The sequence below is a fragment of the Mesoplodon densirostris genome, chromosome 20, assembly GCF_025265405.1.
Source record: "Mesoplodon densirostris isolate mMesDen1 chromosome 20, mMesDen1 primary haplotype, whole genome shotgun sequence".
Classification (NCBI taxonomy): Eukaryota; Metazoa; Chordata; class Mammalia; order Artiodactyla; family Ziphiidae; genus Mesoplodon; species Mesoplodon densirostris.
This window is the reverse complement of record NC_082680.1, coordinates 23,346,300-23,490,478: the sequence shown is the minus strand read 5'-3', so window position 1 is coordinate 23,490,478 and position 144,179 is coordinate 23,346,300. Positions and strand designations below refer to the sequence as shown.

Below are 144,179 nucleotides of genomic sequence, written 5' to 3'. Positions count from 1 at the left end.
ATTGGCAGGCGGATTCTTAACCACTGTGCCATGAGGGAAGTCCCACATTTTAATTAATTAATTTATTTATTTATTTATTTGGTTGTGCAGGTCAGTTTCGGCAGGTGGGCTCCTTTAGTTGCGGCTCCAGGGCTCCTTAGTTGCGGCACATGGGCTCCTTAGTTGTGGCATGCGAACACAATTGTGGCATGCATATGGAATCTAGTTCCCTGACCAGGAATTGAACCCGAGCCCCCTGCGTTGGGAGCACAGAGTCCTACCCACTGTGCAACCAGGGAAGTTCCGACACATTTTTAAATTACATATAATCATATTTGGTTGGCAGGGACAAATGTTAATTAAAATGTAGCCTGAATTGTATGTATTAAGTGTATCCAAACTTTTGCTTTTGTGACCTAACATTTGGAATTTTTGCATTAAAAAAAATCAACTAGTAAAGTTTTCTGAAATCTTATTATGAAAATTTTCAGACAAAAAAGTTGAAAAAAATTTACAGTGACTATCCATATACCCACCACATTTTATTATATATATTGTCACTTATCTATCAGTCTGTCCATTCATCAATCTGTCTTATTTTGATGCATTTCATAGTTGGAGACTTTAGTACACTTCCTCCAAAATACTTCAGCATGCATATCATTAACTATATTATGTGCATATGCATACTTCATATGATATGTATATTTCAGCATGTATGTCATTAACTACAGTGAAATGCACACATCTTCACCCTACCATTCCTTGAGTTCCAATATAAGCATTGTTAAAAGATAAACTGAAACATGTTAAAATTTTTAAGAGTTTATTTGAGCAAACATTGATTTGAATCAGGCAGCATCCAATACAGCAGATAGAAAGGAGCTCTGAGGAGCTGCAGCTGTATAATGGAAGACTTTTCTAGCCAGAAGGGAGCAGGGACAAGGAAGTTATTCCAGGCAAAAAAGTGGATTGGTTATTGCAAGTTTACTTTCCTTTAGGGGATTGCAGGGGTCCCACAAGCAGATTACCTAACTAGTGCTGATCAAGTGATTCCATTTCTGGGAGAGCCCAAACTAATTAAGTTAATTCTGCATTTGGTAGTGTGGGGTTTAGCATAAGCAACTCCATTTTAGGCCTCTTGTCTTGTTTCTTAACAGCATATACTAGAGCAAGATAAAAGATTTTGTCTAGAAAGTAACCACTGTTTCGATTTTTTTTTCCACCATAGATTAGTTTTGCCTCTTCTAGGACTTCTATAAATGGAATTATACAAAATGTGCTGTTTGGATTAGGCTTTGTACACACATCATAATTTTTTAAAACTTTTTATTTTGAGATAATAATTATAGGTTCACAGAGAGTTATAAGAAATAATACAGAGAGATCACATGCATTCTTTACTCAGTTTCCCCCATTGGCAAATTCGTGCATAACTATAGTACAATATCATAAACAGGAGATTTATATTGACACAATCTACCAACCTTATTCAGGTTTTACCGGTTTTACATACAGTCATTTGTGGATGTGTATTTAGTTGGATGCAATATTATCACCTGTGTTGATTCATGTGACCACCACCAGTCAAGATACAGAACAGTTCCTTCAGAAGAGTCTCTTGCACTACCCTTTTGTAGCCACAGTCACTTCATTTTCTATCCTTCACTAAACCCTGGGCAACAACTAATCTGTTCTCCATCTCTTTAAGTTTGTCATTTCAAGAATATTATGGAGCTTCCCTGGTGGCGCAGTGGTTGAGAGTCCACCTGCTGATGCAGGGGACACAGGTTCGTGCCCCGGTCCGGGAAGATCCCACATGCCACGGAACGGCTGGGCCCGTGAGCCGTGTCCGGAGCCTGTGCTCCACAATGGGAGAGGCCACAACAGTGAGAGGCCCGCGTACCTCAAAAAAAAAAAAAAAAAAAAAAAGAATATCATGTAAGTGGAATCATACAGCATTCATTAACTACAATGACATGCACATATCTTAACTGTACCATTCCTTGACTTCCAATATAAGCATTGTTAAAAGACAAACTGAGGAATATTAAAGCTTTTAATATTGGCCTTTGAGATAGCTTTTCCTTTTTTTTTTTCTGCTACACCGTGTGGCTTGCAGGATCTTAGTTCCCCAACCAGGGATTGAACCCAGGCTCTGGCAGTGAAAGTGCCGAGTCCTAACCACTGGACCACTAGGAAGTTCCCGAGATAGGCTTTTTACTCAGTATAATCCCCTTGAGATCCATACAAGTTGTTATGTGTATTCGTTTTTATTGCTGGGTAGTATTCCTTGATATGAATGTACCATAGTTTGACAAACCACTCACCTTTGGAGGAGATCTTGATTGTTTCCAGGTTTGGCTATTATGAATAAAGCTGCTATAACCATTTGTTTACAAGTTCTTATGTAAACTTAAGTTTTCATTTCTCTGGGATAAACGCCCCAGAGTGCAATTGCTTGGTTGTATGGCAATTATTAGCATTATTTGTTGCCTCAATATTAAACAAATTGCAATTTAGTAATCTTTATTTAATTCCTTTTCTCGTATTATATTTATCCTTCTTATAAATGACTGAAATTATTTTCATATATGCATCATGAGAAATACATTTCATTGAGCAACCTAGATGTGCAAGCTTCTTTACGTACTATTTCCTGTATTATTTCCTGTACAGACTTCGCAGATTGTCTATAAACAATCTATAAAAGTACTTCTATAAAAGTACCATTTCCACCTTCCTTCTAACATAATAGGTCTTGACCTATAACCTTAAAAGAACACAGAGTTGTAATATCAATGAGTTACTTATGAGACATGAATACATTTCCTATAAATTACACTTTAGGAAAAAATGCAGAGGGAGGGACTTCCCTGGTGGCTCAGTGGTTAAGAATCCGCCTGCCAATGCAGGGGACACAGGTTGGAGCCCTGGTCTGGGAAGATCCCACATGGCGTGGAGCAACTAAGCCCGTGCGCCACAACTACTGAGCCTGCGCTCTAGCGCCCACGAGCTGCAACTACTGAAGCCCACGTGCGTAGACCCTGTGCTCCACAACAAGAGAAGCCACTGCAATAAGAAGCCCATGCACCGCAACGAGGAGTAGCCCCCGCTCGCCGCAAATAGAGAAAAGCCGGCGTGCAGCAACAAAGACCCAATGCAGCCAAAAAATTTTAAAATAAGCGAATAAAATATTAAAGGATCTAGAACAGTGTGTGGCATTTGCATCATGTAAATATTTAAAATAAATGCAGAGGGAGAGAGGCTACAATTTTTTAAATGAAATGTGATGTTCAACATTTTCTCCTACAAAAAATACCATTAAAAAAAATCTTGGATCTTGTATTTTCACCATAGGACAATATCTTTGATGGTTTCTTTCCAGTAATGGTTAAGAGAATAGGCTTCAGAGCCAGGCCTCCAGGATTTGAATCCCAGCTCTGCCATTCACCAGCTGTGTAATCTAATGCAAGTTATTAAGTCATTTACTCTCTTTGAGCCTTAGTCTATTTACAAAATGGGGGTAATAATAGTATTTATTTCTTGGGTTGAGGAGGGGGTAACAGAAAGCTCTTAGCATCGTGCCTAATAAAGTTCTTAAGGACAGTGCTTAGTTCAATCTATACTAATCGTTGGCTTATTATTTTGACAAATATTTCAGTGTCTTTGTGGAAATCACCGAAATTTGTATAGTGTTCAAAAGAAAAATTTAATGATGGAATTATTAATATGTGAAATAATCCCTTGGGGCTCTGCTGTCCCTCACAAGTCATGCTAGTTTATAATGATGTCATAAGACTGCGCACTTGAATGATAACTTAGTCGATTTTCATTCTCAGCATTTAATATCCTGAAACTACCTCTTATTAACTACATTGACTAAATTTTTACTTTAGCTGATATTTCGTTGCTTGAAGAAGAGAAAGTTTAGATACAGTCTGAAGTCTTCAAGTGTTGGGGATATGGCTACCCGTTCCCCTTCCCACCTAAGTCAGAAGTTCAAAGAGGAAAAGCATTTACATGAATGTAAAATATTATAGTCCCAAATAATACCTTATGAACCTTTGGTTTCAACATATTGCATAGGATTATGTATTTAATGAAAATGTTGATGAAAAGTTCTTTCTTCTGTTAAAACTAGCAGAAACGTAAACCTCCTTTCATCTTCTTTATGTTTGCTTTATGGCACCATTGTCCTTCCGTATCTCCTGGTTCAAGACTTGTCATCTTTGACTCTTACACCCTGTCAATTTCACTTCCTTATGTCTGTCCAATCTGTTTCTTCCTGCCTGTTCTCAATACCACCACCTATTACCTTTGCCTCCTACCCTGCCAGTTTCACCATTTCCAATCCATTTCATCTATTTCCAGGGAAAGACACCCCTGAGAAATCTCCAGAGACTCCTTATTGCCTCTGGAGTAATGTCTAAACACCTTACCCTGGTTACTAGCAAGGCTTTCCAGGACTCCACCCACCTCCCATTATCCCCTTTAAGTTGCCTACAGTTCAGCCGGTCGGCACTGCTCTGCTTACTTCCTCCAGTTAGTGCTAGTTCATTTCCTCCACTGTAAGCTATTCTTGTTTGACAAGCCTGTCTCCTTTGTCAGCCTTCCTACTTCATGCGAAGAAACTGACTCTCAGAGGGATTAAGTGACTATGACAGCACCTGTGGGGGGATATGAAACCAAGTTTCTCTGACTCAGACTCTTTACTCCTAGATACTTGTGCATATTTCTTAAGAACAAGGATATTCTCTTATTTAGCCGCAGTACAATTCTCAAACCCAGGAAACTTAACATCGATGTAGTACCATTATATATTATACAGGCCATATTCAAATTTCACCAATCATCCTTTATAGGAAAATTTTCCCATCCAGAATCCCATTCAGGATCAAACCTTGCTTTTCATTCTCATAATTCTTCAATCTTCTTTAACCTGGAATAGTTCCTTAGCCTTGGTTTTTTTTTTTAAGTTTTTAAAAATTTATTTACTTATTTATTTATTCTTGGCTGTGTTGGGTCTTCGTTGCTGCGTGCGGGGTTTCTCTAGTTGCCGCGAGCAGGGGCTACTCTTTGTTGTAGTGTGCAGGCTTCTCATTGCGGTGGCTTCTCTTGTTGTGGAGCACGGGCTCTAGGCACCCGGGCTTCAGTAGTTGTGGCTCGCGGGCTCTAGAGCTCAGGCTCAGTAGTTGTGGCGCATGGGCTTAGCTGCTCCGCGGCACATGGGATCTTCCTGGACCAGGGCTTGAACCCGTGTGCCGTGAATTGGCAGGCGGGTTCTTAACGACTGCGCCACCAGGGAAGTTGAAGCCTTGTTATGTTTTCAAGGCATTGACAGCTTTTAAGGAGTACAGGCCAGTTATTTGAAAATTTCCCTCAATGTGGCTTTTCCTGAGTGTTACCTCACGAATAGACTAAGGTTATGGATTTTTAGCAGGACTATTGCGCAAGTGAAGTTGTATACTTTTTACTGCATCGCATCACCAGGCACACGATGACAGTTGTCTCATTCCCGGCAATATTCACCTTTGACCACTTGGATAAGGTGGTGTGTGGCCCACTGTAAAGCCACCATTTTCCCCTTTGTGATCAATAAGCAATCTGTGGGGACATAGTCTGACTGTAAACAACCTTTTCCTCACCAAACTTTCACCCAGTGGTTTTAACATTCACTGATGTTTAATGACAGTGATCACTATGATAGCTGTAAAGTGATGATTTTTCTAACTCTTGTTTTGTCTACACTTATTACATGGCAGCCTAGTGGAAGGAGGATCTTTCCCTTCTTTCCCTCTATTACTTTTTTTTTTTTTGCGGTATGCGGGCCTCTCCCGTTGCGGAGCACAGGCTCCGGACGCGCAGGCTCAGCGGCCATGGCTCCCGGGCCCAGCCGCTCCGCGGCATGCGGGATCCTCCCGGACCGGGGCACGAACCCGCGTCCCCCGCATCGGCAGGAGGACTCCCAACCACTGCGCCACCGGGGAAGCCCCCTCTATTACTTTTTAATCAGGAAAACAAAACAAACAAAAAACTTTAAAAAAGAACTGGATACCACTCTAACTGGCGTGTGGTTGGTCCCCCTTCCCCTTCGGCGAGCTGGGCCCAGCTTCTGAGACCCGGACCTTTACTCCTTTGCCTCCAGTGCTCCCAGCCTTGGGGGTGATGGGCGTCGGCCACACAAACTGACTGACTTACTACTTTGTTGTGCAATTGGTTGCTCCAGATATTCTAAAATGACACCCCAGTCTCTACAGCTTGGGAGGAAAATGCTTTTGTGTCTCCATCTCTACGCTATCTTTATGCTTCATCTGTGGAACACAAAAACATTTGTTCCAAAGCCTCCCAAATTAAATGTGCTGAAAGCCGGGGTGGGGGCTGTTTAAAATGTAGATTGCTGGGGTCCTGCTCCAGAGGGTCCGATTTAGTAGATCTGGGTTAGGGCCCAGGGATCAGGTGGTCTGCGGATCAAACCTTGAGAAACATCACCCTCAAAATGACGGTGGGCAAGTCTCCCTTCCTGGAGAAGTCAGCGCCACTGGCAACTCCCAAAGAGCCCGCTCAGAAAAGGCTGGGGGAACAAAAGAGGGCGTTCATCCTTCCTCGCCCATCAGCCTTCAGAAACCCACATTCGGCTGATGCCACTCGGGCGCGGGGACCCAGGTGCTGGGGTGAAGACTGAAGCGGAGAGTTCCTAGAAAAGAGACCCTCCCTTGGAGCAGGGCGGGCTGGCTCGCGCACAGCGGGACGGAGTGGGGCGACTCCCCCTGCCCCGGTCCGGCCGAGCCGGGGAGCCCCATCGCCAGCCCGCCCCGCACCCCGCCGCGCGCCGGCTGAGTGCTTAGTCACCGTGAGGCTGCGCCGGCCCCGCGCGCCCCCCTCCTTCCCCGAGCCCGCCCACGGGCCGCACTTCCGCGTGCATGGCCCTGCCGGCTCGGACACTGAGTGCGAGCGAGGGGCTCGGCTGGCGGCCGGCGGCGCGCACCTTCCCCGGCTACGCGCCACCTTGGGCCCGGGCTGCCTGCGTCCTCTCCCGCGCCATGGCGTTTAGGCAGGAGCCGCAGTCTTCGTGCCCGCCGCCCGCCGCCGGCGTCGCGGCCTGCTACGACTACCTGGTGATCGGGGGCGGCTCGGGCGGGTTGGCCAGCGCGCGCCGGGCGGCCGAGCTGGGCGCCCGGGCCGCCGTGGTGGAGAGCTACAAGCTGGGCGGCACTTGCGTGAGTACCCGCTCGCTCCCGGCGCTTCTCTTCATGCCTGGGTTCCTGCCGCGCCGCGTCCCGCCGCCCCGCTTTGTCTCAGCCTCTCTCTGCGGGAACAGCCTGTGCTCTTGCCTAGTGCGACCTCCCCCGACTCCCCGAGGATGGGCCCCCAGCTCTGTGCTGACCGCTTTCCCACGCGGGTCGGAGTCAGGATCCCAGCAGGGTTTGATGAGACAAGTGTAAAGGGGCTTTTCCGCGGACCCCGAGGCTGAGCCTGCGTCTTTTCCAGCGCAGGTATCATAATAACGCTGGCCGGAGATCGTGAAATCTAACATAACTTTCCTGCATCCTCACTCCTCAAGGTGGAAGGGTATCGTAGTCCATGCTCGATCTCATCACCAGATCCATGAAACATAAAACTGCATCTAGAATAGTTGCAGCTGGTCTGAGTCTCTGTGGGGAGAGGGGAAGGGAGGATGGAGCCCGTGTCTCTGAATGAGGATCCCGGTCCTCTCCCTTCAGTTTCAAGGGCAGAATTTACAGCAGCGGTTCTCACTTTTGGCTGCACATTTGAATCACCTGAGGAGTTGAAAAAATTCTGCTGCCTGGGTGCAGCCTCGGCTTTGGGTGATTCTTCATTGCAGCCAAGGTTGAGAATCACCAACTACAGTTGACACTGATGTAGGATTTATTGTTAAATGACTTTACAGACCTTTTGTTTTGTTTTGGAGGGATTTTAAAACTACCTCCCCCCAAAAGAGGGTTGTAAATCCTGCGACTGAGAAACTATTACTTTAAAAAATAAGTTTAGTTCCAAGTTACTGGTGTGGGCTCTTCTGTCACAAGACTTGGGCGAGGTACTTGCTGTTAGTATTAAAATGTTGTATCCGAGTGTAACCTGGGCTTGGGCATGGAGTTCTCGAAGTTCCTTTGGAGAGGGATGCTTAAATTACACTACACTGGGAACTCCTTAAGGGCAGAAATGGGTTCATATGTTTGCAAGCTCTTATCACCTTAACAAAGGGCTTGCTCAACGGCCGTATGTGAATGAAACTCAAAATTAACAGCTGTGGAAGGGCTGTCTCCAGTGTCCCGTGCTTGCTTTTTAAGTTCAAAACGGAAGTGGGAACAAAGAAAGGAAAAATCCCTGTTAATTATCAACTTGCACCTTGACACCTTAGTCTAGACAGACGCTTAGGAGAAGTCTGGCTCTGCAGAAAGCAGATGGAGGGGTGTCACTAAGAGGCCCCCCGGACAACTGGTGACATCACTTGATAACTGCTCATCTTTGTCCCTCTCTACTTTTCTGTTTCCCTCCTTCGCCATGTATGTCATAATCAGCTTGTGGCATCCTTCATCGTTGCCTGGTTCCACTGGTATTAATCAAGAAGGGGCTGACCCCATTTTTAGGTTCCTGTTAGAAACGTGAATGCTTTAAGAGGTCAACTACTTCCCAGAACAAGTAAAGGACAGCTTAGGAGTCAACCATTTACTGCTTCCTTATAGAGTGCCTGGCCTTGCTTATCTCATTATGCTGCAGCAACTTTTATTTTTTTGTAAGCATTGATCTCTTGGGCTAAATCCCCTATTTAATATTTTTACTTCATTCCATTTGGGCTCTTCTCAAACTGCCTTTTGGTTTTGAAATTCAAGGAAGGATATAGTATGCCTTAGAATATCACAGAAGATAAAACCAACTGATAAGACCTGTTTAGATTTGTCTCAGGATTCTAGTTGTCTGGGTTATCCACAGGTGCATTAATAAACTTCTTAGTGCAGTGATTTCCAAACAGGTGTTAGGGAAAATTGAGGCATTCTGAAGCACATTTCATTTGTTCCTGTCTTCACTTCTCCTAAGCGCTAAGTATTTGGATTGGGACTGGTTGAGATAAAAGGGTAGATACCAACATTTGTAAGACAAAGGTCCCTTCCCTCAAGGAATTTGCGATAAGGTGGGGGGAAGCAAAATGTAGACAGTCAACCCCAGAGTGAGGGGGTCTATGTTAATTGCTGTTATGGTAGTTGAGAGAAGAGTGTAATTATCACTTCTGCTTGGGCACATTGGATAGTTTTGGGATGGAGATAGTATCTTTGTGAACTTGAACTGGATGAATATCATTTTTTGACAGGGTAGGTCGGGGCGGAGGCACAGAAGCAAGGTATGTTGTGTAATCAAATTTGACTGGAGCAGAGGGAGTCTCCTATAAAGCTGATGGTCAGATGGTAGTAAAAAGGTAGAGTTTCTGGAAACACAGTGAACTGTGGAAGGGTTCTGAGCAGGAGAGTGACACGATAAAAGTGGCTTTGTACTCGAGATACTATTGAGAAATGTCCCTTGGGAAAGTCAGATAGAAGTTTCTTTACTGTTGACTCTCCAACCAGGTTTTTTTTTTTTTCCTAAATGTCAATTATGTATGTTAATTCTAAAGCTTGGTAAAATTTTTAAGTTGCTGTGGATACAAGTTTTTGTTTTTAGCCTTCCTCCATGAAAACTTAGACTCATGGACTGATGGAGTTGGAAGTGATTTTGGAGATCTACTAATCCAGTCTGACTATAGTTGTTTTTGGTTTGTTTGTGTTTTTGATAGGAAGCACTTACATAAGCTTGCTGACTTAATTTTTTTAGAGTAATGACCATTAAAAATATTCTTCTATCACTATCATTTTTATCAAGAACAATCTTTTGATTAAAAGTAGGAAGCTTATAATTTCAAGTAAGGGACAGCCCTTTATTTATTTAACTCTTTTTTTGCCGGGGGGGGGGCGGGTGGCGGGTGCTGCCATGCGGCTTGCAGGATCTTAGTTCCTCCACCAGGATCAAACCCGTGTCCCCTGCAGTGGAAGCAGAGAGTCCTAACCACTGGACTGCCAGGGAAGTCCCGACTGTCCTTTAAATTGAATACTTTTAGCTTTATAAAAACGGAGCATGGGCCCCATTGCTTTCATTTCATTAAGGATCCGACTTACACAAATCCTTATAGGAATTTAGAAGCATTGTTCCAGCCCAGGACCCTCATTTTTACCAAGGAGCAAATTCAATGTCAATTAAAATGTGGTTGAAAACAAACCAAGTGTAGAATAACCTATGGAATTAGCATAGGTTATTAGCTGTGCTAATTAGCAGCCAAACCATGGCTTCTGTGTAATTGTGTGGAGTAATTTATAATTTGATGAACATTTTTAAGCATTCGTCTCAGCTACAGGGGAGGAACCTTCCTACTTCTGCCTCTTAGGAAACAGTCATTATTTACTTTAAAAGCACTTAGCTACTAGGCGGGTCTCCACTTCAGAGCTCCTGATCTAGTAGGTCTGGAGTGAAGCCCCAGCAGGTGTATTTTTAAAGAGCCCCATTCTGATTCTGGTGTACCTGAGCCCAACTCAGCGCTGGGGGTTTCATGGGGAGCAGGAACTGTGCAAAGACTTTAACCCTATGGAAGCATTAGAATGAATCTGGAGAACCCTGCACAGTTGTGGGGATCAGATGGTAATGAGTTTGGTCCTAGAGTCATTCATTTCCTGGTTTCATAATTTCATGCTTCTGGAGTAAGAGCCTTCCATGGGTGTCTATATGGTGTGACTGTTTGCCTTGATCTCCTGACTCCTCCTCAGTTTTCCTTTTCCTGGATGCTTTTTTTACTTTCTCTTCTGTGATACAGTGGAGTAGGACCCTTCCGAGCAAACGGGTATTTTCAAGATGAGTGACCTGTGTTGGTGTACCTGAGAGTTCACTTTTCTTTGATGGAGTTTATCACTTTAAACTGTTAAGAAACTCAGGTATGAAATGACTTTGCTCTGTGTTGTGGTAGGGGAGGAAAAACTTTCTCTCTTCCCATTTATGTTCAGTAGCTGGGGTCTGCAAATTAAACAGAAAATGGACAGATTATGGGAGAAAAGGTTTATTTCATATGCACACATGAGTGTCACAGAAAAGAAGTGGGGAAAAAAAGGAACTCTTAGGCCTGGGAGCTTAATGCCAACTTAACAAAGGGGGACAAATTGTGGAAAAGTGACTAGACAAAGGAAAGGGGGTTTGGGTTTCTAGAGGCAGTAAATTGTGGGAAGGTAAATATATGGGGGGAAACTAATGGAAGATAAGGGTTACTTTAATAAGGTTTTTTTGTGCAGATTCATCTCACTGCTACCTTTCCATCTCCAGTGATAAGGGTTTTTCTGCTGCTGGTACAGGATAAGGGTGGGAAACATCTTCATAAAGGGAAATTTAAGCTTTGCTTTTAGGTAGAAAGGGGGAAAGCAGAGTTCCTCCTGTGTCTGCTGTTTCTTAATTCTCTTCACCTCAAAATAATTTTTATGTCAAAAGAGCATGTTTTGGGGTGGCATATTCTGATCCCCTCAAGTTCAGAGTGAAATAAGCAGTGAGAGCCAGTGCTGCTACTAAACTCCTGATGGGTGAACTAGGTCAAGAGGTAGGTGTAGCTCTAATAACATTCCACTCTTTTTTTTTTTTTTTGGCCACACCGCGTGCAGCATGTGGGATCTTAGTTCCCCGACAGGGATCAAACCTGTGCTCCATGCAGTGGAAGCACGGAGTCTTAACCACTGGACTGCCAGGGAAGTCCCCAACATGATTCCACTCTTTTTTTTTTTTTTTTTTTTAAATTTTTGGCTGTGTTGGGTCTTCGTTGCTGCGCGTGGGCTTTCTCTAGTTGTGGTGAGCGGGGGCTACTCTTTGTTGCGGTGCGCAGGCTTCTCGTTGCTGTGGCTTCTCTTATTGTGGAGCACGGGCTCTAGGCGCATGGGCTTCAGTAGTTGTGGCACGTGGGCTCAGTAGTTGTGGCTCGTGGGCTCTAGAGCGCAGGCTCAGTAGTTGTGGCACACGGGCTTAGTTGCTCCGCGGCATGTGGGATCTTCCCGGACCAGGGCTCGAACCCGTGTCCCCTGCCTTGGCAGGCAGATTCGTAACCACTGCGCCACCAGGGAAGGCCCAGGTTCCACTCTTAAATTACTCTTTATTTTTCTGGATCAGGCAAAAAATTATAATAGTATTAGGTTAGGCATTAAAAAAAGGGAAACTGAAAGAAATCATCTGTTTTTCTAGGATTCAATTAAAAATAATCTTTTATTGCCTACTACGATTAAGTAATTTCTGAGACCAGAAAAATACATGAGTTAATTTTCAAGTTCAGTTTTTGGGAGTCTCCAAAAACGTAAATATAGGCATAACCCATAGCACTTTGCAGATTCTGTTTTTTTGTTTTTTTGTTTTTTTTGTTTGTTTGTTTTTTTTACAATCTTCAGGTTTGCGGCAACCCTGTGGTGAGCTCATCTGTTGGCACCATTTTTCCAACAGTATTTGCTCATTCATGTCTCTTTGTCACATTTTTGTAATTCTTGCAATATTTCAAACTTTTAATTAATTAATTAATTAACTTTTGGCCGTGTTGGGTCTTCGTTTCTGTGTGAGGGCTTTCTCCAGTTGCGGCAAGCGGGGGCCGCTCTTCATCGCGGTGCGCGGGCCTCTCACTATTGCGGCCTCTTGTTGCGGAGCACAGGCTCTAGACGCGCAGGCTCAGCGGCCATGGCTCACGGGCCCAGCCGCTCCGCAGCATGCGGGATCCTCCCGGACCGGGGCACGAACCCGTGTCCCCCTGCATCGGTAGGCGGACTCTCAACCACTGCGCCACCAGGGAAGCCCTGCCTGGTCATTTTCTAAGTGCTCCTTCCTCTTATCAGTCCTGAACTAGATAGGAACCATTAGGCAGCTCTGTGATGGGGAACAGAAAGGGGGAAACCAGAGGAAGGAAGCTTCCTATTACTTAAGCACAGGTGACATTCTTGACAGGTGAGGTTGTAAATTAACCAGTGACACGGGCAGTGTGCGGTTTTTACTTATCTGGGCAGAATTGGAGGTAAGAGGGCCCGCCCGAGGGAAGTGGAGAACCTCTGAATCTTGCCACGGGTGTCATCAGACTCCTCACATGTTCTGTCCCTGTTTGGAGAGGCCCCTGTCCTCACTGTGAGCCAGTGCTGCTGGCAGGCCGACGGAACGGAAGGATTCTGGGCACTAGATTGGAGGAGGGAGTTCTCAGAGACGGACCATCAGTTTGCAGAGGGAAGCAGAGCTGCAGGAATCTCTCTGGCACTGGGTGTCTCTGCTCCTATGGCTTATTGTCGGTGAGTGCCCACCTAGAGAATGCGGGCTCTGCAGGGGGATTTGCCAGGTGGAAAGCGTGGTATGCTGCACGTCTTAGCTGTGTGCACTCCTGGGAGGTCAGAGCCCTGACAGCCCGGGACCCTAGTGCCCTATTCTGGAAGGCAAGCTTTCTTTGCCATCTGTTGATCTGTTTCTGAAAGGGAGCCGGCCACCGGGGAATGTATCTCCTCTGTTTGCCATATGGCTTTTGTACACATGGGGAGCTGGCGGACTGCAGAAATAATTCAGAGGGGTCAGTGGCATCATCACACCTATCATGAATTAGAAAAGAGGTGCTTTACGTACATTATCTCTGATCGTCTCAAAATCTCTGGAATGTAAGTATTATCATTCCTAGTCTATGGAATGGGAAACTGAGCCCAGAGGGGTTTAGAAAGCTACCCACCCACTTCCAGGAAGTGGAGGATTCAAACTCCTGTCTGTCTGACTCTACGCCCGTGCTCTCTTTCTGACAACCTAATGCAGCCTCAGCTGGAAAGCGAGAAGGAGGCTTGGACAGGACTGCACAGAGCTCTCCAGCCCAGCTTCCCCAGCTTTGTAGGTAACGAATTGTTCTTTTCTTCCCTTCCAAGTCAAAGAGGCATCTGATAATCAGTTGTGTTGCGCTGAAGTGTTCGAGGTTTCTGAAACCGTTGGAAACCCTGGAGGCTTATCACTAGGAGCTGCCAAAATAGGAGGAGTACTTCAAGGTCAAGGGCTTCCATTCAGCCATAGCCTGTGCTGGAATACAGATTCTCCAGCCCCCGAAGCTCACAATTTTCTACCACCTTCTTCCTCTGATTTCTGGCCGAAGACTTGGCAATTTTAGGGAATGTGGCTGATTCTGCGGTTGCCTCTTGAGCCAGCATCTTGGATAGGCTGAGCACCTCTCCCAGGTCAGGACCGTGGGCTCCATGAGAGCAGGGACCATATCCACTGGGTGCTCTGTGTTGCATAATGCCTGGCAGCAGTGAGTGAGCACTTCATCAGTACTTCTGAATGAATGAATGGTCACGAGTTAAAAAGTTCAGAAACTTCTAAAAAATAAACTAACGTTAGTCATACACTTGGCACCAGACCTGTGTTCTTTGGACACCAAAAGAGCCTGCCTCTTTCCTTATGGTCATGATCCGCAGAGCTTACAGGCACCTGACATAAGTTATGTCTAGAAGGCATTTGTTTCCATATAAAAGAAAAATAATTGTATTATAAAAAATATTGAAAATAGGCAAGAGAAATCAAAGAATCACCCATCTAAATTCCACTACCCGGATAAAATCATTTTGGTTTATTTCTTGGTCTAAATGAATTATACAGTAATGAATGACATTATAAAAAGTATTTAGAGTGAAATATGAAAGTTTTCTCCCTCCCCAGAGATGGCTACTGTTAAGAACATGGAATATTTGCTCAAACTGTTTAAAGGTATGTGTATATTTGCAAATATATATAATGCAGATTGGAACATGCAGAACAAATTGTTCTGCAGCTTTCTTTTTGTCACCTAACATCCTAAGAACCCCTTCTGTAACGGTAAATAGAAATCTACTGTGTCCTTTTAAACGGCTGCAGAGTATTCCATAGGCTCAGTGTACAATAATTTCCCTATAATAATGCTTCCATACTGAAGGGTAGTTAACTTGTGTCCAGTTGTTCACTGTGACAGCACTGTAGGAAACATCCTTATACATGTATCTTTGGATGCTTGAACATAACATGTGACTCTTTCTGTGTAATAAATTCCTAAATTTAGAATTGCTAAGTTCTAATGGTATGTGCCAAATGGTATATGCAGTTTTAATCAGTGTTACTCTTTAAAAAATATTTTTTAATTGTATAAGTTTGACATGTAACATTGTGTAAGTTTAAGGCGTACAGTGTGTTACTCTCATTCATTTATAGGTTGTAATATGATTGCCCATGTAGCGATATTTATCATATTACATAATTATAGTACAATGTCATTGTCTAAATTCTAATTAGTCTAACTCTTAACCACAGTTTTTTTCCAAGTTATTTTAGGATGTGATCAAAAGGAAAAAACAGATGTAAACAAAAATGTGTGTATAAACATATACATCACAGTTTACAAGGACTGTTGCAAGGAATTTTTTTCTAGTCTAAGGGGTTTGAATAGTTATTTTCTTAAACAACTGTCTAGTTTTTACGTGAAATCTTACAACTATTTGTGTTTTTCTTTATGTATAGGCTGCCAGAAGGCTAAGAGTCAAGTTTGTGTCTATCTCTAACAAGTATATAAGCATGGAGATAGATAAACAGCTAGCTAGCTAGATAATAGCATGGATGAACTTTACTGCTTGATTCATCAGTTGTCCTTTGATCTTGAAAAATAATGTAGTTTTCCTCTAGAGATTTTCTCAAAGGGGACATTCTGGGTGTTTTACCCAGCATAGGCCATGGTAAGTTGCCCAGAAATCCTCTAGGACAGTTGCTCAAATGGTTCAGTTGCCTTTATTCAGCTGGTGGGTCCTCTCACCTCCGTGCTGCTGTTTCTCTCTGCTTTGTTCCTTTGGACCTGTGCAAGCTCAGGCTTTGGCCACCTCCTGACCTATTACCGTCCCCGCAGGGCATCCCCCCTCCCCGGGAAAGGGAATTGTCCTCCCTCCCTCCCTTCCTCCCTTTCCCTCCTCTCCCCTCCCCCTCCTCCTCCTCCTCTCTCAACTGCTTTTCTTGAGAAAATGCTCATAAGTAAACTTCTCTGCCTCCTCATACAAGGAAAGTAATGTTCCTATGTTTCCCAACTCTAATAGAAAAAGGGAAGTAGCTGTAGAGTGTGACTTAGAACTCAAGGAAGTCTCCTGGGTTGATGCTTGGGCTTCATCTCTTGCATGTTTGTTCGATGGTTTGAGTTTAATAATCTTAAAATATGTCCTTTTTATTTTTTTTCTAGGTGAATGTTGGATGTGTACCCAAGAAGGTAGAACTTTTACTTCTCCTTCCTTCCACACTCGTTTGACATATTTGGTAAATCATGATCAGAGTAAGGATGTTTTCAAATGTGCCAGTTAAAATTCTTGCTGCAAAAAATAACTGAGAAAGCTACTAAAAGGGCTTAAACAATAGGATAGTTTTTTTTTTTTTAATTTATTTGGCTGCGTTGGGTCTTCGTTTCTGTGCGAGGGCTTTCTTTAGTTGCGGCGAGCGGGGGCCACTCTTCATCGCGGTGCGTGGGCCTCTCACTATCACGGCCTCTCTTGTTGCGGAGCACAGGCTCCAGACGCGCAGGCTCAGTAGTTGTGGCTCACAGGCCCAGTTGCTCCGCGGCATGTGGGATCTTCCCAGACCAGGGCTTGAACCCGTGTCCCCTGCGTTGGCAGGCAGGTTCTCAACCACTGTGCCACCAGAGAAGCCCAATAGGATAGTTTTTATTTGTGTTTTTAAATATAATTTATTAAGAAGGCTGGAGGAAAAAATAAAGATGGCTGGAGATAGGCAGCTTCTGAGATTGGCTTAGCACTTAAGGATATCTGAAAGAACCCTGGCTTCTCTCCATCTTTCCGCTCTGGTATCCTAGGTGTATGGTCAATGGTAACCCCTGCCCCCTCATGGCCACAGGATAGCTCGTGGAGCTCCAGGCAGGATGTCCTCACCCAGCACTGCCCCTGCAGATTGCTTTAGATTCTCCTGGCCAGGATGAGCTACCCCTGCAGGGGAGAATGGGCAAGTGCGTGGCATTTTCAGCCAGGAAGAAAGGAGGGAGGGGCTGCTGGAGAGATAACCACAGAAATACTAGCTCCTGGATACAAATTTCATCATATATACAAAGGAAATTCATCCTGGCCATGAACCTTGTGGCTAAGTTCCCATAGTGACAAAGTTCCTGTGGGAACACAGAGGGGAGATAACCAGGAATGGAACACAGTGTCTGGTCTCCAACTTCTGATGGTCTAGAAGGAACAAAGACCAACAAAATGTTCATAGTCATGGTGTTAAAGAAAAGCACTATCCATCTGCAGGGGATAACTTTTTCTCAATAGGGAGATCCAGCCAGGAAATAAAAAAGTTTTTACCCCACTGTAAGCCCAAGTGCTGATATAACCAAGACCAAGTAGATGATGGTGGCAGATGGATGGATGTCCCTCCTACATGTGGCTCTGGTTAACTACGTGGAACCTGGGTGACTTTGCACAGAGTGAGGTGTTTGCCTCAAGCCATCTGGTCTTTCACCTGCTCCAGGGCATCTCTGAATCAGTTTTTCCCAGGAAGACAAGAACAGTTTTTCTCCTGGAAAGACGTGTCAAGATTATCATGGGTTTTTTGTTTTATTTTGATGTTAGTAGTTCTGGTTTTTAAACAGAAATCTATTTCCCTATAAATTATCCAAGTTAAAATCATATATCATGTGACGTTGGGTATCTCCTGGCCACTCTAAAATTGAATTTCTCAAGTTGCTTGAATGATGTTTCTGAGGACAGTATTTGGATACCATTGTGGTAAGCAGTTGATAGAATTGCACCTCAGTTAAAAGAATCCAGCACAGTCATCAATTTATTCTTCTTTAGGCATAAAGGGAGGAAGGTACAAAGAAGGAATCAAAGGCTTGTCAAAAGTCGTGGGGCTTCCCTGGTGGCGCAGTGGTTAAGAATCTGCCTGCCAATGCAGGGAACACAGGTTCGAGCCCCCGTCCAGGAAGATCCCACATGCCACAGTAAGCAACTAAGCCCGTGTGCCACAACTACTGAGCCGGCGCTCTAGAGCCCCCGAGCCACAGCTACTGAGCCCGTGTGCCACGACTACTGAAGCCCACACGCCTAGAACCCGTGCTCCGCAACAAGAGAAGCCACCGCAATGAGAAACCTGCGCACAGCAACGAAGACCCAAGACAGCCAAAAATAAATAAATAAATAAATAAAAGTCATGTCTCTGGCATGTCTAACAAAGAAGATGGTAGTTTGTCATCTAGAGTTCTGGATGCCAATTTCAATTCAGTTCTCATGATGATCAGTTGGTTTACAGATTATAGGCTACATCCCACAGGAGACGCATCTAACCTTTGAGTTCCAGATGTCTGATTACATATATCCTTACAGGGACATGTTTGTCGTTAATAGGAATCCATTTTCTTAAAGTTTCCAGTGCTCAAATTTATCTAATAGTTTCCTTCTAAATCTTAAAGTTACAGATGCAATTCCATTTCTTAAATTGAGCACAGAAGGCAAGGCTTAAAGAAATTTGAAACTTAAAATGAACGTAAGCAGTAGTAAATTTGAACGGAAGAACTGTGAGACATATAATATTCTGCTTTTACAGAGTATATAAACTGCGGAATTCAACAGTAGACGTAATTTCCCCCAACATTTCAGAAGTCTCACTATGAAATCCATCTGGTCATATTTCTGAAGTTTTTCTTTTAAAATGTTTAGTTTTGTTTGTAATTTAAAGGTCCGTATCTTTATCTACTATTATATAGTTACCTTTCTGTAGAAAAAAATTTCTCTTTTTTCTCTGGACTCATGCACTACTGTCTTGGGTACTTTTTTCTATAGGTAATGTGGAACACAGCTGTCCACTCTGAATTCATGCATGACCACGTCGATTACGGCTTTCAAAGCTGTGAGGGTAAATTCAGCTGGCGGTAAGTGTAAACGCTGAGAGGGCTTTGTTGACAAACGTACATTTTTTCTTTCATAGTGAAGTAAGCCATACATTTTTTGAGGGTGTATTATTGTGCCAAAATGTATATAACATAAACTTTTGGAGGTGATGGCTATGTTTTTGGCATTGATTGCAGTGATGACATACTCGTGCATATACTTATCTCTAAACTCATCAAGTTGATACATTACATATGTACAGCTTTTTGTGTGTCAGTCATACATCAATAAAGTGGTCTTAAAATACACAACACAACATGAAAGGTTCATTTTAGCCCTTTTAAAGTTGTCGATTCAGTGGCATTAGGTATATTCATAGTGTTGTGCAGCCATCACCAACATCCATTTCCAGATTTCCACCATCCCAAACAGAAACAGTGTACCTGTTAAACAATCTTCCCTTGCTCCAAACCCCTGGTATCTCTATTCTGTTTTCTGTCTCTATGAATGTGACTATTCTAGGTACCTTATACAACATCTGTCCTTTTATGCCTGGCATATTTCACTTAGCGTAGCACTTTTAGAATTCGTGCATGCTGTGGTATGTGTCAGAATTTCAATCCTTTTTAAGGCTGAATGCTGTTCCCTAATATTTATATACCACACTTTGTTTCTTTATTCATCCTTCAGTGGACTCCTAGGTTTTTTCCATCTCGTCTATTGTGAATAATGATGCTATAAATATTGGTCTACAAGTCCCTGTTTTCAGTTGTTTTGGGACTATACCTAGAAGTGGAATTGCTGGGTCATATGGCAATTTATTATTTTAATTAATTAATTTATGTATTTAAAAGAAGGTGTTGGGGTAGGAGTTTAGTAATTTATTTATTTATTTTTGCTGTGTTGGGTCTTCGTTTCTGTGTGAGGGCTTTCTCTAGTCATGGCAAGTGGGGGCCATTCTTCATCGCGGTGTGTGGGCCTCTCACTATCGCGGCCTCTCTTGTTGCGGAGCACAGGCTCCAGACGCGCAGGCTCAGTAGTTGTGGCTCATGGGCCTAGTTGCTCCACGGCATATGGGATCCTCCCAGACCAGGGCTCAAACCCGTGTCCCCCGCATTAGCAGGCAGATTCTCAACCACTGCACCACCAGGGAAGCCCGGCAATTTATATTTAACTTTTTTTTTTGAAGTTTTATACCCTTTATTTATTTTTTTATTGAGGTATAGTTGATATACAATATTATGTAAGTTTCAGATGTACAACATAGTGATTCACACCTTTTAAAGGTTTTACTTCATTTAGAGTTATTATAAAACATTGGCTATATTTCCTGTGCTGTCCAATATATTTTTGTAGCTTATTTATTTTATATGTAATAGTTTGTACCTCTTAATCCCCCGTGTTTAACTTTTAAAGGAACTGCCATAAACCTTTTTTTTTTTTTGGCCACGCCTTGTGGCATGCAGGATCTTAGTTCCCAGCCAGGGATCGAACCTGAGCCCCCTGCAGTGGAAGCATGGAGTCCTAACCACTGGACCACCAGGGGATTCCCTGCCATAAACTTTTCTAGCCATACATTTTTTTTTAATTTTAGCATATTCATTCATTTATTGAGCAAATAATGAGTGGCCACCATATACTAGGCACTGTGCCAAAGCAGCTCTCTCCTTGCCTTCTTTGCAGAAAGAAATTTACGAACCTTGCGTGCCAAGTGAACATTCTCCATAGAGTAGAATAAGGGTTGTGCACATACGGAACGCAGACGGACACAGGGGAAGGTGTGCCTGTCTTTAGAGACACTCAATCCCAGGGCTCTTATGGACAGTCTGATTCCCTGCTCCGGGGTGTTCAGGGTCAGAGGCCCTAGTTACGACTGAAAGGAGACTCCAGATCCTCAGTACTGACTCCGGTTTCATTGCAGGGTCATAAAGGAAAAGCGGGATGCCTACGTGAGCCGCCTAAACACCATCTATCAGAATAATCTAATCAAGGTGAGCACTCCAGGTTTTGAACTTTGAGAAGAAGCTGTTCTCTGCTGATGAACCAAATCTGGCCAGACATAGCCTTTACATTTATCTCTTGTTTCTTTTCTTTTCTTTTGTGATTAATGGTTTTGATATTGACCTGTAAGAATGTAAGTCGGACTCGGTAGGCCAGTCTCATTTCTATTTCTACAGAAAGTGGGACGTATGTGCCTAAGTCGGCGAATCAGGTCTCACCTGATGCCTGCCTGCACCTGTCTGACCCTCCACTTAGTTCCAGAAACCAAGCACATAAGAGCCTGGTTATGTAACAATTTGCCAGTTGATGGATTAAAATCAGGACCATTATCTGGCTGGAAACCTGCCATAGTTCGTCTACTCAGAACACCCTCGTCCTTGGTGGCTAAATCTACTCAGGACACCATGTTGTGGTTCAGAAGGACGTTTTCAGGAAAATTGGGCAAAGGTGTGTTTGCCTTCAGCAAATGTATGTTGTCCTTTGCTGTGCTGAGGCTTTTCCCACCCTCATGCTTTGATGTCATTCCTCTTCCACTGGACTGTACTGAAGCACCATCCAACTCTCCTTTTTCTTTTTTATTTATTTATTTTTAATTAATTTATTTATTTTTGGCTTCGCCATGCGGCTTGTGGGATCTTAGTTCCCCAACCAGGGATTGAACCCACACCCTCGGCAGTGAAAGGGCGGAGTCCTAACCACTGGACCGCCAGGGAAGTCCCAACTCTCCCTTTTCTTGACAGTGTGACTCCCAGCACCCTTAATTGGTCTTTGTAGTCTCACTCTGCAATTTCTGAGACATCAACATAGCTTAGGTTATACTAGATTAGTATATTTGGGATGGTATTTGGGCCACTGTAATCTCATTAGCACATGTTTATAAACCACTTTTTAGGGCGAGTTACTTGTACAGATGGCTAACCTCATAATTTTTATATTAATTCTTATCATTCATTGGGTTTATTTTCTTGGAGGGTGGTATTTTCTGACCTTAACCCCCAAATTCAAGGGGAAAGTGTTTGGTCTTCAGACCCCTGTGCACTGAGTTCAAGAGATTTTAAGGTGGCTAGACATGAATATGAGATGCCATTTGCTATACTACAACACCCAAGTAAAAAAAAATTTTTTTAATGGAGCTAGCTTAAAGTACTTTTGCAAAAGAGATAGGAAAATTACTCAGGAAATAGCATTTTTTTTTTTTTTTTTTTTTTTTTTTTGCGGTATGCGGGCCTCTCACTGTTGTGGCCTCCCCCGTTGCGGAGCACAGGCTCCGGACGCGCAGGCTCCGGACGCGCAGGCTCAGCGGCCATGGCTCACGGGCCCAGCCGCTCCGCGGCATATGGGATCCTCCCAGACCGGGGCACGAACCCGTATCCCCTGCATCGGCAGGCGGACTCTCAACCACTTGCGCCACCAGGGAGGCCCAGGAAATAGCATTTTTTAATACTCAAAAATCTTGGTGTGTAGCAGAATTTACCATGACCTTATGGGAAAGGAATCACAGGCGATCCAGAAATTCAGAATAGGAAACTTTCTGTGAAATATCCTAGGAAATGAAAATAAAAATTTCATCAGTTTCTTCCCCAAGCGATTACCCATATTATTGCCACTCGACTCAGTCTCCTTTTCGTCTAGCACCCGGTAGGAAATCATTACCTCCTGAAGGAAAGTTTTTCAGGAGCCTCGTGGCTTTTGGCATCAACCTTGATTCACCTTGTTTAAGCAGGGCACCTGCAGAACAGGCCTGGAGGGCTGATTCGAAAGGAGGAAATAGCTCAATTCAGAACCAGGTGTGTTCCAAAATGTTGAAATGCTCCATTCTGTGATCGCGCTTACAGGATTCCATTATCCTTGTGAGTTGCCCACATTTCTTGCCAGTATGTGTATCCTGGCAAGCAGAAGCTTGCTGGCAGTCCAAACTCAGGCCTGGTCACAGAGGCTGCCAGGAAGAGCAAATCAAGTCTGAATTCTCAGCACCTCTAGTGTAGAGCTTCATGGTCATGTAATTTTGTGGTATTCTTCCCCCACTTTGTTTGAGAAACAGAAACATTGCTTTTCCCTCCCTTGGCTAGAGTATTTCCCTTTGGCCTCAGCTCCCTGCACCTTAATCCTTTTGTTTTTCTCAGCCTTCTTCTTTCTTTCCTCCAGACATGTCATTCTTCAGTGTGTTTTCATTCTAAGTGAGGAAGGCTTTCTCCTTCAACTCTTGGGGACAAAGATGTAATCTCCTTCCTTGTGGGAATGACTTGCATATATTTTTTTTAGTGTCTGGGTTTTGGCCCAAGATAGTCCCTTTATTTTTTCTTACTGCATACTTCTAGCATCAAATGGCAACCCCCAACCTAAGTATCAATTAACAGTCAGAAGTTCTGCAGAAACTCGAACACTGGAGAGTTGTCTTAGCATCAGCAAACCATAAATCAGAATCCTCAGTAGAGAATGGAAGGATGTAAGAAGATGCAGCAAGTTTTGTTTTGTTTTTTGGTTTTTTTGGTTGTTTTTTGTTTTTTGGGTATTTTTTGACCGTACCACACGGTTTGCAGGATCTTAGTTCCCCGACCAGTCCTAACCACTGGACAGGGAATTCCCTTGTTTTATTTTTTAATCTTTTTCTTCTTTTTATTTTTATTTTATCAAAGTATACTTGAATTACAATGTTGTGTTAGTTTCTGCTGTTCAGCAAAGTGACTCAGTTATACATATATATTTTTTTCATGTTCTTTTCCATTGTGTTTTATCATAGGATATTGAATATAGTTCCCTGTGCTCTACAGTAGGACCTTGTTGTTTATCCATCCTATATATAATAGTTTGCATCTGCTGATCCCAAACTCCCAGTACTTCCTTTCCCCACCCCTTTGTTTTTTAAGCTAATGTTACCATGCTTCCTTCTCCAGTCCCACATAGAACTCATCCGCGGCCGTGCAGTATTCACGTCTGATGCCCAGCCTACAGTGGAGGTCGACGGGGAAAAGTACACTGCCCCTCACATCCTGATTGCCACAGGTGGTGTGCCCTCGCTTCCTCCAGAGAGCCAGATCCCTGGTGAGTCTTCCAAAGGCATATGCTTGTTAACAATAGTCAGAAGGAATTTACCGTTGTTTTCCACCTTACAAGCCATGCCAGGGGATCTGCCCTGTACCAGTTCTTTGTCTTGGACACGTGAGAGAAGGTCTCTGCAGAACCTATATGTAATTGGCCTAAGTGGTACCTAGTGACGGGGCAAAGGAAGCTATTTCATCCAGCTCCAGGCTCAGACATACTACAGTAACACAGGGGGAAGAATCAGCAAAAGCCCCATCCTTCCCTTCTCGGCACAGTAGAGATTGTTTCCAGCCTCAGTTTGTCATGAGATATTTACTGTTTTGTTTAAGAGAGAGAAATCTTGTAGAGATGTAACTTCATCAGCTAATGAAGCCATCTTATATGCATATTTTCTCTCATATAAAGAATTAGAAAAGTAAAGCAGTAAGGAATCTCCGAGACAGTCTTGTCTACCTTTGTATACACAGGGATGAGTCATAACATACTGCCTTTTTCTCTCATAGGAAACATTGTCCATACCTTTTCCCCCAACTAGATTATAAGGTCTTTGTGGATGGTGATCATAGTTTATACAACTTCTTCTTAAGATCCATGACCATGGATTGCCTTCTTACGACCCATAACCAACCGGAATTTATATGGAAAATTTTGAGTGTTTATGCATTTATGTATTTTTTTCTCTCTGGAGAGAGGATCGATAAAATTTCACCAGCTTTTAAAAGGGTTCATGACTCCCCAAAAGCTAAAGGACAACTACTGTAAAAAATATGAGGATACTGTTGTCAAGTAACTTAAAATTTAGTTGGTAAGATTGGATATACACATCTTTTTTTTTTTTGTGGTATGCGGGCCTCTTACTGTTGTGGCCTCTCCCGTTGCGGAGCACAGGTTCCGGACGCGCAGGCTCCGCGGCCATGGCTCACGGGCCCAGCCGCTCCGCGGCACGTGGGATATTCCCGGACCGGGGCACGAACCCGTGTCCCCTGCATCGGCAGGCGGACTCTCAACCACTGCGCCACCAGGGAAGCCCTGGATATACATATCTTGATAGGGAACAACCTCCAAGACTGATTGTTTAGTGAAAGAAAGCAAGGTGTGGAACAATGTGTATAATATGCTACAGTTTATGTCTTTTTAAAAAGACAGGGAGACTGTACAAATGCACTAGGATATCTGGAAGGACACTCAAAACCCTGCAGTGCCAACTGCCTCCAAGGAGAGGACCAGAGCTGTGGGTTGGGAAAGAGACCTGCTTTTCACTAGATGCTCTGTGGTGCTTTTTGAATTTTTTAAGATACACATTTATTCATTGAAAACATGTAATAAAAACAAATGCAAAGAAATAAAAGGTAAGTGTTCCAAGGTGATTGCCAGACAGTGAGGGTTGGAGTCCTCAGAGGTGGGACAGATTACCATGAGTTGTCATGGACCAAAAAGACTTCCTGGGAAAAGGGCTTACACATTGAGCACTATGTGCCGAAGAAGAGAAAGACCAGAAGAACCAGTGGGTAATAAATAGGTCTTTAAAGGACATTCAGTCAATTAAACCAGTTTTTCTAGCAGTGAAATCTGGAAGCAAATACATTGAACTGAAACTGGAAGGTTAGGGCCAAGTTGTGGACATTTATGAAGTCAAATTAAGGAATCTCTGTCATTCACAAAAACCAGTTATTAGTAGCTTATAAATGGGGTAGTGACAAGACCTAAGTGATAATTTTAGAAAACTAATCTGACAGTGATTTACAGAGGCAGAAGGCCAGTTAGCAAGTTGTTGCAATAGAATGTACGGGAGGTGGTAATAGGTTCTGAGCTACAGTGTTAGCGTCTGAAATGTGGTGGAAATACTCAGTTCAGCTCTGCAGACAGTTACTAAGCCGCTGCTATGTGCCAGGCTCTAGGAGGAGGAGACAGACATAAGAGACACAGAAGGATGAATCGACTAGTGTATTTCATTGACTCCAAGACACATTAAAAAAAAAATACTCAACACCTCTGAAATCAGGATGGGTCCTTAATCATTGTGCATTGAATTTGGCGAAATGCAGTATTTTAAATAACGGATGAGATGGCCGTTGTTGAGAGAAGGAATTACAGATTGATAACTCAAGACTTTGGATTATTGATGGAAGGTAGTCTTTTCATCTGAAGTGGTAAACAAGAGAGGGATATGGTTTGGGAAATAAAGTTAAGATTCTATTTTGAGGGCTTCCCTGGTGGTGCAGTGGTTGGGAGTCCGCCTGCTGATGCAGGGTACGCGGGTTCATGCCCCGGTCCGGGAAGATCCCACATGCTGCGGAGCGGCTGGGCCTGTGAGCCATGGCCGCTGAGCCTGCATGTCCAGAGCCCGTGCTCCACATCGGGAGAGGCCACAACAGTGAGAGGCCTGCCTACCGCAAAAAAAAAAAAGATTCTATTTTGAAGATACTGACTTTGAAACAAAGTTAAATGGTATAGAAAGACAGTTAGAAATATGGAACTAGAACCTGGGGAGAAGGTCAAAACTGGAACTACGCATTTGGAAGTCTCCCACAATGAAGGCAGAGTTGCTTAAAACCTTTGAAGGAAAAAAGCAGAGAGAAGAGAACCAAGGCTGAGCCCATGTGCGGGCGGGAGAATGAAGCCGAGCCAGCAAGGAGTCTATTCATGAGAGCTGAGGAGATCTTTTTTTTTTTTTTTAATTAATTAATTAATTAATTAGTCTGCCATTGGGTCTTAGTTGAGGCATGTGGGATCTTAGTTCCCCGACCAGGGATCGAATCCGAGTCCCATGCATTGGAAGGCGGATTATTAACCACTGGACCACCAGGGAAGCCCCAAGCTGAGGAGATCTTAATTCCTCAAAGAAATTTAATAGTCACTTAGTCATCAGTACTCTTATTTCTACAGAGGAAATAAAAATGTTGACTCAGGGAAGATTTGATGGGCAGCTTCCCAAGTGGAGACTTAACACAACTTGTCAAAACAGAGAGTGTGATGGCTGAGAAAGTGTTTGGTTCGTACATAAAATGTGATTATTTTACAAGAGAAAACTCCATCTGTGTGACCTATATTGCATTTTCCTGCATAGGTGCCAGCCTAGGAATAACCAGTGATGGTTTTTTTCAGCTGGAAGAGTTGCCTAGGTAAGCTGCTTTTCTTCCTGACCCCCATGTTCATTCTCCCTCAGTTTCTCCCAACACTTCCACCTCCTCTTCCCAACTATTAAATGTAGGAATTTCCAGAATTCTGTTCTACCGCTTCTCTTTTTATGACCTTGGGTATCTCATCCATGAGTAGCCCGCAGTAAATGACTCAAATCTTTCATGCTTTTGGTCAGAAGCCATTGTAAACTTTTTAGGACCAGAATCAAATGCAGGGTGGTTTTGAGAATAAACACTGAAGTCGGTTTTCTTTCTTCAACTTGATAGAGCCTCAGTTGATAATGTGTCTAAAGTGATTCTGGTCTTCAAAGCAGCTAGCACAGAGGCATCTGGATAAATGAAGGCTCTGCCAGTCTCACAAAAATAGGTTTTCTGAAATTGGCCTTTATACATGTTTGTCCTAATAACCTTAGTAGACTTCTGTCATGGATTTAGATAATACAGAGAGAAAAAACATAATGAGGAGGATTGTTTCTCTAATTTGAAGAAGCTGCCAATTGCAGGCTTCCTTGATTAGAGGGGTCCTCCCTTTACTCATGATATGTGATAGGGCACCTGGGAACTGGAGGAGGGACCCTGTTAGCCCAGAGTCTGGCCTTTATTTCCTTCTGAGTAGCACTCACCCTGGAGTCATTATTGCTCAACTCTGCTGCTTTCTCAGCGGGCGCTGCCAGTGCAGTGGGAGGTCTTAATCCCGCGCTTTTCCATGAAGGCCTTTCTGGAGGGTGACTAATAATCCCTGCTTGTTCCTTTACCTTAATTCACCTGGAACCACAGGTGGTTCATCAGGGACAAGAGGGCGTCTTGGCAGTTCCATAGCTGCTGTGAAAATGTCCTGTTACGACATTCAGACCAGGTCATCTTCTGACTCTGAGAAAAGCAAACAGGCGTTTTAGATTTGCTGTCTGTGGGGCAGGGCAGCGTGTTAGAGAGCAGCCTTTCTTTCCTCATGATCTGTTTGGTTTTAGGTGTGAAGGATATGAGACATGTGAGAATATATGTAGAAATGTGGTCATGACTCATCGTGTTTAAATGATACAATTCAATCTGGACTCAAAGAAGCTTCATTCTAGATATCTGTCCATTATCTATTTTTAAACCATTTATTAAACTTGTGCTGGTAGTGCTACAAGTTGAAGAAATGAATGTATGCGTGTTATAAACAAGATTCTGGGAACATAAGAAAATGAATTAACAATTGGTATATGATTTTTGTCTTCTTTTTTAAAGACTCCTTTATCATTGTTATGTTGGTAAGTAAGTAAATAATCAAAGAAGGAACAAATTTATAGGTGAGGTAACATGTGCTCTGGGCTGTATGATCCAGCTTTTACCCTCATTGGGCTTATGGTTGAGGGGAGGCTGGAGCATGGAGTCTGTGGAACATTGTGGGACAAGAGGTTCTGACGGCCGTAATGAGGGAAAGAGAAGTGCTCTGGGGCCTCAGCAGAATATAAGATTGTTCTAGGTGGTGGAGGGCTCCCAGGTGTGGCTGCCAAAGTGTCTATGTCCTCAGGATGAGCCACAGCCTCCCCCGTCCTCTCCTGGAGACTCTCCAAGACCAACAGGCGTTGAGGGTAAGAAGGAGAATGTGGAGATGGTGCTTGGTTCACAGTTTTTACCTAACTTACTGAGTTTTTCATATACTGAAGACTGGTGTTTTAAATCAAGACTCCAGGGGCTTCCCTGGGGGCGCAGTGGTTAAGAATCCGCCTGCCAATGCCGGGGACACGGGTTGGAGTCCTGGTCTGGGAAGATCCCACATGCCGCGGGGAAATTAAGCCCGTGCGCCACAACTACTGAGCCTGCGCTCTAGATCCCGTGAGCCACAACTACTGAAGCCCATGCGCCTAGAGCCTGTGCTCCGCAACAAGAGAAGCCACCGTAATGGGAAGCCCGTGCACTGAAACGAAGAGTAGCCCCCGCTCGCCACAACTAGAGAAAGCCCGTGCACAGCAACAAAGACTCAACACAGCCAAAAATAAATAAATTAATTAATTTTTAAAAAAAATCAAGACTCCAAAAGCCTGGATGTCAGCTCCCCAGCCTGAGCTTCAGCTTGTTAAGACCATGCCACTGTGTCTTCATTCCTCTGGCAGTCTCTGTATCACAATGCAGAGCTTGGGAATGAAGCCAACATGAAGTGCAAAGCTGAGCATCTTTAAGGGACCAGGTCCTGACACATAATCGGAACACTTAGATGCAGCCATACCTGAAGTCAGGACTTCTCGGTTACATGAATCAATAAATTCCTTTTTTTTTTTAAACCAAAAAGAAAAAAAAGGATTGTTTCCAGTGGTTACTTTAGTGGTACGAGGTGGACTAGAGGGGCCTGTGGAAGCTGAGGGGGAAACACTGAGCTCCTTGCAGATTTTTGTCTCCTCTCTGAAGAAGCCAAGACGTTTCACATGTGATTCTCATATATCCATTCTGCTGGGAATACTTCTCCCAACCCTTGCCAAAGCTATTCATCTTTCAGTAATCTGGAGTGCAGGAACTAAGTGTTGCCCTCTGACCTTTAACAGACCCCTGGGCATGTTACCCCTCAGGAATTCCTCAAGGACAGGGATCACTACCCATTGTGTCCAGTGCAATGCTTAACAGAAGTAGGACTTACATAAGAAATGTTTGGGGAAGAAAGAGAAGATGGAGAAAGGAAAGAAGAAAGTAAGGAGCGAAGACGCAAAGAAAGGAAAAGGGGTCAACATATAGTAGGAAAGAGGGTGGTAGAGATGGAATAAGAGCTATTTCCTAGTTTCCAAACTAGACATTTCTCTTTTTGTACACTGGGCTGTAGGATAAGAGCATCCTTACCTCTAATATATAGCCATTCAGGTTCATACCTCATCCTCCATCCAGACCATAGCCCTCTGAAGGCAGGGAGTCACAACATAAGTACCTTGTAGAAGGTACTAAAGAAAGATTTCCTTTCTTCTTCCCTGATTGCTTTCTTCTTACCCAAGCATTGCACCAGTGGTAGGAGCGTGTTTGAAGCTTTAGAGAACTCCAGCCCTGAAAGGGATAGCTCCAGCTGAAGGGCACTTATTCTGTATGCTGCAGCAATTACTCTAGGGCTGGGTTCAGCTTCTCCACCGTGGACTCAGACTTTCACCCAAACATTTATCTACTGTTTAAGATGCTTTCTTAGACCAGAATTTATTCAGGGCATCTAGTTTCATTGCAGATCTGTGCTACAAGTTAAAATGGCTTGCTTAAATTGGCCTTTCATCATATTTCAAAGATTGATAGAATTTAGCAATGATCAAGGGAAAATACTGAGCCAGAGGAGAAAAACGGTGGTGAGGATTGTGATGCCAAAGAAAGGAAAAGAAGAGATATTTGAAGCAATAATGACTGTCACTTTCCCCAAAATTAATGTCAGACACCAAACCACAGATCCAGGAAGGTCAGAGAACACTAAGTAGGATAAATGTCAAAAAACTATACCTAGGCATATAATTTTCAAACTGTAGTGTGGGAACAGATGTATATGTATGACTGATTCACTTTGTTATAAAGCAGAAACTAATAAAAAGTAAATAGAAAATCAAAGAAAAAATTCTAGAAGAAGCCAGAAGGATGAAACACACCTGACCTATAAGGGGAGCAAGGATGAGAATTACAAAAACTCCTCAGAAACTATGCGAACAAGAGAGTGGAATATTTAAAGTGTTGAGAGGAAAAAACCCCACCAATATAGAACTCTTTACTCTGCAAAATTATCCACCAAAAGTTGGCAGAGAGGGCTTCCCTGGTGGCACAGTGGTTGAGAGTCTGCCTGCCGATGCAGGGGACACGGGTTCTTGCCCTGGTCCAGGAAGATCCCACATGCCGTGGAGCGGCTGGGCCCGTGAGCCATGGCCGCTGAGCCTGTGCATCTGGAGCCTGTGCTCCACAATGGGAGAGGCCACAACAGTGAGAGGCCCACGTACAGCAAAAAAAAAAAAAAAAAAAAAAAAAAAAAAAAATTGTGGTGCCAATTTTAGTTTTAGGTGTGAAGATCTCTGCATAAGGAATCGTCTGTGGCTTCAAAGGGTTTTTATTTCCTCTCTGAGGAAATGAAGCTAAGGAATTTTTAAAACACCTAAAAATATATTTCCATTCTACAGAAGGATATTTTCTACTTAAAATTACTGTGTTATCCTGGATTGGATCTTGGGACAGAAGAAGGAAATGAATGGAAAGACAGGTGAAATCTGAATAAAATCTAAAGTTTAGTCAACAGTAATGTACCAGTGTCAGTTTTGACAACTGTACCATGGTTTATAAGATGTTAACTTTATTTTTTTTTAAATTGAAGTGTAGTTGATTTACAATGTTGTGTTAATTTCTGCTGTACAGCAAAGTGACTCAGTTATACATATATACACATTATTTTTTGTATCTTTTCTATTATGGTTTATCCCAGGACATTGAATATAGTTCCCTGTGCTATACAGTAGGACCTTGTCCATCCATTCTACATCTACTAACCCCAAACTCCCAGTCTATCCCTTCCCAAACCCGTCCGCCTTGGCAACCACAAGTCTGTTCTCTATGTGAGTCTGTTTCTGCTTCATAGATAAGTTCATTTGTGTCATATTTTAGGTTCCACATGTAAGTGATACCATATGGTATTTGTCTTTCTCTTTCTGACTTACTTCACTTAGTGTAATCTCTAGTTGCATCCATGTTGCTACAAATGACGTTATTTCGTTCTTTTTTATGACTGAGTAGTATTCCATTGTATATATGTACCATGTCTTCTTAATCCATTCGTCTGTTGATGGACATTTAGGTTGTTTTCATGTCTTGGCTACTGCAAATAGTGCAGCTATGAATGTAAGATGTTAACTTTAGGAAAAACTGGGCAGGGGGTATACTATCTGTACTATCTTTTAAACTTTTCTGTAAATCTAAAATTATTCTAAAATAAGGTTATTTAACCATCTTAACCCTCTACTCTCATGGTAGCCGCAGTGTCATCGTTGGTGCTGGTTACATTGCTGTGGAACTAGCTGGGATCCTTTCCGCCCTGGGTTCTAAGACATCACTAATGATACGGCATGATAAGGTAAATTCTATCCTTTTCCTTGATGTTAATCTTTTAAAAAATCTACAGGGAGAATTTTCTATTATGTTGTCATTAAATACTAGGGTGCAAAGCATGTGGAGCTGGTTGGTCTGTTGCACATGGAGCTGCTTTGAAGGCATCTGAATAAGGGCTTGCATCCTTCCCAGCCACCAACTGCTAGTTGATGATACTGATTTAGATTTGATCAGACTGGCTGGTGTTTCCATCATGAAGTGGTAGATAGCATGCCTTAATAAAACATACATCCTTTTTTTTTTTTTTTTTTTTTTTTTTCTTTTTGCGGTATGCGGGCCTCTCACTGTTGTGGCCTCCCCCGTTGCGGAGCACAGGCTCCGGACGCGCAGGCCCAGCGGCCATGGCTCACGGGCCCAGCCGCTCCGCGGCATATGGGATCCTCCCAGACCGGGGCACGAACCCGTATCCCCTGCATCGGCAGGCGGACTCTCAACCACTGCGCCACCAGGGAGGCCCCATACATCCTTAAATATAAATATTTGTTAAATTGAACAAACTGCCAGGTTAATTTCTTATTCTGAAAATTAATTTCATATGGTCAGATAGTGTTAGATTATTAACACTTAGTCAAAAAATTTACTAAATTCTTTGCATTAAAAGGAAACGTATCAAAGATATTTGCACACCTATGTTCATTGCAACATTATTCACAATAGCCAGGAGGCAGAAGCAACCTGTGTCCACTGATGAATGGATAAACAGAATGAGGAATATCCATACCATGGAATGTTATTCAGCTCTAAAAAGGAGGGACAGGGCTTCCCTGGTGGTGCAGTGGTTGAGAGTCCGCCTGCCGATGCAGGGGACATGGGTTCGTGCCCTGGTCTGGGAAGATCCCACATGCCGTGGAGCAGCTGGGCCCGTGAGCCATGGCCGCTGAGCCTGCGCATCCGGAGCCTGTGCTCTGCAACGGGAGAGGCCGCAGTGGTGAGAGGCCCGCGTACCGCAAAATAAATAAATGAATAAATAAATAAAAAGGAGGGACATTCTGACACATGCTGCAACATGGATGATCCTTGGGGATATTATGCTAAATGAAATAAGCTAATTACAAAAAGACAAAAACTATATGATTCCACACATATGAGGTACCTAGAGTAGTCACACTCAGAAACAAAAAGTAGAAATGGGGTTGCCAGGGATGGGGGGGAAAGGGAATGGGGAGTTATCGTTTAATGGATACAGAGGCTCAGGTTTTTTTGTTGAAGTATAGTTGATTTGCAATACTGTGTTAGTTTCAGGTGGACAGCATACCTATTCAGTTATATATGTATATATTATTCTTCAGATCCTTTTCCCTTATAGGTTATCACAAAATATTGAGTGTAGTTCCCTGTGCTGTACAGTAGGTCCTTGTTGGTTATCTGTTTTGTATATAGTGGTATGTATCTGTTAATCCCAAACTCCTAATTTATCCCTCCCCACCACCCCCAGAGTCTCAGTTTTGCAAGAGGGAAAAGTTTTGGTTGCACAACAATGTAAATACACTTAACACCATGGAACTTCGTACTTAGAAATGGTTAAGTTGGTAAATTTTTTTTAATTAATTAATTTTATTTTTGGCTGCGTTGGGTCTTCATTGCTACGTGCGGGCTTTCTCTAGTTGCAGCGAGCAGGGGCTACTCTTCGTTGTGGTACGCGGGCTTCTCATTATGGTGGCTTCTCTTGTTGCAGAGCACAGGCTCTAGGCGCGTGGGCTTCAGTAGCTGTGGCGCACGGGCTCAGTTGCTCCGTGGCATGTGGGATCTTCCCGGACCAGGGCTCGAACCCCTGTCCCTTGTACTGGCAGGCGGATTCTTAACCACTGCGCCACCAGGGAAGCCCTAAGTTGGTAAACTTAATGGTACGTGTTTTTCACCACAATAAAAAATAATAATAATAAAAGAAGCTTATAGATCATCTCATCTACTGGAACCTCATTTTGTAGATGAAGGAATTAAGGCCAAGTGAGGTTTCATGACTGCTAATTAATATCAAAACTGAGAGTCAACGAAATTCTGAGAAAGCCCAGGCCAATATTCTTTCTGCTAAAATGCAGCCTCCATGTTTCTCAGTACTTGATTAAGTGTTGCTTTATGTGTTTTGTTGATTAATCGTGACTGAGCACCACTAGGTCGTGGCACAGTATTGGAGCTCTCAGAGACACCGTGTGGGGCAATAACAGGAGTGTTGGCCTAAGAATCTGGTCCCTAAGAATCTGGTCCCTAAGAATCTGGCCTTCCCCAACAAGTGTGTGACTTGGGCAAGTCATTTAATGCCTTTGGAACATTTATCAGATCCCTGACAACTCAAATGCAGTGACTCAAATTCCTGAGTATTTGAGCAAATGGAAGGGCAGATGAGGGAAACCGATAATCCTGGTCAGTGTGGACTCCAGGGGACTTTCTCTTTGGATTTTAGACTTGTCCTAAAATTAACCCCCAGGAGATTTTTGTCCTGAAGAATGTTTTTCATAGGTCAGTATTATTTTGCATTGCTGGAATATGTCCAGCAAATTAGATGGCAGGAGAAAGGCAGAGGTATAGGTAGCCTGAATCTAATATATAAATAAGTAAATAAATCGCATCAGTTTAGCAGTGGAGTGGATAATTCTTGCATTTGGAAAATTGGCTTGTGGCAGAGAGCCTCATGTATCTGGGCTTCCTGCCCTCCCCCACCCCCAGTGCATTCTCCATCTTCTCCCCTTCCTGGTATAACTCCGTTCTAGAGCTACTCTATGAATAAACCACGACCTCCCACCTTTACCCCACCTGTGTGTTATCCCGAAGAAATCTCTAGAGAAAGAAGGAGAAAGTTTAAGTAAAGAAAAGTTGCGAGGGACTTCCCTGGTGGCACAGTGGTTAAGAATCCGCCTGCCAGTGCAGGGGACAGAGGTTTGAGCCCTGGTCTGGGAAGATCCCATGTGCCGCGGAGCAACTAAGCCCGTGTGCCGCAACTACTGAGCCTGTGTTCTAGAGCCCGTGAACCACAACTACTGAGCCTGTGTGCCACAACTACTGAAGCCCGTGCGCCTGGAGCCCGTGCTCCGCAACAAAGAGAAGCCACCACAATGAGAAGCCCTTGCACTGCAACAAAGAGTAGACCCCACTTGCCGCAACTAGAGAAAGCCCGCGCACAGCAAGGAAGACCCAATGCAGCCAAAAATAAATAAATAAATTTATTTTTTAAAAAAAGAAAAAAGTTGCTAGACAGTAACAACTTTTTTTTTTTCCTTGCGGTACGCGGGCCTCTCACTGTTGTGGCCTCTCCCGTTGCGGAGCACAGGCTCCGGACGCGTAGGCTCAGTGGCCACGGCTCACGGGCCCAGCTGCTCCGCGGCATGTGGGATCTTCCCAGACCGGGGCACGAACCCGTGTCCCCTGCATCGGCAGGCGGACTCTCAACCACTGCGCCACCAGGGAAGCCCAACAACTATTATTTTAAAGACTAGTCTCTGGAAGGCAGTAACTGAAGCTATCATAGGAACATTGAAATCCAACTGAAAATAATATGAATGGGAATTTTGAAAAAAGAACCAAACCTGGCAGCAAAAACAAATTTTTAAATTAATTAATTAATTTATTTATTTATTGTTGTGGCATGCGGGCTCAGTAGTTGTGGCTTGCAGGCTCTAGAGTGCAGGCTCAGTAGTTGTGGCACATGGGCTTAGTTGCTCCATGGCATGTGGCATCTTCTCAGACCAGGGCTCAAGCCTGTGTCTCCTGCATTGGCAGGCGGAGTCTTAACCACTGCGCCACTAGGGAAGCCCAGCAAAAACGTTGTTATGCTGATTCTATTTCTTATTTCAATGATGTTATACTATAGAATTCGTGTGGCTACTAATTAACTCAAGTCTATCTGATTCTCATATTCATTGAACTTCATAAGGGCAGGCATTAGAATAGCTGTTTCATCATCTTAAGTGAAATTAACAAATGATAATGACACATCTCTAGGGATATTAAATACTAATAGCATTGCTTATTCACGTAAGTGCTGAATGCTTTTTAAGTCTGTGACGCTAAGTTTTACAGGTTCATTAGATATCTTAGGTTATTTCCTTGTTACCGGTTTTACTTGTCTTTAATTGGGTCTTCTGTTTGAAAGAGGCCTAGATTCATTGCCTTCTTTGGTTAGTTTAGCTGACTATTAAATCCACTGCACTGTCAATTCCGTGATCTCCCCTATGCCTAATACCATCTTTGATCCTATGTTCCTTAAGTAGAATTAGGATAAACTTTCATCAATAATGTGGTATAGGAAAAATGTGGGGTTTTCATTCCTTTTCTAACAATCTGCCTTTTTTACCAAGTATCCTCTTCCTCTTCCATCACCCCTATCACCACCTCATCACAATCATCCTCCCCTTTGTCATTACCACTACCAGGTCCTCCACAAATACATTTTATGGCATGTTGTTCTACTCTTGTGATTGGTAAGGTTTGAGTATCACTCCAAGTATATACTGAGCCCTCATAAAGCGATCTCATCAGACATGGTTTCTGTCTTCCAGAAGGAGTTTAACCCTCTCTAGCCTTACCCCCCACTTCTTTTCTTCAAATTCCTCCCGTTCAGTAGGAACTGGCCTACTTGCTGTTCCTCTTCCATGACCTGGTCGCATCTCTGTATATTTGTGCAGATTCCTCTACTTAAGGTGCTTTCCCTTCGCGAGTCATCAAGATCCAGTGCAGAACGCTACATTTTCCTTGAAATCTTCCCTGTTCTCTTTGACTGTAATTTTCTGTCTCTTCTAAACCTCCTTATCTGCACATTCTTCAAGTTAATTATCAGTCTGCCTTTTACGATAATATTTTGCATCTTGCACATAGTAGAGCTTAATAAATGTTTGTTGATGGAATGGATGAATAAGTGAATTTATAGTGTTGATCTCAGTTTAGCTTACAAGAGTTACTTGTCTTTCTCCTCCACTGGGAAGGGGACAGAGGTATCAATATGCATGTTTATATTCTCCTAGAACCTTTTAGAGTAAATGTCGCAAAATAGACACTCACTGCACATCTACTAATTTAAAATAGAGCTAGAGGCTAAGTGGACGATTGCTGTGAAAACAGTGAAGTATGAGAATATTGCCATAGCAGGAACGTTAAACATGTAAATGGCTTTTAACCTTAACTGATCAATTTCCCTGAACTTCCCACCTCAACTTGGCATCTTGAACTCAATGAAGAAAAAATAAAGTGTCCCCATACGAATGGAGGGGAGACTAATGAGCCTTGGTTCTGAGAGTAGGAAGAAGTCATATCTCTTTAGTCCCTGTTTAGTGACAAGTGTAAACTGATCTGAGAGATGTGGGAAGAGAATGGCTTTCTACACCTTGTTCTCTTCTGTTCTCTGGTCCTTCCCAGGGTCTGTAGTTGTCTGCCCTGGTAGGCTGTCAGTGGTCAGTTCTTAATGGTCCTGGTGGTGCCTCTCAATGGTGTCCACGATTATGGGGTGGGAAGAAGTGCATAATGTCGTGGAGAGAAGCTGATCAGAAGACTCAGACCAAGCTCAATTTGAATCCTGGCTCTAGAACTTTCTAAAAGTCACTCCACTTCTTAGGAGTCTCAGCTTCCTTATCTGAAAAAAAAAAAAATAGGGATAACACCTTCTAACCCATAAGGTCATTGGAAGGATTTGAACATAGGTAGGTAGATGGACAGACAGACATTCTCTAGAACAACATCCAGGGACTTTCCTCCCAGTCTAGTGGTTAGCACTCTGAGCTACCACTGCAGGGGGCACGGGTTCAATCCCTGGTCCGGGGACTAAGATGCCGCTGCGGCATGGCCAAAAAAGGAAAAAAACATAGAACATCTAGCATTCCAGAAGAAAAACCACAGTGTTTTCAACTTTGTTGGGAACCTTAATTGGAATGGATCCCATTTTTACCAAATTTAGAACCCTAAAATATGTAGTTTGAAACCTTAAACAAATACTAAGACTAGTATTAAAAAAAAATCTCTAAGGCCATGTAGCTGACTTTTCTGCCTAGAATAGGAGATTTTGTTCAAGAATCTTCCCTTAAATTGTATCAGCAGGAAAGCTGGCCCTGGAATACTGAAAGGGGAAAGAGAATTTCTGGTCCCTATTCTTATGGAAAAGAGAAGAGCTTGGGAGGAGAGGAACATGGCAAAGACAGTAGAGGCGGGAAGGTTGCCTATGGATTTAACTCTAGAACAGGAGTGGGTGAAGTCAGGTGTAATGCAGATGTTGGTGGTGATGTTGGAAAACAGACTTACTAAAACTCCACTCACCAGAGAAAGACAAATATTATATGATATAACTTATATGTGGACTCTAAAAAAGTGATACAAATAAACTTAGTTACAAATCAGAAATAGACCTACAGACATAGAAAACAAACTTCTGGTTACCAAAGGGGATAGCAGGGTCGAGGGGTATAAATGAGGAGTTTGGGATTAACATATACACACTACTATATATAAAATACATAAATAAGAAGGACCTACTGTATAGCACAGGGAACTATATTCATAATCTTATAATAATCTATAATGGAAAAAAATCTGACACAGAGTGTGTGTGTGTGTGTGTGTGTATAACTGAATCACTTTGCTGTATACCGGAAAGTAACACAACATTGTAAATTAACTATACTTTAATTTTTTTTTATAGCAGCTGATTTTATTTATTTATTTATTTATTTATTTATTTATTTATTTATTCTGGTTAAATCCTTTTTTTTTTAACATCTCTGTTGGAGTATAATTGCTTTACAATGGTGTGTTAATTTCTGCTTTATAACAAAGTGAATCAGCTATACATATACATATATCCCCATATCTCCTCCCTCTTGCGTCTCCCTCCCACCCTCCCTATCCCACTCCTCTAGGTGGTCACAAAGAACCTAGCTCATCTCCCTGTGCTATGTGGCTGCTTCCCACTAGCTATCTATTTTACATTTGGTAGTGTATATATGTCCATGCCACTCTCTCACTTCGTCCCAGCTTACCCTTCCCCCTCCCCGTGTCCTCAAGTCCATTCTCTACGTCTGCGTCTTTATTGCTGTCCTGGCCCTAGGTTCTTCAGAACCATAATTTTTTAAAGATGATTAAAAAAAAAAAACTCCACTCATAGTGCAGCCGTGAATGAAGAAGGACATAAGAGGGGGGTTGATACTGCAATTTCCCTCCCAGGTTTGTAGCATATGATGAAGTTTAATGAAGTTTTAATGAAGTTTTTTTAATGAAGTTTTATTCTTTCCCACCACCCATCCCTCTGCTGCCTATGTATACAGGTGCTCAGAAGTTTTGATTCAATAATCAGTTCCAACTGCACTGAGGAGCTGGAGAACGCTGGCATAGAGGTGCTGAAGTACTCGCAGGTATGACCGAGCCCAGGGCGAGTTTATGGCCCTTTGTCGTCTATCTGTTGTGAACCCCACTAGCTTTATAAACACAAACTACCTCTACCCCAGTCAGTTTCTTCTTTTCTAGAGTACTACCAAGTCTTTTCTTTATCCTCAGAAGCTGCATTTCAGGGCTTCCCTGGTGGCGCGGTGGTTGAGCGTCCGCCTGCCGATGCAGGGGACGTGGGTTCGTGCCCCGGTCTGGGAGGATCCCGCATGCCGCGGAGCGGCCGGGCCTGTGAACCGTGGCCGCTGAGCCTGCGCGTCTGGAGCCTGTGCTCCGCAACGGGAGAGGCCACAACAGTGAGAGGCCTGTGTACCGCAAAAAAAAAAAAAAAAAAAAAAAAAGAAGCTGCATTTCACATGAATGTTTTAATGAAATCCAAGGTATAAAAGATTAGAAACCTGGAAGTTGAATTCAGTTTAGTTAGAACTAAAACTACAGTTTTTGTGCTCAGAGGCCTCATTGAACATCCTTATTTTTCAGGTTTATATTTATTTTTGTTTATTTATTTATTTCAGGAAATATTATTATGGAATCTTTTTTTTAAAGTCTTTATTGAATTTGTTACAATATCGCTTCTGTTTTATGTTTTGGCTTTTTGTCTGTGAGGTATGTGGGATCTTCGTTTCCCGACCAGGGATCAAACCCACACTCCCTGCACTGGAAGGTGAAGTCTTAACCACTGGATTGCCAGGGAAGTCCCATGGAATCTATTTTTGAAACCTTTGGGTTTTGTAGATGGAAACAATGACGAAGTTACTTTGTATTTTTTTATTCTCAGGGAATCTCCTACATGTCAGATTTTTCCTGGAGCATTAGCCTTGTAAAAATGACTTTTTCCCCCAAAGCTTTGCCCTTTCAGCATAGGCCATCTCATAAGTAAAACAATAAATGTGAAGTTGCTTTGTAAATGCTGATGTACTGGCCTGGTGGTTAAGTACTAGAATCCCCTTGGGACTTTCACTAAACTATGTGCCCTTCACTCTCCTAACCTCTTACCCTCCTCCCCCAAGTCCTGATTAAGAATGTCCAGGGAGGAGCAAGGATGGTGCAATTTTTCTTTTTTTAACGGTACGGGGGCCTCTCACTGCTGCGGCCCCTCCCACTGCGGAGCACAGGCTCCAGATGCGCAGGGCCAGCGGGCATGGCTCACGGGCCCAGCCGCTCCGCGGCATGTGGGATCTTCCCAGACCGGGGCACGAACCCGTGTCCCCTGCATCGGCAGGCGGACTCCCAACCACTGGGCCACCAGGGAAGCCCAAGGATGGTGCAATTTTAAAAACTCTCTTAATGATGCTGCTACAGCCATTTCCTCCCCCGATTCCAGCTGCAAATCACTGTGTTTAGATTTGTGGTTTAAATTTTTATTACAGTTTTGAAGAAGTACGCTTTAAAATACTTCGGGTTTTTTTGTTTTTTTATTTTGCGGTACGCGGGCCTCTCACTGTTGTGGCCTCTCCCGTTGCGGAGCACAGGCTCCGGACGCGCAGGCTCAGCGGCCATGGCTCACGGGCCCAGCCACTCAGCGGCATGTGGGATCCTCTTAGACCGGGGCACGAACCTGTGTCCCCTGCATCGGCAAGCGGACTCTCAACCACTGCGCCACCAGGGAAGCCCAAATACTTTGTTTTTAGGCTGAAGCATTAGGGTCTTGATGTGTGTTGACATTTCTGGCTGCTGGCTGATTTGGGGCCACCTAGGATATCATCTTGGTTCCAGAGAGTTCCAGTGTTGGTGGCCTTTGGGCAAAACTAAATGTGTCAGCATGTAAGACTCATATGTAGGATTCAGTGGAGAGTTTTTAAATGTTAAGAATTCTAGTTTCCTCTTTATTTGCTTTCCTTCTTATCCCCACACCCCCAGTTAACAAACTGTATTTCCCAATAGGTCAAGGAAGTTAAAAAAACTTCTTCAGGCCTGGAACTCTGCATGGTTACTTCAATTCCTGGTAGGAAACCCACCTTGACCACCATTCCAGATGTTGACTGTCTACTCTGGGCCATTGGACGGGACCCAAACTCCAGGGGCCTGAATTTAAACAAACTGGTAAGCTGACCTAGTCTGCCTACGATGTTCTATTTTTTTCCCCCCAGTTTTATTGAGAAATAATTGACATACATCACTGCATAAGTTTAGGGCATACAGCACCATGGTTTGATTTACATACATTGTGAAATGATCACCACAAGAGGGTCAGCTAACATCCGTCTTCTCATGTAGCTACAATAAAAGTAGAAAAGAAAAAAGGAAAAAATTTTCTCTGTGTGTTGAGAACTCTTAGGGTTTACTCTCTTAACAGCAGTGTTATCTGTAGTCACCATGTTGGACGTTATATCCCTGGTATTGTACTTATTTATATTGTAACTGGAAGTTTGTACCTTTTGACCACTTTCCTTGCCTAAAACCTTCTGGAATCGGCCAGTAGTCCTGTGATTTCCCCTGATCCAACCCCAGACCCCCCAAAACTTGAGTGGGTTCTGTTGGATTCTTTTCTGTTTATTCCATGTGTCTAGTTTGTCATTAAATCCCATTGCTTCTGCCTTTGGAATGGAAATAAAGGGTTTTTTTCCCCTTTCTAGTGTCATCACCCTAGATCAGGTCATCGTCTCGCCATTTCCTGAGTAGCCTTCTCCCTACAGATTTCTTTTTTACTATGATACCTGTCTCTTTAAAGCCCTATAATTATTTCTTATTGTCTGCAGCTCTAATCCTAATGGATGGGTGTGTGACTCGTCATGGACATTGTGGCATTCGGGGATGGGTACAGATGTGAAGCTCATCTACCAGTGCTATAGTTTGCATTCTTATTTGTTCTTTTAAATTTTGAAGGACAGTCTAGTATAGTAGCCTGGGGTGCGGGTCCCAGTGTTTGACCCAGTTTTCAACCTTAGTTCTGTTACTTACCAGTTTCATGGCCTTAGGCAAGTAGCTTAGTTACTCTTAAGTTTCAACTGCGTCATATAAATATGGGAATAAAAATAGTGCTTGTTGCATTGGGTTATAGAGAAGAGTAAATGAGAGTGCATACAAAGTAACTTGCTTAGATGCTGGCTTATAGCATGAACTCAATAAATATTAACCAGCTGCTGTTGATGGTGAGGGTGATGATTCTTCTGACATGCTAGTAATAATAGAATATTTTAGATGTTTGAGGTTTTATGTATTTGATGGAGCCTCTTGAGTAGTGTCTCACAGTTTGATTTATGTTCTGATATTAGTGTCTGTTTTAAGTTGCATCCCTTTTTCATTTCAATAAAAGGTATTTTTCATAATTAAAAAAAAATATCCAGGGACATGTTTTACTTGATTTTAATCTTACTATTCAGTAGAATTTAGTAAAATTAGTTATCTGTTTTTATATTAACAAAACTGTTCATCCAGCTTTTCACCTTTCAAGAGATATTGTGCCTTTATGCAGATATAGGCAATGGTAGGTCCAGTTTTGAACTATATTTGCTGAATTTTTTTTTAATGAGGCAAAAGTTTTCCATCTCATTCATTGTTAAGATATATATTTATACTGCAAATTGAATGATTACTATTGTTAAGTCTTGGCAACATGTTCCTGGCCTACTTTAATCTTTTTAAAAAAAATTTTATTGGAGTATAGTTGATTTACAATGTTGTATTAGTGTCTGCTATACAGCAAAGTGAATGAGTTATACATATACATACGTCCACTGTTTTTTAGATTCTTTTCCCTTATAGGTCATTACAGAGTACTGAGAAGAGTTCCCTGTGCTATACTAGCCTACTTTAATCTTGCCAACAACTGTTTGAGGGGTAAGGATGAGGAACCCAGGAGCACAGAGATAAGAAATTGTCCACCAGGCTTATAAACTCCACAAGGAGTGGAGATGTCTGTATTATTTACCACTGTATTTACAGTGACTCGGTTAATGCCTCATTTAGAAGTTCAAGTATTTGTTGATAAATGGGTGGTCTCATGACTAGTAAGTGGCAGAGCTGGGACTTGAATCCAGATCTCCCAGCTCCAAAGGTTAACCACTACACTACGTGCTCCCTATGCCTGCTGGCCTTCTACTTCTCACATGGGAGTATATACACCAGGGATCTGCAAAGCCACAAGATAAGCATGACACGTATTCTTGGAGCAAAAATTCGACTCAGTGTATAGGGAGAAATTTTGGTTAAAGGAAACATTGATATCTTTTTAGAGTAGAATACAAATTTTGCTTGGATTTTTAAAGATAAAACTGTAAACTTCAAAGAAGTCTACTTTTGATGACTGCTTCAGGCTGTGCCTGTCTAAAGTATGAGTTAGCATGCTTCAGGAGGAGTGCTTCCAAGGAATTGAAAATCACTGTCTTAGGTGGACTCCATGGGGATGCCAAATCCATGTCTGATAGATGAGTGATTCCTTTTCAGGCTTGCCTGGCCAGCTGAATTGTACAATGCAAAGTCAAATCCTGTTAAAACTCCTCAAAACTGAGTTAAATATTTACCTTTTAAATTAAGCAAAAGATATGAAACCTGCCAGCTTGCTAAGATGTTTTTCATCTTGTTGTTGAGTCTTGTGGTTTCTTGGAGATTCAGGCTGAAGAGGTGCCTGAAGTGAGGCGGATCCAGAGATGTGAGCTGCTATTTTTTTGTGGATGGGCCAAATACTTACATGATGTCCCTTTACAATTTTAGGGGATTCAAACTGATGACAAAGGTCATATCCTAGTAGATGAATTCCAGAATACGAATGTGAAAGGTGTCTACGCAGTTGGGGATGTGTGTGGAAAAGCTCTTCTTACTCCAGGTAATGTTTCTTCTTTTGGGGGCTAAGGGAGGCTCTGTGTGTTATATGAAACTGTTCAGGGCTTCCCTGGTGGCGCAGTGGTTGAGAGTCCGCCTGCCGATGCAGGGGAAACGGGTTCGTGCCCCGGTCTGGGAGGATCCCACATGCCGCGGAGCAGCTGGGCCCGTGAGCCATGGCCGCTGGGCCTGTGCGTCCGGAGCCTGTGCTCCGCAACGGGAGAGGCCACAACAGTGAGAGGCCCACATACCGCAAAAAAAAAAAAAAAAACAATAAGAAATAAAAATAATTTTAAAAAGAAACAAAATATTCCTGTGAAATGACTATGGTTATAAAGTAGAACTAAAGATGCTTGAAACTAATGTAGTTTGCTCCATAAATATATCAAAAAGCTAATATCTGCATTAAGAGGTAACTTGCCAGATGGTTGGGAACTTGTAAATGTGTCTTTTTTTTTTTTTTTTGGTCATAATAGAATGTACAGAATTCACATAAGCCAATAGTTTTGAATTGTTAACTAAGGTATTGATAGGTCTTTTATTATATTGAACTAGATATTGTAATGAGCATTGACAGAAGACTTTGTCAGAACTTGTATGTTAAGCCAGATGGATAAACCGTTAGTAGAATAATCCTGCTATGTTAAAATGAACAATAAGCTAAACACTGATTTAAAAATATCTTTGTAGTTGCGATTGCTGCTGGCCGAAAACTTGCCCATAGACTTTTTGAACGCAAAGAAGATTCCAAGTTAGACTATGACAACATCCCTACGGTGGTCTTCAGCCACCCCCCTATTGGGACAGTGGGACTCACAGAAGGTAGGTGTTTAAAAATAAAGGTCATTTATGGTTTCTTCCCCTCCTCTGCTAATGTTAAACTAGGTGTCTGTCAGCTGACTAAATCTATCTTAGCCCCCGAGTTATATTTCTTTTTAGCTACTAACTTCTCATCACAGGTCCAGTTTCCTCCCCAGCTACTAGTACTTTGAGAATATAATTTCTTTCTACACTCCACCCTATCTGTTTGATTTTTTAAGCTTTTTTACTTGAACTAATTTCAAATTTAAAGAAGAGTTGCAAAAATACTACAGAAGATTCCTGTCTACTGGTAACACTTTTGCTGTATCATTTTCTCTCTATACACGTGCACACACACTTCAGTATTTGTTTCCTAAGAACAAGGCCATTCCCGTACAGAATCATAGCTTCAAATGAGAATATTTAAGTGGATACAATATTATCTAAACTTTAGACCTTATTCAGTTTGCCTGTTATCTCAAATAATTTCATTTTTAACATTTTTCCCTTCAAGTCCAGGGTTCATTCCAGGATAATGTAGTATATTTAGTTTTGATACCTCTTTGGTCTCCTTTAGTGAAGAGAAAGAATTCCTCAGCCTGCCTTTGTCTTTCATGACATTGACATTTATGTTGTAGATTGTCCCTCATTGTGTTTTTTTTTTTTTTTTTTTTTTTTTTTTTTTGCGGTATGCGGGCCTCTCACTGTTGTGGCCTCCCCCGTTGCGGAGCACAGGCTCCGGACGCGCAGGCTCCGGACGCGCAGGCTCAGCGGCCATGGCTCACGGGCCCAGCCGCTCCGCAGCATATGGGATCCTCCCAGACCGGGGCACGAACCCGTATCCCCTGCACCGGCAGGCGGACTCTCAACCACTTGCGCCACCAGGGAGGCCCCATTGTGTTTTTTTTAATATATTTATTTTATTAATTCATTTTTGGCTGCGCTGGGTCTTTGTTGCTGCGCACAGGCTTTCTCTAGTTGCGGCGAGCGGGGGCTGCTCTTCGTTGCGGTGCACAGGCTTCTTATTACAGAGCACGGTCTCTAAGTGCACAGGCTCAGTAGTTGTGGCTCGTGGGCTCTAGAGCGCAGGCTCAGTAGTTGTGGTGCACGGGCTTTGTTGCTCTGCAGCATGTGGGATCTTCCTGGACCAGGGCTCGAACCCGTGTCCCCTGCATTGGCAGGCAGATTCTTAACCACTGTGCCACCAGGGAAGCCCCAGCTCATTGTGTTTTTGTTTAATATTTCCTTGTAATTTGATTCAGGTTATGTATTTCCAGCCATCTCTCTGATAGCTCAGTGGAATTGTTTAAGTTTCTGATAGATGCTTTTCTTTTCCCCCCCTGTGCATTATAGATGAGGCCATTTATAAATATGGAAAAGAAAACGTGAAGATTTATTCCACCACCTTTACCCCAATGTATCATGCAGTTACCAAAAGGAAAACAAAATGTGTGATGAAAATGGTTTGTGCCAACAAAGAGGAAAAGGTATGGGAAAAATCCAGTAAGCTCAAGACTGTCGTCAAGGTTGGCAGGGATGGGGTATTTTGGTGAGGTGGGAAGGGAAGACCAGGTAAAGCTTTCTCTGATTCATCTGGCACAGTCCCACCTTTATCTGTCTCTCTCTGTATTGCGGTTCTTCATAATATTTCACATAGAAAGAAGGTTCCACTACTTTAAAAACATAAGTTGGTGGAGGGAATTCCCTGACAGTTCAATGGTTAGGACTTGGCACTTTCACTGCTGTGGCCCAGGTTCAATCCCTGATCAAGGAACTAAGATACTGCAAGCCACACGGTGCGGCCAAAAAAAGCACGTAAGATATAAAGGGGAGAGGTTGAGGTTGTCATTGACCAGTAGGCCAGAATAGATAGGCAACTCAGAAATATTGGTAAGTGTAAGAATTTAATGTAAAAAATTTAGAGTTAACATAACCAATCAGTGAGGAAGAAGTTTATTTAGTAAAATGTTCTGAGATAATCAGTTATCTATTTTTGGTTTAACTTTTTGAGGAACTGCCAAACTGTTTTCCAAAGTGGCTGTGTCATTTTATGTTCCCTTCAGCAACGTGCTAGGGTTCCAGTTCTTCCTCACCTTCGTCAACACTTGTTACTGTCTTTTTTTATTGTAGCCATCCTACCGGATGTGAAGTGGTATCTCATTGTGATTTGAGTTTGAATTTGAACAGGTTTTTTTTTTTGTTGTTTTTTAAAATAATTTTTGAAATAGGTGTTGTTTTGATATTAGGTCAGCCTATTGGGCTTTTCTGTAAATTGAATTAAATATTAAAGTGGAACTTAGCAATATGCCTTGGGAACATGGCTTTGTGAGGAACAGTAATTTAACTAAAGATTCAGGTATGGTTTCCAACTTTTCTTATTAAAAAGAACATAGTCTGTATCTGAATCAGTGGCCCTTACACCAAAAGCCACAAGATGGTTCCTGGCTTCCGGCTTATAAAAATCAACATCACTGACAGTTGACAGAAGCAGAGAATCAGTGCAAAGAGAAGAAAGTAAGTGATTTGGCAGGAAGATAAAGTTGCTGTTTCTTGCCCTGAATGTTCCCCAGTAGCCTGAGATTTCCAGTTATTGAATCAGCAAGGTCCTTACTTATCTCTTCATATCAGTTATTTCTTTATGCCATTTATCATTCATTCATTTGGTAAACATTACCTGACAGTCAACTAAAGAGTAAGAACTGGGATACTGTATGGAGAGAAATAACATAAGGCTCCTGCTATCACCAGAAGCTCTTTGTAAATTCAATTTACATCACAGTATCTAAAAATTTGGCTGAATGTATATACAGTACATGATTTGGGATTTCTTTGTCTTATTTTGAGTTATACTTTTTTTTTAATTGTAAAGAAACGTATAACATTAAGTTTGCATCAATCATTTTTTTTTTTTTTTTTTTTTTTTTTGCTGTACGCGGGCCTCTCACTGCTGTGGCCTCTCCCGTTGCGGAGCACAGGCTCCGGACACACAGGCTCCGCGGCCATGGCTCGCGGGCCCAGCCGCTCCACGGCATGTGGGATCTTCCGGGATCGGGGCACGAACCCGTGTCCCCTGCATCGGCAGGCGGACTCTCAACCACTGCGCCACCAGGGAAGCCCTGCATCAATCATTTTTTACGTGTACTGTTCATTAATATGAAGTATATCCTTGATTTGTTTTTAAGCAACGTATTTTTTTTTTTTTTTTTTTTTTTTTTTTTTGCGGTATGCGGGCCTCTCACTGTTGTGGCCTCCCCCGTTGCAGAGCACAGGCTCCGGACGCGCAGGCTCAGCGGCCATGGCTCACGGGCCCAGCCGCTCCGTGGCATATGGGATCCTCCCAGACCGGGGCACGAACCCGTATCCCCTGCATCGGCAGGCGGACTCTCAACCACTTGCGCCACCAGGGAGGCCCTAAGCAACGTATTTTTGTGGCTAAGTTTTATATTCTCTAACTTTGCTTTTCAATAGTCTACTGACCCTAAAAGTATTTGCTGGAGGTGAATATTAACTAGTCATTTAAAAATATATTTAGAAACCTGACTGAAGAATGTGATTTGAAACAAATGCCTCTTGTTGGTCATTTGTCCAGGCAGCCAGCACGTATGGGCTGAGTGCCTCTAAGGGCTGTCTTCGTGCTCGGCCAGACGGGTAGGGTGAGGAGCAGAAGCGGGCAGGGTCCCCTCCATCTAGAGATTAACATCTCCTGGGAGAGATGGATTGTAATTGTCCAGTCCCCAGATGGATACAACTTTGCAGTTATGATAGAACCATGATGGAGGAATATTGGGACTGAGAGCTCACATGATAGACAATTTAACTTGGTCAGGAAGGCAGGTGTAGCTCTCTGAAGAATGAATGGGCTTTAACCCTTAAAAGAGGGGAGGAAAGAGTGTCCAGACAGAGGGAACAGCCTGTGCCAAGGGGAGAGCATGGCGAATACTCAGGACAGGAGGAAAGCTGGTGAGGCCAGAGTGGGGAGTGCTGAGTGAGGTAGGCAGGGGAGGGACGTCAGGGCTGCGTGGGCCATGTAGGCTGTGTTATGCTCTATTGGGATTAGAGATGTTAAGTTTTTTAGAGGTTTTTAAATATCAGGTATCTCTCATGACTAATAAAAAATTTATTAGTGTACCTGATGAAAAAATTTGTGTGTGAGTGTGTGTGTGTGTGTGTGTGTGTGTGTGTGTGTGTGTGTGTGTGTACGTACCTAGAAGGAGATTTATTACAAGGAACTGGCTCATACATTTACAGAGATAAAAATTTTTACTTGAAGGATTTTTGTCTTTTCTGTCGCAGGTGGTTGGGATCCACATGCAGGGAATTGGATGTGATGAAATGCTGCAGGGTTTTGCGGTCGCAGTCAAAATGGGAGCAACAAAATCTGACTTTGATAACACTGTTGCCATTCATCCTACCTCTTCAGAAGAACTGGTCACACTTCGCTGAGAACCCAGAGACTCGTGTGGCTGGCAGCTGGACCAGTAGACCTTCAGAAAGGAATCAAATCATCACGTTTATTTACCATTCCCATTGTATGTATTTCTTTATTGTAATCAGGATCTTCCAGTAGTGGGAATTTTCAGTAAACTTATTTATGTAATTAGAAATCTGTTTTGTTATCCAGGATTGATTTTCATCTGATTACATCTCTCAATAATTACTATTTGTTTTATTAATAGCTCTGTGCTAGCTGTTTTTTGTTTTGTTTTTGTTCTAGCCTCATCCTAAGTATAAAACCATATGAAGTAAGGTGAAATTAATGTACTTGAATGAATATCACTTGCTAATTTTTATAGAGGAAGAGGACAGCTGCTCTTCACATTTAAATAATGCAAGTACAGTGTCTTTTTTTTTTTTTTTTTTGAAGCCAGTACTGCGCTCTGCATATTACAAAGCTGCTTCAAGGATGTGAGTTTTCTCTAAAAGCATGTAACTTGAGAGGCCTGCCTCCTGTATTTTATTCTTTCTTTTGTTCTAAATGATTAAAAATGGTTTGTGTTACTTTTATGAGATGAAGTTCATCAAATTTGGGAAAGATTTGAGGAGGCTGGTTGCACAAGTGAGAGGGACATTTTGGAAGTGATCCGTGTTTTCAGATGTACTTCAAAAGTCCTTTCCTCTGCTAAGAGTTCATAGTTCGGTGAATGATTTCAGTTTTTGTATGTATTCTTGTCATTTTATTTTTTGAAAACTATTTCCAAAAATCTGAAAATAAAATCACAGTCTTCTTATAAAATTTGTTATGAGTTTATGGGTAACAGTTCGTTTTCTAAGAATATTTCACATTGAAGGGTCAGATGCCAATAGTGAGCTACCCTAAGTCGGCTTAAGACCTTAAGGGGGAGAAAAGAGATTTCGCTTTAATAAATAAAGACCAGAGGTATAAAAGAAACATTCAACAAATTTAATGGTTGAGTTGGAAGCACAGTCTAGAAATCATATAGGTTTTTATTTTTATTTTTATTTATTTATTTATTGTGGTACGCGGGCCTCTCACTGTTATGGCCTCTCCCATTGCAGAGCACAGGCTCTGGACACGCAGGCTCAGCGGCCATGGCTCACGGGCCCAGCCGCTCCGCGGCATGTGGGATCCTCCTGGACTGGGGCACGATCCTGTGTCCCCTGCATCGGCAGGCGGACTCTCAACCACTGTGCCACCAGGGAAGCCCAAGTTTTTAGCATTTTATTTCCATTAGCCTTTACCAGCTACGTAAGCTGGTTAAATTTTTCCATGGCTTTCAGTAGTGACAATGCTACTGACCTCTGTCATTAAGCTTTTACTGAATGTCTTTCTGGTTAGCCATGGCTAGGCTGCTGCACTGACAAATTAAGTAAGTCCAATCTCAAAGAAAGAAAAATACCACTGGTAACCAGCTAATGTAAATGTTGCAGCAAGCAAACAGGGTCTAAAAACCTGGACGTAGACTGACATGACACTGCCCCCTCTCCTCCACCAGCCTAAAAGGTAGTGGACCATGGTCCTGAGCTCCGCTGACCTGGTGGGTTTCTCACTCTGCATAGGGCCCAAGCTTTGGGTGTGATTCCAGAAGGAAAAAGGAGAGGCCCCAGCGGTCACGTGTACCCTCACACCATGTGGTTTTTTTTTTTTTTTTAAGTAATTTTATTTTATTTTATTTATTTACTTATTTTTGGGTGCATTGGGTCTTCGTTGCAGGGCACGGGCTGTCTCTAGTTGCGGTGAGCGGGGGCTGCTCTTCATTGCAGTGCACGGGCTTCTCACTGCGGTGACTTCTCTTGTTGTGGAGCACGGACTCCAGGCACGTGGGCTTCAGTAGTTGTGGCTCGCGGGCTCTAGAGTGCAGACTCAGTAGTTGTGGCGCATGAGCTTAGTTGCTCCGTGGCATGTGGGATCTGCCCGGACCAGGGCTCGAACCCATGTCCCCTGCATTAGCAGGCAGACTCTTAACCACTATGCCACCAGGGAAGTCCACACCATGTGTTTTTTATCTCAGGAACCCTCTGCACTGCTTTTTTTCTGGTTCTGGAGTAAACCAACCTGGAAGTAACCTTTTCCAAGGGTCGGTCTTCGTTCTCATCAGTTCTCGGCTCAGTCCAGCCTGCGAGCTGATCTGACCCTTTGCCGCCTCCATTCCACAAGGCACTGGGGAAGGTACAGGTACACAAGGCAGCACCTTGTAGGTGCTCAGTAGATGTTTATCGAAGGAAAGACATGGTACTTTCTTTCTTTGAATAACCATATAATCTAGAATAGGAGAAAAAATTCTACACAACTAACTGCAGTTCAAAGCAGTGCGTTAAGCACAGGGTGACCGTATGATTTATTGACTAGGATGGGACACTTTGGGGACTGAGGGGGGCACCGTTAATTAATTGGGACAGTAGACACAGATTTGTACTGTTGCAGGAAAATGGGACAGTGCCACCCTAGGGAGGTGTTGAAGAGCTGGAAGTATACAAGTTCAGAGAAGGCAGAAAGTACCATTTTGCTGGAAGAACTGAAGAAGGCTATGAGAAGGAAAGAGGTCAGGTAGGATCTGGAATGTGGGGGTTGTGCAGGAGGTCAGAACGTGGGGCAGGCACAGTGGGGCAGACGTGGGCCACGTATCTGTGGGGAATGATAGAGCTCAACTTGGTTGGAGCACAAGAGTATGTGATAGCCTTGAATGGAATGTTCTTCCCCACTTGTGAACCTCATGGTCTGGTTATATATTGCCACATAACAAACTACCTGGAAACTTAGTAGCTTAAAATAGCAATCATCATATCTCATGGTTTTGTGGATCAGGAATTAGAGCAGGATTGAGCTTGCAAGGATGACTCTTCTGTTGATGTTGATAAAAATCACTTGGTGGTAGCCACCTGGAAGATGGGCTGGTCTAGAGAGTCTAAAACAGTCACTCACGTGTCAGGCACTTGGGCAAGGATGACTGACTGGAAGGCTGGCCTCAGCTGGCACTGTCAACCAGAGTTGCCCACGTGTGGCCTCTCCAGCATGGTCGTCTCCGAGTTAATGGACTTACATGGAAGTCAGGGCTCCCAGAGATTGTTCCATGCTTCCTAGGCAGCCACTGCAAGCTTTATGACCTAACCTTGGAAGTTCTAGAATGTCACTAATGCTAAGTGTTATCAATTAAGCAAGTCACAAAGGATTTAAGAGGGAGTGAATCAGACTTCAGCTCTCAGTGGGAAGAGTGGTCAATTTGTGGTCATCTTTAATCACACACACCAACAGCAATCTACTCAATTTACAGGGCTTGACTAAAACCACCTTTGTGAAGACTTTTCTTTTGTGGTCTTATGCATGTATTATGTGTTCCCATAACGCCTTGTCACATAGGAGGTCTACACTCTGTGTTCACCTTATGTATGTCACTTTCTACTTAGTGTCAATCATTTCTATATTCTCTATTTCAGTTTCATAATATTCCTGGTATATCATACAGTAACTTTGGCTGCAAGAGGACAAAGGTGTGTTATTGTGTGATTTTTGACACTAGGATCTATAGTGAAAAATAAAGAGCCAACATTTTAATCCTTAACCTTTTTGAAAAACGGGTAGGCAGGATTTTCAGGTCTTCAACAAACTTTGCATGAATCTTTCCGTGAATCTGACCTCCTGGATATAAACGAAGAGCTGTAAGAGGTGGATATAGAAGATTTCCATTGTGCCCTACTCTAAGAAATGCTCTTTTATTGCCATTACCATTGATATAATAATTTAGCATGTTGATTCATGAATAAAGACCACAGCCAACATTTTAAAGGTAAGAATAATTGTATACAGTCATTTCTGGGTTTTATATAGTATATTTTAAGTGCTATTTAATGTGTTAGGAGTGGTTTCAAAAAATAAAAAGTGGTGGATGGTAGAGCTGGGGTTAAATCCAGATTTTCCATAAAATTTTTATGCAAACAATTCCCCTTTAAAGTTCTTTCTCCCTAAGTTGTGTAAGTGGACATTTGTCCTTTTTGCCTGTTCAACCTCAAGACTCCATCAGTTTGGGGAATGCCAACCTTGTGAGCCTTGGAGACAAAGCCCAACTCCCCACATAGAACCCAAAAATGCTAGGTGCGTGACTTCTCAGGCTCCCTTGCAGCTAGGGAGTTGGCATATGACATAGGCTTGGCCAATCAGATGCACCCACTCCTGACTATTCAGAAACCAGTGATGCAAAGAAACAGGTACAGGAGAATCCATTCTAGTGGCAAGTGATGGCAGTTGTGCCAGTAATATCGAGGGGCAGCCTGGCAGCAGTCCCAGTGCCTGCCGTGTTGGTTTCTAGCTACAGTGATTAGAACGCCATGACAGCAATGCTGACCTCACTGGCCCATTTCAGAGTCATGGTTTTGGCCACGGTGGCTCTGGCTGCCTAACGTCTGAACCAGGGTCACCAGCCCTCCCAAAACTCTGTGAGGTACTGTACATAGTATACCATTCCTTCGACTTAAGTTAGCCCATGTCAATTTCCAGTGGTTCTCTAAGAACTGTGACTGATACAGTTTTATTTTCTTAAATTACAAGAAAGCTTATCCATCTATTACAGCACTTGTGTATTGCCCTTAAGTATTTGTCCATGTACCTATCCTTTGCTCCTTTCAAAGCCAGGGAGCACGCCCTACACACCTTTGCGCTGTGTGTTCCTCCTGTTCACTGCAGTGCCCAGTACGGTTGAGTTGAATGACTGGGAGTAGTGGAAGATGACACTAGAAAATTAGGTTGTGGTGTTTGGAGAGGACCTTGATAAATGGATGAAAAGATTAGCAATAAGGAATCATTGAAGACTGTGAAAGAAGGAAATGCCATCAAAGTGGGGTTGGAAGATGAAGGTGGAAATAGCAAAAAAGTAGAGACGTGGGTGGGGATGAGCCGTGAGGCTGAGACTGTCTTTGTGTGAGTTCATAAAGGGCCTGGACTAGGGTGGCGGCAGTGGGAATGGAAAGGAACACTAGCAAGAAAATTTGCAATAGAAGAATCTGCAGCATTTGTGAACTGATTTGAGTTTGGGGCTTGAGGGAAAGGGAGGAGTCAAAACTAGCCCTGACCTTTCCAGCATGAGAACTGGGAGAAAGATGATACCATTAACAGAAAGACCATTAATAAAATACCAAGACAGACAGAAACTGGTTGAAAGGGAGCAAATGCTAAGACATGTTGAGTTTGTGGTCTCAGTAAGGATCTGGAAATAAAAAAGCTGGAATTTAGGAGAAAAGTCAGGACTAGGGAGACAGATTTGTGAATTACACGCCTGGAGGTCATAGTTAAAGCCACGAGTATGTCCATGACCCTTAAGACAAGGAGGCCAGAGCATCAGTAATGCCCACATTTAAGGGATGGATAAAGGGCGAAGGCCTCGGAGGAAAGGGACTGAATAGAAGTAAGGTCATGGGGAAGGAGCTCCAGGAAGAGAGAGAAAAGGGTCTTAGGCCACTGAGCCTAAAGGCAGAAGAAAGTTCACAGCAGTGTCAGTGTTCTTCAGCCAAGGACCACAGGAATCTCTATCTTTGAACAAGGTGGGTTATTACTTGGTGGTGGTGAGCAGTGACGTAGAGGGTTATGGGGCGTGTTAGTAAGAGTTCTTTCTGACAGAACCTATTATAGGATATGGGCTTTCACTGGGTATCTTTGGGGAGGGTCTCAGGAAGCAGAGGTTGGCTGTAGACTGATAGCAGAAAGCAGGGGGCAATTCTATGGGTATTGCAGTGGAGCGGCAGCTCCCCTAACCCCCATTACTAATAATTGGTAAAGAAACAGCATTAACTCATTCAGTAAGAGAGGGGATGTTTGGTATTTTGTGCTGCACAGTGACCTTGTCTAAATCTATGAGATTTTTGTCCAACAGGAGAACGATATGTTTCAGCTGTGAGCCTCAGATCCATTCTCAGATATCAGGGCTGTTCTTTTCTTTCCCAGGAGGTTATTGGGGACTTTTGAGATTCCAATTTTAGTAGATTTGTAGGGAGAAAGAGCAAAGTAAAAGTGGCTAAAAGGAGATTCCATGGTTGAGAAAGCAGCAACTTCAAACTACTCACTCATTCAGAAGAATTCATTTTCTGCCTATTAAGGCCCATCTCTGAAGATGAGAAGATTGCTAGGGAGCAGCAGAAACTATTTGAAGATGAAAAAAAATCTGCATATTTTTCCTGAGGGGATGGAGGGGAATTGATGCTGACACAAGAGATGATAATGGAAGGAATAGACTCATTCACAACAAACACTGAACATTTTTTAATGCCTCTTTGTTTTTTTTGGCCGCACCATGCCGGCTTGTGGGATCCTAGTTCCCTGACCAGGGATCAAACCTGGGCCCTCGGCACAGTGGAAGCACGGAGTCCCAACAACTGGACCGCCAGGGAATCCTCTTTTAATGCTTTTTAAGATGGCCTTTTTTTTTTTCATTTTGTGTGGGCAAAAAGATCTGTTTGCTTCAAGATTAGGGATTATGATGTGTTTATCCTTTATTAATGCCATGCCAACCTCCGAGATAGATCCGTGGTTCCTCAGAGAGACAACCCCAAACTTGAACACTGGCCCCAATCTACGTTTCCAGCCTTATGCCGCATCTCAGACTCCACATTCCAGCCAGACTGGCAGGACAGCTCTTCCATCCTAGCCAACACCTTCTGTCCGGTAAAGATAGTGTCTTCGCCATTTCCAGCACCATCTCCTCTCATGGCCTCTTCTGGGTCTCTGCCTGTGCTATCCTGCACTTCCCTTCCGTAGCGCTCACTCCTCTCCCCCGGCCAAAGCACATTCTCTGACCTCTTGCCAAAGCACTTTTTTTTTTTTTGGCCTGGCCTCGGCTTGTGGGATCTTAGTTCCCCGACCAGGAATTGAACCCGGGCCCCAGTAGTGAAAGCGCTGGTCCTAACCACTGGACCACCAGGGAATTCCACAAAGCATTTTTTTTTTTTTTTTTTTGTGGTACGCGGGCCTCTCACCGCTGCGGCCTCTCCCGTTGCGGGGCACAGGCTCCGGATGCGCAGGCTCAGCGGCCATGGCTCACGGGCCCAGCCGCTCCGCGGCATGTGGGATCTTCCCGGACTGGGGCACGAACCCGTGTCCCCTGCATCGGTAGGCGGGCTCTCAACCACTGCGCCACCAGGGAAGCCCCCACAAAGCATTTTGATTATACCTTCTAGAGGACTTTTCACAGCCTGACTTGCACTCAAGATCTTTTTTTTTTTTTTTTTTTTTTTTTTTTTTTTTGCGGTATGCGGGCCTCTCACTGTTGTGGCCTCCCCCGTTGCGGAGCACAGGCTCCGGACGCGCAGGCTCAGCGGCCATGGCTCACGGGCCCAGCCGCTCCGCGGCATATGGGATCCTCCCAGACCGGGGCACGAACCCGTATCCCCTGCATCGGCAGGCGGACTCTCAACCACTTGCGCCACCAGGGAGGCCCTGCACTCAAGATCTTTGTTAAACTCTTCGAAGACAGAAAGCATGTTTTCTTTCACTCTAGTATTTGTTTATTCCTCCTCACACTCAAACATCACAGATGATAAACGTTTATTTGTGGAATCAAAGTACACCGGGGACAAGTGAATCAAATTATCCCAAAACATTAAACTTCTCCCTGTAGATAAAGTTAACACTTTTTGACAGGTCTATCTATCATCTAGCTATCTAGAGATTTCTCCAGTATATTGGTATCCAGTATATAGTATATACTATACATAGAAATAGAGATGTATCTATATAGAGCTCTCTCTCTTTCTGTATATATATCCTATAAATTAATGAGAAGCTGTTCATTTAAAGTAGGCAAAAGAAATGATCAGACCATTCACATAAATGAAAACTGAATGGCTGGTATATGAGAAAATGTTCAACTTCACTAGCAATCAGGCAAATAAAAATGGGTATAAAGAGATGCCCATTAGTTTTAGAAAATATGTCTGATGATATATTCTTCTACATACATGGGGGCAGACTGTGGTGATTATCTGCTCAGTAATTACTCCTCTTCTTATTTCTGTTGGCAAAACCTCAATTTTGTCCTAAATTTCACTTTGCTTATTCATGCACTCAAAAAAGGCTACTCCCTTCCCACCCACAGAAAAATGAATCATGTTTGCCTGAGGTTGTCAGTGGTTTCTTTCCCTTTAATAGTGATTGGTTTAGGCAAAGGCATGAATCAATAACTTCATCCCGGCCAAGAGCTACCCAGGAGGAAGTCTGTTTGTGTGTCGAGGTAGGGGATCAGAGCTCTGGTAGAGGTTTTCTTTATCCATTAAAAGTGATACAGGGGGGCTTCCCTCGTGGCGCAGTGGTTGAGAGTCCGCCTGCCGATGCAGGGGACACAGGTTCGTGCCCCGGTCTGGGAAGATCCCACATGCCGCGGAGCAGCTGGGCCTGTGAGCCATGGCTGCTGAGCCTGTGCTCTGCAACGGGAGAGGCCACAACAGTGAGAGGCCTGCGTACCGCAAAAAAAAAAAAAAGACTTTCTGTTTGAATTTATTCAGATGAACCCAATATCAATATCCCAGGGTTTTGGATTAATAATTTGAAAAACAGGAATATCTGGTTTTAGAATTTGTAATAATTAGTATTTTGAAAGCTCAATCTGCTTTAAAGATTATTGCTATGCCTAGATATTTTTTAAATAGTAGCTGGGGTTTTTTGTTTTTGTTTTCCCTCTTCTAAAATTTCCCCCCTCTTTCCCTCTTCGTTTTAATTGTCTCTTTACTCATTGTCTTCATGGAGGAATATGTCAGGGCAGAGAGCAGAAAGAACTTTGATTTTCAAAAGCTTAACTCCTTGGGGAATTGAAGACACCCTTTATCTCCTTTCTTGATATACATTTTTTTCTGAATAATATCTCTTCCTTTCCTTTGAAAACTCAGATACAAACTCATCAGCATAAAATGTTGCTGATTTTTTTTTCCAATTTGACTAATGAAAATGGCATCTCATTATGATTTTGCTTTGCATTGCTAGGACTCCTCGTGAGAGTGGATATCTTTTCATATCTTTGTTGTGATGGGTTCCTGATCTTCAGATGTCAGACAGGATCAGAATGGAAAGTAAGAACAAGGTGAATATAGAAACATGAAATTTGCTAGGCCAGTACTACGCTAGACAAAGGAACTTTCAAGAAATTGTACTCAGCCTGGAGACGGAGGGTAGTAGTCTCCTCTAATTCAAACAGTTGTTGTAAAAGTTGCACAGCCTGAGAAGCAGAATGGAATCTAAGTGCCTAGAGCACTTTCTGGCATATACTGGAGGCTTAATTACTGACTGGGGAACGGGGAGAAGACTGAGGTTGAAGCTGTATAGTAGGTCGTTAACAGGGTCTGGAGCCTGGGTGCCTGGGTTTGAACCTGTATGATACTGTTTATTTGCTGGGTGACTTTGGGATAATCTCTTGCTGCCTTCATTTCTTCATATATAAAATAGGGATAGTTCAAGTATTTACTTCACTGGGTTCTTGTGAGGATTACATGAATTAATGAACAGAAAGGAGTTAGTAGAATAACTAGTGCATAAACTCAGTTACCCATGGCTGTTCTTTTTTATGTGTCAGACCAGTGAAAACTTCATACCTAATGCCTCGTTTGAACATGTCTTTCAAGGGTGAGTGGGGTTATAATAGAGACAAGGGAAAGGGGATGTCTGAGTTAAGGCAACAATAGGACAGATGCAACATTTTAAAGATATTGCTGTGCTTCTTCTATGTGCCAGGCCCCAGAGAAGACAGAAGCTTTGGGTCAGGAAAGAAGCAGAGAATTTTGCAGTCAAACCAAAAGCTCGAGTAGAAGGGTGGGAGGAAAGGGGAGGAGGCACAAAGGTGTTTTGAAGCCAACGTGCTCTGTGCCCTTGGCCTTTGGTCTCTGGCTCTGTCTTAGGCCACTTGCTGGCAAGGACGCCCATCAGAGGTGGGGCGAGAGCCCTACTGTGATAGGGAAAGGGAAGAGGACGAGCTTTAAATAGACCCAATCTTTAAATTGCTTTTTAGTTTGTTTAATAAATTTATTTATTTATTTTTGGCTGTGTTGGGTCTTCGTTGCTGTGCACGGGCTTTCTCTAGTTGCGGCGAGCGGGGGCTACTCTTTGTTGCGGTGTGCGGGCTTCTCATTGCGGTGGCTTCTCTTGTTGCGGAGCACGGGCTCTAGGCACACGGGCTTCAGTAGTTGTGGTACACAGGCTTAGTTGCTTTGTGGCATGTGGGGTCTTCCTGGACCAGGGCTCGAACTCGTGTCCCCTGCATTGGCAGGAGGATTCTTAGCTACTGAGCCACCAGGAAAGTCCCTCAATTGTTGTTTTAAAAGCGTACATCTTCTTTGTTGTCAGGCAGACCTGGGTTTTTCCTAAGTATAGCCCTATCCATTCCCCAAATTGCTAACTATCAGGAGGGAAAGCTGGCGAAGGAACACATAGGGTGAGAGTTGTGATAGGGAAACAGCAGGAGCTGTGGAGCAAACCAAGGGCATGCATGACCCAGACCCAGAGGTCCCAGGAGGCATCCAGATAGAAATATTTGAGGACGTTGCTCCCTTCTCTCTCTTCATTATGAATTTCTCTTTCCTTATTGGATCAGAACCGTCAACATACACAGTTTTGTAATCAGCTACCACTGAATCCAAATCCTTCCTTGACCTTGTATCTCTCGTTACTGCTTCATCACTTTGCGTCTATCTCTAGCAAAATCCTTAAAAGAGTTGTCTAGGCATTCTGTCAGTTCTCAGGCATTCATCCCCACCACATTATGGAAACTGCCCTTGTGAATGTCACCAATGACTATATGATACGAAACCTAATGGTTCATTCTCGAGTTTCATCTAGCATGACCTCCCACTAGTATTTGACATTTGGTCAACATTTCCTTCTTGAAATATTTCTTCACTTGTCTTCTGGGACACCCTACCCTCTCTTTCTTGGTTCTCTTTCTCTTCACTGCCCCCTTCTCATCATCCTTGGTGGTCTTCCTTCGTGAGTCCTAGCGCTCAATCCTTGGCCTTCTTTTCTTCTCTGTCTTCATTCACTTCCTAGATGAGCTGATCCAGTTCCATGGCTTTAAGTACCGTCTCTAGAGTAACTCCTATAGCCAACTGCCTACCCAACAGCTCCATCTAGGTATCTAATAGGCATTGTCAACTTAATGTGGTCAAATGAACTCACTTCCTCCTCCAAACTTGCTTCTTTCCCGGTGCTCCCCATCTCAGTACGTGGATCACCACTCACTCAGTTACTCAAAATAAAGATTTGTAGTCATCCTTGACTTCATTCTTTAAGTGAAAGTTTTTTTGATGGCTTATAATGAAGGCGCTGCCAGGCAAGGGGTTATTGGGACAACTCACTTTCATACCATGGGACCCTAGTTGAGAAAAGGATGGTGTTAAAGTAGAGAGAGACTAGCTATAGATGTTGTGTGGGGAGATCAGGTGACTACTTAGGAAGAGTTTTGATGAAGTCAGTAGGACATAGGTTGGTACTTAGCTTTATGGGAGGAAGAGCTAAAAAGTTTCAGTGCATTCACACTCTATCAGGCTAGGGATGAACTCAGCGGCTTTCAGCCATAAAGTTTATTTCTCATTCATGCTACATGTCTATTGTGGATGGGCCATAGCTCTGTTCCATGTCATCTTCACTCCAGGATTGGGTTGACAAAGTGCCCCAATCTGGAATATGGCAAGGGAAAAGCAAGACAGTGAATCACAAGCTAGCTCTTAAATTAAAGCTTCTCCTTAGGTGTTACACATGTCACAGTCCATTAGCCAAAGCAAGTCACATGCCACTCCTATGTTTAACAGGGCGGACAGTATAATCTTCCTTCAGGAAGAAGAGGTGAATAATTATGAACAATTATACAACCTACCACAGAGGCCATTGGATTTGGCAATTGGGAAATCATCGGTGACCTTTGGAAAGAATTTAACTGGAGACTTGGGTTCTAATAATAAGAATAACTATACTTTAGTGATGACTTGCTATAGTCCACATACTGTGGTGAGCTCTTTACATTTATTATCTCATTTAATCCTTGTTACGGGCTGCATCTTGGTGTCCCCCTCAAATTCATACATTGAAACCTAACCCCCAGTGGGATGGTATCGGGGGTAGGGTCTTTGGGAGGTAATTAGGTGGGTGGAAGCTTCATGGTGGGGTTAGTGCTTATAAGAAGAGACAGGACAGGGACTTCCCTGGCAGTCCAGTGGTTAAGACTCCGTGCTTCCACTGCAGGGGGCATGGGTTCGATCCCTGGTCAAGGAACTAAGATCCCACATGCCACATGGCATGGCCAAAAAATGAAAAAAAAAAAAAAAAAAGAAGAGACAGGAGAGAGCTTGTTTTCCACCAGACACTGGTTCTTTTGGCACCTTGATCTTGGATTTTTTTTTTTTTTCTGGTACGCGGGCCTCTCACTGCTGTGGCCCCTCCCGCTGCGGAGCAAAGGCTCCGGACACACAGGCTCAGCGGCCATGGCTCACGGGCCCAGCCGCTCTGCAGCATGTGGGATCCTCCTGGACCGGGGCACAAACCCGCATCTCCTGCGTCGGCAGGCGGACTCTCAACCACTGCGCCACCAGGGAATCCCTTGATCTTGGATTTTCCGGCCTCCAGAACTGTGAGAAAGAAATGTTTGTTGTTTAAGCCACCCAGTCTATGGTAATTTGTTATAGCAGCCAAATCTGAGATAATCCTTTCCATTACAGGTGAAGAAACGCAGGTTTACAGAGATTAAATATTGGTTTAAGGTCATATGACTACTGGTAAGTGTAGAGCAGAGATTCAGGCCAGTTCTGGCTCCAAGGCCAGTGTTTTAATCCCTGCAGATTGAAACGTATCAAGCAGAGGCAATAGCAATTTTTTTTTTGAGAAAGCTTGTGAGAGAGAGGATCGTAGGGTCGCAGGATGTGCCAGCACAAAATATGCCACCTGGGCTTAAGGATTGTTTTGAGCTGAAGACAACTGAGGAGAAGCAGATATAAGAAAAGCTCTCTGTCCTCCCCCTATTTGCCTAAAAGTAGGACATAAATTTGTGAAGGTGTGCCCCCTCCTCTCTCTACCAGGAAGGACAAAAGTTAATCACTGGAGACAACTTTGGACCCTTCTCACCCCAGAGATGGCACCAGAGGAAGCTATGTAACAAACTTTACTAACTAGCCCTTATCTGCCATTAGTTTCCCCAAATGTTTACCTTTACACAATGTACCACCCTAGAAACTCAATGTCATTTTTGCTCAAAATCTCACCACTTCTCTAAAAAATTATTGTTCTTTTGTTAAGATGCTAAGTAAGAGAATTCCTTAGCAGTCCAGTGGTTAGGACTTTGTGCTTTTACTGCTGAGGGTGTGGGTTCAATCCCTGAATCCCTGGTCGGGGACGTAGAATCCCTCCAACCGCGGAGTGCGGCCAAAAAAAAAAAAAAAGATGCTGAGTAAGCTCTAGTTCTAACCACCCCTTTGCGTTACTCATCTCTTGGTACTCCCGCGCGCGTGTGCGTGTGTGTGCGTGTGTGTGTGTGTGTGTGTGTGTGTGTTGCACATGCTTAGAAACTTCTGTTTGCTTTTCTCTTGTTAGTCTGCCTTTTGTTAGTCTAATTACAGGGCCCCAGCCTGAGAATTTAAGATGGATTGAGGGGAAAAAGACTGTTTTCTTCCCTTATGGGGATGAATGCTTGAGACAGAAGCAGAGACCTAGAAAGATATTTTCAGGATTGGGCAGGCTGCATCAGAAAGCCGGGCATAAGGCTCCAAGGGAGCAGAGACTGTCAATGCTAGAGAAATCTAGGACAGGTGATGAACAGAGTATTGACTATAGCTCTTGATCTGGGTAGATGTGGGCTAATTTGCTTTGTCGGCTATTTTGAGAATGCAGTTATCTGTTTAATTAGTTGAGATGGATTAACTAGTGAGGGGAGTTGAAAAGCAGTTGTTATTTGATGGCATAATGAAGTGAATTTATTTGCCTTACCTCAGTTTTCCTCTACCAAGCAACTGTTTAATGTGAAAAATTAAAATGTAAAATTAAGCCACTGCATTAAAAAAATGAAGTTCTGATACATGCCACAACATGAGTGAACCTTGTCACCATTACATCAAGTGAAACAAGCCAGCCACAAGAAGACATATACTGTATTATTCCACTTATATAAAATATCTAGAATTAGGGTAAATTCACAGAGATAGAAAGTAGATTAGAAGTTACCAGGTGCTGAGGAGAGGAGGAAATGGGGAGTTATCCCTTAATGGGTACTGAGTTTCTGTCTGGGATGATGAAAAAGTCTGGAAATAGTGATGATAGTTGCACAGTATTGTGAATGTAATCAATGCCACCAAATTGTACATTTTAAAATGGTTGAAATGGCAAAATTATATACATATACCACAATTAAATAAAATAGTAAAAAAAATTTATGCACCATGTTGAATTAATCATGTGGTTATATTGAGTTGTTTTGGGGGATGGGGGGGTTTGGACAGGCCAGGAGGAAAGGATGTTTTTTAAAATATGCAAAGTATATTTCCCTGAAGAAGTCACCACACTTTCTACCAAAGAGTATGCAGTGTATTGTAAGCATTCATGAGATGACGTAAATTGTTATTGCATGAATAGCTTGGATCCTTCTTCATATAATTTGACGTTCACCACACCCTTCTGATCTGGAAATACCGAGGCTGCCAATACGTAGATGGTTTTAATTATTATAAAGGTTTATTTTATTTAAGCATCAGTGGTGGAGTCTTTGTGTATATTACACAAACAGCCATGTCCTTATAAATAGTCATGGCCCTCACCTCAGAGTGAAATGTTTTTCATATGCCTTCCCTAAGCCCTGGCTAGAGGCTGCTTCAGAAGCAATTCACATGGTGTCTATATTGTGTAACAAGGATGAGAAGGCAGAATAAAAGTCTATATGTTTAACTGCAAATCATGAATTCTGTGAAATCTAGCTAATTTGGGCTGATGTTTGGCCACGTGGTTATCATGCAAATCATCATGTAGTCAACATTACCAGCAGACAAAACAGAACCCTTTTTTAGTTCATGCGTAGTGTGGTGTCCATGTGTAAGTACATTTGACACAAAAATGGCCTAATTACGGGCCATATAGGGAGCACATTTTTCTCTTCACTTGAGGAGTACCTTCAGAGTGCAGGAAGTCACACCAAAGTGTTTTGAATGAGTGCAGTCATCGCTTTCAGTGCAATGACCTAGTCACAGGCAACAGGACGTATAAAGAGGAGTGATGCCACTGCTTGATGACATTGATCATTTATATATTTTAATGGTTTTCCGGGGTGTGTAGGGGAGGGTGCCAAGTTGGGCAATGATAATAATAGCTAATATTGGGGTAAAGTCAGGGGCAGTTGACATTTGAGGGTTTGGATTATAAATAACATATTCTAATACTGGCATTAGAAGGCTTAACTGTGTCCTATAGCTGTTCCAACTGGCTGAAATGAGACAGGACATTGAAATAAAGGAATACTTGTGAGCATTTTGTCCAAGTAATTAAACAAGGAGGCCATAGACTAAGGTGGCTCCAAAGCCTTGGTAAGTCTACACGTGAAACCACAACCTAAGTTGGAGTCACTGGAATCCGAGAAAACGAAATTTAAGAACAACTAATCACAAACAGCCAACCAGGATTTCCAACTAAGGCCGCTTAAGAGCTGTAGCCAACCAATACTTTCTTTGATTTGCTTTTTCCTCTTCTCTGTAAAAACCTTTCCCCTAGCTCCTGTCAGTGGAGTGCTCCTAACCATTTTTGGTTTGTTTGCGGCTGATTTGAATTGCTATTTGCTTAAACACTTCAAAATTTTAATGTACCTTAGTTTATCTTTTAACAGTTCATTGTGTGCTCTCTGTGTGGTGGATCTACTTCTGTAAAAGCATGAGTCTCTAATTGTTAAACTCCTAAGTCTCAAGTGACTAGGTAACGAGCATGCGTGGAAGTTTTATTAAACACACTGGAAATAAATGAAGACCACTCAAATGAGAACAGAGACTGCATCCCTTGCTATGTAGCAAGAGATTCAGCCACCATCTCTTGCATTTGGCAGAGACTCAAAGGCAATCACAGAGAGGGGAAGTGTTATAGTGCAAAAAAAAGGTGGGGGGATGCTTCTGGTAAGTTCTGATTAAAGTTTGTTGGCAGGGGAAGCTGGGGGAGGGGTGTCTGAAATAGGGAAGTTGGCAGCCATTGAGTAAATCCTGACCATTCTGAGCTAATTGCTGCAAAGGTTGTGGCCTGGTTTTTTTTTTTTTTTTTTTTTTTTGCGGTACGCGGGCCTCTCACTGCTGTGGCCTCTCCCGCTGCGGAGCACAGGCTCCGGACGCTCAGGCTCAGTGGCCTTGGCTCACGAGCCCAGTCGCTCCGTGGCATGCGGGATCCTCCCGGACCGGGGCACGAACCCATGTCCCCTGCATCGGCAGGCAGACTCCCAACCACTGTGCCACCAGGCAAGCCCCTGTGGCTTGTTTTTTTAAGTGGGCCAGAGTTTTATTATCATATATGGTCTAGCCATTGTCCATTTGTATATAAAGTCTCTCATTCATTAATAAGGAAGCTAACAGAATGGTAGAACTGATTCCACAAGGATATGGTAAACTGGGATTTATAAAATCATTGGGGAAAGGATAAGATAAAAATAAATTGATACAAAACTGGCTCATGTTTCTCAGGACAATGCAATTTTAAGCTTTGGGATTTTTTTTTTTTTTTTTTTTTTTTTTTTGCAGTGGACGCCTGCTTCTCCTCATTACACCTCATCAGTTTTTTTACCAGTTAATCTCTGATTCTCCTGGGTTATAAAACCTTTGAGTCCTCATAAACCGTTATCCAAATGAAGCTACCTTTCCTGAGGGTGTCAGATGAACATCAAGTGAGTTTATTACAAAATCCTGTAGAAAGAAATCAATGTTAGAAAGACACACAATCGTCTTTTGGCTTTATTTCCAAATTTTGAATAAATATTTACGTATTATCTCATACAATCTTCACAACAGTCCAATGAAAGTAACGTATTGTGGTAGTACAATTATTATTCCCATTTCCCAGACCTGAAAACCAAAACGCAGGTTAAGTAACTTGAGGAGTAACCAGCACTAAGTAAACGACAGCTGTAGAATAGTTGAGCACTGGCTATGCGCAGCTTCAAGTTGGAGTGAGGAAAGGCCAGCCGCACGAAATTTGACACGCTTCAATACGTTGCAGGTCGTGGGCAAGGCCAATTATCTTTTCCGTCGCCTTATGTCTACCCCTTATGCAGCTTCTGAATCCGAAATCCTTTTCCAAGAGAGTTTACAGGGGGGGCGGTTGGGAGTTCAGAAACTGAACTTCACGTCAGGATTTGCCTTTGCTAGCTGTGCTGTCCCGAGCAAGTTATTTAGTTTCACTGGGCCTCTTGTTTCCTCAGTTGAAAAAGAGAGAGCTGGAACAATGTTCTTCGAAGTTTAGGTGATGGTGACTGGCATTTGATGTAAGGTCACAGGACATCTAATAGACAGTAACTTGAAAAATCTCGTCGCCATTTGGGTTAAACAGATCTCAGAGCACGCTGCAGGAGGATTTAGTAGCTTCACAGTTCTATTTCTGTGAAGGAAAGATTTCTTCCCTCTCAGCTGCGGCTACTTAACTCCCACTTAAGCCCCGCTCCAAACCACCCTCCCGTTGTCATAGAGACCAGGGACGCCCCAGCTCTGGATTCCCCTCCCCGGGCGGGGTACTTAAGGACGCATGCGCGTTCTCGCGGCCGAAGGGCCGCGGTGGCTGCCGGGATTGAGCTCCGAACCCGCGGATCAGGAAGTGGCGGGCGGAGCCCGGGGCCGAGTCGCTGTCTGAACGGCCGCCGCCGCCGCCGCCGCCGCCGCCGCCAGTGCGGAGACCCCGACCTGGCGGGGTAGCGCTGAGCGTGCGGGCGGGCGAGCGGGGACGCTGACGACGAGCAGGAAGCGGCGGCCACGCGGGCGTGTGCGGCTGTAGAGGAGGAGGCTCTGGGAGGCGGCGGCCGGGCTCGTGGGGTGGCCCTCCTAGCTCAGGTAGGGGCTGCAGTAGCTGGGTGAGGGGCGCGGAGCCCCGGCCTGTTGTTCCTCCGGGCCGCCTCCGCCCGGGGGCGAGCGGGCCTCCCACCCCGCGGGAGGCTGGGGCCGCCGTTCCCGGCGCGAAACGCTGAAACCTGCTAACACCTTCTCGGGAGCATCGTCTTTTAGGCCGGAGGTTCATTGAGCAAAGTTTTGGGTTAGAAAGAGGGGAAATTCACATCGGAGAGCTGATTGTGCCTCTTCCTGCCCCCCCCCCCAAGCTTGCATTAGCAGCTGCCGTAGGAACCAGGTGTGTGGAGTTTGGGGAAACGGTGCCCAGCCACCTAAAGGCTGGGATGTAGGTGCTCCTTCCCAGACTGTTGTTTTCAGCTGCCTTTTGGAGACCTACTTTGGAATGATTCCTAAGCTTGAGTTATAATGGTTGTTTCCTGCAAAGCCTAAAGACATTTCCCGAAACAAATAGCTGCGGCAACCTTTTTTCCGTCCACCTCTACGTTTCTGTCATTTAAGAGGTGAGCCAGTGTCTATTCTCAGCTTGCCGGCTATTCATAGCAGTGTTGGCACCTGCGAGGCGCAGGCGGGAAAGAAGCTAAGAGAGGAAAGAGCAGAAAGGTTGAAAGAAGTCAAATGATAAAGTGGAAGGAATGTGGGCTTTGGAGCCAGAAGATTTTCATTTAACTTTTGGCTTCTTATTGGGGGAACACATGGACTCTCTGAGTTGTGGTTTGTTTTTTTGTTTTTTGTTAATGTCAGATGGGCAGGATGATGTGTCCTGTCTACAACACAGGGCAGTACATGTAAAGCTCTACAGATACTGCGTAGTCTTGTGAGGAAAAGTTAGGCGGAGCATGTGATGGTGAAAGACCTTAAACCTGTTCTACGTGCCATTGAACTTGATCCGTAACTACACAGGTCGCCTTTGCTTGGGAGGCCTTTACCAGTATTTCAGGTCTGGAGTGAGGGGCACCTGATTTAGGAGTCAGGATATTCGTGTCCTGGCTCAGGTACTTTCAGCTGTGTGACCTTAACGATGCCTCTTCACTTCAGATTTCACGTATTAAAATAGAAATAACACGAAGTACCAGTTACCTCGTAGAGTTGTGAGGATCAAATGCTGTAAACATCAGGTCTTTGTAAACTGTAAGGCTTTTGTTTAAATCTGTGTTAAAATCATGGTTATAGCAGCCGGGGTTAGTTATCTGTCTTTACAAGGTGAAATAAACAGATAACAGATGTTTCCTGTTTTAGGCTTGTTGCCCTCACCTTATCACTGGGGAATTCTCCTTTCTTGTTCTGACACTCCTCCTCCCCAAGACTGCCTCCTGCCTTCCTCACCCCAGTGTTATCATTCGGTTCCTTCTTTTCAGATCCAACTCGAAATAATAGTACTGAAATAACATATATTTGTATAGCTTTACTATTTAAAAAACCATTTTCACAAACATTTTCTCAGCTTATTCTTACAGTTGGGCTAGATGTACACAGCATTGGTAGTACCCTTATTTTACTTATGATAAAATTGGATTTAGGGAGGTCTAGTAGATTGCCCAGGTCATGCTGCTGTTAGGGATTAGAACTGAGGGAAGAAGGCAGGTCTTAGATTTGAGGTCCCGTGCCGGTGATTCTTATTTCGTTCCTTAGCTGAAGTTTACTCTGATTATTTCTTATCAATGCTTTTATATATGTATATATTTTAAATTTTATTGAAGCATAGTTGGCTTACGATGTTGTGTTTAATTTCTGCTGTACGGCACAGTGACTCAGGTATACTTATATATTCTTCATATTCTTTTCCATTATGGTTTATCTCAGGATATTGAATATTGTTCCTTGTACTATACAGTGGGACCTTGTTTATGCATCCTACATATAATAGTTTGCATCTGCTAACCCAAACTCTCAGTCCTTCCCCCCACCTCCCCGCTTGGCAACCACAAGTCTGTTCTCTATATTTGTGAGTCTGTTTTTGTTTCGTAGATATGTTCATTTGTGTCATATTTTAGATGCCACATACAAGTGATAGCATATGGTATTGGTGTTTCTCTTTCTGACTTCGCTTAGTATGATAATCTCTAGGTCCATCCGTGTTGCTGCAAATGGCATTATTTCATTCTTTTTAATGGCTGAGTAATTATTCAATGCTTATATTTTTAACTTTTAGCATGCTAAGTCACGTTTTATTTATTCATTGCTTTTTAAAAAATAAATTTACTTATTTGATTTATTTATTTTTGGCTTCATTGGGTCTTTCGTTGCTGCGAGGGAGCTACTCTTCGTTGCGGTTTGCGGGCTTCTCATTGCGGTGGCTTCTCTTGTTGTGGCTCACGGGCTCTAGGCGCGCGGGCTTTGGTAGTTGTGGCTCGCGGGCTCTGGAGCACAGGCTCAGTAGTTGTGGCGCTCGGGCTTAGTTGCTCTGCGGCATGTGGGATCTTCCCGGACCAGGGCTTGAACTCGAGTCCCCTGCATTGGCAGGCAGATTCTTAACCACTGCGCCACCAGGGAAGCCCAAACAGAAGACATTTAATAAAGGATTGTAAAACCATTAACAATGAGACTAGAGCAATTTAAAGATGTTCTTCTGTTCGTTACTCACTTAAATATTTGTTGACCTACCCCATGCTTGAAGGCTTTCAAAGTATAAAAGTCTTTTTCCTCTGGGACTTTGCTTCCCAACTTATGAACACTAGTCTTAATAGTATAGAAATCATTTTCGTAGTCAGCTTGTGTACTTCTGAGACTCTCCATGGGGTTCTAGGGAGAGTTCAGACAAGAGAGGAATGTTTTAAAATACTTGTTGAATGACCTGTGGCTTCCCTGGTTGTACTGAAGTTGCTTGGAATTGTAGAGTTTTAAAACTGGGAAAAAACCCAAAGAGGTCTAGTCCCACCTCCTTCCAAATCAGGAATTTTCTGTAGATATTTCTAACACATATTAATCCAGCCTCTTCACTACTTATGAGAGTCCACCAGTTTTAAAATATACCTTTTAATTTATAAGCAATTCTGATGGTTCTCATTTGTTTGCAATGAGCCTAAATTTGTCTCCTAATTTCCACCCAGTAGTCCTGCTGTTGTTCCTAAAGCAGCATTGTCCAGTAGGAATACAGAGTGAGCTGCAAGTGTGAGCCACACATGTAATTTAAAATTTTCTAGTAGCCATAATTTAAAAAAAAAAAAATAGGGGAAATTAATTTTAATATTTTACTTAACCCAGTATATCCAAACTATTATCACATTATCATAATCAGTCTAAAATATTTCAGTAATTTAAAAAGTTCTTTTTGTTGTATTGAGTCTTAAATGCAGGTGTATTTTACACTTAGAGTACATCTCAACTCTAGCCCCATTTCAGGTGCTTAGTCAGCACTTCGGCCAGTGGCTGTTTGTCATATTGGACAGTGTAGTTCTAGAACTTTAGAGAATAATCCTATTTTTCTTTACTAGTGCCTAGCACAGTGCTTGGCATATAACAGGCACTAATTAAAGAATTTTTTGAGTGAATGAGTAAGTGCATAAATACAAGTGCTAGAGAACTAGTAATAAAAGGTAATTCTGTTTGGGAAGTAACTCTTGTTGAGACCTGTGGATTTGGCACATAGATTTGAGTGGCTGGAATCTGTATTAAAGAAACTTATTTTTATCTTTGCAGCATTATGGATCCAAGTCTCTTGAGAGAACGGGAGCTGTTCAAAAAACGAGCTCTTTCCACTCCTGTAGTAGAAAAACGTTCTGTATCTTCTGAGTCATCTTCATCAGCATCAAAGAAGAAGAAATCGAAGCTAGAACATGGAGGATCATCAGGCTCTAAACAAAATTCTGGTTAGTAGAATTGACTCTTTTTTTTTTTTTTTTTTTTTGCGGTACGCTGGCCTCTCACTGTTGTGGCCCCTCCCGTTGTGGAGCACAGGCTCCGGACACGCAGGCTCAGTGGCCATGGCTCACGGGCCCAGCCGCTCCGCGGCACGTGGGATCTTCCTGGACCGGGGCACGAACCCATGTCCCCTGCATTGGCAGGCGGACTCTCAACTGCTGCGCCACCAGGGGAACCCTGACTCTTTAAGACTGTTCAGCTTTTATTTTTCGGGAAACCATTTAGTTCATTTTTTAGTTCATCATTCATATTGTTTGTTAGGGACTTTGTTAAGTATAAGGGATGGGACGATGAGAATTTTTTGCTCTTAAGATGTTAATAGTTTTGTAGTTAGAATTTAGGTTATTATCTTTAAGAAAAAAACAAAACACTTCACTGAGGTTTAATTTATGTACTGTACCGTTCACTCGTTTTAAGGGTATAATTCAAAGATTTTTAGTAAGTTTATAGAGTTGTGCAACAACTATTACTACAATTGAATTTTTGTTCCCACCTCAGCCTCTGATAATTAATAATCTACTTCTTTCTCTATATATTTGCCTTTTCTGGACATTTCATATAATTGGAATTGTACAGTATGTGTTCTTCAGTATGTGGCTTCTTTTACCTGGCATCTGTTGAGATGATAATATTGTTCTTGTTCTCTGTTAATATGATATATTACATTAACGGATTTTCAGATGTTAAACCAACCTTGCATTCTTGGAATAAATCCTACTTGGTCATGGCGTGTAATCCTTTGTTGTGGGATTCAGTTTGCTGACATTTTGCCCAGGATTTATCCATGTTGTAGTATGTATCAGTATTTCATTCCATTTTATTGCTGAAGAGTATTCCGTTGTATGATATATACCACAATTTGTTTATCTGTTTACCAGTTAATGGACATTTGGATTATTTCCACTTTTTGGCTATTATGAATAGTGCTGCTGGGAACATTCACATACAAGTCTTTGTATGGACGTGTATTTTTTTCCTCTTGGATAGAATTCCACTTAAGAGTGGAATTTCTTGGTCATGTGGTGAATTTATGCTTAATTTTTTAAGAAACTACCAAAATGGCTGCACCGTTTTACATTTTCACCATCAATGCATGTGGGTTCCATTTTTTTTTTCTTATTCTTGCCAACACTTGTTATTCCTTGTCATTTTGATTATAGCCATTCTGGTGGGTGTGAGGTGGTATTATTGTGGTTTTAATGTGCAGTACCCTAATGACTGATTATGTTGAACATCATTTCATGTGTTATTGATCATGTGTCTTTTGGTGAAATGTCTATTCAAAATTTTTTGCCCATTTGAAAAAATTGGGTTGTCTTCTTCCTACTGATTTGTAAGAGTTCTTTATATATTCTGGGTACAGTTTCTTGATCCAATATCACATGTGTTCTTGGTGTCATATTTAAGAAATCTTTGCCTAACCCAAGGTCATAAAAAATTCCTCCTGTGTTTTCTTCTAAGAGTTTTATAGTTTTAGCTCTTAGATTTAGGTCTGTGATATGTTTGAGTTGATTTTTTAATGTATGGTTTAACATAAGGGTGTAAATTCATCTTTTTGTGTGTGGTTATTCAGTTGTCCCTGCACCATTTCTTGAAAAAACTTTCTTTTCCCCATTGACTTGCATTGGCATCATTGTTGAATATCAATTGACTACAAGTGAGAGTTTTTTCTGGAATCTAAATTAGGTTCCGTTGACTCATATCTCTGTCCTTATGCCAGTACGATATTCTCTTGATTGCTGTAGCATTCTAGTGGCGTTTTGAAATTGGGAAGTGTGGAAGTAAGTATTTCAGTTATGTTCTTTTTTTCAAAGTTGTTCTGGTTTTTCCTGGAGCCTTTGCATTTCCATATAAATTTTAGGATCAGCTTGTCAGGTCTCATCTGTAAAAGAGCCAGCTGTGATTTTGATAGGGATTGCATTGAGAATTGCTATCTTAACAATATTAAGTCTTTCAGTCAATTAACATGGCTATCTTTCCTTTTTTTAAGGTTTCTAATTTCTTTCAACAATGTTTTGTAGTTTTTAATGTATGTCTTGCTTTGTTAAATTCTAAATATTTTATTCTTTTTGATATTGTGAATGAAATTGTTTTCTTAATTTGATATTTGGATTGTTAATTGCTAGTATATGGAAACACAGTAGATTTTTGTACACTGATCTCAAACTCTGCAACCTTGCTGAACTCATTATTTCTAGTTTTTTGTGTGGATTTTTTAGGATTATCTATATGTAAAATTTTGTAATCTGTGAATAAGAACAGTTTTACTTCACCTTGCCAATATGAATGCCTTTTCTTTCTTTTTCTTGACTGTTAGTATTTGGCTAGTAATAGAAGTAGTGAGTGTGAATATCTTTCGCTTGTTCCTATCTTAGGGGGAAAGCATTCAGTCTTTCACTATTATGTATGTTAGCTGCAGGGTTTTTGTAGGTGCCCTTTATCAGGAGTTCCCCTCTATTTTTAGTTTGTTGAGAGCTTTTAGTATAAATGGGTAGTGGATGTTGTTAAATGCTTTTTCTGCATCTATTGAGGTAATCATGTTTGTTCTTGTTTTTTATTAATATGGTATATTACATTAATTTGTTTTCAGATGTTAAGCCAACCTTATATTCTTGGAATAAATCCTACTTGGTCATGGTGTGTAATCCTTTTTATTTGTTGTGGGGTTCATTTTGCTGAATAATCTACTTCTGTAATATTTGTACAGAATTTTTGCTGATATTTTGTACAGGATTTTTGTATCTGTACTCGTGAGGAATATGGTCTGTAGTTTTCTTCTCTTGTGCTTTTTGGGGTATTTCTGGCCTCAAACGATTTGTGAAGTATTTCCTTTTCCTCTGTTTTCTGGAAAGGTTTGTGAAGGTTTGATATAAATTTCTCCTTAAATATTTGATAGAATTCACTAGGGAAGCCATTTGGGCCTGAGCTTTCCTTTGTGGGATGCTCTTGGTTGAAATTTCTTCCTATAGATCTATTCAGATTTTCTATTTCTTCTTGAGTTAATTTGGTAGTTTGTCTTTTTAGGGGTTTGTCCATGTCGTCATCTACATTGTCCAGAGTTTTTTAGAGTATTCGCTTTTGATTTCTAAAGGTCAATAGTGATATCCCTCCCTTCTTTCATTTCTAATTTTAGGAATTTTTTGTTTATTTGTTTTTGTTTTGTTTTTTGGTTAGTCCAGTTTAAAGCTTTGTCAATTTTGTTGATCTTTAAAAAAAACAACTCTTTGTTTCACTGATTTATCTGTTTTTCTGGTTTTTAAAAATTTCATTTATTTCCACTTCAGCATTTATTATTTCCTTCCTTCTGCTTATTTTGGGTTTAGTTTACTCTTAGGCTGTTATCTTTTAGACAGCTAGGTCAGCGCAACTTAATTCACAACAGAAATTATTTACCTCCTTCAGAGTGTAGCAGTGTAATCTTTATTGATGTCATCTTGTTAGATGTTCTTCAAGCTGTTTTACTGATGTTAAAGCAGAGCCAGTCTTTCTATCAAAGGAGGTTTATCATTCTTGTTAGCACGTGCATTAGGTTTGATTATCTCTCATTACAATGAAATTTACATGAATTCATAATAAAATTTTACAAATTGTTTTAAACATTAACAGACACCTGCTCTTAGACCTGGTCTCTTTGATCTACTTAAGAATATCTTTGCTCCAAAATCTCAGTGGCTTAAAACAACAAAGGTTTGTTTCTCTTTCATACCACATGTTTATCATGTGTTGGCAGGGGTCTTAGCTCATTACAGTCACTCAAGGACCCAAGCTGATAGAGCAGCTGATATTTCAAATGTTGTTGGTTTTGTTTCAATGCCCGAGGGAAAGAGGACTCTGGAAGATCTTGCCTGGCAGTTAAATGCTGTGGTCTGGAGGTGATACACATCAATTCCTCTCACAGCTCATTAGCCAGAGCTAGTCACAGGGCTGTACCCATCCAGTTCCATGTGCTCAGAAAGAGGGGAGCTGGAAATACTGGGTGTAAACACTAAAGACTACCATACCACCCTAGCTCGGGGCCACTACCATTGGATTGCCCGGTCAGCTGCTTGTCAGGTGTCCTGGTTTAGCTTCCCTACTGGCCATTCTCTGTACAACAGTCAGTGATTTTTCTAATCATGAATCTGATGATGTCATTCTCTGCTTAAGGCTGATCATTGCTTTTCAGACAAAGCCCACCTTTTCCTGCAGCCTACATGCTGTACTTGATCTTGTTCCCCTTATCTTTTGTGCCCATATCTCACTTTTCTCCTTGTATTCTGTCCTAATGCTACTGGCTTGTTGCTCCTCTAACATGCTTCACTGTCTTCCCTCTTGGCCTTTGCTCATATTATTTCCTCTTCCTGGAATGTTCTTTCTTACCTCCTTCCCTCTTTCCTTTTTGTTAACTCCTATTCCTCTTCTAGGTTTCAGCTTTAAAGTCATTCCCACTTTCCAGTTTGTGTTTATTGCTTAGCCTTTGAATTCCCAGAGTACTCCGTTTCTGACAAAGCTATTGTGTGCCACTGTAATTGCATGATTACTTGTTTGCCACTGTAACCTAATCCCTCACACATGGAAGCACTCAGTACATATTTGTTAAATGGCTAAATAGATTACGGGGTAGGGTAGGGAAAAGGTAGCGTATGTTATCAAAAAATCTAGTTATTAAAGGACCTGTATGCTTCCCATCTATGGCAAGGACCCCAAAGTTTTCCATTTATGAAAATGTGGTTTTAACAAGTGCTCAGAGTAGCTCTTGGTTACCAGAATATTTTGTATACCTAAGTTCCACAAGTCCTTTGAAAGTTGGTTACGTTATTTGTGTTTGTTTCTAACGTTAAAAGAAAAATATAAAAACATTGTGTGGAAAAGCAATTTCAGACTGGCATGTAGGGCCCTCTAAGTTGAAAATGACAGATACTTATTTTTCACTTCCCATATCAAGTATTTTCTGTTTTGCCATAATTTTCAGTTGCTTCTTAATGTTGATGAGACACATTTAGTTAAGTGCCGTTACTTCCAATTATTTTATTTTGAGTAATGCTATTGTAAACATCTTTGTATCTTCAGTTTTTTCTTTTGAAGTAATTTCTCAGAATAAATTTCCAGGAGTGACATTTCTGGTCTAAGGGCAGTTATAGTGTAGTGGTTAAAAGCATATTTTGGTTTGCTCATGGGTAGTAGCAAAATAGTGTCAGGGTTATAAAATATAATACTGTAAAGCCTTTGGCATTCCAAGAAATAAGATTGCCATATTTCTTAACAGGTGTTAAGTGGTCCTAGCTTTTGACTTGCTCTTGACTTTTTTGGCAGTCTTTTTTTTTTTGGCCACACTGCGCAGCTTTCGGGATCTTAATTCCTGGACCAGGGATTGAACCCAGGTCCCGGCAGTGAAATCGTCCAGTCCTAACTACTGAACCACCAGGGAGTTACCTGGCAGTCTTTTTGCATTGGGTATCTTAGTCCTTGGGAGTGTGAATGCGAGAGGCATAATGAAAGAACAAGCTCAAGAAATGCAATTTAGGGGGGTATGCTAGGAAGTTTTAGTTTGAAAACAGCTCATCTTATACCATGTATTTCTTACTAAACAGTAGGTCAGTTTTATGAAAAGTTTATGCACGTGTCCTTGTGACCTTGCTGAGTATTTTGAGTCTTTTTTTCCCCACACTAATCCTACATAAAACTTAAATCTTTAAAAATGTTTAAGTTGTCTTCAATAAACTAGAAAGTATTGCTTCTTAGTAAGTAGGGACAATGTATAAGTGGGAATACTTTACTTTGGATTTAGATAAGTATTTTAAGTAGCATTTAATTACCAAAATATATGAAGGATAGTACTCTGTTTTTTAGTTCACATGGTTTGTTTAGGTATGTTATTTTGGGATCATAAACCTTTCTTTTGGTTTCCAGTTTGCTTTTTAATGCCTAGTATTGAGTTCTATGAATCTTTTAACTAGTTTTTGAAGTGTTATTTTAAATAAATAGGTAAATTATTCACATTTGTGAAAGTTTTACTGTATATTTAATGAAATCGATACACACACAAAGTGCATATTTAACTTGTTTTTCCCTTCTAGTAGAAATCTTTTAATTATTCATAGTCAGTTTTGTAATAACAGTTGACCTCTGAAATTTTTCTTTTTTTCTCAGTAACTGACGGCTGTTTTCAGAGCTTTTGTTCATCTTATGTAGAGTACTAGACCACTTCAGTTTCACGTTTTCTGATGTTGTCCATCATACTTCTAAGAGGGTTCGGTTCATTTTTCAAGTCTTTCACAGTTTTGTTTTTTACACAGCAGCAGCAGTCAAGCACTTCATAAAGGAAAGCCAGCACCACTAAAGATACCACTGTAAATATAAATAAAAGCAGAATGACAAAGCAGGCAGTGTTCCAGTTATCATGGAAAGGGTAAATTTTTTGAACTTGAAAACCAAGGTACTGATAAACAGATGTAGTTGTTTCATTCCAGAGGCTGGAGGTCTGGGAGGCCATTCTTAGAGATTCCACTTCTTATATCGCTCGTTTGAATCTGTAGAAAGGTAGAAAATGAATATATGTAACCAAACTCTACAGATTGGTCAATTCAAATGTCAGTTTCTAAGATTTGTTAGTAAATTTATATAGGCTGCATGAGTCTTCCTTATTTTCTGTCAGAATTAATGCCTGAATGGTATTCTTGAATTTTTTTTGATATCTATGCAGTGTACTCTGTAAACCATACTATGTATTTTTTAATGTATATCATTTGTTAGACAAATATTTATGATCAAGATTCATATACAGAAATTAACTGCTAATGGAGGGAGAAAAAAAGGCAGCTGAATTGGTTTAAAACTTGATTAAAGCAGTGGTCAGAGAGCTGCTACAAAAAAAATCTTAGCATTTTAAAGTTGTGCTCTTCAAACTGTCCGCAGAAGAGCTTTTCCCATTGCCCTCGTGCATCCTTCTCACCTTCTTGGTTCAGTGTATTTCTGTCTATTTCCACTCCTTTAAACTTCCAGGACAGGTGATCTGAATCAGGAAATAACGGCTGAGTGAAAATTAGTAGAGAAAGAAAAGCCAAATAATGACAGTTTTCAGAATAAGTATAAAACAGTTTTCGATTAAAGTTGCCTATGAAGAGACCTTAATCTTAGGATTCTTTTTGGTTATGTATATGATAGTCTTAAATGTTTCATAATACCTAAATGACCTATGGACAGGAATATTAAAAAAAAACAGGCAAATTCAGCATCCCAAAGGTATGTATTATTAAATTATTATTCCATCTCACAAAATTAGCCAGTGAGTTAAAGTTTCACTGTTCTCGCATTAAGCTTTGCTCTTGTTGACCTGATACTTGTTGGGCCTTAAGTGGGACTGTAAGGATTGAAGATCTGATAGTATTAAAAATAATAAATGACTTTATTATCTTAATCATTCAAAAACATCTTTTTAAGGGGACTTCCCTGGTGGTCCAGTGGTAAAGAATCCACCTTCCAATGCAGGCGACGCGGGTTCAATCTCTGGTTGGGGAGCTAAGATTCCCACATGCCACAAGGCTACTGAGCCTGCGTGTCTCAACTACTGAGCCCACGCACCTCAACTAGAGAGCCCACGTGCCACAAACTGCAGAGCCCACGTGCTCTGGAGCCTGCATGCCCAACTAGAGAGAGAAAGCCTGAACACCACAACTAGAGAGAAGCCCACATGCCGCAATGAAGATCCCGCGTGCCGCAACCAAGACCTGACCCAGTCAAAAATAAATAAACAAAAACCCCAAAAATATCTCGGGCTTTTTGAAAAAATTATAAAATACCTCTGTATACCAAGAAGCTTTTGAAATGAGAGGAAAATACCCCATAGTTCCACTTCCCTAATTCAGCGACTGTTGTCAGTTTGTGTGCTTGTTTTTATGAAAGAAATGAATTATTTTGTGTGATTTTTTTGCTACATAGTTGTAAATAGACTTTCATTCTTGTAAACAAATGTTTATTGATTACTTACTGTGTAACAAATCCTTTTTTAAAAAATATTTATTTATTTATTTGGCTGTGCTGGGTCTCAGTTGTAGCATGTGGGATTTTTGTTGGGTACACGGGATCTTTAGTTGTGGCATGCAGGGTCTTTAGTTGCGGCATGCGGGATCTTTAGTTGCGGCACATGGGATCTTTTAGTTGCGGCATGTGGGCTCTTAGTTGCAGCATGTGGGATCTAGTTCCCTGACCAGAGATTGAACCCGGGCCCCCTGCATTGGGAGTGTGGAGTCTTAACTGCTGGACCACCAGGGAGGTCCCAACAAATACTTTTCTAAGTGCTGGAGATAACTTGTGTGTGAGAGTATGTTTCATTTATAGAAAATTTCAAGGTAGTACAGAAGTATAAGAGTAGGTGAAAAAAAAAAAAAAAGAAGTATAAGAGTACAATAAACACCCATGTGCTTATAACACAGCTTCATTGATCAATTCTTGGCCAGTCTATATCTCTGCTCACTTCCATTCCATGGATTATTTTGAGGCAAATCCCAGACATCATGTCACTTCATCTAGGAATATTTCAGTATATATCTCTTAAAAGGTGAGGACTCTGTCTTTAAATATAACCACAATATCATTTTCACACCAAAAAAGATTAAAAACTGACTTAAAACCCCCAAACATAACAATATAATTCCTTAGATTTGTTTCCTTTATAAGTATAATTTTAAAACTTTGGGGTTAATAAACTAATATTTTCTAAGTTTTTTTTTTCTTTTTTCTTTAAATCTGATTTGTGTGGCGGATCATCTCACTTCTTTGGATGGACTTGGTCCCTTCCTTTTTTCCTTCATATATTTTGAAGGTTAAATTGATGATCTGAGGCCAAAAGTAAAGGCTTAAATTCATTTTTTCTTGTTGGATTTAAGAATCCATTTATGGTGCTTGTTCACCTTTCATCTTGAAATGAGGGACAAGAGACTAATGGACAGTAATTGAATTAATTGCTTCTGTTCTGGGACATACAAAAATGCATTGTCTGGAACACAGGTATTTGAGTAACTTCCCATTACATTACAGTATTTCAAACTATGTCAAGAGACCCAGCCTTTCAAAGTTACTCTTTTTTTTTTTTTTTTTTTTTTTGCGGTACGCGGGCGTCTTACTGTTTTGGCCTCTCCCGTTGCGGAGCACAGGCTCCGGACACACAGGCTCAGCGGCCATGGCTCACGGGCCCAGCCTGTCCGCAGCATGTGGGATCTTCCCGGACCGGGTCACGAACCCATGTCCCCTGCATCGGCAGATGGACTCTCAACCACTGCGCCACCAGGGAAAGCCCTCAAAGTTACTCTTTTATCTTTTGAATTTTTCTCTTGCAAGCACACCCTTATAGAAAGCAGGCTGCTGCGTTGTACAGCTCTGGGGAGCACCAGTCATGTTTTGTTGTGGAGTGGGTGCCATTCAGGTAGAATACAGTGTAAATGGGGGTTGTGCAGTATGGAGTCCTGATAGGCTACCCCTCCACCTCTGTGGTGTTGCTGCCTCTGAACTTAACCACCTTTTACACAAATAGTCAAGTAACCTAGAGAAACTAACTCAAACGGAGACAAAAGTTAAGTCCTTTTTGATCCAGCCTTGCTGATAGTGTCATGAATGCATGTGCACAGACACACAAATGCCTGAAAAATGTTCAGCTTTGGAACTCCTTTAGGATTTTTACCACTGCTAAAATGCAGACATTCCTGGGAGGGGTAACAATTGTTACAATTATTTTTGTTACAATTATTTTTACTTTGTTACAATTATTTTTACTTCAGTGTGAATGAGTTTCAGGTGCTTTTTAAAAAGCAGAGCTAATAGAGGAGAGGGAGAGGAAGATTAGGACCTTGGTGAAATGGGGGATTGTGCGACTTATGTGGGTAGGTGAAGAACAGGAAGAATTGCTTGAGGGTCTGTCTAATATTTTACCTTGGCTAACCTAGCCCTCTTCAGCACTGATGACAGTATTCCTTAGACTTTCTGTTAAGGCCTTTCAGGTTGATTCCTTTTTAAAATTTGGGAATTTCTTTTGAAGATTTCTCTGGCATTAGAACTGACTGCAGGGGAAACAATGGTAGGGGAGGGAGGAGAGAGTAGAGTGAGGTAATTTCTACATTATGCCTCTGAAATTTATCTACCCTATTAATTAACGTTAATTTAAACTGCTTTTTCATGATTGATATCAAAAATATCATTATAGCAATTTAAAATAAAAATTAAAAGCATCACCTATGGGCTTCCCTGGTGGTGCAGTGGTTAAGAATCTGCCTGCCAGTGCAGGGGACACGGGTTCAAGCCCTGGTCCGGGAAGATCCCACATGCCGCAGAGCAACTAAGCCTGTGCGCCACAACTACTGAGCCTGCGCTCTAGAGCCCATGTGCCACAACTACTGAAGCCCGTGTGCCTAGAGCCCGTGCTCCACAACAAGAGAAGCCACCGCAGTGAGAAGCCCCCGCACTGCAACAAACAGTAGCCCCCACTCGCCGCAAATAGAGAAAGCCCGTGCGCAGCAACGAAGACCCAACACAGCCAAAAATAATAAATAAATTAATTAATTTAAAAAAATGCATCACCTATAATCTTATCTCTGTAACATATCAAACTTGTAATTTTTTTCTTTTATCCTAGACATTGGCTGTATAAATCTATAACTCATACCTGGTTGAAATTATACTGAATTTATTACTTTGTATTTTAATTTATTATGAGCAGGCCTTTTTATTTTTATTTATTTTAATATTTATTTCATTGTTATTTTTATTTTTGGCTGTGTCGTGTGTTTGTTGTGGCACGTGGGCTTCTCTCTAGTTGTGGTGTTTGGGTTTCCTCTTGTTGAGGTGCGCGGGCTCAGTAGTTGTGGCATGCGGGATTAGTTGCCCTGCGGCATGTGGGATATTAGTTCCCCAACCAGGGATCGAACCTGCCTCCCCTGCATTGGAAGGCAGATTCTTTACCACTGGGCCACCAGGGAAGTCCCATGAGTAGGCCTTTTTAAATTTGTGGTGACTTCTTAAGACTGGGGAGAAATTGTAAAGACTAATAATGTAATCAAAATAAAATTTTAGAATGATTAGAAAGTTGGCTTAAGGAACTTTTATATTCTATTTATTTTTGAGGTACAAGTGAACTGCTTAAAAATTTTTCAGGTCCCCTTGCTCCTAAAAAAGTAGAGCGAGAGGGAGGGAGGGGGAGAGATGGGAAGGGAGAGATAAGGGGAGGCAAGAAGCGGGGCAGGCAGACAGACACACAACTAAATTCACTTACTTTGAAGTTAACTTGTACCCATCAATGAACTATTCTTCTGGTTAAATTAATGTAGTATACTCACACAGTCGGATGTTAAGCATGAATGTGGTGACTGTAGTGACATGGAAAGATTTCTAGGATATGTTGTTAAGTAAACAAAGTGCAGGACAGTGTATAGAGGAAAAAGGGAAATCATATATATTTTTAGTTGCTTGTTTCTGCACAGAAATCTTGGGGATATACAGAAATTACTAACAATGATTACTTGTGGGGTTGGTTCGAGAGTAGAGTTGGGGGACCGGGATGTGTGTGAGACTTGTCAAGACGTACCTTGTGATATTCCTTTGGTTTTTGAACCATTTGAGGGTATTATTTATTCAAACCCAGAAGTACTCCTTGCCTTTGGTTTTTAATAATCCATTGTGTTTGGATTACTTCTAAAAAAATTAGGATTAGTAAATCGTGACTTTGGTTAGACTGTGTACTTTATCCACACACAAATATGCTTATGATAATTATACTTGCCATAGTGACTGGATAGCAGTATGTGCCATTTCCAAGGGTATTTGTAAGTTAGGAGCATCTAAGCAGTTTTCAGAAAGAGTATATATATATGTCAGGTTTATGTTGTGAATGATGACAGTTTGCCATTTGTGAGTGTGTTGATAACTGATGAGCATCTCAAAACATTCACTTTTTAGTTAGCTTCTGGGCATATCTGGAAAAAGTAAACCCTGTAATATAGATTCATTTTCCACCTTAAATTTAATGTGGTTTATTCTTGCAGAGTACGGTAGAGCTCTAATAATTTTGTGTGTTAAGTTTAGGATAAAATCTAAGTCTTGCTTTGATGAATTAGACATAATTAGATACGTAGAAAGACATTTATCATTAGGATTTTCTTGTATTTTGAGGCTAATTTTGAAATTAAAATGTAAATTTATGTGAAGCAAATGCTGTAACATGCCTTACGAAAAGTGAGAGCAAACAGTAAAACGTAGGAACAGTCTCTTATATGTATAATTTTTAGTTTATTATTATTTTCTAATATTTCTATTTTCTATTTTCTATTCCCATCATCTATTTTTCCTCCCATTTTAAAAGGCCCTAGTGAAATATTTACAGGGATAGGACTTGGAACTGTTCTGGAACCTTGAATTGCCAGATCAGAATAAAATAATGCTTTTGCTCTATTTGTGGAAAAAGGCCTTGAATTGAATTCTCTAGTGCATTTAAGCATATCACTTTGAAATATGATCAATTAATCGTAATAGCCTTTATATGTAGAGCAACGCACCCAATGCTGGAACTCTCTGGCTTAGGCCATGTCTTTAGTTAGTTTGGCTAAAGAGCAATGAGCCTCCATCTGTACTAACTATAGATATATTGCCAGTAAAATGTAGGCTGATTATAATGTTTAAAGAATGTGGGTGGTAGGAGTTTTTGTCTACAGTTTACCTGAAATTTGAGTTATGAGTTAACTGTTTTATTTGACAAAGCTATTTTTATTTGATCTGAGACCTTTTTTTGAGCTCCCATACTTCGTATAGCAAGCAGGAATGTTTTCTAGGCAATTGACCACATTGTACTGAACCTGGGGAGATCTAATATCTTCTTACAGCAGCCTTTGGGCTTTGTAAGGGATACTTTGCTTATGCTAGCAGAACACTGGTTAAGAAACAGAAGGAATAAAAATTACGAAAAAAAAAAAACCCTTTAAAATTTAAAATAGATTTACCAGCAAAGAAAAGCACAGAAGTTGGATCTTTAGGTCAGTATATATAGGTAATATCCTGGAACTCTAGCATTTACTAAATAATTATTTTTTCATGCTTTAATATTGTAGAATTAGAAATTCGGTCAGCAGTTGAATAGTAATTTTTAGTAGGCATGAATGATTGCTGTTAGCTATGAAAGTAATCTTATTACCTTGAAAGGTACCCTCCTTCCTCCCATAACCAATTCTTCTTAGAGCATATTTTTATTTTAAAATTTAGTTTATCAAAACGACTTACTGTGTATTTATTTTAAGTTTGGTTTAAGAATAACTTTAACATTATATAGAAATACTGTGATAAATGTATATTTTTGTGGCATATAAAAAAAGAAACACTGCTTAAGAAGGTTTTTATTTAATAGCATGATTTGTATGTTATAGTGATAGAGACTTTAAAATTTGACTGTAGGGAATTATTTTAATGAAAATGTATGAAAGTCTAAAGCTCTATAAATGGTCTCTTTGGTTACAGTATAATGCAGCCTATGTAATGGTACCTTTATGGTCCTTTTATTTTTATATAAAAATCACAATGTGATAATTTATTGGCATTCTCTGCATCTACACTCAAAGTCAAATAAAATTTTGAATTATTTTCTTATATTCCTTAAAATACAGCAAACTTTCTTATAAATAACTGCTTTAAATTTGCACATATAATCAGAAAGCTTTAGTCCCGGATTTGCTTTTAGTCTAGATTTTTCTTTAAGAAAAATCCTTTGTTAAGACAAACCAAACCGCTGAAATGAAATAGCTCGGAGAAAATGAAATTTGCAAGTAACAACCTCTTAACATCACATGCATATGGCTTACTCTAAGGTCTGGATATAGATTAGGTTCGTAGAAAATGTAATGATTTTCTGTTAAGGCACAGTTGGTAAGGGTGCTTATCAAATAGCAAAGATAGTCTTCATATTTTCATAATAAAATCCTACCAAACAATGAAATGAATACATTTTTTGGGTCTTTAGTAGGAACAAAGCTTTCTGCTTCGTTTTTATGGTAAAATATTTATATTGTATCATAAGGACATGTATTATTAAATGAAAAGATCGTATAACCTACCTCTTGTCTGAAAGGCTGCAGTTGAAGCGATGGTATCCGTCTGTTTGTAATGCAGTCTAGTGCACAGCCAAGATGGAGCTGTGCTTCTATTGGTTGAACCACAGTGCAGCTGACAGTTTCCTCTACGTGCATTTGCATTAAGTCCTGCCACCCTAGGAGTAAATCATTCATAAATTTGAATAGAGCCGTCTGCGTTCTCAACTGTCACCCCTTAATTTGGCCTTATTTTTTTGTCTTTAAGCTAAATTTCTGCACAGGAATTTGTGAGTTAGTAACAAATTGATGATTCCATAGTGCTTAGCTGTAGAATTTCAGATCCTTCAGTGATTAGTTCAGTGCTAGGGCTAGAAGATAATGTCGAGAGAGGCAGTAACCTGGGAAACAAACAGTCCAGGTTTACCAGCACGGTGTTTCCTCCATGAAGTGTGCGTAAGATCTCATAAATGATATTTTCTTTCTCTTCTTTCTAATACTTGTTATTTACGTAAATCTTGCTCTCTGGAAGTGATTATTTCCATGTGGTGGTTTGATTTAGATGAAATTCTGAGGAAGAAGAAAGGAAATAAGGTTTTTATTTCTGCTCTTTGGGAGAAGAGTAAGTTTTGGTAGGTACACCACCTGTGTTAAAAAAAAAAAAGCAGTCTGTGAAAGTTACATTGCAAAAGAATCTTCAGTTGGATGTGTAGAGAGAGAATGATTTTCTTACAGTGTATTAGAGTTGTGGTCTAAGCTTAACAGTCAAGGTTTTTTGTTTTTTTTTTGCGGTACGCGGGCCTCTCACTGTTGTGGCCTCTCCCGTTGCGGAGCACAGGCTCCGGACGCGCAGGCTCAGCGGCCATGGCTCAGCGGCCACGGCTCATGGGCCCAGCCGCTCCGTGGCATGTGGGATCTTCCCGGACCGGGGCACGAACCCGTGTCCCCTGCATCGGCAGGCAGACTCTCAACCACTGCGCCACCAGGGAAGCCCAACATTCAAGGTTTTTATTTATGGGAGTGGCTACTAGAACAACAGCAGACTGGGTAAATGCTGTGCAGACTTATTTTTTAAAATTATGGATAATTGGCACATTTGTTTCTAGGGCCAGTAAAGGGGTATGTGGAAATATTCTTATTATGTTCATTCATTCAGTCAATTAATATTTATTGTTGACTGTGCCTGGCATTGAGTTAAACACTGGAGGCCTTATGGTAAACAAAACTGTATGTGCTTCATGATTGACCGTTTGCATGGTGCTTATCCTTAGCATGATCCTTAACTGTTACTTATAGTCTTTCCAGTTAGTTGTTTATTTAGTAGTGTAGGATAAATGTAGTATTATTTTCCTAAAGTCAAACAAGAATTCCCTAAATATGCATTTATGAATTTCTGTACTGTGACAAAATATCCAGTTTGAGATGGAATAACCTGTGTTAAATATTAGTTAATGATTCTTATACAAGACATATCAGAGATTACAACTGGATTTGAATCTTTACTCTGCCACTTATTACTCTGAGCTTTCTTAGGTTTAAAATGAGACAGTAAAACCTCCTAAATAGGATTTTTAGGAGGGATTAAATGGGAAAATCATTTAGCATGGGTCTTGGCAATAGTAGGTGTTCAATAAATGTTAGTTACTATTAGCATTATGAGTTTCCTGAAACCTTGGGAAAATGAACCATGTAGGAAGTATTTCATAATTGAAGTAGTAAATGTGAAAGCACACCTGTAAGGCATTCTTTGTTTTTTTAGAATCTTGCCAAGGGAATAGAGTTTTATTATTTGTTTGTTTGTTTTTTGTTTGTTTGTTTATTTATTTATGGCTGTGTTGGGTCTTAGCTGTGGCATGCAGGCCCTTCGTTGTGGCACGTGGGCTTCTCTCTAGTTGTAGCGTGTGGGTTTTCTCTCTCTAGTGGTGGCACGTGGGCTCCAGAGTGCGTGGGCTCTGTAGTTTGTGGCATTTGGGCTTAGTTGCCCCACGGCATGTGGGAATCCTAGTTCTCTGACCAGGGATGGAACCCAGTCCCCTGCATTGGAAGGCGGATTCTTTACCACTGGATCACCAAGGAAGTCCCCGTAAGGCATTCTTAATATTGCTATTTTTGAAAACATAGTAAAGAAGGCTTTAATGTGTCAATTAAGTTATTATATTATTAAAATTGTAACAAAGTGGGGTTTTTTTGTTTTTTTGTTTTTGTTTTTTTTGCGGTACGCGGGCCTCTCACTGTTGTGGCCTCTCCCGTTGCGGAGCACGGGCTCCGGACGCGCAGGCTCAGCGGCCACGGCTCACGGGCCCAGCCGCTCCGTGGCATGTGGGATCTTCCCGGACCAGGGCACAAACCCATGTCCCCTGCATCGGCAGGCGGACTCTCAACCACTGCGCCACCAGGGAAGCCCAACAAAGTTATTTTTAAAGGAAAATTGCATATGAGGTCTCAAAAAATGATTCAATAAAACCTTTTCACTAACTAATCACAAAGGAATATTATGTTGCCTTCTAGAAGCTGTTCCCGTGGATCTCTGACAGTTGTTACATTTGACTTGTGGTTATTCTAATGCATTCTTTTGTTTAAATTATTATTACCAAACTGGTGCCAGAAATTGACTCTCCCCCCTTTTATTTAACCTCTTCCTTTGTGGATCAGCCACATGGGAACTTTATAGTATCTGATCTGATGCCTGGCTAATAGAATGTGTACTTCTGAAATGTCTTCCTGGTATTTACAGTGACTTTTTTTTACTCTTCCTGCCTATGACTAATGGAATGCATTTGTGATGCAATGGTAGCATTAGGATTTCTGCCTGTAAATATGCAACAGAATGGTATATGTTCTGAACCAAATGATCTTCTGTGTAGATTGGTCGTTGTTTCATGCTACATCCTTTTTAAGTATCCACGTTTATGCAGTGGCAGTGCTTATGTGTTGGTTTTTTTAACATCTTTATTGGAGTATAATTGCTTTACAATGGTGTGTTAGTTTTTGCTGTATAACAAAGTGAATCAGCTATATGTATACATATATCCCCATATCTCCTCGGTCTTGTGTCTCCCTCCCATCCTCCCTATCCCACCCCTCTAGGTGGTCACAAAGCACTAAGCTGATCTCCCTGTGCTATGCGGCTGCTTCCCACCAGCTATCTGTTTTACGTTTGGTAGTATATATATGTCCATGCCACTCTCTCACTTTGTCCCAGCTTACCCTTCCCCCTCCCCATGTTCTCAAGTCCATTCTCTACATCTGCATCTTTATTCCTGTCCTGCCCCTAGGTTCTTCATAACCATTTTTTTTAAGATTCCATATATATGTGTTAGCATATGGTATTTGTTTTTCTCTTTCTGACTGACTTTACTCTGTATGACAGACTCTAGGTCCATTCACCTCACTACAAATTACTCAATTTCGTTTCTTTTTATGGCTGAGTAATATTCCATTGTATATATGTGCCACATCTTCTTTATCCATTCGTCTGTCGATGGACACTTAGGTAAAAGTATGGAATGCTTCACGAATTTACGTGTCATCCTTGCGCAGGGGCCATGCTAACCTTCTCTGTATTGTTCCAGTTTTAGTATATGTGCTGCCGAAGCGAGCACAGTGCTTATTTTTTTTTACTCCTAATATATCTTTAAAATTTACCTTAAAATAGTTATCATATTATACTTTTTATTAATTCCCATTAATCAATACCCATTTATTATTTTTTTAAGTTGATAAGCAGAAATTGATGTCATTGGTGATAAATTGAACTTTTTATCCCTTAGAAGTAATCCACTCACTTCTCATGGTTTTTAAGGTTGTTAGAAAAGCACTGTGGATCAGATTGAGATTTGTATTGTCCTCCTGTTTAAAAAACCTTGTTTTTAATTATGGTGGAAATCTAATCAGACTTAAGGAAAGGGTGAGATAAAGGTGCTTATAAAAGAAATGTATTTTAATGCCTTTGAATTATTTATACTTTGCTTCCATCCTAGGTGAGAAAATAGTTGTTATGCATGCAAAGATTTTGAATTTGTCACCAAAATTTTATAGGGTAGAATTTACTAGATAGGAAGACTCCAAAACAAATATTTTACCGGAGTTAAAATCATCTTAGTTGATTAAAAGTCAATAATCACATCTAATATGAAAATGTTATATGCTTTTTGAACCTCATTTTCAGATCATAGCAATGGATCATTTAACTTGAAAGCTCTATCAGGAAGCTCTGGATATAAGTTTGGCGTTCTTGCTAAGATTGTGAATTACATGAAGGTAAGTACTTTTCTCAACTAACAGAAGTTCTGTTGACTTCTGGCAGAGGAAGGGGATTGGAATTTTCAGAAGTAAATTTGTATATACATGTCAAAATTTATCAAATTGTATGTTTCAATATGTGTCGCTTATTTTATGCCTATTATACCTCAAAACTGTAAAAAAAAAAAAAAAAAAGAAAGAAAGAAAAAAAAAAGATTTACTGCCTGAAGCCTTTTACATTATATCAAGTTAGCATTTCAGTGAGTCATCTAAGTGTATTTGATTTACATTACATTACATTAGTTCAAGTACACAATTTATGCCCACCATCTCACTTAATAAAATTGTGCTCAGGCAGTAGATACAGTCACCTCTTAATTAGTCAATACCTGCTGACAAAACCAATGAGAAAATGTGAACAATTTACAGAATATTACTTCCATTGATGTGAGAAGTAAAAAGCTACATAGTTCAGGCAGATGGTGGTGGTGGCTTTTCTACATCTTGGAGGAGAAAATTTGAGAATTACTGAGTGTCTCAGAAAAACTTTGACTCACAAAAGAATTGGAGTTTAATGTTTAATGGGAGATTTAGTATTTTTTCAAGTAAATTTTGAAGTTTTGATGGTATGACATTTTGGCTTTACTAAGGATTCTGAACCCTAACTTAATTTATGAAAGTGAAATTTCATTTATAGCTAAAATGGCTAAGTGATTTCAGATTTACCCCCTTTGTCTGCCAAACACTTATTCCCATTTAGTTACTAGTTGTATCTCTTGAAAAAAAGTCAAAGAAAGTACTGTATTTGTTATTATTTCAAATTTCAGCTATTCCTTAGTATATAAATCAAATTTTATGTGAAGTCTTTTCTTTTATAATTTAAGAGACCTGGTGTCTTTCTAGCTATATCTGAAATCTGTGGTTTGTATTTGATTTCTGGTAGAAATGTGTTAGTTTATAATTGCCCATTATCAAATAATATACTCTTACACTTAGGCATTTACCTTTCATTCCATCCATCCATTCCCCCACATGGTAAGCAGTACTAAAACCTACTATCTGCTGTTATGGCACGAATGGTATGAATACCCAGACGAAATGTATGCCCTCGAGGCTGTCAGTCTTTTGAGGGAGACTGACATTTAAATGTCATGTTTTTGCTGCTCTGCTAAAAACAGTTTTAATTTATCTAGAGACCCTTATTGCTTTGTTAATCTATGACAACGATCTTCAAATTTTTACTCATATGTTCCCTGAAACAATTTTGAAAAACTGTGTGTCCCTTTGCACATATTTAAATTGATAAGTGTAATTTTTCAGCAAAACATTTTTTTTTATTGAAGTATAGTTGATTTACAATGTTGTGTTAGTTTCAGGTGTATAGCAAAGTGATTCAGGTATACATATATGTATATTCTTTTTCAGATTCTTTTCCATTATAGGTTATTACAAGATATTGAATATAGTTCCCTGTGCTATACAGTAGGTCCTTGCTTATCTATTTTATATATAGTAGTGTGTAGCTGTTGATCCCAAACTCCTCAAATCCCCCCTTCCCCCTTTGGTAACCATAAGTTTGTTTTCTATGTCTGTGAGTCTATGTTATAACAAAAGTCTAAATAGTGACACAAGATGAAATTTCTGGCATATTGTAATATTTCAGTAAAATACAGCACTCTTAAATTTATCTCAGGGAATCTAAATGCCATTTTTTAAAAATATGAAAACAAACTTTAGTGGTTGGAAATTTTAATTATTTTCCTTTCAACTTGTATGTCAGTTCTGTTACTCCCACTGAATTTTATCCTAATGTTATGTATTTTAGTGTTTGGAAACCTTCTATTGATCATCTGTCAAACTCCTTTGTCACAATAATATGTATATAAATTGAAATTAGGAATGTTTTCCCTATAACCATAAGGCTCTAAATATTTTCTGGTTTGAGCTATCATTATAATTACTATTACCACATAGTTGATTAGAATAACATAAATATATTAAAATTTTGATTAAAATTCATTTTGTATGTAATAATTATGCAACAGAAATCAATTTTTAATGAAATAAATGGAGCTGTCTTATCTCTCCAGTGGTTCTTGTGTCTGGAGATAATATATTATTTACCAATAGAATGAAACAGGATTTGGCACCAATTTCTGGTCTTATTTTGAGATCTTGTAGGTTTAAGTGCTGAGAAATAAATGTTCATATAAATAAGTTCATTCTAATTTTGTGATAGCAAAACCTTCCAAGTTGTATGCCAGAAATTACATGGTGATTTATCATCAAACATTTATCAGTTGACACTTCTGTGAGGTCCTTCTTCAGTTTTGTTGAAAGCAAAAGAATGGGAATCACCTAACTTGCCAGAGGATTTGTTACCTGGTCCTTAACCATCTACTTAGTTTCTAGGAAATGTATCAAAAAGGTTTTACCAAGACTCAGTAAATGTCTAATTATGTCAGCTTCCTCTTCTTCCCCATATCGGTACTTTGGTTAATCTGATATGTTCAGAAGCAGTTGAGAAAATAAAAATACTAGTTTCAACACACCTTTGCCAGTGCAATTTTTTTTGATGAAATACTTTTATCTTAGGTGTATAAATATATTTTTGCCAAAACTGTCAGGTTGAAGGTTTAGCATACTCAGTTTATGGACATTATTTTCTGGTTAACAAAGCTAGTCTCCATTGTCAGACCAACCAGATATACCAAACTTATTTTTTATCATATTTTAAGTAATATAAAAGTCACTGAGAAATATAGTATGGAATGAATACTAACAGATACTACTAAGGTCGTTGAGATTAAAATTATAAGGATCAAAAAGAATGAATTTTTCCATTTTTATATAATTTAAAAAATAAATACACAGTCTACCATCATGAAACACTGCATCATTATAAATAATCAAATGTTTATGAAGCAAAGGTGTGTTAAACAGTGTGTTATTCCTTTTCTAAATGTGTGTGCTTGTATCTTCCATCTCTGATATTCAGCTTTTAGATATAAATAAAAGGGAATGATTTAGAAATAACTGTAAATTTTATCTTAGGGTGATTAACGAAGGAGAAGGATACCTATTGCTAAAAATGAATTGGTTTTACAGCTAGCTATGACTTATTTTTTTAATAGGAGGTAGAAATATTAAATATTTAAAACGTAATGAGAATAGACTAATTAGAATGAAAATTTCATGATATGATTTGATAAAGTAGGTTTTAACTACCACATTTAATAATGCACCCTCCATCTAAAACTGTTCCTATGTGGTTTTTGTCTGTGGGTTTTATGTAGCATGATTTGAACATTTTGGTTGTCCGAGAAAATATTTGTTACATTTAAAAGAATCAGCCTCCTTTATTGATAACTGCTTCAGTTCTTTAAATGTGCGTTTTCTTCAGGCTAATAAATATTCAAGGAATGGATTTTGAGATTTGCTGAAGAGAATTACTTATATGAAAATACCGGAAAAAACCTATATTTATCATTAGATACTTCTTACCAGTGTTCCCTTTATTTGGAGATTCTCCCCTAAGAGCGATGCATTCCTGGACAGTATGGCATGGAGGTAGGGTGTGTGGGGATGGAAGAGACAGAATTGTTTAAAGGGAACAGCTCTCAATTGCCCATAAACTGTAATTCATCAGAATTTAGAATGTCATAGCAAGGACAAAATATCCTATTTTTAACTCCTAGAAAAATATTTAGGACTGGAAGAGACAAGAAGCCCTGTCTATAGTGGATAGTTTGATACCTCAATTTATCATTTATGAAGGCTTCCCCAAAACAATATTTTTTTGACTTGCCCTTTTGTTTGAGTCCCTGGAGTTTAATATACCTCTGGGCATTGCAGTATAAATTCTGGGTGGAGGTGAGAGTTATACCTTTTTTTTTTTTTTTTTTTTGTAAAAAGGGGGCAGGCCTGTTTTGAAAGGGAAAGGGTACATTCAGAAGATGATCTGTAAACTGATTCTTGGAAAGTCTTCAACTGCCCCTTATGTACCCTTTTTGAAGAGCCGATAAAACCAAGAACTCAGAAAGAAAGGAAAAAGGCAACACAAAATACTCCTCATAGTTTATTCATTTACTGATGGAAGAGCTCTTTAATTGCTCGATGAGAATTATGTAGAAATTATATGGAGAAGGTTCAGGAGATACCGTTAGGTCCATATGAGACACTGCTCTAGTTCTAAGATGACAAATCAATGGTGCACTTTGTTTTTGATGGGTTGATTTCTCTCTTGATCTCACTATTATCCCTTTATGGGGTTGTATCTCACTTATGTAAAAAATCATGTTGAAAAATTTGGTTAGTTTGGTTTAGCCTAGCTCAGTGGTTCTCAATGTGTCATTCTCCAACCAATGGCATCAGCATCTCCTGGGAATTTGTAAGAAGTGCAAATTCTTGGGCCCCTTCCTAGATCTACTGATCTGAAACTCTGGGAGTGCAGCTCAGCAGTCTGTGTTTTCACAAGCCCTTCCTTCAGGTGATTCTGATGCACACCACTGTGCCACTTACATATGTTTTTTCTTTTTTTTTTTAAATTAATTAATTTATTTATTTTTGGCTGTGTTGGGTCTTCGTTTCCGTGCGAGGGCCTTCTCCAGCTGCGGCGAGCGGGGGCCACTCTTCATCGCTGTGCGCGGGCCTCTCACTGTCGTGGCCTCTCCTGTTGCGGAGCACAGGCTCCAGATGCGCAGGCTCAGTAGTTGTGGCTCACGGGCCCAGCCACTCCGCGGCATGTGGGATCCTCCCGGACCAGGGCACGAACCCCTGTCCCCTGCATCGGCAGGCGGACTCCCAACCACTGCGCCACCGGGGAAGCCCCCCTACATATGTTTTTTAACTTAATAGTTTGTCCTGGACATCTTTCGAAATTAGCATATAGCGAACATCTGTATTTTCTTTTTTTAACATCTGTATAGTAGCATAGATGTACTGTAGTTTATTTAATCAGTCCTCTGTTGATGGCCACTTTAGTTTTTTCAAATACAACTTAGTGTTGTTAATAGTTCTAATAGTACGTCTTAATACAACTAATGTTTCTCATTTTTCTTTTACAACAATGCTGCTTTTCTACATTGTGGTTTATCTGTAAGGTAAATTCCTAGAAGCCGACTTGCTGGGTCGGAGGTTTCAATGCATTTATATTGCCGAATTCCCTCTGTAGGAGTTGTATCAATTTGCATTCTTACCAGCAGTGTGTGAGAGGGCCTGTTTCCTTACAGCCTCACCAATAGAGTTGTCAAACATGGAATTTTGCTGGTGTGATAAGAAATACCTTAGTGGAAGTTGAGTATCTTTTCATATGTCTAAGGTCATTTGTATCTCTTTTTTGTGCTTTTTGTGTTCCTGTCATTGGGTCATTTTCTTGTTAGGTTTTTGGACCTGTTAAAATATTAGGAAGGCTAACTCTTTGTGATACAAATTGCACATTTTTTTCCTCAGTTTGTCATTTGATTTTATATAGCTACAAGTTTGAACTTGGTTCTGTCTGATTTTATAGTCCATTCTCTTCATCACTATAATTGTACTGCCTTAAATAATACACATTCTGCATTCCTGAAAAGATTAATTTACTGGTAACTATTATTTAATGCATCTAGCATTTTACCTTTTTTTTTTTTTTTGCGGTATGCGGGCCTCTCACTGTTGTGGCCTCTCCCGCTGCGGGGCACAGGCTCCGGACGCGCAGGCTCAGCGGCCATGGCTCATGGGCCCAGCCGCTCCGCGGCATGTGGGATCTTCCCGTACCGGGGCACGAACCCGTGTCCCCTGCATCGGCAGGTGGACTCTCAACCACTGTGCCACCAGGGAAGCCCGCATCTAGCATTTTAAAACTGTCTTCCAGGGAATTCCCTCTCAGCCCAGTGGTTAAGACTCTGTGCTTTCACTGCTGAGGGCCTGGGTTCAATCCCTGGTCAGGGAACTAAAATCCCACAAGTTGCACAGCGTGTTCCCCAGCCCCCCCCCAAAATCATTTAAAAAACCTGTCTTCTAATAACAGTTTCTTACTGCAATAGACACGGCATCAGCGAGGAGATACACATCCTCTTACTTTAGAAGAAATTTTGGATGAAACACAACATTTAGATATTGGACTCAAGCAGAAACAATGGCTAATGACTGAGGTAAGAATAGGCTTAAGTTACTGTAAAAAAAAAAAATTTGCTGTAACTAGGGTTTTCATATACTGAGATATGATAATTTTTGCTTTTTCTTAAAAGAATTGGTATAGGGTTTTTCTTTAAACATACACATTTTGAGATTGACTTATTTTCATATAACCTTGTGTATCTATTTAAAAATGTCAAAGACTTTAGCATAAAAGTTATAAAGAAGTCAGTCATTGTACCAATTTTTAACTTTTTACAGAATAATTTATGCTTATTTTGAATTGCTAAATTTATAATGTACATGTTGGCAAGTTGTATTGTTTCTATGTTTTAGGACACTTAAAGCATGAGGTATTATAGGGAAAGCAAGATATTTTGTTAAGCAAGATACTTGCAAGATACTTGTTATACCGCTACTGCTATTATGATTTGATAGTGACGTTACTGCCTCTAGCAGATTACTTGGAAAAATAATCATGAACATTGTATATATGTTCCACACAACATTGGAAGAAAAGGAATCCCCAGCCATCAGTGACCATGCTAATTTGGAAATGAGTAGCACTTTAAAAATTGAGATATTTGTCTCTTTTCTGTTTAAGTATGAAATGACAATTTAATAAGACATCTTTCTAGGACCAGTGCTGATTCTAAAGACCAAATGTAAACTTCCTAAAATAGAATTTAATTTATTTTATCAAGCATATATTGTTCTTGATTTTAATAATGTAAAGTGAACCAGTTAGTATCATTGTAGCTCATTATGATATACCAATAGTGGTAATCCACATTTAAATTTTGATGCTTTACCTAATCTTGAAATTCCATGGACTACCCACAGTAGGTAAAGTTTATTTTAATTACTATTCTATTCTCCCTCCTTTCTTCTTTCTGTGTTTCTTCTCTTTATCCTTTCAGGATCAGGCTGGCAGCTGTAGAAGAAAATTAATAGGGTTGCTCTGTCTTGAAGGGCTTTCCTTCTGATACTAGCTATACAACAGGACTGACTAGAAACATAATTATATTCAGTAATTTCTGCATTCTTACTCAGTTTCAATCTCAGCTGACAACGTTATAGGTAAATTTCTTATACGCACTAGTCTGGTCCTTTTCAGTTCCTTCCACAGCGGCTAGTGCCATTTGATAGCATGTGGAGCAGACTGACTATTGGTATTTTCATCCCAGGGTAATGTTTCTCACATTATAATCCCGATATGTGATAAACTATACATTGAGGGTGGGGTAGGCAGTACCCATTTCACTTTGTCTAGTGATGTTAATAGGTGTTTTATTGATCCTGACCTCTTTCGTCTTCTGAAACAGTATGGGTACAGCGTTCTTCAAAGCAGTTGTAATAAAGTGGTTTCTTTCTCATCCAAAGAATCTATATAAATAATAAACAGTTTCTTTTATAAAAAATGAGCACCATGCTGGTCTCTGCCTGTTGTTTTGGATCCTGGATGTCCGGTATTTTAGATCTTTTGATATCCACAGGATAGTTCTAGTTTGCCACTGTAATAGGAGTATTGTGGTTTTTTAATAATTGGTAGAATTAAATAATGTATATATGGTATTTCCTTTTGTTAATATGTCCAAATTGTGTCACTCTTACAGGCATTAGTCAATAATCCCAAAATTGAAGTAGTAGATGGAAAGTATGCCTTCAAGCCCAAGTACAACTTGAAAGATAAGAAGGCCCTCCTTCGGCTTTTAGATAAGCATGACCAGCGAGGCTTAGGAGGAATTCTTTTAGAAGACATTGAGGAAGGACTGCCCAATTCCCAGAAAGCTGTCAAGGTAATAACCTCTCTTTTCTTTCGATGCCTTCATATAATTTGAATTATAATAATATCTTTTGGTTTTAAAAAATATCATGACTTAAAAAAAAGTTATTTTTAAAACCTCCTCCATCCTATATACTTGGGGTTGTTACGAGCCAATTAAAGATTTGAAATTTGTGTTTTGTGCTGTAGAGCAGGACAGAGCATAACCATTTTTGTGGAACTTTGACAGCTCCCTTTTGTGTTGTTGTGTATGACTGATTCTTCAAAATATTTCTGGAAAGATTTCCTCAGAGACATTAGTCTTTTTCTTGTAAGTTGTTATGTTTGTATTTAAGAACTCCTTCAACAAAGCTTGTGCACATTGCTAACCTGAGGGAATCAGAGGCATTAAAACACAAGAACATTTATAATTTGGTTGTTTCGAATTCCTAAAGGGGCTATCAGTAAAAGTGATAGAGTTTACATTTCCTGTTTAAATTTTCAACTCTCTTGGGAAAGCTGCGAGTCTCTGTTATTCAAAATAGCTAATGATTGATGCTAACCTGTAAGCAGGTTCATTCTTTTTGCTACCTGTGGAGAAAACTTGCTTCTTTCTCTACTTCTTGGTAATTCAGTTACACACGTCAGCCTTTTTGGTATTGTCCCACAAGTCCCTTAGGCTGTGTGTGTGTGTGTGCGTGCGCCCGTGTGCTTTTGGACTTCGTTGTTGTATTGATCTGTTGTTAATTGTACTGACTTTTTTACCTCAAATTTGTTATTAAGCCCAATTGGTTAATTATTTATAGATTGTATTTTCAGTTCTAGACCTTGCTTTTTTTTTTTTTTTTTAACAATCCCCTCAAGAGAGGTTTTTTTTTTTTTTTTTTTTAATCTTTATTTATTTGGCTGCACCGGGGTCTTAGTTGTGGCATGTGGGATCTAGTTCCCTGACCAGGGATTGAGTGTGGAGCCTTAACCACTGGACCACCAGGGAAGTTCCGTCTAGACTTTTCTTTTCATTCTTTCTTAGGTTTCTGTTTCTTTTCTGAGATTTTGTTTTTTGTTTTTTTTCCATTCATTACAAGCATATTTTACATTACATCCTGTGTGTAATTTCTTGTAGCTGCTTTAAAATTCTCCTCTTCTAATTTCAAGAGCTGGGTCATCTTGGGGATGGTCTGCTCTGAGACTTTGTCTCTTGATTACGGGTCATGTTTTCTTTCTTCATATACCTAATTTCTGTTGAGTCTTGAACACTGAATTATATGGCTCAGGATTCTGTTATATTCCTCCAAAGAGTGTTTTTGTTTGTTTATTTTGTTTTTAAGTGGGCATTTGTCTTGACTAGAGTCAAACTTCAAACTTTGTATTCTCTGTGGTGGATGGCATACGACACATCTGTTTTGTTCTTTTAGCTCTATTCTTTTTAAAATGTCTTGTCCAGAGATTAGTATAGTAGTTTTCTTCCGGTGGGCTGGTCCCTTAGGAGCTACTTGCCCATTACCAGATGAAGAACCCTTTTTAAGATTTTCACTTAAGTGACTAAACTTAACCTGCACAAATATTGCAAATAATATGTGACCAAAGTTGATAAATTGTGCACATTATAGCATGTTGAAAGGTAGAACTACTGAATCCTAGCTTAACAGTTGGGAGTACTAGGTACATTTCCTGCTCCATTCTTTTTCCCATTTTGATACAGGCCAGTATTGTTACTCTTTGGTAGGCTTTATGTTACATTCTAAAGTAGAATAGTAATGTAAACTGATAATTGCTTTTTCTATTTTAAATAATTTTGTGATGTAAAGTCACATTGTCACCCTATTTTTTTTTTTTTTAACATTTGGCTTCCACTTTTTTTCTTTTTCTTTTTTCTTTTTTTGGGCTGTGTTGGGTCTTCATTGCCGCACGTGGGCTTTCTCTAGTTGCGGCGAGTGGGGGCTACTCTTCGATGCAGTATGTGGGCTTCTCATTGTGGTGGCTTCTCTTGTTGCAGAGCATGGGCTCTAGGTGCGCAGGCTTCAGTAGTTGTGGCACGTGGGCTCAGTAGTTGTGGTTTGCGGGCTCTAGAACACAGCCTCAGTAGCTGTGGCACACGGGCTTAGTTGCTCCGCAGAATGTGGGATCTTCTCGGACCAGGGATCGAACCTGTGTCCCCTGCGTTGGCAAGTAGATTCTTAACCACTGCGCCACCAGGGAAGCCCCTGTTACCCTGTGTTTAATGGCTCTCTTCCTTCAGGAGCAGAGCTGAAAAGGGGTCATGAAAAGCACACAGTCTGTCATCTGCAAGCAGTCTTATTTCTAAATTGTTCAAAACCCCAAGTTTTAAAAAATCCTCACATTTTAAATATGTGAAGATGTGTTCTAAGTAATTTCTCAAGGGAGACATTTGGTCTAATTAAGTTAAATCCCTTCTGTGTTGTTTCCTTTTCTTCAGTTCTTGGTGGAGATAGAAGATAACTTTTACTGTCATTTTGTTGACCATATAGTGTTTTGAAGAAATGTACAGTATAGTGCTAGCAAGAAACAAAAAGGACTGTGCAAAAGCAAGAAAACAAGACAATGAGAAAAACCAGTGACTGTTCCAGATTATTCATCTCTCAGTAGTTGTTTTTTGGGGGTTTTCTAATCATTAAATTAACTGCCAGAATAATTCTAATAACTCTGTGTTTGTGATATGGTTTAATTTTAAGATGGTGTATTGAATCAACTAAGGGTTTTTTTTTAATGAAAAATTCTTTTTAATTGTAAAAAATGATCATAGTAAGTCTGGTTAAATGCGTCACATACATAGTTATCAAAAAAAATTTATTTTGTGATAAGAACTTTTAAGATCTGCTCTCTTAGGAACTTTCAAATATGCAATACAGTATTATTAACTATAGTCATCATAATGTATAGTACGTCTCTATGATTTATTTTACAAGTGGAAGTTTGTACCTTTTGACCCCTTTCTTGCATTTTGCCCACCCCTTGACCCACTCACTGCCTCTTGGAACCACCAATCTGTTCTCTGTATCTGTGAGCTCATATATATATATTTTAAGATTTCACATATAAGTGAGATCATACAGTATTTGTCTTTCTCAGTCTGACCTACTTGACTTAGCATAATGCCCTCAAGGTCCATCCATGTTGTCGCAAATGGCAAGATTTCATTCTTTTTTACGGCTGCGTAATATTCCATTGTTTATATGTAACACATTTTCTTTATCCATTCATACATCATTGGGCACTTAGGTTGTTTCCATATCTTAGCTAATGTAAATAATGCTGCACTGAACAAGGTGGTGCATATATCTTTTTAAGTTAGTGTTTTCATTTTCTTTGGATAAAAATACCCAGAAGTGGGCTTCCCTGGTGGCGCAGTGGTTGAGAGTCCGCCTGCTGATGCAGGGGACAGAGGTTCGTGCCCCGGTCCGGGAAGATCCCACATGCCGCAGAGCGGCTGGGCCCATGAGCCATGGCCGCTGAGCCTGCGCGTCCGGAGCCTGTGCTCTGCAATGGGAGAGGCCACAACAGTGAGAGGCCTGTGTACTGCAAAAAAAAAAACAAAACAAAACCCAGAAGTGGTATTGCTGAATCATATGGTAGTTTTATTTTTAATTTTTTGAGGAACCTCCATACTGTTTTCCAAGGTGCCTACATCAGTTTACGTTCACACCAACAGTGCACTAGGGTTCCCTTTTCTCCATATCCTCAACAAGACTCATCATTTCTTGTCTTTTTGATAATAGCCATTCTGACAGGTGTGAGGTGATAATCTTGTTGTGGTTTTCATTTGCATTTTCCTGATGATTAGTGATGTTGAGCATCTTTTCATGAACCTGCTGACCATCTGTGTGTCTTCTTCAGAAAAACGTCTATTCAAATCTTCTGCCCAATTTTTAATAGCATAGGGTTTTTTGTTTTTTTGCTGTTGAGTTCCATGAGTTCTTTATATATTTTGGATGTTAACCCCATATCAGATATATGATTTGTAAATATTTTCTCCCACTTAGTCGGTTGCCTTTTCATTTTGTTGATGTTTCCTTTGCTGTGCAGAAGCTTTTTAGTAAAATGTGATCCCACCTGTTTATTTTTGCTTTTGTTGCTTTTGCTTTTGATGTCAAATCTGAAACGGTGCCAAGATGAATGTCAAGGAGCTTATTGCCTGTGTTTTCTTACAGGAGTCTTATGGTTTCAGGTCTTACATTCAGGTCTTTAATCCATTTTGAAATAATTTTTGCACATGGTGTGAGATAATGGTCCAGTTTCATTCTTTTGCATGTGGCTGCCCAGTTTTCCCCGCACCATTTATTGAGAGACTATCCTTTCCCTATTGTATATTCTTAGCACCTTTGTCGTAAATTAATTCACCATATATGCATAGGTTTATTTCTGGGTTCTCTGTTCTGTCCCATTGATCTATGTGTCTGTTTTTATGCCAATACCATACTGTTTCAATTACTATACCTTTGTAGTATAGGCAGTGTGATGCTTTCAGCTTTGTTCTTTTTCAAGATTGCTTTGGCTGACAGGATCTTTTGTGGTTCCATATAAATTTTAGCATTGTTCTATTTCTGTGGAAAATGCCATTGGAATTTTGATAGGGATTGCATTGAATCTATATTTTGCTTTGGGTAGTATAGACGTTTTGACAATATTAACTTTTCCAATCCATGAGCACAGAATATCTTTCCATTTTTTGTGTCTTCTTCAGTTTCTTTCATCATTGTCTTATAGTTTTCAGTGTAGACATTATTTATCTCCTTGGTGAAATTTATTTCTAGGTATCTTATTCTTTTTGATGCAATTGTAAAAGGGATTGTTAATTTCTCTTTCTGATAGTTATTAGTGCATAGAAACTCAAAATTTTTGTATATTGATTTTTGTATCCTGCAACTTTGCTGAATTCATTATTCTAATAGTTTTTTGGTGAAGTCTTTAGGGAGATACATAAAATCCAGTTTGCAAAAAGTAACATTTTTATTTCTTCCTTTCCAATTTGTATGCCTTTTATTTCTATTTCTTGACTAATTGCTCTGATTAGGGCTCCAATACTATGTTGAGTAAAAGTGGCAGAGTAGACATCCTTGTCTTGTTCCTGATTTTAGAGGCAATGCTTTCAGCCTTTCACCATTGAATTTGATGTAAGCTGTGGGCTTGTCATATATGGCCTTTATTATGTTGAGGTATGTTACTTTGGTATCCACATTGTGGAGAGTTATCATAAGTGGATGTTGAATTTTGCCAAATGCTTTTTCTGCATTTACTGAAATGATCATATGATTTTTATCTTTCATTTTGTTAATGTGCTATATCACATTGATTGATTTGCAGATATTGAACCATCCTTGCATGCCTGGAATAAATCCCACTTGATTGTGGTGTGTGATTCTTTTAATGTATTGTTGAATTTGGTGTGTTGACTATTTTGTTGAGGATTTTTTGCATCTATGTTCATCAGGGATATTGGCCTGTAATTTTCTTTTCTTGTAGCATACTTTATCTGGTTTTGGTATAAGGGTAATGCTGGCCTCGAAAAATGAGTTTGATGAACTGCTTCAGTTTTTTGGACGAGTGTGAGAAGGATTGATATTCTTCTTTGTTCAGTAGAGTTCAGTAGTGAAGTTATCTGGTCCTGGACTTTTGTCTGTTGGGAGATTTTTGATTACTTATTCAATTTCTTTATTAGTAACTGATCTGTTCAGAATTCCTGTTTCTTCATGATTCAGTCTTGATAGCTTATATGTTTCTAGAAATTCATCCATTTCCTCTAGGTTGTCCAATTTTGTTGGTATATGTTCATAGTAGTCTCTTATGATTCTTTGTATTCTGTGGTATTATTTGTAATGCCTCTCATTTCATTTCTGATTTAACTGAGTTTTCTGTCCTTTTTTCTTGGTGAGTTGAGCTAAAGGTTTGTCAATTTTGTTTATCTTTTCAAAGAACCAGCTCATAGTTTCATTACTCTTTTCTGTTGTCTTTTTAGTCTCTATTTAAATTTATTTCCACTCTAATCTTTGTTAGTTCCTTCCTTCTACTTACTTCACGCTTCATTTGTTCTTTTTCTAGTTCCTTGAGGTGTAAGTTTAGGTTATCTGATATAGTTCTTGTTTTTCGATGTAGGCATTTATACCTATGAACTTTCTCTTAGAATTGCTTTTTTTTTTAACCTCTCATAAGTTTTGGTATGTTGTATTTCCATTTTCATTTTTTTCAAGGTATGTTTAAATTTCTTCTTTGACCCAGTGAGTAGCAGCATATTGCTTAATTTCTGCATATTGCTTAATCTCTGCATATTTGTGCATTTTCCATCTTCTTATAATTGATTTTTAGTTTTACGTACCATTGTGGTCAGAAAAGGTGCTTGATGTGATTTGTTAAGACTTGTTTTGTGGCTTAACATATTAACTATCCTGGAGAATGTCAAGTGTGTACTTGAGAATAATGTGTATTCTATTGCTTTTGGATGGAATGTTCTTTATATATCTGTTAAGTCCATGTAGTTCACACATTGATGCCTAAGGCTGAGATTATTGTCCTCTAAAGGTTCATAGATTGAGACTTTATTTCTGTGATGAATTTCACCATCATCATTATAGTCCAGATTACTGCTATCAGGCTTTTTGCATTCTTGTTCTCATTAATTAATAATAATGAAATATCTTATATCAATTCTCTTGTCATTGCTAGAGTAGTAGAAAATGAAAAATTTTTAATTGTCAGCTGTGCTCAGTGAAAGCTAAAAGATAGTAAAGACTACTCAAGTCTTTTATATTTTCTTTAAAGATGATGCAGTATTTTGGGCAGTGCAGTGAAAAAACTGAAGGATGGCTATTTATCTCATAGTTGCACACACATTTTTAGGTGATTTAATCATTCTTCCATTTTCTTACTGTTCTAGCTTTTCAAAGCATAATTGGAAATGATAGATGGATAATGATGAGTAACAAAATATTTCAAGGTAAAGGAAAAGTAAGAACAGTGAGGTTCCACAGTTTTTCTCACAGATTAATGAAAGGGTCCGGTAGACCCAAATTGTAATTGCAACATAGACTGAATTTTTTTTCTATTTTTTTCTATTTAAAACAATTTTTTTTCTTTATGTACTTTGGATGATCTCTAAGAATAAAAGTCTCAAAATATCAATTCTTAAAAATAGAACTGCTCAAGAAAGAAACTCAAGAATTAAAATTTGGTCTAGTGGACCCTAATGGTGTACTGAGGGTTAAAGGAAGTGGGAGTCCTTTGTTGTTTTAAAAAAATTTTTTTCTTTTTCCTTGGGTGATGTAATTTGGAGTTAACTGAAAATTTTTTCTTTATCTTTAAGGCTTTAGGGGACCAGATACTATTTGTAAACCGTCCTGATAAGAAGAAAATTCTTTTCTTCAATGATAAGAGCTGTCAGTTTTCTGTGGATGAAGGTGAGTCTTTCTGTATACTTTCTTTAATTTGCAGACATGTTACAAATTTAGGGTGACAGAATTTATAATATTTATAATACAATTATAACTTATTTTATAATACTGCTTTTTTAGCATTATCATCTCAACGCTAATAACTTCTATGTCTAATGTATTGTTTCTCACAATGCAGTTTGAAATGTGTAATTTGAAAGATTTTAGGTACAGTCATAGTATAGCAGTTCATGATTTCTTACGCTCATAGCTCAGCTGTACCAAACACGAGTTTATTTCTGTTGTTTTACAAATATTACTTCATATCTTGATATGAAAGCTTGTTTCAGGATGGGAAAAAGAATAAACTTTTTGTGGAGACTGATATTCTCTTAAATAACTTAGAATTTTTTGATTATCAAATTGGATAAGAAAGGAGATTTTTCTTTCTGGCAATTTTAGAGTTGTATGCTATGCTATATGTTGTCTTGTACTAAATGTGTGATACTTATATTTTGGATTTTAGTTTAAAATATTTCATCAATATTTTCAAGTAAAATAGTAATTAAACGGGTTTAGTCACAAGAAATTTCTTTTCTGTACAAGTAGATATTCTCATGTAAGCAAATATGTTTTACTCTAAATTTGTATTAATTTTGAAGTTTTATCAAAAGGCAAGAAAAGGATTGAATGTCATTTTAATTATAAAATTTCAAAAGTGTTACAAACTCCCAGCAAAATATTCTAAAAATATAGAGGGACATATAGTGCAATAGTAGTATAGACTGCAAACAGTAAAACTATTGCTGTGTCAACCTGGTAGTCATATTGACTTTTTTAAATGACATTAAATGAAAGAGTTTCTGTTGAATGAGTAATTTTGTATAAGAAGTGCATTTACAAATCTTGTCCCTACAGAGCCCAAACCTGTCTTGATTATGACTTGTAATTTGTACAGTAACCCTAAGGTTTTCTCTTATGTGTTATCTGGCTGTAGATAATTAGGCTTGTGGTGCTGTAGTTTCGTCAACCTAAGATTACTTAGATGACCATGATTTTTTGTAGGAAATAGAATATTGTATTTTTGTGAAAATCCTTATCAAGAATACCTTGTATTGATACATAGTTGTTTCTCGATAAATGTTTGTTAATTAAATGAAATTTGCAAAGTATTCCGGCTCTTCTATAATGCCATTTCTAATAAATAAGGTAAGCTTCCTGTATGTAAACAAGATAGTAGTCAGTTCCTTCTGTACATTGTAATGATAGGTGCTCATTTAAGAAAGATTTGGCTGAGCAATGTTTGTATTGCCTGAGTCTCTTTTACTTGGAATTTTGGTGTTATGTAAACTTTTATAATTGTCAAATTGATTTCTTCCTTTTAAAAACCGTATGGATGGACTTGATCTTTAAGTCCTTCTGAGTTTAAACAAAGAAACAACCGATTCCTTTATTCTTTTTTTTTTTTTTTTTTTTTTTTTTTTTCCCCTTTCCTGCGGTATGCGGGCCTCTCACCGTTGCGGCCTCCCCCGTTGCGGAGCACAGGCTCCGGACGCGCAGGCTCCGGACGCGCAGGCTCAGCGGCCATGGCTCACGGGCCCAGCCGCTCCGCGGCACATGGGATCCCCCCAGACCGGGGCACGAACCCGTATCCCCTGCATCGGCAGGCGGACTCTCAACCACTTGCGCCTCCAGGGAGGCCCCGATTCCTTTATTCTTAAGCATAGTTAATCCATTTGAAGAAAATTTTCACAGTATTAAAAAAAAAACTTACCACAAGTATCACATGTTCAAATAGTAAGGAAGATCTTACAATAAACAGCAGATGTGCTTTTCCCTTCTCTAATTCCAGTCCCTTTTTTTTTCTGGCAAGTAACTTAACTGGTTTTATTTTAGATTCTTCTGGTGGTTTTTCCCATCTTGCTAAATAATATGCTTATACTGTTATTTCTGTTTTTTTTTTAACTTGAAACATCGTCTAATGACTTATTCTTTATCATCTCTCTGATTCCAACACCTATCTCTCTTTTCTACTTCCCAATATAGTACATCACTATTTTTAGTTTCTCTTTCATTTATCTTGGCACTTTCAACAAGGTAAACCTTCTCAGTGGGAATTTTTAGTATTAAGTCTGCTCTCTAGATGGCAGCATAGTGTAGCATATCTGTTCTGGAAGTAGATGTTTAAATTGAGGCAAGTGTTTGATAGGAGAGAGATTGCAGTAGCTCTGTAAGAGTAGCATGAAACTGTAGGATTTCTTTTTTTTTTTTTTTTTTTTTAGTTTCTGCTTTATAACAAAGTGAATCAGTCATACATATACATCTGTTCCCACATCCCTTCCCTCATGCATCTCCCTCCCTCCCACCCTCCCCATCCCACCCCTCCAGGCAGTCACAAAGCACCGAGCTGATCTCCCTGTGCTCTGCGGCTGCTTCTCACTGTAGGATTTCTTGATGGTATTTCATTGGAGAAATTTTAGGAGTACACTTGGATTTAGCAGTAACCCTCACAGTAGTCCTTACACTAAGCCATTGTGATTTTTGTGTGCCTTGTGTGTGCTTTCTGTGGATACTGTTGTTTTAACTTTGGTCAGTGTTTTCCTGTTTATTTTTTTATTATTTTTTATTTTTTTGTGGTACGTGGGCCTCTCACTGCTGTGGGCTCTCCCATTGTGGAGCACAGGCTCCGGACGCGCAGGCTCAGCGGCCATGGCTCACAGGCCCAGCCGCTCTGCGGCATGTGGGATCCTCCCGGACCGGGGCATGAACCCGTGTCCCCTGCATCGGCAGACAGACTCTCAAACACTGCGCCACCAGGGAAGCCCCTGTTTGTGTATTTTTTACCTAGAGTTCTGTTCCTTAGTATTACCTGTTTTCAGTTGCCATGTTATATGGCCTTTCGCAAGGCTTAAACTCTTCCCATCTCCTCATTACTGGGCTATAAAGACAAAATGAGGATTTTCACTTTTTGCCCCTCAGACTATAAAAGTAATCATATATGCTTTTTAGTAAAATCCCACACATCTAGAAATAAGTGCTGTAAATAGTTTAGTGGTTATTTCTCTAGTTTACTTTCTCTATACTACAGGTATTCAGTGGTGCTGTGTGGCTATTTATTTATTTATTTTTAGGACATTATTTATTTTTATTATTTATTTATTTATTTTGGTTGTGCCAGGTCTTAGTTGCGGCACACGGGATGTTTGTTGTGGCATGTGGACTTCTTAGTTGCAGCATGCGGGATCTTTAGTTGCAGCATGCCTGGGGAATCTCATTCCCTGATCAGGGATCAAACCTGGGCACGCTGCATTGGGACCGCAGAGTCTTACCCACTGGACCACAGGGGAAGTCCCCCTGTGTGGCTATTTAGTATTCTGTTTTATAGGTGTCTCTGATGCATGGATTTTTAAACACTTAACATTGCTGCAGCAAATATCCTTACAGACCTGATACGGTGGATATATGTATATGTATTTTTTATGTTAATGAAACAGCCATATAAATCAGGAAAATATTGGGAAGGTAAACAATAAATTATTTTTGCATCTTTTAAGGATCTTTACTGCTATTGGTGAAATACATTACTACATTTCTCAATATTGAACCATCCTTTTAGTCCTAGAATAACCCTTCTTTGGCGCCTGTATTTCTGCGTTCCTTTTACTAATGTATTTAAGGATTTTTGCTGTTTTGTTTTTTTGTGTGCTTTCTCAGGGTTTGGTATGGCTGTATGCTGGATTCATAAAAAGAGAAGTGCAGATTTATATTTTTTAAATTTATTTCAGTATTTGTAATTCAAGCACATTTATACATACTCAGATATAAATGGAATACAAATGAAATAGCTGTTCACATTTTTATATAGAATTACCATTGAATGTGATAGCTACAAGTGAACTAATGAAGGTGTGATTCATTGGCAACTTCTATACCGTAATTGGTGTTTTCCTTAAGTGATAAAGAATTCTTGGTAAAGTTCTAAAAAATAAAAGGTGTAGCTTTTCTGTGATTACAGAGGTTAATCATACTGTATTCATATACAGTATACACTTTATATTCTTAGAAAATCAAGTGTGTATTAAAATACTTCGTTTATATGCCTAAAACAGAATTGGGTTCTCGGCTCAGTTGATTATAAACTGGTGTTGATCATTGATCTGTAAACTTTCTAATGAAGATAGTTGGGAGGATGCCGGGTTTTTCAGCCTCTCGGCAGCATTGATAGTTGGAGCTGGATAATTTTTTTGCTGTCAGGGTTGTCAAAGTGCATTTTGGGATGATTAGCAGCATCCTTTGCTGCTTAGGTGCCATTAGCATACCTTTCCCCACAGTGTGACACCCAAAAGTGTATCCAGACATAACCAGAGAAGTTCCCTGGGGAGCAGAATGGCCCAGGTTGAGAGTTATATTAAAGGTACAGTTTATGTTTATATAAAACAGAAATACTACGATATGTTGTCTCCAAGCTCCTTTTCGTGCCTTCCTTCATTCAGCACATTCAGTGATAGGAGGGATAGCAAAGTGAATGAGATTTCTGTCCTTGAGCCCAGGCGGAGGGTGGAATGACACGGGTACACATACGGTACAACATGTCATACAACATGTCACTGTGGTGTTCATACAGTGCTGTAGAGACCCTGGGGGGTCACAGCCACCCACAGGAACCTCAGGGGTAAGACGCCGTTCTTTTAGTTGAAAGTGTCGGTATTGCGTAAATCACTAATTTTAAAAACGGAGGTTTTTTGTTAATGATTTAAATTATGTGTTTCCAGAGAAGACCTATTGAAAACAGATGCATATCTTTTTTAAATTGATTGATTGATAGATTGACTGATGGATGGATGGCTGTGTTGGGTCTTTGTTGCTGCGCACGGGCTTTCTCTAGTTGTGGCAAGTGGGGGCTACTCTTCGTTGTGGTGCGCGGGCTTCTCACTGCAGTGGCTTCTCTTGTTGCGGAGCACGGGCTCTAGGCACGCGGGCTTCAGTAGTTGTGGCACACAGGCTCAGTAGTTGTGGCACATGGACTTAGTTGCTCCGCGGCATGTGGGATCTTCCTGGACCAGGGCTTGAACCCGTGTCCCCTGCATTGGCAGGCGGATTCTTAACCACTGCACCACCAGGAAAGCCCACAGATGCGTATCTTAACATTTGTCTTTCTCACTGTCCACCTGTCTGTCTTTTTTTGTATTTTATTTCTCAAAATAATTACGTTGATCCAGTTATTTGTTTTAGCTCACTAGGTGGCAGTCTTAGCTATAGAGAGGAAATGTTGAGTGGGCAAGCTTTCAGTCACACTGAAGATTCACCCTTCATTCTGTCTGTGATAGAAGCAAATGTCCAAAAATGAGATACAGCATAAGTAAGGAGAAAGTCTGTTGTGTAGTAATTAAAAAGAATTAAATGGGTAAGTGAACCCAGAGTAGTTGGACCTAGGTGTGTGTTTTATTTCACAGAGGTATTTATTTTCTTAAATCAGAATCTTATTCATTAGAGGCGGGATAAATGCAGTGGTCAAGAGGATGGTCTGAGTAGTCGATCTGTAGGTTTAAGTCTTGGTTCTGCTCCTTACTAGCTTAGGCAGGATACTGCCTAGTAATACTTAACCCCTCTCTGTCTGAGATGCCTCCTCTATAAAATAGGAACAGTGGTATCTGTACTTCAGTGGCCCTTATGGGGATTAAATGAGTTAATATAAATAAAAATGCTTAGAGCTTGGAATGGAACCTGGCACATAGTAAGAATAATAGTATCAGCAGGTTAGCTATTATTAGTAACATTAAAAATATAAAATAGTACCAAAATATTAGGTGTTTTACTCTTACTCATCTGGTTACTTTATTCCGCTATCTGGTTATTAACTCAGTGGATCTGTGGTTTTGCAGTTGGTTAGACAGGTAGCAGAGAAGCAGAGTCGGTTCAGTCGGAGTGCTGATGCGTGGCGGTGACATACTGTTAGGTGGTGTTCCTGTACGAAGTCCGATGACAATCTGACTGTCCCCCCATTGCCGGTAACTTGTTCTTTTCTGCCTGGAAGCTTCAGCAATTTCAGCTTTATCCTTAGAATCTAGGACTCCTCCCAGTAGCTACTCCCCTGGGGCCCTGATGCTGTTTTAGGTCACTTTTTAATAGTTATGTGGTATTCCAGATAGGGACATACTTTAAAACACTTTTTCTTATGCTCCACAAAGAGAAACTTAGTGTTTGTTTTATTTTTTTGCTATATGCTATTATAAATAATGCTCAGTCCTTGCACATAAATATATGTACACTTGCTTGGTTATCTCCTTATTGTAGTTTTCTTAAAGTATACTTGGTGGGTCAAAAGATAAGGCATGTTTGAAAAAAATTTCAATAGCCTGCCTAATGCCCATCCTAAAGTTTGCACCAATTTTGGGGACCAATTTATATGCAAAGGTATCCATTTCTTTACCCTCATTAGATGTTTTTAGTTGACTTTGCCCGCCTCACAGAAAATACAGATTATCTTGATTTTAATTTGTATTTTCTTGTCGTGATTTTTATAAAATTTACACCAGTTTATTTCTGTTTGTACTTCTGTCAGAAAATCTGAGCATCTTCTGTCCCTACAGACATTAACAAGTAATTAAATTTGGGATCTTGTGAAATGCTGTTTCTAAAATTAGGCCGTGCCTTCCAGTGTTCATCTTAAGTATTTATGCAGCTGTAATACATTTACACAATAGATGTATTATTTAAATACTGCAACAGCATTGAGCTAAGGAAAGCCATGGATTAAAGTAGAAATGTTTCATTGAAACAAAGACATTGAAGAGTTTTTATTCAGGTATTTTCCTCTGAATACAGCTCAAGTGATGTTTCTTTTAGCAAAAGGAGGTAGTTAAATTTTGTTTTAATGTCTTTTCAATTCCACTGTAGTATGAAAATGTTTAGTGTTGTATATTCTTTTTGGTGGTACAGTAACACAGACTGGCTTTCCAGACCATTCCTGTCATATTGCCTCTGTCATTGTGTCATAAGTGGCCAGAGGTATATAAGCTCTGTACACATCAGGTACAAAGTGAAAGTAGTTTCAGTCTTCAAGGAACTGAAATTTTGCAATGCTGGTTACCCAGAGGTTTGGTAAAAAGTGAACTGAGTGAAGTTTAACACTGAGTGAAAGCTGTTTTTATTTACATGTATTTTTTTCTCCTTTTTTTCATACAGAGAGAAGTACACAGTATAGTTGTTATACAGTTATATCATGTATTACTTATTCTAAATAGTGAATACAATTTTTACACGTTGATAGTTAGAATTTAACGTCATATTTAAAATGTCAGAACTGTTGTGCGTGACATAATTCCTTCAGCAGCTATGTAAATCTGACATGTACATTCCCTGATACGGTGTACATTTTAAAATAATTTTGTGTGCCTTTTTGGAATTAGATGTTTTTGTTGCTGACGTGGAAGTTTGACCTGAAGCTGCTTTCTCTCATATGTGCCTGATGTGAGCAGAGCTGGCCATGTTAGTCTCATTGTTCTCAAGGCTTGGCTAAGAAGTAGGTAGTTGGGGGCTTGTAGCTTTCACTTAGAGAAAGCTGGAGAGAGCACTGTTCCCACTCTTGCAGCAACAACAAACCCTGGGCAGCTGCCAAGTTGCAGTTTTCTTGACTCCATCAGAGAGCTGGGGTTGCAAGGCAACCACCTCACCTGACATCGAGGGAAAGGCAGGCGCCTCCAAGAAAAGGTGGGATGCACACACCTGTTTACCCGGCACAGGGAGCATGAACACTGCTCAGAAGAATGCAGGTAAAATGTTTAGTGACCTGCTAAACGCTTAGTGTGGACTAGCAAGCGAGCATAGAGCCCCTGGGGGCTGCAGACACACGGGAGTTCGCACCCACTCACAGGCTCTTCTCCGCAGACTGCCCTCGCTGCTTACAAAGCGGAGGCCAGGGTGGGGGGAACTGGCATTATAGGGCAGGTCTGGAGGAGGGGAGCAGTAGACGCTTCAGAAAGGACATGAAGCCCCTGTCTGGCTTCTCCTTCCTCCCTGTCTCCTATGAGACAGAAGCCTTCAACTCCTGGGAGAAGAAAAGAAAGAAAAACCCTCTACCTGGGGGAAGGGAGGAATATATGCTGGGCCGGAACTTTGGCAGAGGGGGCAGGGCAGGAACACTGAGAAGGCCACCCCCAGACACCTCGGAACGTAGGGCTTGTCTAAAGAAAGCTGAGGCTTAATCGGACTATCAGGGAACTCCCACCCACCCCCATACAGGCCGACAGATTTGGAGTTACAGGGAGCAGTGGAATTCCGTGAGAGTCGCAAGAGCACGGAGGCTGACAGACCATCCAGGGAGCAGCCTAGGGAAGACCTAAGAGAGCAGGTTGAGCAGACACAGGAAAAACCCTCTGGGGAAGCAGTCTTTACCCTAAACACAAGGTATGGCTAGAGGCATTTGGAGCCTGTGGTGCATTGTGGGTAACCATAGCAGCAACAAATTCCAAACCAAGTTCACGTTCTGACAATAGAATGCCTCTACCTCCACATGCTGAAGGCCTAGCAGAAGGAAAGGCGTGCCCATTTCCCAGCACAAAAACTATTTACCTCAGTCTCAGCTGTCCTACAGAGGATATCCTGCTTTCAAAAAAATTATGAGGCATAGAAAGAAGCAAGGAAAAGCAAAGCACTTCTGAGACAAGGGAATTTACAGAACCAAATTCTTAGGACACAGATATTGGAACTGTCAGACATGGAATTTAAAATAACACTGGTTGATATGTTAAGACCTCCAGTAGAAAAGGGCAGACAGCATGCATGATCAGGTAGGATATTTCATCAGAGAGATAGACATTATAAGAAAATCAAATGAAAATTCTAGAAATGAAAAGCACAGTAACAGAGACAAGAAAGCTCATTAGTCAACTTGGCATAACCAAGGAAAGAATCTGTAAACTGTAAGATAGGCCAGTACAAATTAAACTGAAATGCAGAGAGACAAATGTGAAGAAATACAGCAGAGCCTCCATTAGCTGTGAGATAACATCAAATGGTCTGAATTTATAATTAAAATCTCAGAAGGAGAAGAGAAAGAGAATAGGAGAGAAGAAATAATGGCTAAGTATTTTGTAAAATTAATGATAGACACCAAATCAGAGGTCTAGGAAGCTCAGAGAACATGAGGCAAGATAATCCCCCAAAAGAAACAAATGACAGAAAAAACACCTAAGCATATCATTTTCAAACTGCCAAAAACTGAAGGTGAAGAGAAAATATTGAAGTAGTCAGAGGAGAAAAAGCTCATTGCAGAGGAAAAAAGAATTACAGCAGACTTGTCGTTTGACCCTGTGCAAACCAAAACACAGTGCAGTGACATCTTTAAAGCACTAAAAGGGAAGAAGTTTTCAACACAGAATTCTGTACCCAGCAAAAGTAATCTTTAAAAAAGGAAGGATAAATACTCTCTCAGAGGAATATTCTCTCAGTATCACAGAAACTGAGAGAATTCACTGTCCTCAGACCTGCATTACCAGAAACCCCTTAAGGAAGTTCTTAGGGCAGAGGGTATGTGATACTAGACAGAAACTTGGATCTATACAAGGAAGTAAGTGTGCTGTAAATGGAATAAATGAAAGTAAATATAAAATTCATGTTTGTCTAATTAAAAATTTTAATTAAAAATTTTTAGTCACTCTGAAAGACAGCTGACTATAATGCAGAAATATTAGACATGAATTTGTGTTTAGAGCATATGTAAAAGTAAAATTTACGACAGTAGCTCAAAGGTCAGGAGGGAATATACTATTATAACATCGTTACATATGATCTGGTGTAATTTACTTGAAGTTAGGCTGTGGTTAGCTAAAGATGTGTATTGTAAACCCTAGGACAACCACTGAAACCGTTAAAAAAAAAAGTATAGTTAACAGTACTATATTGTATAGTTGAAAGCTGCTAAGAGAGTAGGTTCTCATCACAAGAAAAAAGATTATCACTATGTGAGGCGATTTATATTAACTGAACTTACTGTGGTAATCTTTTCACAATATATACATGTATCAAATCATTGTTATACATCTAAAATTAATATGGTGTTATCTATCAATTACATATAGCTCCATAAAGAAAACTATAAGTAATAAGACAATAATAGAGAGAAAATGGAATCATAAAAATATATTTAGTTAATCCAGATGAGCACAGGAACAGAAGGAAAAAGGGAGTAGACAAAACAAATAGAAACAGTGAGCAAAATGATAGATTTTATTCCAACCACATTAAGTGATAATTATGTTAAATGTAAGTCATCTAAACATACTAAGACAGATTTTCATCTGTCTAAACATACAAAATCATATACTTTTCACTATAAAATCATCTAAACATACTAATTGAGATAGATGTAAATTGCCTAAACATAATAAGACAGATTTTCAGATTGGATGCAAATGCAAGACCCTAGTATACGCTGTCTATGAGAAACTTTATAAAAGTAAAAGGATATATGGGCTTCCCTGGTGGCGCAGTCGTTGAGAGTCCGCCTGCCGATGCAGGGGACACGGGTTCGTGCCCTGGTCCGGGAAGATCCCACATGCCGCGGAGCGGCTAGGCCTGTGAGCCATGGCCACTGAGCCTGCACGTCCAGAGCCTGTGCTCTGCAACGGGAGAGGCCACAACAGTGAGGGGCCCGCGTACCACCCCCCCACACACACACACAAAAGTAAAAGGATATAAAATGATGTATCATGCAAACACTAATCAAAAGAAAGCTAGAGTATTAGTATCAGGCAAAGTAGTCTTCAGAACAGAGAAAATTACCAAGGATAAAGAGGAACATTACATAATAATAAAGGGTTCACTTCTCCAAGGATATATAATAGTCCTAAATATATGTATATTTAACAACAGAGCTTTAAAATACATGATTTAAAAGTAGATACAGGACTTCCCTGGTAGTCCAGTGGGTGAGACTCTGCACTCCCAATGGAGGGGACCCAGGTTTGATCCCTGGTCGGGGAACTAGGTCCTGCATGCATGCCGCAACTAAAGATCCCACATGCTGCAGCTAAGACCTGGCACAGCCAAAGTAAGTAAATAAATATATTAAAAATACAGCTATAACTGAAAGGGGAAATAGACAAACCCACAATTAAGATTGAATTTCACAGCACTCCTCTCTCAGTAATGGATTGAACAAATAGATGGAAAATTAGTAAGGATATGAAAATCTTAAACAATACTATCAACCAACTTGACCTCATTGACATTTATAAAACAAGACTACCCAAAAACAGAATACATGTTTTCCATTGTACATGGGATATTCACCAAGACAGATGGTATTCTAGGCCACAAAACCTTAATGAATTTAAAAGAATTGAAAGCATATAAAAGATGTGCTTGGATCATAATGGAATGAGACTAGAAATCAGAGATATATTTGGAAATGCTCCAAAGTATTTCGAAATTAAATAATACTTTTAAATAACTCATGGTTCAAGGAGGAAATCACAAGGGAAGTAAAAAAGTATGTTGAGTTAAATGAAAGTGAAAGCACAAGATATCAAAATTCATGGGATGCAGCTACAGCAGTGCTTAAAGGGAAATAGAGCATTAAATGCTTACATTTAAAAAGGACATTACAGGGCCTCCCTGGTGGCGCAAGTGGTTGAGAGTCCGCCTGCCGATGCAGGGGATACGGGTTCGTGCCCCGGTCTGGGAGGATCCCATATGCCGCGGAGCGGCTGGGCCCGTGAGCCATGGCCGCTGAGCCTGCGCGTCCGGAGCCTGCGCGTCCGGAGCCTGTGCTCCGCAACGGGGGAGGCCACAACAGTGAGAGGCCCGCATACCGCAAAAAAATAAAAAATAAATAAAAAATAAAAAGGACATTACATTATGGATATACAACATTTTATTCATCCATTCATCAGTTGATGGGCATTTGAGTTGTTTCTACTTTTTGGCTATTGTGAATAATGGTACTATGAACATTCATGTACAAGTTTTTGTGTGGAAATAATTTTTCATTTCTCTTAAGTACATACCTAGGAGTGGAATTGCTGGATCATATGGTAATTCCAGTGGCTAACTTTTGAGCAATTGCCATACTGTTTTGCAAAGTGGCTACATCATTTTACATTCCCACCAGCAGTGCATGAGGGTTCCAATTTCTCCACATCATTGCCAACACTGATTTTAGCTGTCGTACTGGGTGTGAAATGGTATCTTATCGTAGTTTTGATTTACATTTCCCTAATGATGAGTATCTTTTTGCCTAATGGCCATTGTATATTGTCTTGTTTTATTTTAAAAATTTTTATTTATTAAAAAAAAGTTTATTTTTATATTGGAGTATAGTTGATTTACACTGTTAGTTTCAGGTGTACAGCAAAGTGATTGAGTTATACATGTATATTACCTTTTGAGAAATGTCTGATTAAATTCTTTACCTATTAAAATTTTTTTTATTACAGAATTTTTTTTCTGTGCTACACAACATACCCTTGTTGCTTATCTATTTTATATATAGTAGTTTTTGTATCTCTTAATCCCATCCCCCCCAACTTGCCCCTCCCCTCTCCTTCCCCCTACTGGTAACCACTAGTTTGCTCTCTATATCTGTGGGTCTGTTTCTGTTTTCTTATATTCATTCATTTTGTTTTTTATTATTATTATTTTTTTTCTTTTTGCGGTATGTGGGCCTCTCACTGCTGTGGCCTCTCCCGTTGCGGAGCACAGGCTCCGGATGCGTAGGCCCAGCGGCCATGGCTCACGGGCCCAGCCGCTCCGCGGCATATGGGATCCTCCCAGACCGGGGCACGAACCCGCATCCCCTGCATCGGCAGGCGGACTCTCAACCTACTTGCGCCACCAGGGAGGCCCTATTCATTTTATTTTTTTAGGTTTCACATATAAGTGATATCATACAGTATTTGTCTTTCTCTTTGTCTTACTTCATTTATCACAATACCCTCCAGGTCCATCCATGTGGTTGCAAATGGCATTATTTCATTCTTTTTATGGCTGAGTAGTATTCCATTGTATATATGTACCACATCTTCTTTATTCATCTGCTAATGGACACTTAGGTTGCTTCCATATCTTGGCTATTGTAAATAGTGCTGCTGTGACTATCGGGGTGCACATATCTTTTTGAATTAGTGTTTCATTTTCTTTGGATATATACACAGGAGTGGAATTGTTGGGTCACATGGTAGTTATATTTTTAGTTTTTTGAGGAACCTCCATACCGTTTTCCATAGCGGCTGTGCCAAGTTACATTCTTACCAACAGCGTACAAGGGTTCCCTTTTCTCCACATCCTTAACAACGTTTGGTATTTGTCATCTTTTGATGACAGCCATTCTGACCGGTGTGAGGTTATATCTTATTGTATTTTTTATTTGTATTTTCCTGATGATTAGAGATGTTGAGCATCTTTTCATGTGCCTGTTGGCCACCTGTATGTCTTCTTTGGAAAAATGTCTATTAAAGCTTCTGCTCATTTTTTAATCAGGTTGTTTATTTTTTTGATATTGAGTTGATAGAGTTGTATGAACCATTTATATATTTTGGATATTAACCCCTTATCTGTCATATTATTTGCAAGTATTTTCTCCCACTTGGTATGTTGTCTTTTCATTTTGTCAGTGGTTTCCTTGGCTGTGCAAAATCTTTTAAGTTTAATTAGGTCTCATTTGTTTATTATTTATTTATTTATTTAACATCTTTATTGGAGTATAATTGCTTTACATTGTTGTGTTAATTGCTGCTGTATAACAAAGTGAATCAGGAGGGCAGACAGCAGAAGCAAGAAGAACTACAATCCTGAAGCCTGTGGAACAAAAACCACATTCACAGAAAGATAGACAAGATGAAAAGGCAGAGGGCTATGTACCAGATGAAGGAACAAGATAAACCTCCAGAAAAACAACTAAATGAAGTGGAGATAGGAAAACTTCCAGAAAAAGAATTCAGAATAATGATAGTGAAGATGATCCAGGACCTTGGAAAAATAATGGAGGCAAAGATCGAGAAGTTGCAAGAAATGTTTAACAAAGACCTAGAAGAATTAAAGAACAAACACCTAGAAGAATTAAAGAACAAACAAAGATGAACAGTACAATAACTGAAATGAAAAATACATGAGAAGGAATCAATAGCAGAAGAAAGATAAGTGACCTGGAAGGCAGAATGGTGGAATTCACTGATGTGGAACAGGATAAAGAAAAAAGAATGAAAAGAAATGAAGACAGCCTGAGAGACCTTTGGGGCAACATTAAAAGCAACAGCATTCGCATTATAGGGGTCCCAGAAGGAGAAGAGAGAGAGAAAGGACCCAAGAAAATATTTGAAGAGATTATAGTCGAACACTTCCCTAACATGGGAAAGGAAATAGCCACCCAAGTCCTGGAAGTGCAGAGAGGCCCAGGCAGTAGAAACCCAAGGAGAAACACACCGAGACACATAGTAATCAAATTGACAAAAATTAAAGACAAAAATTATATTGAAAACAACAAGGGAAAAATGACAAATAATGTACAAGGGAACTCCCATAATGTTAACAGCTGAGTTCTCAGCAGAAACTCTACAAGCCAGAAAGGAGTGGCATGATATATTTAAAGTGATGAAAGGGAAGAACCTACAACCAAGATTACTCTACCTGGCAAGGATCTCATTCAGATTCGACAAAATCAAAAGCTTTACAGACAAGCAAAAGCTAAGAGAGTTCAGTACCACCAAACCAGCTCTACAGCAAATGCTAAAGGAACTCCTCTAAGTGAGAAACACAAGAGAAGAAAAGAACCTACAAAAACAAACCTGTAACAACTAAGAAAATGGTAATAGGAACATACATATCGATGATTACCTTAAACGTGAATGGATTAAGTGCTTCAACCAAAAGACACAGGCTCACTGAATGGATACAAAAGCAAGACCCATATATGAGACCCACTTCAGACCTAGGGACATATATAGACAGAAAGTGGGGGAATGGAAAAAGATATGCCATGCAAACAGAAATCAAAAGAAAGCTGGAGCAGCAATACTCATATCAGATAAAATAGACTTTAAAGAATGTTACAAGAGACAAGGAAGGACACTACGTAATGATCAAGGGATCAATCCAAGAAGAAGATATAACAATTATAAATATATATGCACCCAACATAGGAGCGAGTCCCTCAATACGTAAGGCAACTGCTAACAGCTATAAAAGAGGAAATTGACAGTAACACAGTAATAGTGGGGGACTTTAACACCTTACTTACACTGATGTACAGATCATCCAAACAGAAAAGTAATAAGGAAACAGAAGCTTTAAATGACACAATAGACCAGATAGATTTAATTGATATTTATAGGACATTCCATCCAAAAACAGCAGAATACACTTCCTCCTAAAGTTCTCATGGAACATTCTCCAGGATAGATCACATCTTGGGTCACAAATCAAGCCTCAGTAAATTTAAGAAAATTGAAATCATATCAAGCATCTTTTCTGACTATAACACTATGAGATTAGAAATGAATTACAGGGAAAAAAACGTAAAAAACACAATCACATGGAGGCTAAACAATACGTTAATAAATAACCAAGAGATCACTGAAGAAATCAAAGAGAAAATCAAAACATACCTAGAGACAAATGACAGTGAAAACATGACGATCCAAAACCTATGGGATGCAGCAAAAGCAGTTCTAAGAGGGAAGTTTAGAGCAATACAAGCCTACCTCAAGAAACACGAAAAATCTCAAACATTCTAACCTTACACCTAAAGGAACTAGAGAAAGAAGAACAAACAAAACCCAAAGTTAGCAGAAGGAAAGAAATCATAAAGATCAGAGCAGAAATAAATGAAATAGAAACAAAGAAAACAGTAGCAAAGATCAATAAAACTAAAACCTGGTTCTTTGAGAAGATAAACAAAATTGATAAACAATTAGCCAGACTCATCAAGAAAAAGAGGGAGAGGACTCAAATCAATAGAATTAGAAATGAAAAAGAAGTTACAACAGACATACAGAAATACAAAGCATCCTAAGAGACTACTACAAGCAACTCTATGCCAATAAAAAGGACAACCTGGAAGAAATGGACAAATTCTTAGAAAGGTATAGCCTTCCAAGACTGAACCAGGAAGAAACAGAAAATATGAACAGACCAATCACAAGTAATGAAATTGACAATGTGATTAAAAATCTTCCAACAAACAAGTCCAGGACCAGATGGCTTCACTGGTGAATTCTGTCAAACACTTAGAGAAGAGCTAACACCCATCCTTCTCAAACTCTTCCAAAATATTGCAGAGGAAGGAACACTCCCAAACTCATTCCATGAGGCCACCATCACCCTGATACCAAAACCAAAGATGTCACAAAGAAAGAAAACTACAGGCCAATATCACTGATGAACATGGATGCAAAAATCCTCAACAAAATACTAGCAAACAGAATCCAACAACACATTAAAAGGATCATACACTATGATCAAGTGGGATTTATCCCAGGGATGCAAGGATTCTTCAATATATGCAAATCAATCAATGTGATACACCATATTAACAAATTGAAGAATAAAAACCATATGATCATCTCAGTAGATGCAGAAAAAGCTTTTGACAAAATTCAACACCGATTTATGATAAAAACTCTCCAGAAAGTGGGCATAGAGGTAACCTACCTCAACATATTAGAGGCCACATATGAGAAACCCACAGCAAACATCATTCTCAGTTGTGAAAAACTGAAAGCATTTCCTCTAAGACCAGGAGCAGGACAAGGATGTCCACTCTCGCCACTGTTATTCAACATAGTTGTGGAAGTCCTAGCCACAGCAATCAGAGAAGAAAAAGAAATAAAAGGAATCCAAATTGGAAAAGAACAAGTAAAACTGTCATTGTTTGCAGGTGACATGATACTATACATAGAGAATCCTAAACATGCTACCAGAAAACTACTAGAGCTAATCAATGAATCTGGTAAAGCAGCAGGATACAAAATTAATGCACAGAAGTCTCTTGCATTCCCAAACACAAATGATGAAAACTCTGAAAGAAAAATTAATGAAACACTTCTGTTTATCACTGCAACAAAAAGAATAAAATACCTAGGAATAAACCTACCTAAGGAGACGAAAGACTTGTATGCATAAAACTATAAGACACTGATGAAAGAAATTAAAGATGATACCAACAGATGGAGAGATATACCATGTTCTTGGATTGGAAGAATCAACATTGTGAAAATGACTATACTACCCAAAGCAATCTACAGATTCAATGCAATCCCTATCAAATTACCAGTGGCATTTTTTTTTTTTTTTTACAGACCTAGAACAAAAAATCTTAAAATTTGTATGGAGACACAAAAGACCCCGAATAGCCAAAGCAGTCTTGAGGGGAAAAAAACAGAGCTGGAGGAATCAGACTCCCTGACTTCAGACTATACTACAAAGCTACAGTTATCAAGACAATATGGTACTGGCACAAAAAACAGAAATATAGATCAATGGAACAGTATAGAAAGCCCAGAGATAAGCACCTGTGGTCAACCAGTCTATGACAAAGGAGGCAAGGATATAGGAGAAAAGACAGTCTCTTCAGTAAGTGGTGCTGGGAAAACTGGACAGCTACATGTAAAAGAATGAAATTAGAAGACTCCCTAACACCATACACAAAAATAAAGTCAAAATGGATTAGAGACCTAAATGTAAGACTGGACACTATAAAACTCTTAGAGAAAAACATAGGAAGAACACTCTTTGACATAAATCACAGCAAGATCTTTTTTGATCCACCTCCTAGAGTAATGGAAATAAAAACCAAAATAAATAAATGGGACCTAATGAAACTTAAAAGCTTTTGCAAAGCAAAGGAAACTACAAACAAGATGAAAAGATAACCCTCAGAATGGGAGAAAATATTTGCAAACGAATCAACGGACAAAGAGTTAATCTCCAAAATAGAAACAGCTCATGTAGCTCAATATTAAAAAAACAAACAACCCAATCGAAAAATGGGCAGAAGACCTAAATAGATATTTCTCCAAAGAAGACATACAGATGGCCAAGAAGCACATGAAAAGCTGCACAACATCACTAATTATTAGAGAAACGCAAATCAAAAGTGCAATGAGGTATCACCTCACAGCAGTTAGAATGGGTATCATCAGAAAATCTACAAACAGCAAATGCTGGAGAGGGTGTGGAGAAAAGGGAACCCTCCTGCCCTCTTGGTAGGAATGTAAATTGATACAGCCACTCTGGAGAACAGTATGGAGGTTCCTTAAAAAACTAAAAATAGAACTACCATAGGACCCAGCAATCCCACTACCGGGCATATAGCCAGAGAAAACCATAATTCAAAAAGGCACATGCACCCCAATGTTCATTGCAGCACTATTTACAATACCCAGGTCATGGAAGCAACCTAAATGCCCATTGACAGACGAATGGATAAAGAAGATGTGGTACATATCTATAATGGAATATTACTCAGCCATAAAAAGGAATGAAATTGGGTCATTTGTAGAGACGTGGATGGATTTAGAGACTGTCATACAGAGTGAAGTAAGTCAGAAAGAGAACAGCAAATATTGTATATTAACTCATATATGTGGAACATTGAAAAATGGTACAGATGAACTGCTTTGCAGGGCAGAAATAGAGACACAGATGTAGAGAACAAACGTGTGGACACCAAGGGGGAAAGTGGTGGCGGGGGTTGGTGGTGGGATGAATTGGGAGATTGCGCTTGGTATGTATACACTAATATGTATAAAATGGATAACTAATAAGAACCTACTGTATAAAGAAAAAAATAAAGTTCAAAAATTCGGAAAAAAAAAGTGAATCAACTATATGTATACAGATATCCCCATATCCCCTCCCTCTCGCATCTCCCTCCCACCCTCCCTATCCCACCCGTCTAGGTGGTCACAAAGCACCAAGCTGATCTCCCTGTGCTGTGCGGCTGCTTCCCACTAGCATCTATTTTACATTTGGTAGTGGATATATGTCAGTGCTACTTTTTCACTTCGTCTCAGCTTACCCTTCCCCCTCCCCATGTCCTCAAGTCCATTCTCTACGTCTGAGTCTTTATTTCTGTCTTGTCCCTAGGTTCTTCAGAACCATTTTTTTTTTTAGATTCCATATATATGTATTAGCATATGCTATTCGTTTTTCTCTTTCTGGCTTACTTTACTCTGTATGACAGACTCTAGGTCCATCTACCTCACTACAGATAACTCAGTTTTGTTTGTTTTTATGGCTGAGTAATATTCCATTGTATATATGTGCCACATCTTCTTTATCCATTCATCTGTCGATGGACACTTAGGTTGCTTCCATGTCCTGGCTATCGTAAATAGAACTGCAGTGAACATTGTGGTACATGACTCTTTTTGAATTATGTTTTTCTCAGGGTATATGCCCAGTATTGGGATTGCTGGGGCGTATGGCACTTCTATTTTGTTCTCCATAGTGGCTGTATCAATTTACATTCCCACCAACAGTGCAAGAGGGTTCCCTTTTCTCCACATCCTCTCCAGCATTTATTGTCTGTAGATTTTTTTTTTTTTTTTTGGTGGTGGTACGTGGGCCTCTCACTGCTGTGGCCTCTCCCGTTACGGAGCACAGGCTCCAGATGCGCAGGCTTAGCGGCCATGGCTCACGGGCCCAGCCACTCCGTGGCATGTGGGATCCTCCCGGACCGGGGCATGAACCCGCGTCCCCTGAATCGGCAGGTGGACTCTCAACCACTGCGCCACCAGGGAAGCCCATGTGTGTAGATTTTTTGATGATGGTCATTCTGACTGATGTGAGGTGATACCTCATTGTAGTTTTGATTTGCATTTCTCTAATGATTAGTGATGTTGAGCATCCTTTCATGTGTTTGTTGGCAATCTGTATATCCTCGTTGGAGAAATGTCTATTTAGGTCTTCTGCCCATTTTTGGATTTGGGTGTTCGTTTTTTTGGTATTGAGCTGTATGAGCTGCTTGTAAATTTTGGAGATTAATCCTTTGTCAGTTGCTTCATTTGCAAATATTTTCTCCCATTTTGAGGGTTGTCTTTTCATCTTGTTTATGGTTTCCTTTGCTGTGCAAAAGCTGTTAAGTTTCATTAGGTCCCATTTATTTTTGTTTTTATTTCCATTTCTCTAGGAGGTGGGTCAAAAAGGATCTTGCTGTGATTTATGTCATAGAGTGTTCTCCCTATGTCTTCCTCTAAGCGTCTTATAGTGTTTGGCCTTACATTTAGGTCTTTAATCCATTTTGAGTTTATTTTTGTGTATGGTGTTAGGGAGTGTTCTAATTTAATTCTTTTACAGGTAGCTGTGCAGTTTTCCCAGCACCACTTATTGAAGAGGCTGTCTTTTCTCCATTGTATATTCTTCCCTCCTTTATCAAAAATAAGGTGACCATATGTGCGTGGGTTTATCTCTGGGCTTTCTGTCCTGTTCCATTGATCTGTATTCCTGTTTTTTTGTGCCAGTACCATATTGTCTTGATTACTGTCACTTTGTAGTGTAGTCTGAAGTCTGGGAGCCTGATTCCTGCAGCTCCATTTTTCTTTCTCAAGATTGCTTTGGCCATTCGGGGCCTTTTGTGTTTCCTTACGAATTGTGAAATTTTTTGTTCTAGTGCTGTGAAAAATGCCATTGGTAGTTTGATAGGGTTTGCATTGAATCTGTTTATTGCTTTGGGTAGTATAGTCATTTTCACAGTGTTGATTCTTCCAATCCAAGAACATGGTATATCTCTCCATCTGTTGGTATCATCTTTAATTTCTTTCATCAGTGTCTTATAGTTTTATGCATACAGGTCCTTTTTGTCTCCTTAGGTAGGTTTATTCCTAGGTATTTAATTTTTTTTGTTGCAGTGGTAAATGGGAGTGTTTCCTTAATTTCTCTTTCAGATTTTTCAGCATTAGTGTATAGGAATGCAAGAGATTTCTGTGCATTAATTTTGTATCCTGCTGCTTTACCAGATTCATTGATTAGCTCTAGTAGTTTTCTGGTGGCATGTTAAGGATTCTCTATGTATAGTATCATGTCATCTGCAGTGACCACTTTACTTCTTTTTTTCTGATTTGGATTCCTTTTATTTCTTTTTCTTCTCTGACTGCTGTGGCTAAAACTTCCTATACTATGTTGAATAATAGTTGTGAGAGTGGACAACCTTGTCTTTTTCCTGATCTTAGAGGAAATGGTTTCAGTTTTTCACCATTGTGAACCATTTTGCTGTGGGTTTGTCATATATGGCCTTAATTATGTTGAGGAAAGTTCCCTTTATGCCTACTTTCTGGAGGGTTTTTATCATAAATGGCTGTTGAATTTTGTCAAAAGCTTTTTCTGCATCTATTGAGATGATCATATGGTTTTTTTCCTTCAATTTGTTAATATGGTTATAGCATTGATTGATTTGTATATATTGAAGAATCCTTGCCTTCCTGGGATAAACCCCACTTGATCATGGTGTATGATCCTTTTAATGTGCTGTTGGATTCTGTTTGCTAGTATTTTGTTGAGGATTTTTGCATCCATGTTCATCAGTGATATTGGCCTGTAGTTTTCTTTCTTTGTGACATCTTTGTCTGGTTTTGGTATCAGGGTGATGGTGGCCTCGTAGAATGAGTTTGGGAGTGTTCCTCCCTCTGCTATATTTTGGAAGATTTTGAGAAGGATGGGTGTTAGATCTTCTCTAAATGTTTGAGAGAATTCACGTGTGAAGCCGTCTGGTCCTGGGCTTTTGTTTTTTGGAAGATTTTTATTCACAGTTTCAATTTCAGTGCTTGTGATTGGTCTGTTTATGTTTTCTATTTTTTCCTGGTTCAGTCTCAGGATTTTGTGCTTTTCTAAACATTTGTCCATTTCTCCCAGGTTGTCCATTTTACTGGCATATAGTTGCTTGTAGTAATTGCTCATGATCCTTTGTATTTCTGCAGTGTCAGTTGGTACTTATCCTTTTTCATTTCTAATTCTGTCGTCTCCCTTTTTTTCTTTTTCTTTTTTTTTTTTTTTGCTGTACGCGGGCCTCTCACTGCTGTGGCCTCTCCCGTTGCGGAGCACAGGCTCCGGACACACAGGCTCCGCGGCCATGGCTCGCGGGCCCAGCCGCTCCGCGGCATGTGGGATCTTCCGGGATCGGGGCACGAACCCGTGTCCCCTGCATCGGCAGGCGGACTCTCAACCACTGCGCCACCAGGGAAGCCCTCCCTTTTTTTCTTGATGAGTCTGGCTAATCATTTATCAATTTTTTTTATCTTCTCAAGGAACCAGCTTTTAGTTTTATTGATCTTTACTATCGTTTCCTTCATTTCTTTTTCATTTATTTCTGATCTGATCTTTATGATTTCTTTCCTTCTGCTAACTTTGGGGGTTTTTTTTGTTCTTTTTTCTCTAATTGCTTTAGGTGTAAGTTTAGGTTGTTTGTTTGAGATTTTTCTTGTTTCTTGAGGTGTGATTGTATTGCTATCAACTTCCCTTTTAGAACTGCTTTTGCTGCATTCCATAGATTTTGGGTTGTCGTATGTTCATTGTCATTTTTTTCTAGGTATTTTTTGATTTCCTCTTTGATTTCTTTTTTTAATTTTTTTTTTTTTTTTTTTTTTTTTGGCTTTGTTGGGTCTTCGTTGCTGCATGTGGGCTTTCTCTAGTTGCGGGGAGCGGGGGCTACTCTTTGTTGCAGTGTGCGGGCTTCTCATTGCGGTGGCTTCCCTTGTTGCCGAGCCCGGGCTCCAGACTCATGGGCTTCAGTAGTTGTGGCACGTGGGCTCAGTAGTTGTGGCTCGCAGGCTCTAGAGCACAGGCTCAGTAGTTGTGGTGCACGTGCTTAGTTGCTCTGCAGCATGTGGAATCTTCCTAGAACAGGGATCGAACCCATGTCTCCTGCATTAGCAGGCAGATTCTTAACCACTGCGCCACCAGGGAAGCCCCCTCTTTGATTTCTTCAGTGATCTCTTGGTTATTTAGTAGCATAATGTTTAGCCTCCATGTGTTTGTATTTTTTACAGTTTTTTTTCCTGTAATTGATATCTAGTCTCATAGCGTGTGGTCGGAAAAGATACTTGATAAGATTTCAGTTTTCTTACATTTACTAAGGCTTGATTTGTGACCCAAGATATGATCTATCCTGGAGAATGTTCCATGAGAACTTGAGAAGAAAGTGTATTCAGTTGTTTTTGGATGGAATGTCCTATAAATATCAATTAAGTCTATCTGGTCTATTGTGTCATTTAAAGCTTGTGTTTTCTTATTTATTTTCTGTCTGGATGATCTGCCTATTGGTGTAAGTGGGGTGTTAAAGTCTCCCACTGTTTTTGTGTTACTGTCGATTTCTCCTTTTATGGCTGTGAACATTTGCCTTATGTTTTGTGGTGCTCCTATGTTGGGTGCATAAATATTTATAATTATTATGTTTTCTTCTTGGATTGATCCTTTGATCATTATGTAGTGTCCTTCCTTATCTCTTGTAACATTCTTTATTTTAAAGTCTATTTTATCTGATACGAGTATTGCTACTCCAGCTTTCCTGTGATTTCCATTTGCATAGAATATCTTTTTCCATCCCTCACTTTCAGTCTGTATGTGTCCCTAGGTCTGAAGCGGGTTTCTTGTAGACAGCATATTTAAGTGTCTTGTTTTTGTAACCATTCAAACAGTCTTTGTCTTTCGGTTGGAGCATTTAATCCATTTACATATAAGGTGTTCAGTGATATGTATGTTCCTATTACCATTTTCTTAATTGATTTGGGTTTGTTTTTGTTGGTCTTTTTCTTTTGCGTTTCCTGCTTAGAGAAGTTCCTTCCTTTAGCATTTGTTGTAAAGCTGGTTTTGTGGTGCTGAATTCTCGTAGCTTTTGCTTGTCTGTAAAGCTTTTTTTTTTTTTTTTTTGCGGTACGCGGGCCTCTCACTGCTGTGGCCTCTCCCGTTGCGGAGCACAGGCTCTGGACGCGCAGGCTCAGCGGCCATGGCTCACGGGCCTAGCTGCCCCGCGGCATGTGGGATCTTCCCGGACCGGGGCACGAACCCGTGTCCCCTGCATCAGCAGGCAGACTCTCAACAACTGCGCCGCCAGGGAAGCCCTGTAAAGCTTTTGATTTCTCCATTGAATCTGAATTAGATCCTTGCCGGGTACAGTAATCTTGGTTGTAGGTTTTTCCCTTTCATCACTTTAAGTATATCCTGCCACTCCCTGCAGAGTTTCTCCTGAAAGATCAGCTGTTAACTTATTGGGGGTTCCCTTGTATGTTATTTGTTGGTTTTCCATTGCTGCTTTTAATATTTTTTCTTTGTAGTTAGTTTTTCATAGTTTGATTAATATGTCTCTTGGGGTGTTTCTCCTTGAATTTATCCTGTATGGGACTCTTTGCACTTCCTGGACTTGATTGACTATTTCCTTTCCCATGTTAGGGAAGTTTTCAACTATAATCTCTTCAGATATTTTCTCAGTCCCTTTCTTTTTCTCTTCTTCTTTTGGCACCCCTGTAATTCGAATGTTGGTGCATTTAATGTCGCAGAGGTCTCTGTGACTGTGAATTCTTTTCGTTCTTTTTTGTTTATTCTGCTCTGCAGTAGTTATTTCTACTGTTTTATCTTCCAGGTCACTTATCTGTTCTTCTGCCTCAGTTATTCTGCTATTGATTCCTTCTAGAGAATTTTTAATTGCATTGTTCATCATTGTTTGTTTGCTCTTTAGTTCTTCTAGATCCTTGTTAAGCGTTTCTTGTATTTTCTCCATTCTGTTTCCAAGATTTTGGATCATCTTTACTATCATTACTCTGAATTCTTTTTTAGGTAGACTGCCTATTTCCTCTTCATTTGTTTGGTCTGGTTGGTTTTACCTTGTTCCTTCATCTGCTGCATATTTCTCTGTCTTCTCATTTTGCTTAACTTACTGTGTTTGGGGTCTGCTTTTTGCAGACTACAGGTTCATAGTTCCCATTGTTTTTGGTGTCTGTCCCCAGTGGGTAAGGTTGGTTCAGTGGGTTGTGTAGGCTTCCTGGTGGATGGGACTGGTGCCTCTGTTCTGGTGGATGAGGCTGGATCTTGTCTTTCTGGTGGGCAGGACCGTGTCTGGTGGTGTGTTTTGGGGTGTCTGTGAACTTAGTATGATTTTAGGCAGCCTCTCTGCTAATGCGTGGGGTTGTTTTCCTGTCTTGCTAGTTGTTTGGCATGGTGTGTTCATACGGGAGCTTGCTGGTGGTTGAGTAGAGCTGGGTCTTAGCATTGAGATGGAGATCTCTGGGAGAGCTCTCTCCGATATTATGAGGGGCCGGGAGGTCTCTGGTGGACCAGTGTTCTGAACTTGGCTCTCCAACCTCAGAGGCTCAGGCCTGGCACCTGGCCAGAGCACCAAGACCCTGTCAGCTACATATCTCAGAAGAAAAGGGAGAAAAGAAAAAAAAGAAAGAAACAGAAGTTATCAAAATAAAAAAATAAAAAAGTAATTAAAAAAAGAGCAAGTAAACCAATAAATAAATTCACCAATGATTGCAAGTGCTAAAAACTATACTAAAAAAAACGGACAGACAGAACCCTAGGACAAATAGTAAAAGCAAACCTATACAGACAGAATCACACAAAGAAGCATATACATACACACTCACAAAAAGGGAAAAAAAATATATAAAAAAGGAAGAGAGCAACCAAATCAATAAACAAATCTACCAATGATAATAAGCTCTAAATACTAAACTAAGATAAACATAAAACTAGAAACAAATTAGATGCAGAAAGCAAACCCCAAGTCTACAGTTGCTCCCAAAGTCCACTGCCTCAGTTTTGGGATGATTCATTGTCTATTCAGGTATTCCACAGATGCAGGGTACAGCAAGTTGATTGTGGAGATTTAATCCGCTGCTTCTGAGGCTGCTGGGAGAGATTTCCCTTTCTCCTGTTTGTTCACTCAGCTCCCAGGGTTCAGCTTTGGATTTGGCCCCGCCTCAGCGTGTAGGTCGCCAGAGCGCGTCTGCTCTTCGCTCAGACAGGACGGGGTTAAAGGAGCAGCTGATTCGGGGGCTCTGGCTCACTCAGGCGCTGGGGGAGGGAGGGGTACGGAGTGCGGGGCGAGCCTGTGGCGGCAGAGCCCAGTGTGATGCTGCAATAGCCTGAGGCGCGCCTTGTGTTCTCCTGGGGAAGTTGTCCCTGGATCACGGGACCCTGGCAGTAGCGGGCTGCACAGGCTCCCGGGAGGGGAGGTGTGAATAGTGACCTGTGCTGGCACACAGGCTTCTTGGTGGCTGCAACAGTAACTTTAGCGTTTCATGCCCGTCTCTTGTGTCCACGCTGAGAGCTGTGGCTTGCGCCCGTCTCTGAAGCTCGTTTAGGTGGTGCTCTGAATCCCCTCTCCTTGTGCACCCTTTTAGGAAGTCTGAGGTCTTCTGCTAGCATTCAGTAGGTGTTCTGTAGGAGTTGTGCCACGTGTAGATCTATTTTTGGTGTATTTGTGGGGAGGAAGGTGATCTCCACGTCTTACTCCTACGCCATCTTGAAGGTCCTGTTATAGAATTTTAAAGAGTTCTTTATTCTGGATACAGGTCTGTTAAGAGAGTTATGTTTTGTGAATATTGTCATCCATTCTGTGAGTTGTCTTTTCCGTTTCTTCTTGGTGTGCTTTGAGATACAAACGTTTTTAATCTTGATGAGGTACAATTTATGTATTTGTCTTTTCGTTGCTTGTGTTTCTGTGTCATATCTAAGAAACCATTCCCTAATCCAACAACACCAATATTTACTTCTTCAAAGAGTTTCTGTTTTAGCTCTTATATTTAGGTCTTTGATCATTTTGAATTAATTTTTACATATAGTGTGAGGTGTAGGTCACGTGTCATATTTATTAGTATGCTGTAATACATATAACTGTATGTATGACCCAGCCGTCCCACTTTTAGGTTTTTACCCAAGTTCACTCAAAATCCATGTACATATCAACTTGATTCATAACAGCCAAAACAACTCAGATGCCCTTTAACAGTCCCTTCATTGCCCCCAAGTGTGGTACATCCTTACAATGGAATACAGCTTCACAATAAGAAGGAAGGAAGTACTGACATGCCCAACAACATGGATAAATCTCAGATGAGTCATGCTTATTGAAAGCAGCCAGATTCATCTGCCTTCCTTAAAGGCATTAGCACTCAGAAATAAGAGATGGTAGACCTCAGAGGATGATGGTGACTATCACAGATATAGATAGTGTTTTACCCTTGGCAGGCATTATTCTCAGTGCTTTATAGGTATTAGCTCATTTTATCCCCACAACTTTATGAAATACGTATTATTATCCCAATTTTACAGATCAGGAAACTGAGGCAGAGAGGTTAAGTAACTTAACTTGTCCCATGTGACATAGTTAGTAAATGGGGTCACTGGGTTCCACACCCAGGCCATCTGTCGCCACAGTCTGTACTATTCTGCTAGTTTTGTATTTCATAGGAAAGCTCTGGGTGTAGCCAAAATATGAATGAGTTATTTGGGAATTTAAGCAAAGCCTTATTAATGAATTTGCTTATTTTCTTTCCTTCTCTGGCATACTTTCTGTTACACAGTTTTCATTCTTAGCTCAAGGAGGACAGGGTTCCCTTCAGTTGAAAGGGTCAAATCTGAGTTTTAAAATTCTAGCCTGTTTTCTTTTCTGTTAAAAGACAGCAGGTTTTTAAACAATTCCTATTTTATTTACCCTTATAATTTAGAGCCTGACTGACTTTCATGATACGTGGAGATAATCTCCTAAAACAAATCATTTGTCTTTAAACTTGATGTCCCCTAATCTTTTGCTGTTTTCAAAAAAAGAAAAGTGATTGCTAGAAAAAGAGACTAGGATGCCTAGATCTTGGTTTCTAAATACCATTCTCCAGTAAAAGGAGTCAGGACTCCTTGGCGAACAGTTGATTCCAAGTTTGGGGAAATGCAAGATGAGCTTGGAACATGTTTTGGTACCAGAAATTAAGAGAATGCTCAAAAAAACCCCAAACAACAAAAAAGGGAAGCAAGTCAAAAAGAGCCAGGGACAGTGTGAAGGGACTCAATGACCAAAGCCAGGATATTTGAACAAGAAAATAAATAATGATAGTAATGAGTTATGATCCATGAAATAAAATAAATATCCATGAATCCATACGAAGTTAACAATTGAATAAATAGATTGGATCGAGAATCCAATCCATTTATTCAGTAGTCTTCCTTATGGTAGAATTCTAATCCACACGTATGAAAGGAATGAGGGAAGTAACATGCCATTCGGCAAACCCACAAGTATCAGTTGTTGCAGGCACGAGCCATCAATGGATGCTGTAATTAGCGAGCTAACGTGTGCTGAGAAACAGGGTGTTTAGGCATAGTCTCAGTACATCTCCCCACAGGGTGCTTATTAATTACAAAGGGAAAAGTATTAGCTTCATGGTGGAGAAATCTGACAGACACCACCTTAACCAGTGATCATTCTGACAGCCCCAGTAATAAGACATGTAAACATCATGGACCCTTGATGTTAGGTCCTGAGAAGGGCACAGTGTCTTCTCTGTGATGTTCTTGCCCAAAATGTATAACCTCAATTTAATCACAAGGAAATAGCAGACAACCGCACATTGAGGGCCGTTGTATAAAATAACTACAGAAGCTCCTCAGAAGTGTCATGGTCCTAAGAGATGAGGAGACACTGGGCACACTTAGAGCCTGGAGCAAGGAGACACGGCAGCTAAACACAGTGGGATCCCAGGTGTGGTGCCAGACCAGGACGACCGGGACGGGGACGCAGGTGCTAAAACTGGTGACATGTGAATAAGGTCTGTAGCTTAGTTCATAGGCTTATATTATTAGTTTAGATAATTTTACTAAGATCATATACCGTGTTAACATTAGGGAAAGCTGGGCAAAGCGTGTCCTGGAGTTCTGTGTACTAATGTTGCAACTCTTCTGTTAATGTAAAATTATTTTAAAATAAAAAAGTTTAAAAAATGTAAAAAGAAAACAGGTACTCTGTGATGCCCAGAGAATAACATTTCATACGTTCAGTGATCAAATTGTTGAGGATGTGCTAAATTCAGTGCCAACCATAGTAGGAAACTTACAAAATAGAATATCCGCTCCCGAGGAGCTTTTAGCCCTTCAGGGGGCTGAGAAAGTCATGCAAACAATTGATTGTCATCTGTTAACTGGTTTCTGTAATCTACGCAGATGAAAGTTCAGGGAGCATATAGGGAAAAGAGCTCTTAATAATATTGAAAGAAATGAAAAAAATTTTTTATTTAGAGATGTTTTGGATTGAAATAACTTTGTGCCCAGGTTGAATTCTTTGTAATAGATTGTCATTTTTGCATTTGGTCACCGTCAGCAAAAAGCTTTTCAGTGTGTGGCAGAAAACAGATTTCCTAAGTATCACTGGAGCCCCAGCTGTTAGAGCATCATTTGCTTCATGTAATACGTATTGAAATAGGAAAGAGGAGAACAGCCTGGTCCAGCACAGTATCACATGCCTGCTTTGTTTACAGCTTGTGAATGGACCACTCTCCATTCTCACTTTTTACCTGAAAGTAAGGCAGGGGGGCGGTGCCGCCGCCACCTGGATTAGGCCTCCGGGATGCCATGCCGGGGAGGAGGGTGGGGATGGGGGTAGGTGGTGTCGCGTGCAAGAGAGGTCTCCGGTGAGCAGGAGACCCAGCCCCCAGCCTCAGGGCACCCAGCGAACTTTCCTTTTTCACCATCCAGAGTACAAATGTCTTATGATTTGCCATCCTAAGACATTTTTTGTGCGTTGGAAAGTAGATGTTAATAATGAAGTGAAACCTGGTTATTGGAGCCTCTCTTTAGGGACAGAATTTAAGATGCATACGAGTTTCATTCTGGACATGTCCCAATTGTGATCTCTTTTGGTTGCAGAAATGGTGGTGTGGCCGAGGGGCCGGGGTCTCTGAGCACAAGGAGTAGGCTGGATGGAAGGCCTTTCTCCTTTGTCTTCCAGGGCATGAGAGACAGTGTTACTGTTTCAGTATTCCTCCCCTCACTATTATGACCTCTCAGTCACCCATCCCCCATTTATTTGATTTCAAAAGGCCTTTTTTGCAAATAAGCTGTTGTAACTCCTCACTCCGTATAAAACTTTGGTTCCTCATCTCCCTGTGTGTTTCTCTTTTCCTGTAGGAGAGGAAGTGGGGTATACTGAGCTCATGAGAGATGATCAGGAATTTGAACTATTTCAATGGAGAACTGATTTCTGGAATTAAAGGAGAGGGTCAACTGCCTTTCTTCCCAGGAAAGCTGGGAGGCTCAATCACATGGCCTTCATTTATAGGCTCTAAAAATAGAGCAGTGCTGATCTGGTCTGTAGGGATGCAGTTCGTGTTCCCAGGCCCTTCTGCTCTGTGTCCAGCATCTGAATGTTCCTGTCTTCCTTTGTTTTTATAATGAAATCTCAGATGTGCTCATTGGTATCAGAGGAGATAACATTGAAGCCTGATTTCGATCACACTGAGATGTTATAGCTTGTAAACATCTATTGTGCAGTAACTACTGTCTTGTTGGCACAGAGTTTCAGAAACTGTGGAGGAGTGTCACTGTGGATTCAATGGATGAGGAGAAAATTGAAGAGTATCTGAAGCGACAGGGTATTTCTTCCATGCAGGAATCTGGACCAAAGAAAGTGGTATGTACTCTCTAGAGGAAAACGTAATCCTCTGTTCTTTGAACTGTTAGCCTGCCTCCTGTGCAGCTCTCGGAAGAGCAGGTAGGTAGGTAGTTCTCCCTTCCAGTTTTTTCTGTGTCCTAATCCTGTGACCTTGGTCAGATGCATTCAGATCACGTCTGGTGTATTGAGGGCCAGCGGATCTCTTTGCCCTCAGGGGCTGCTCGCCAGGTATGTGAGAGCCTCCGCGGCAGTCAGTGCCTGCTCTTGAGCTCCAGCCATAGGACGTGCAGTGCCCATGTGTTGTCCTCCCAGCCTCTGCCAGGGGCTTCATCATTCTGGCCTTTATGATCTTCACCCCACCCCACAACCCCTCTTGCTCCCGGAGCCCAGTGGTCTCGGTGCCTGGCTTTGCCTTAGCCCTGATCCCACTGAATTATCTTTGTGGACTTTCAGATCCCTTAGGAACCAGATATTACTGTCTTTATCGCCCCCAAACCCTGCTCATTGGAGGGATTTGTAATTGAATGAAGACCTGTGAATTCCTCGTACCAGCTAACCAGCTCTCTGCAGTCCAGGGACAAAGCCAGGATGAGAAATATTTCACTAACACCCTCCTTCCCTTGTCCACCATCGTGCCTCGTAGCTTGACTTGTTTGTGACTTGGTGTTTTATTCAGTGACGTTTTAGGACTCCTTTAAAAGGGAAAATGTATTGCCAGTGATCTCCAAGAATTAGTGTGACTGCAGCATTCATGGTTTCCTGTCATTGCTTAGTTTGTTAATATTACGTGATATTAGTATTTCAGGTATACAGTGAAGAAAAGAGGATAATATTTAACAAATCTTTCTGTGTTCATCCACTTCCCAATTTGCCCATATCTCTATATTTTGCTGTATTTGCTTCAGGTCTTTGTTTTATTGGTAATTAATGGTGGATAAAATTTTACACCTGATGACAGAGATGCAAAACAAAAGAGATTCACTGCCTCTGTCTTTATCCACTTCGTGCCTACAGTAGTTCTGGTTAGTTTTCGTGCCAGCCCATTTATTCCAGGTGGAGGTATGCACTTCACTGTAACAGAAAGCCCTGGTTTGTGTTTTCGAACCAGGATTGTGTGGACTGGTGTGTGTGAGGCTGGGCTGCAGAACAGAAGGAAGGTCACAAACCCTGCATCTCTTTGCTGCTGGTTTCTGGGGCACCTTTTGTAAATCCTCCCCATATTACCGTAGCTCTGAGTAGCTGTTGTTTCTAACTGTCCTTACCTTTTCCTGTAGGCTCCTATTCAGAGAAGGAAAAAGCCAGCTTCACAGAAAAAGCGACGGTTTAAAACTCACAATGAGCACTTGGCCGGGGTGCTGAAGGACTACTCTGACATCACTCCTGGCAAGTAGTGAACAGTTTTGTCTGAGAGCAAAGAGTTACAAAGTCAAGATCTTCCTTGTTGACGCTGGGATCTGAAGACTGACCGTCTTCCCATTCTACTTCCTAGGACCGAGGACAGGAGCAGTTCAGTTTACAGAACTAGTGCAAATTACCAAACTCGAAGCTTATTTTCATTAATGGGCTCATGAGAAATGTTATGTCCCCTGTTAACCTCCTGTTACTTCTTGGGGGAAAGGCGCTGCTCAGCATGGCATGCAGGTGACTTTGCTATTTATCTCTACTTCTAAGTGGTTCCTGGTTCCATTTTCCTTTTCATTACCTTAGAACAAGTTTGCCGATAGCCTTGAATGCAGTATTTGTTTATTCCAAAAGAGCATATTTATAATAAAATCGTTGTAGAAGGAGCTCTGAGATGTCAGTGAGTTCAGTTTGCTTCTTTCCATTCTTGGCAGTGACGGGTGGCAGCTCGTCTTTGACTCCCACAGGTGGTGTCTGGAATGCTGTTGGAGACTGAGGTCTGGGCTGCGTTGCTGAACGTGTGGATTTCACAGTTGGAACCCAAGGTGTGCCTCTTGGTAGCAGGTGAAGCAGTAAAGGTACACTACATGTGATTTTTTAATGCTTGCTTTTAAAAGGATAAATCAGTATTTAGCCTCTTGGATTTCGCAAGTCATGTTCTCATGCCATCTCCAGCAAGGATGAAGACATGACTGTGTCCCAGCCCTGATGGGGCTTGGCCCTGAGGTTCTTCTTTCGGGGACTCCCTCTGTCTCCCAATCACTGGCTGAGCTCAGGAGAGCTGCTGTCAGACATGTGGGTTAAGAGTTGTGGTGACTTTTGGGGAAATCTATGGTCATTCCATCATTCTATGGTAAACTACCCATTTTCCTTATCTGTGCTTGTTTTATGGTCTGTGGTGGCCCTTTGGGGTGATTGTTATGGTTCTCATATCACATTGTAGTAGATTATAAAAGCAAGGTTTGGTGTTCTCAAAAAAGGTATGATGATAGCCCGAAGCAGTAAGTACTTTGTGCAGATGACAAGGAGCCTTTTTGCTGTTTTAGTTTTTATCCTTTCTGTTTACTTCTCATCCATTTTCAGTGTCATCTTACCTCTTTCTTATATCCAAGCCCCAAAATATGGCATGAGAAGATGTAAAACTGAGACTCCTCAGGATAATTCAGAAAATGGGAAACTCAATCTGTCTTGCTTTGTAGAGGATTTTTGCTGGTAAGGAAGAGCTTTAATATTTTATGGCATAAATTAGTTCTCTTTTTAAAAAAAAAAAAATCTGGAGCTGGCTTATCTCCAAGTATACCTACTTTTTCTGGTCTATACATACCCACCCCTGCCAGTTTTATTGAGATACAGTTGACATACAGCACTGTGTAAGTTTAAGATGCACAGCATAAGATTTGACTTACATACATCATAAATTGATTACCACAGTAAGTTTAATGTTACTCATTTCATATAGATACCAAAAACAAGTGATGAGAACTCCATAGGATTTACTTTTAACAATTTTCACATGTATCATACAGCAGTGCTATCTGTAGTCCTCTTGCTGTACATTACATCCCTAGTACTTATTTATCTTAAAACTGGAAGTTTGTACCTTTTGACCACCTTTGTCCAATTTCCCCTCACCCTGGACCACACCTCTGGTAACCACAAATCTGATCTTTTTCTGTGAGGTTTTTTTTTTAAGAATCTACATATAAATGAGATCTTTTGGTATTTGCTTACTCTGTATGACTTACTCACTTAGGATAATGCCATTAAGGTCCATCCATGTTGTTGCAAGTGACAGGATTTCCTCCTTTTTTATGGCTGAATAAGGTTCGTGTTTGTGTGTGTGTGTGTGTCTGTGTGTATGGGGAACACGTCTTGGTTATTGTAAATAATGCTGTGAACATGGGGGTTCAGATATCTCTTTTTTGACTTAGTGTTTTTGTTTCCTTTGGATATATTCCCAGAAGTAAAATTGCAATATCATGTGGTAGTTTCTGTTAACTTTTGGAGGAACTTCTGCCCACAGTGGCTGTACCAGTTTACAACCCCATCAACAGTGCGCAAGGATTCCATTTTCTCTATATCTTCACCAGCACTTGTTATCTCTTGTCTTTTTGATACTAGCCATTCTGACAGTTGTGAGGTGATAGCTTATTGTGCTTTTGATTTGCATCACTAATGATTAGTGATGTTGAGCATTTTTTTCAGGTACCTGTTGGTCATTTGTATATCTTGGATGAAGGTCTCTTCGGGTCCTTTGTCCATCTTTTAATTGGATTATTTATTATTTTTTTTGTTATTGAGTTGTATGAGTTCTTTATATATTTTGGATAGTAACCCTCTTATCCTAAGATAAATGGTTTGCAAATATTTTCTCCAATTCCATAGATTGTCTTTTCATTTTATTGATTATTTCTTTTGATGTTCAGAAGCTTTTTAGTTTGATATAGTCCTACTTGTCTACTTGCGATTTTGTTGCTTGTGCTTTAGTTGTATCCAAAAGTTTATTGCAAAGACTCATGTCAAGGAGCTTTTTTCCTGTGTTTTCTTCTAGGAGTTATATGCATTTTAGTCTTACATTTAAGTCTTTAATCCACTCTGATTTAATTTTTGTGAGTGGTGTAAGTTAGGGGTCTAGTTTCATACTTGTACATGTGAATGTCCAGTTTTCCCATCACCATTTAGCTGTGGGCTTATCATATATGTCCTTTATTATGTTAATATATGTTCCTTCTGTACCTAATTTGTTAAGAGTGTTTTATCATAAATGGATGTTGAATTTTTTGGAAAGCTTTTTCTGCATCTTTTGAGATGATCATATGATTTTTTTTCTTTCATTCTATTAATGTGACATACCAAATTGATTTATGTATGTTGAACCATTCTTGCATCCCAAGGATAAATCTTACTTGATGATGGTGAATGATTTTTTTAATGTACTGCTGAATTCAGTTTGCTAGTATTTTATTGAGAAGTTTTGCATCTATATTCATCAGGGATATGGACCTTTAGTTTTCTCTTCTGGTAGTGTACTTTTTTGGCTTTGGTATTAGGGTAATGCTAGCCTTATAAAATGAGTTTAGGAATGTTCCCTCCTCTTCAGTTTTTTGGAAGAGTTTGAGAAGGATTGGCATGAACTCTTCTTCAAATGTTTGGTGAAGTTCCCCTGTGAAGCCATCTGGGCCTGGGCTTTTCTTGGAAGATTTTTTTTTTTAATTTATTTATTTGGCTACACCGGGTCTTAGTTGCAGTGTGTGGGATCTTTAATTGCAGCATGTGGGATCTAGTTCTCTGACCAGGGATCAAACCTGGGCCCCCTGCATTGGGAGCATGGAGTCTTAGCCACTGGACCACCAGGGAAGTCCCTGTTGGAAGATTTTTGATTACTGATTGTTTCTAGCAATTGGTATTTTCAGAATTTCTGTTTCTTCTGATTTGGTCTTGGTAGGTTATATGTTTAATAATTTTTCCATTTCTTCTAGGTTGTCTGGTTTGTTGTATATAGTTGTTCATAGTAGCTGTTTATGATTCTTTGTGTATCACTTGTAATGTCTCCTTTTTCGTTTATAGTTTTGTTGATTTGGATCCTCTCTTTTCCTTAGTGTAGCTAGAGGTTTATCAGTTTTGTTTATCTCTTCAAAAAACCAACTCTCAGTTTGGTTAATCCTTTCTACTGTTTTTCTGTTTTATTTATTTCTGTTCTAGTCTTTTTTATTTCCTTCCTTCTGCTAACTTTGGGCTCAGTTTGTTCTTTTTCTGTTTCCTAAAGGTGTAGAGTTAAGTTAAACAATGAGATTTTTCTTGTTTCCTAATGTAGGTGTTTATTGCTATGAACTTCCTTCTTTGAACTGCTTTTGCTGTATCCCATAAGTTTTGGTGTGTTGTGTTTCCATTTTCATTTGTCTCAAGATACTTTAAAATTTCTCCTTTAATTTCACTTTTGATCCATTGGTTGTTCAGATGAGCATTATTTAATTTTCATATGTTCAAGAATTTTCCAGTTTTCCTCCTTTTATTATTTCTAGTTTCATCCCATCTGGCTGGAGAAGATACTTGGTATGATTTCAGACTTTTTGAATTTGCTAATAAGACTTGTTTTGTGACCTGACATATGGTCTATCATAGAATATATTCCATGTGTGCTTGAGAAGAATGCCTATTCTGTTGTTGGTTAGAATGTTCTGTACAGTTGACCTTTGAAAAACATGGGGGATAGCGGTGTGGAAGCCCCACACAGTCAAAATTCTGCATGTAACTTTACAGTTGGCCCTTGTATCTGTGGTTTCAACCAACCATGAATTGTGTAGTACTGTAGTGTGTATTTATTGAAAAAAAAGTCCACATATAAGTGGACCCATGCAGTTCAAGAGTCAACTGTATATGTCTATTAGGTACATTTAGTCTCTAGTGTTGTTCAAATCCTGTTTCCTTACTGATCCTCTGTCTGGATGATCTGTCTATTGTAGAGAGTAGGATATTAAAGTCCCCAACTATTATTTTATTGCAGGTTATTTCTCCTTTTAGCTCTGTTAGTTTTTGCTTATATATTTGGGTGCTCTGATTGGGTGCATAAATATTTACAATTGTTATGTATTCTTTTTTTTGTTGTTTTTTGGCTGTGCCGCATGGCTTGCAGGATCTTAGGTCCCTGACCAGGGATTGAATCTGGGTCCTGGCAGTGAAAGCACCAGGTCCTAACCGCAGGACTGCCAGGGAATTTCCAACAATTGTTATATATTCTTGATTGATTGATCCTTTTATCATTATATAATGACCTTCTTTGTCTCTTTTTACCATTCTTAAAGTCTATTTTGTCTTACGTAAGTATAGCTATGCCTGCTTTTCTGTTGAATACCATTTGCCTGAAATATCTTATTCCCTTTGCTCTCAGTCTGTGTCTTTAAAGCTAAAGTGAGTCTCTGGTAGGCAGCATATCATTGGATCTTGTTTTTTTAATCCATTCAGCAGTTCTGGGTATTTTGATTGGAGGATTTAATCCACTTATGTTTAAAGTAATTATTATTAGGTGAGGACTTTACTGTTTCCATTTTGTTAATTGTTTTCTGGCTGTTTTGACATGTGGGGAGGGATATAGTCTTTGTGGAAAATTGTGATAGGAACCCAGTTGTGTTTGAGGGTTGTAATAAAAAGAAAGAAGTTCTTTACTAGTTCTTCTGGGCACCTAGAAATATATCCATCAGAAATTCAAGTTAAAGTCAAAGTCATGTTCTCACCTCTGCCTGTTTCTGCTGGGTCTGTGGCCTGTTTAACAGAAGGAAGTTGGAGTGGGCGTGTCTGGGTGTGTTAAAAGTTTAAGACAGTCTGTAGTGCATTTGATCTATAGTTCATCACCATAAGCTGAGGCTTTTAGGGGATAGCTAAAAGAAATATATTTGAGCCCAAAAGTGTAAACACTGACATTTGACTGTTGCTGTTACATCCTGTAAGTGTGGCGAGATGATGGTGGGACTCGGGGGACGGAGCAGTACTTGATACGTGTGGAGCAGTCTCATCGAGAAGGTGGTGCAGCCACTTCCCATTCCACTGTTCGTAGCCAGGGCACTGCAGACATGCAGCCCTTGGTTCTCTTGTGAGCTGACTGAAATCACTAGCAGAAAAAACGTTTTGGATGTGGGAATAGGGCATTTGGCTTTCTGAGTTCCCCAGTTCATATCAGTTAATAATGGCTTTCTGAGGCATAGAAAATGAGACTTGGTTCCCCTCTTCCTCCTAGCTACTGCATTTACTTGCAAAAATGATTTATTTATAGGGAAGATGATTTTGTTTTTTTTAAGGTTTTATTGACTGTTCTTAACAAGCTGGGTCCAGCAGTGTTGCTGTGTAGCGAAGCTGGGGTGCTGTGTGTGGAGACAGTGTGATGACCTGTATCATGTGTTGCTGCCCTCAGGGCTTCATGTAGGACAGTCCATCCTCTCCTCGGGTGTGTTTTTTGGGCTTGTTCTGAGAGACTAGATGTTCTGTGGGGAGCAGAGGGTGGGGGAGGCCCAAGGACCTCTTGGAAACCACTTCTCAGATGAACCGGACTTTGGAACCCCTGTCCCTGTCCTGTGAGCGACAGGTTGAACGAGCACTTTGGAAACACAAGAGCTAGAATAGGCCCTGGCATTGTGCTGTCGACCTTCCTCCTGGCCATAGTTCAGAAAGCAAAAGCGCATTTTCCTTCACAATGGGATTTCCACTAGAGATATGCTGGTGCTCTCGGGCGAAGTGGCAAGGCTGCTGCCATGGGCCCTTTGGACAGTTAGGCCTGTAGCACTTGTCCAGCTCTCCTGGTTTGGAGATGGGCCAGCACGTTCCTGTGACTCAAACCATGTGATCTCAAGACCCTGTGAGAACCCAGTGACTTTCAGCCACCCAGAACTTTGCAGGGGTTAAAGGACGTTCAGTGCAGACTTACCTTAATTTTTTTTAAAAATAAGTGAAAACACGGAAGGACGCTAATAGGAGAGACTGCTGTAAATCATAGCCTGACCTTGGCAGGATCAGCTTCAGAAACACCAAAGTCAGGTTTACCTTGCATTTGACTGTCATGAGATTTTGAACTTTTCTGCACTCTAGTTTTAGGGAAAAAGTGCTCTTCTGTCCAGGTAAATATTTTAACCTGAGCATCATTTCCTGTTCCATGTAGGTGTGTCCTTTTGCTCAGAAGAGAAGTTTGGGTTTAATTTAATCTAGCCTAATTAAATTTCTAATGTATTGTTAATTAGCATGGTGAGAGCATTTCACTTCAAATGAGAGATGGGTGTGAGCAGTGGGGAGTGGAAGGCTTCCCTGGGTCTTGATTTATGGGCATGTTGTTACGGTTTGTGGGCACAGGGCCCTTTCCCCTCATAAAGCAGGGAAGTGTGGTTTGTACTGTGGAAGCCCTGGTGAAGCAGCACCTGAGGAAGGTGAGGAAGGTTTCTCACGGCATATTGGCATCTGGGGGCTTGGGGTGGTTAGAGCCAGGCCAGTCTAGGGGAGTTGGGTACCATCCGGGACGCTCTGCAGCAGCAGACAGAGCTTCACTGTGGCAGTTAAATGTTTTCCTGTTTAGAGGGCCGTATCAAGTTAGCTGACTCCGTATGGCTTTTCAGCATCACAGTCATGAGTTTTGGTGTAGGCGTTTTGAGGACCAACATTTCAGATAACACATCACTAGTAACACACTCTTCTGCCTTCTCAGAATGTTGTCCAGTTATTTGATGTCATGAGGAGGTGTGATAGAACAGGG

General features: G+C 40.5%; 3 protein-coding genes and 1 non-coding gene across 4 annotated transcripts; 2 read left to right on the top strand and 2 right to left on the bottom strand.

Annotated features, from left to right (window-relative positions):
• The first annotated feature begins 6,876 nt into the window (after nt 1–6,876).
• GSR (glutathione-disulfide reductase) lies at nt 6,877–50,317 on the top strand. The gene is made up of 13 exons (XM_060086098.1): nt 6,877–7,199; nt 16,244–16,270; nt 18,840–18,928; nt 20,809–20,878; nt 23,783–23,930; nt 26,998–27,052; nt 32,024–32,123; nt 39,400–39,486; nt 41,402–41,560; nt 44,171–44,282; nt 44,969–45,100; nt 46,433–46,566; nt 49,373–50,317. The coding sequence occupies exons 1-13, from the start codon at nt 6,903–6,905 to the stop codon at nt 49,520–49,522; spliced, it is 1,560 nt and encodes a 519-aa protein (XP_059942081.1). The 5' UTR covers nt 6,877–6,902; the 3' UTR covers nt 49,523–50,317.
• Nucleotides 50,318–67,309: 16,992 nt separating this feature from the next.
• On the top strand, nt 67,310–137,341 carry GTF2E2 (general transcription factor IIE subunit 2). Its single transcript, XM_060085952.1, has 8 exons — nt 67,310–67,543; nt 71,195–71,364; nt 89,621–89,712; nt 95,721–95,828; nt 97,428–97,610; nt 104,892–104,985; nt 135,450–135,565; nt 136,822–137,341. Exons 2-8 carry the CDS (start codon nt 71,199–71,201, stop codon nt 136,936–136,938), a joined length of 876 nt encoding a protein of 291 aa, XP_059941935.1. The 5' UTR covers nt 67,310–67,543; nt 71,195–71,198; the 3' UTR covers nt 136,939–137,341.
• SMIM18 (small integral membrane protein 18) lies at nt 77,592–85,516 on the bottom strand. The gene is made up of 3 exons (XM_060085682.1): nt 85,480–85,516; nt 78,348–78,426; nt 77,592–77,925 (listed from the first exon to the last, which is right to left on the bottom strand). The coding sequence occupies exon 3, from the start codon at nt 77,886–77,888 to the stop codon at nt 77,592–77,594; it is 297 nt and encodes a 98-aa protein (XP_059941665.1). The 5' UTR covers nt 77,889–77,925; nt 78,348–78,426; nt 85,480–85,516.
• LOC132481392 (U6 spliceosomal RNA) lies at nt 88,948–89,054 on the bottom strand. The gene has a single exon (XR_009530814.1). It is a non-coding gene; the product is annotated as a U6 spliceosomal RNA (small nuclear RNA).
• Nucleotides 137,342–144,179: the final 6,838 nt, after the last annotated feature.

Excerpts from the sequence above, each read along its gene's own strand:
- SMIM18 (XM_060085682.1), bottom strand. The coding sequence starts at position 77,888 with ATGGCCTCCCAGACCTCCAGCCTCTGGAATGAAACAACTACATCTGTT.
- GTF2E2 (XM_060085952.1), top strand. The coding sequence starts at position 71,199 with ATGGATCCAAGTCTCTTGAGAGAACGGGAGCTGTTCAAAAAACGAGCT. Across the intron at positions 89,713-95,720 it reads AGATTGTGAATTACATGAAG|ACACGGCATCAGCGAGGAGA; the intron begins GTAAGTACTTTT and ends TTACTGCAATAG. Across the intron at positions 104,986-135,449 it reads TCAGTTTTCTGTGGATGAAG|AGTTTCAGAAACTGTGGAGG; the intron begins GTGAGTCTTTCT and ends TTGTTGGCACAG.
- GSR (XM_060086098.1), top strand. The coding sequence starts at position 6,903 with ATGGCCCTGCCGGCTCGGACACTGAGTGCGAGCGAGGGGCTCGGCTGG. Across the intron at positions 18,929-20,808 it reads GAGGGTAAATTCAGCTGGCG|GGTCATAAAGGAAAAGCGGG; the intron begins GTAAGTGTAAAC and ends GTTTCATTGCAG. Across the intron at positions 44,283-44,968 it reads AAAAGCTCTTCTTACTCCAG|TTGCGATTGCTGCTGGCCGA; the intron begins GTAATGTTTCTT and ends ATATCTTTGTAG.